At 40.4% G+C, this 109,756-nt stretch overlaps 11 protein-coding genes, 3 long non-coding RNA genes and 1 pseudogene across 26 annotated transcripts; 3 read left to right on the forward strand and 12 right to left on the reverse strand.

Annotated features, from left to right (window-relative positions):
* The first annotated feature begins 7,173 nt into the window (after positions 1-7,173).
* LOC115742485 (putative indole-3-acetic acid-amido synthetase GH3.9) lies at positions 7,174-11,014 on the forward strand. The gene is made up of 4 exons (XM_030676788.2): positions 7,174-7,664; positions 7,765-7,866; positions 8,032-8,855; positions 10,216-11,014. The coding sequence occupies exons 1-4, from the start codon at positions 7,372-7,374 to the stop codon at positions 10,815-10,817; spliced, it is 1,821 nt and encodes a 606-aa protein (XP_030532648.2). The 5' UTR covers positions 7,174-7,371; the 3' UTR covers positions 10,818-11,014.
* A 1,370-nt stretch (positions 11,015-12,384) lies between these two features.
* On the reverse strand, positions 12,385-18,232 carry LOC115742546 (ribosomal RNA large subunit methyltransferase I). Of its 2 annotated transcripts, none has more exons than XM_048282388.1 (8): positions 18,103-18,232; positions 17,767-17,992; positions 17,537-17,671; positions 16,943-17,165; positions 16,320-16,506; positions 14,976-15,160; positions 14,376-14,513; positions 12,385-13,132 (listed from the first exon to the last, which is right to left on the reverse strand). In XM_048282388.1, exons 1-8 carry the CDS (start codon positions 18,197-18,199, stop codon positions 13,004-13,006), a joined length of 1,320 nt encoding a protein of 439 aa, XP_048138345.1. In that variant the 5' UTR covers positions 18,200-18,232; the 3' UTR covers positions 12,385-13,003. The 2 variants fall into 2 exon arrangements, with proteins under 2 accessions (XP_048138345.1, XP_030532791.1); XM_030676931.2 differs by having other exon boundaries at positions 17,767-17,996; positions 18,103-18,210.
* Positions 18,233-23,576: 5,344 nt separating this feature from the next.
* LOC115742549 (desiccation-related protein PCC13-62-like) lies at positions 23,577-24,719 on the reverse strand. Its single transcript, XM_030676934.2, has 3 exons — positions 24,359-24,719; positions 24,070-24,295; positions 23,577-23,974 (listed from the first exon to the last, which is right to left on the reverse strand). Exons 1-3 carry the CDS (start codon positions 24,709-24,711, stop codon positions 23,597-23,599), a joined length of 957 nt encoding a protein of 318 aa, XP_030532794.2. The 5' UTR covers positions 24,712-24,719; the 3' UTR covers positions 23,577-23,596.
* Positions 24,720-29,459: 4,740 nt separating this feature from the next.
* Positions 29,460-30,093, reverse strand: LOC115742551. Its single transcript, XR_004015583.2, has 3 exons — positions 29,987-30,093; positions 29,799-29,897; positions 29,460-29,609 (listed from the first exon to the last, which is right to left on the reverse strand). It is a non-coding gene; the product is annotated as an uncharacterized LOC115742551 (long non-coding RNA).
* Positions 30,094-30,722: 629 nt separating this feature from the next.
* LOC115733726 lies at positions 30,723-31,599 on the reverse strand. Its single transcript, XR_007199246.1, has 3 exons — positions 31,510-31,599; positions 31,377-31,424; positions 30,723-31,059 (listed from the first exon to the last, which is right to left on the reverse strand). It is a non-coding gene; the product is annotated as an uncharacterized LOC115733726 (long non-coding RNA).
* A 14,492-nt stretch (positions 31,600-46,091) lies between these two features.
* On the forward strand, positions 46,092-46,752 carry LOC125315955. Its single transcript, XR_007199297.1, has 3 exons — positions 46,092-46,140; positions 46,302-46,350; positions 46,577-46,752. It is a non-coding gene; the product is annotated as an uncharacterized LOC125315955 (long non-coding RNA).
* A 1,233-nt stretch (positions 46,753-47,985) lies between these two features.
* Positions 47,986-49,378, forward strand: LOC115732808 (annotated as a pseudogene).
* Positions 49,379-51,493: 2,115 nt separating this feature from the next.
* Positions 51,494-52,652, reverse strand: LOC115742550 (desiccation-related protein PCC13-62-like). The gene is made up of 3 exons (XM_048282985.1): positions 52,312-52,652; positions 52,023-52,248; positions 51,494-51,926 (listed from the first exon to the last, which is right to left on the reverse strand). The coding sequence occupies exons 1-3, from the start codon at positions 52,635-52,637 to the stop codon at positions 51,549-51,551; spliced, it is 930 nt and encodes a 309-aa protein (XP_048138942.1). The 5' UTR covers positions 52,638-52,652; the 3' UTR covers positions 51,494-51,548.
* A 5,126-nt stretch (positions 52,653-57,778) lies between these two features.
* LOC115742548 (desiccation-related protein PCC13-62-like) lies at positions 57,779-58,998 on the reverse strand. The gene is made up of 3 exons (XM_030676933.2): positions 58,637-58,998; positions 58,348-58,573; positions 57,779-58,252 (listed from the first exon to the last, which is right to left on the reverse strand). Exons 1-3 carry the CDS (start codon positions 58,987-58,989, stop codon positions 57,878-57,880), a joined length of 954 nt encoding a protein of 317 aa, XP_030532793.2. The 5' UTR covers positions 58,990-58,998; the 3' UTR covers positions 57,779-57,877.
* Positions 58,999-63,149: 4,151 nt separating this feature from the next.
* LOC115742495 (bifunctional protein FolD 2) lies at positions 63,150-66,236 on the reverse strand. 5 transcript variants are annotated; one of them, XM_048282582.1, is made up of 6 exons: positions 66,203-66,236; positions 65,581-65,816; positions 64,668-64,851; positions 63,974-64,131; positions 63,637-63,849; positions 63,150-63,390 (listed from the first exon to the last, which is right to left on the reverse strand). In XM_048282582.1, exons 2-6 carry the CDS (start codon positions 65,800-65,802, stop codon positions 63,160-63,162), a joined length of 1,008 nt encoding a protein of 335 aa, XP_048138539.1. In that variant the 5' UTR covers positions 65,803-65,816; positions 66,203-66,236; the 3' UTR covers positions 63,150-63,159. The 5 variants fall into 5 exon arrangements, with proteins under 5 accessions (XP_048138539.1, XP_048138538.1, XP_048138536.1 ...); XM_048282581.1 differs by having other exon boundaries at positions 65,581-65,819; XM_048282579.1 differs by lacking the exon at positions 66,203-66,236 and adding an exon at positions 65,960-66,169.
* Positions 66,237-75,516: 9,280 nt separating this feature from the next.
* Positions 75,517-76,921, reverse strand: LOC115742497 (heavy metal-associated isoprenylated plant protein 36-like). Its single transcript, XM_030676811.2, has 3 exons — positions 76,736-76,921; positions 76,578-76,653; positions 75,517-76,487 (listed from the first exon to the last, which is right to left on the reverse strand). Exons 1-3 carry the CDS (start codon positions 76,781-76,783, stop codon positions 75,790-75,792), a joined length of 822 nt encoding a protein of 273 aa, XP_030532671.1. The 5' UTR covers positions 76,784-76,921; the 3' UTR covers positions 75,517-75,789.
* Positions 76,922-78,070: 1,149 nt separating this feature from the next.
* On the reverse strand, positions 78,071-83,601 carry LOC115742498 (dephospho-CoA kinase). 6 transcript variants are annotated; one of them, XR_007199373.1, is made up of 6 exons: positions 82,781-83,601; positions 82,121-82,291; positions 81,243-81,388; positions 80,398-80,838; positions 80,099-80,260; positions 78,071-78,381 (listed from the first exon to the last, which is right to left on the reverse strand). XR_007199373.1 is itself a non-coding variant. In XM_048283067.1 (5 exons), the coding sequence occupies exons 2-4, from the start codon at positions 82,226-82,228 to the stop codon at positions 80,400-80,402; spliced, it is 693 nt and encodes a 230-aa protein (XP_048139024.1). In that variant the 5' UTR covers positions 82,229-82,291; positions 82,781-83,601; the 3' UTR covers positions 78,071-78,381; positions 80,398-80,399. The 6 variants fall into 6 exon arrangements, 5 of the variants coding, with proteins under 5 accessions (XP_048139024.1, XP_048139025.1, XP_030532672.1 ...); XM_048283067.1 differs by lacking the exon at positions 80,099-80,260; XM_048283068.1 differs by lacking the exons at positions 78,071-78,381; positions 80,099-80,260 and having other exon boundaries at positions 80,330-80,838; positions 83,378-83,601.
* A 3,338-nt stretch (positions 83,602-86,939) lies between these two features.
* On the reverse strand, positions 86,940-88,627 carry LOC115742499 (glutathione S-transferase F13). The gene is made up of 4 exons (XM_030676820.2): positions 88,593-88,627; positions 87,800-87,975; positions 87,631-87,679; positions 86,940-87,527 (listed from the first exon to the last, which is right to left on the reverse strand). The coding sequence occupies exons 2-4, from the start codon at positions 87,944-87,946 to the stop codon at positions 87,058-87,060; spliced, it is 666 nt and encodes a 221-aa protein (XP_030532680.1). The 5' UTR covers positions 87,947-87,975; positions 88,593-88,627; the 3' UTR covers positions 86,940-87,057.
* Positions 88,628-92,426: 3,799 nt separating this feature from the next.
* On the reverse strand, positions 92,427-96,446 carry LOC115742494 (autophagy-related protein 18a-like). Its single transcript, XM_030676802.2, has 4 exons — positions 95,500-96,446; positions 94,063-94,270; positions 92,990-93,116; positions 92,427-92,675 (listed from the first exon to the last, which is right to left on the reverse strand). Exons 1-4 carry the CDS (start codon positions 96,364-96,366, stop codon positions 92,588-92,590), a joined length of 1,290 nt encoding a protein of 429 aa, XP_030532662.1. The 5' UTR covers positions 96,367-96,446; the 3' UTR covers positions 92,427-92,587.
* A 5,381-nt stretch (positions 96,447-101,827) lies between these two features.
* Positions 101,828-106,785, reverse strand: LOC115742492. Of its 3 annotated transcripts, none has more exons than XM_030676797.2 (13): positions 106,653-106,785; positions 106,488-106,558; positions 106,200-106,239; positions 105,920-105,966; positions 105,694-105,828; positions 105,381-105,588; positions 104,071-104,378; positions 103,859-103,987; positions 103,629-103,762; positions 103,445-103,539; positions 103,160-103,251; positions 102,597-102,724; positions 101,828-102,277 (listed from the first exon to the last, which is right to left on the reverse strand). In XM_030676797.2, the coding sequence occupies exons 1-13, from the start codon at positions 106,705-106,707 to the stop codon at positions 102,193-102,195; spliced, it is 1,527 nt and encodes a 508-aa protein (XP_030532657.1). In that variant the 5' UTR covers positions 106,708-106,785; the 3' UTR covers positions 101,828-102,192. The 3 variants fall into 3 exon arrangements, with proteins under 3 accessions (XP_030532657.1, XP_048139021.1, XP_048139022.1); XM_048283064.1 differs by having other exon boundaries at positions 105,916-105,966; positions 106,653-106,683; XM_048283065.1 differs by lacking the exons at positions 106,488-106,558; positions 106,653-106,785 and adding an exon at positions 106,350-106,476 and having other exon boundaries at positions 105,916-105,966.
* Between the last annotated feature and the right edge of the window lie 2,971 nt (positions 106,786-109,756).

A 109,756-nucleotide genomic window follows, 5' to 3' on the forward strand; every position in this document is an offset into this window, starting at 1 on the left:
GACGTGGCACTTTTTTTTTTAATATACGATGTTGACATGGCCCGCTGGAGGTATGGATTTTTTTTTTAATTTGAATTTTGTATTTAAAATAATTTGAAAAATAAGCTGAAAAAAAAAAGCTAAAAATTCAAAAAAAAAAAAGGATGCAGATCAGGCGGCAAGGGTTACAGCAGACCTTCACCACCTGATCTGCATTTTTTTATTATCTTTTTTTGCTAATTTTTTTATATCTTATTTCAATCTATTTTAAGTAAAGTTTTTATTTTAAAATTTTTCTATTAATTTTTCTTTTTTTAAAAATAATTTTATTTTTAATATATATTTTTTAAAATTTTGAAGTCCACGTGGTGGACTTCATTTTTCTTTAAAAAAATATCATTTAAAATTAAAAAATTAATTAAAAATGCCGCGTATTGAGAATGGCTAGATTTTTTTGCCAGAAGCATCAAAGTGATCCTCTTGTCTCCGACTTTGCACTTAATCGATCCAATTGAAACTTTTGGGGCCAAAATGATTTCCATACACAACTTGTGGCACTAAAAGTGTCCTTTGCCCCTTATTTTCAGAACCTTTTGCTTCTCCTCCCAAATTAGAAACCATGGGAAAATTTGTAAAAGACACCGTATGGAAACACTTGTGTATTCTGAAAGGTTTCATGAATACGGCAATAAACAAAATTTAACTGCGTAACTCTCCAAACAGGAAACATGGGTAGCGATTGTTGAAGTTGTTGTCCAACATCGCTTGACAACGGGTCATATATGCTCTTTATATTCATGTGATCTCCCCCCATACATAAGCTCAAGTTTTTTGATTGGACTCCCCATTAGTCAAATTCCGCGTGCCGCTTGTAATCAAGCTTACTAATCGAGCACCTTATTTTTTTTCATCAATTAAGGTTAATTTATTTCGCAAAAAATGAATGATTTGGAAAATATTCTTTTGAAAATGATTGCTTGTATTACTTAAAAGTTAAAAAAGAAATACAAAAAATTCATCATCCACAAGAAATTATAGCCATAAATTACTTTTTTTTAATCGTTAGGTAATTATTTAAAGCAATATAAACAATTATCTTTAATAAAATATTTTTCAATTCATTCATTTTTCATAAAACAAATGGAAGCTTAATTATGTTGACTTTAACATAACCCAACGAGAGAGAGAGCATCCTTCAAATTGAGTACCGTATTACCTAATCTTTTGCCGGGTAGACAACCTAGTTAGGTCAAAAAGAAATTTTGTACATATAGCGGGGTTACAAATATATTTTTTTTTAGCTCATCACATGATAATTTTTTTTCTTTTTCCTTTTCCTTTCCTTTTCTTTTGGGGCCTGTATGGCAACCATTCTAATATGAAAAAGTGATTATGATTAAAATAAATTTTTCTGATTCTGTTCCCTAGATGAATTTTAGAGAATAAGAACGCATTTGGTAACTGTATAAAATTTATGTTCTTGGAACAGCAATGCGTTTGGTAAATGTACATAATTTTTGTTCCCGAGAATAATTGCTCTTATCAATTTTTGTCATTTAAGTCAAATAATTACATAGTTACTCTGTGAAATTTCATCCTACATTTTGAATTAACTTAAGATTATTTCATATTGATTCTCTTATATAACATATTGCATGTTAAATATAAAGATAAATATCAACAATCATCACGAGTCATTTTTGCTATTTATTGTGGGGTTTTGTCCAACTCTTTTGAGCAATGAACAATCGATACGAGCTTGCTAAGTGTTCATGTTGGTTATTTTTGTCTTTTTCCAAAATTTTCTAAAACTAAACTACGTTTAAAGTACATAAACCTAGGCACATCACAACCAATAAAATCAAGTGCACAATTAAGGAATCATGGCATTGATAAATCTCATCATAAAATCCTAATGAAGCCCTAACGACTTAGAGAAATGTAGTTCAAGTTTAATTTCAAAGGTGTTTATGATTTTCCTAAAAAAGAATAAAATCTATGAAATCTAGGAAATCTAGGCCCAAATTTATGAAAATGATGTCAATCTAGCCTAATCTAAGCTTCTTCTATTTTTAGGGATTTTTTGAAATTTTCGACTTTTTTTTATTTTAATTTATTATCTTGTTTTTTTTTTTTTTAAAAAATGAGACCTACGCTGATGGAAAAGTGATGAGAGAATTGAAAGAGAAGAGATGTGGGACTTCATTCTGTTTTGTGATTTTCAAAAGTGATTCTTTCTTTCAAAACCAATTTTTTTTTATTCTTGTTTTTACTCCAAAATTGTTTTTGGAAACAAAATTAGAATCGATTACGTTGCCAAACATTATTTTCATCTTTTTTTGTTTCAAAGAACGGAATCAGAATGATTACCATATAGGCCATTGGCCTCTTTTCTCATTCTTCTTCTTTGGTTCGCATTTGATGGTATCACGTCTCTAATAATTGTCACCCACCTTCAACTGTCACCATTCTTATTGTCTTTATCGTCAACGTTGCCCCCCACCCCCGGCCTCGCCACTTTTCCCTGTGGTTGTGCGCTCGGGCTCTCTCTCTCTCTCTCTCTCTCTCCAACCCTAGGCAGCAGTTGCAATTGCGATTCAACAATCACACAACCTCAAATTCGATATGCGACCTATAGATCCGAGGTCACAAAGTATGGAAAGGGTGACATGTGACAGTGCCCTTGACCAAGCATGGCAGCGTTGGACACCACATGTATCTGGGAGGGTTGTCAAACCCTCTTCGAGGACGCCCAACCGTCCTTGGCCCCTTCTCTCTCTATCTATTTCTTCCTTTTATTATCATGCTAATATATTTCGGTTTTTTTCAAAGACAGACATTCATCTAATTTTACATATATTAAATAAGGGAGCCTACGTTATCAAAGTATGACCAACTACTTTTATAACTGTCTTAACCATGTTTCTCAAATGTTTTTTCAGTGACATTAACATTATTTCGACGCCAAGGGAACGCAAGTAGTGGATAAGCGTGATGAAATCAAAAGCCCTTCCCGAAAGTCCAAAGTACGTTCCGGACATGATTATTGCACGGCCTATGAGCGTGGATTAGCTCCTGGTGAAATTCGATATTTCATTGTGCGGAACATCATGACTCGACTCCACCAACTTTCCTTTTGCCCTCTGAAAATACGACGCCTGTCGAATGGGAAAAAGACAGATCGAAGCACTACCTGGTTTGTCTAGCTACAATGGCCATGCGTGGAAATAATGAACAGGAAATTATCAAAAAAAATTTCAATTTATTATAATTATATCAATTTAATTTTAAATTTTTATTTTATCGATTCAGTACTAAACTTTTTGTAATTGTACTAATTCAGCCCATTCGATTAATTTTGACCCGCCAACACCGACGTGGACGCCGGCCAGTACCAATCATCCGATAATATAATATTATAATATTTTTTAATTTTTTTTCTTTATTTTATTTTCTTCTTCTGTTCTTTCTTTCATCTTCTTCCTCCAGTCTCTTTTAGGATTTTCGAACTGGGGTTCTTTAGCCAGAGGTGACAGCCGGCCACTAGAGTCTCGCTACCTCCGACAACTGCCCTCATGAGATCGAATTTGCTGCATGGGAATACGAAAACAGAGATGACCACATGGAAGACAAGGAGAAAAGGAGGAAACTTGCTCTGTTTTTGCCGGTGAAGGGCATTCCATCATTGACAAATTCCCCAAGCATTGCTCCGGAAGAGAGGGAGAATCAAGAACACAAGTGCAAACTTTTCACAGTGAGTGGGAGTTTCAATGGCGACCCATGTTGGGTGTTGCAGTTTCTGACACAAAGGGTCCTCTTCATCGTTGGGCTAGGTTGGCCAGGCGACAGCGAGGTCGCCCTCGCCGGCCCTTGGTGAGTCCAACCTCGCCAGTGGAGGACCATCGCCTTTGGCTAGTTGCCAGGGTTCCCTTTATTGTTAGGCTAGGTTAGTCGCACGACAGTGAGGTCGCCCTTGCCAGCCCCCGGCAAGTTCGACCTCACCAGTGGCTGGCCGTCTCCTCCGGCTGGTCATCGATGACCGACTAGAGGAAGAAGAGGGTTGAAAAAGAAGAAGAAAGAAAATACAAATAAAAAACTTAAAAAAATATTAAAATATTATCTCGTCGGCCGGCTAGCATCCACGTCGGTTGTCAGCCTGCCAAAATTTACTCGGATAGACCGAATTGACACAATTGCAGAAAGTCTCCCCCGGAATGGTGAAATCATGGTATTGCATTTTGTCGTGGGATTTTTGGTTTGTTTCTTGCAAGTGATTTCAAGATGGATGATGCCAGGATATAGAAACACGTGTACTAACTTAATATGTTTTGAAGGAAAACGATTGCACGAAACATTCGAGGATAGTAATATAAATGATCACTTAATTATGGTTCAATATGCAATGTTGTCCTAGACTTTTAATCTGTTCAATGTGGTTCGAACTATTGGTGAATATTCGATGTAGTCTCTAAACTATATGAAAATATAAAAAACGAAAGACCACATTGAATATTAGACCAAATTTCAGGGACCGCTTTGAACAAATTAAAAGTTCGGGGACGACATTACACCTTGGACTAAAATTCAGGAACCATTTTTGTCATTTTTCCAAACATTAACACGAGCAACTTCGTACATCGGTCTATATAAGTGCCCCGAGCAATGGACTATCTTCATGTTATGAGTACTTACATTAGTAAATCAAGATTTTTGGGTTTATTTAGAGAGCAGTGAAAGAAAAGGGTTTCCCTAACAACTTAGGAATGCCAGAGTGTATGTAAAGCCCTTGTCTGGGGCAAAATCAAACATACACGGCAGCGAGAAGATGCTCGTACTCGTCTATGTCGGCCATTGTCATCGTGACGCATACTCGGACACGATACGATAATGAGTCATTTTGGGTTTAGAATGGCAAATTGCACATTCTCAGGCACGATGGTAGTGCTGGTCCATAGAGGTGTGAGGTTATGTCACCAAAGGAGAGAAAAGGGCAAAAGGGAAGAGAAAGAGGACAAAGCATGCATGCATCATCACGAATCTGAGAGGTAAAAAAAGCAAAGTGGAAAAGGAAGGATTGCAAATGGATGCGGCGATCGACCACCAACCTTTCCTTGAAAGCTGCATGTGTTAAAAGATGTTGAAATTTGATTCTAGATGTATGCACATGATCGCATTTCGGATAAGGTGGGAATTTTTTTTTTTTTTGTTCTTTTGTTGCATGAATGAATGTATGTCATTGCAGTTCCATCCAGCATCTTGAATCCAATCCAAAGGCCAAAATCGTTTCTCTTTCTCCAATATCAACCCTTTTTTAAAATCAAAAAAATTACAAAAAAAATAAAATCGTAAATCTATTGCAATTATGCCAATTCAATCCTAAGTATTTTCACATTTTGCCAATTGGGCTCATCCGGCAAATTTTGACAGGAAATTGATGACATGGACGCTGATTGTCCACCGATTGTCTTACATGGCATTGTCAGTCTTGACGTGGATTATTTTCTGCCCCTTTTTTTTCCTTTATTGTTTAGGCTAGGCAAGAGGTCACTAGCCAATAGGCGAGGGCAACGAGGGTGGCGGTCCTCGCTCCCACGGCCCTCGCCCAATGGCTGGCGACCTCTTTGTGAGCGAGGGCTACAACCCTCGCTATGGCTAGCAAGGATCATGGCCCTTGCCGCGACCCTTGCCAGCAGCCCGTGAAGGTCGCTAGGCCTTGGCTAGTGGTTGGCGTCCTCTTGCCAACCTCAATAATAACAAAAGGGAAAGACCAAAAAAACTAATAAAAAATGACAAAAATTTCCACGTCAGTATTGGCGGTGCCACGTAGGACGATCGACGTTCATGTCATTAATTTCTTAACGAAAATTGGCCAAATAGACTCAACTGAAAAAATGTGAAAAGATTAAGGACTGAAATTGTACAATTGTAATAGGTTTTGTGACTTTTTTTGGTAATTTTTCCCTTTTAATCCAAAATTAATCCTATGAATAAACAAATTAATACAAAAAATTGCCTTGTATAGTGACATATAAATTACAATTAGTGGATAAGTTTAGACAAGCAAGTGATAATTAAATCAATTTGAACGCCAAACCCTTTTTGTATCTCAAACATTGTCCTTTGATCAAACCCATCACCACAAAAAGCGTCGCCATTACTTTGCCAACCAATCATCTTCCTCACGAAGGCACCTCCATGCAAAATGCTGTCGCTTGAATGACCTCTCGATGCATCCCATCCAACTTGGTTTTTAATTTGACATTGAAAGGAAAGAATTAGGGTTTCTCTCTACTTTCAGTTGGGTGGTCTCATCGGTCCCTCCCATGTATAACCCCAATTGGTCCGGACTTGTTGGTATCTAATACAGGTATTGAGCGGTCTTACGCCTTTCTCACATCAAAAGTTAGCTCAAAGGGAGAGACTTCTCCTCGTACTTATAAGCTCACCATCTACCCTTTTCACAATCAATGTGGGATATCCGCAACACTTTTGATTTAAATTTGACATATGCTTCAATTACAAAATTGAGAAGAGAGGTACATATTGACTTTGTTGGCTATTCCACTTATGTTATGTATCTCAGCACAAGAAATTGTATCAAGCAAAAGTTTAAGGGAAAGAAAGTACTTGGATGCAAGGTTGGCTTTATGCTGTTTATAAAGATATTGGTATACGAAAACTGATGTGCTTATCTTATGCATTGCTTACCGCGAATAGGAACATATTCATAATCTTGAAACCAAGAATGATATCCTATTACATGAAATCTGGTACATAGATTTGGTACTTTTGACATTACTCTTAGTTTCAACACACATGATGTTTCACTTTGAGAGAAAAATTTCCTTTGTAAATTCGTCCGCACGAAAGATTTGCTCAGATATTCGACAGAATTATTGCATCCGACGCAAATTAGCAAACCTTTAGTCGCATGAAGCATTTGTGTTTCCGACCAGTTTTGTCCTCTAGGCCTCCCAGTGTGGACATGATATCAGCAACACACATTTTGCTCCAACTTGGTGACTGTGATGTGCAGGAGGTGACAAACAAAAGGACATGAAAATCCAACCCAAGATTCCTAATGAAAAGACTAATAAGCATACATAAAATCATCTACAAGATTTGTATACAAGCACACACGAGAGATCGTGAGCGAGCATTTAAATATGCAGGTCTTAGAGCCTATCCTGTTTGTTCTACATGCCGATTTCGTGGATCGGTTTCCGTATAATCGAGTATTATTTAGCCGAATATGAATCTTTTTCTCCCTATAAATAGTGCTGCTCCGCAGAACTATTCAAATAGAGTGATCTAGCTTCCTCACTGGGTCTTCTTCTCCATAGATCCCCACTTATTTTGCTCTCTCTATACCTTCTCTACTTATACACACAAATGGATGGCAAGAAATTGGAGTACAAAGGAGAGGCTGCACTAAAAGAGATAGAGAGGCTCACATCTGAGGCCGACATTGTCCAGCAAAACCTTCTGCAGGAGATCTTAGGGCAAAACCAGAGAACCGAGTACTTGAGCAGGTTCTCGAGAGGGTCGGCAATGGACACTTGCGAGTTCAAGAACTCGGTCCCTGTGATCACTTACAAGGCCATCCAACCTTACATCAGAAGAATTGCTCATGGTGAAGATTCCTCTCTAATCACTGGAAAACCCATCACTGAAATGTTATGCAGGTCTCTCTCTAGTATTTGTCTCAGCTCTAATTTTCTCTGTCTTAAATCTGTTTTTGAGTTAATTCATGATCAAAGAATGTCGGTTGTGTAATCTGTATAGCTCAGGGACTTCTGCTGGAGAGCCCAAGATGATGCCATCGATCGAGGAGGACATTGACCGAAGGACCTTTCTTTATAATCTCATCATGCCAATTATGAACCGGTTAATTAATATGATTTTTCCTTTTCCCTGCTCTTTCTTCACAGTTATCGAGCATCTGTAAATGTATTTTTTTCATCTTTATACTGTCTGTGAAAAGAATAATTCTTCGGACATATGCGTTTTCATTTTTGCCTTGGATACATGACATGGGAAATCAAATTTTAGGTATCTCGCGGGGCTCGACGAGGGCAAGGCCATGTACTTGTGCTTCGTCAAGGCGGAGAGGTCCACCCCGTGCGGCCTGCCCGCCCGGACCGTGCTCACGAGCTACTACAAGAGCAACCACTTCAAGCACCGGGCTGCCGACGCGTACCACGACTTCACGAGCCCATATGCAGCCATCCTGTGTGACGATGGCGACCAGAGCATGTACTGTCAGCTCCTGTCGGGTCTCGTGCATCGGTGCCAGGTCCTACGGCTCGGCGCGGTCTTTGCTTCAGCGTTCCTTCGTGCCGTATCGTTCCTCGAGCGCAATTGGGGCCGCATGTGCGACCACATAGCCGCTGGCCATCTAGACCCCTTCATCACCGACCCTGAGTGCCGATCCTCCATGTCAAGCATGCTGCCGTCGCCGAACCCTACCCTCGCAGCCGAGATTCGGGAAATCTGCAGCTGTCCAACGTGGAAGGGGATATTGTGCCGGCTTTGGCCAAGGGCAAAGTACATTGAGGCCGTCGTGACGGGTTCGATGGCGCAATACATACCGGCCCTCAAGTACTACAGCGAGGGGAAGCTGCCGTTGGTGTGCACGATGTACGCCTCGTCGGAATGCTACTTCGGGGTCAACTTGAGGCCGCTGTGCGACCCGCACGACGTCGTGTTCACGCTACTGCCCAACATGGGCTACTTCGAGTTCATACCCTTGGGGGGGAATGGGACGCTGGTGATGGACATTGACGAGGACGAGGAGGTGTCCGGTCGCAAGCTGGTGGACTTGGTTAATGTCCGGGTCGGGTGCTATTATGAGCTCGTGGTCACCACATTTGCTGGTGAGCATATTCTTTTACTTTAATCCCGTGTCTGTAGGATCATATCATGTTCTTTTGAGAATATGATGTCACTTCGGCTTGAAATTATTGCACTCTTATCATGCAAAAGAATATGGTGTGATCAATCACTTCTGTGTATCCATCTTTATTCTCTAGCTTTACTGTACGGACAATCTCGTTAATCATGCTAATCTCGTATTAACGCAACATTCCTTTGGTTTATGTGAGTTTCCTCAAACTTTCGATAATGCTTAGAACGATATTTAATTCTTTTTTTAGAAACAAAGATAGGTACACTGGGAAAATATCAAAAAAAAATTCCCACATTCCATTCTCATATCAATTTGCATCTTGAGTTTTTTAAAACCTACAATTAGCATCTCAAGTTGTATCTAATGGTCCTGAGGGCGTAGTGTCGGTCGGGATCAATGGTAGCACCACGGTTCTGATGGTGCGAGCCCAGGGTGGAGAGAGAGCAAGGGCGAGAGAAAGAGGGAATGAATTTGGGAATTTCTTAAACCCGAGATGTAAATTGATATAGGTGTAAAAAGTGGAGATGGTATTTGAAATTTTCTATAGTCCTTTTATTCGGGATAAAGTTGGTTCTTGAGAAATTTATAAACGCTGCGCATTAATTCATAGAGCAAAAGACCTTTTTACCCTTCTTTCTTTAGTGTCAATCCACGAAAAGCAATTTTCCTTTCTCCCGTTCTTAATGTTTGCTTGAAGTGAGTGGAAGGAGGAGGACTAATATGGATGGATATTTTTTTTGTTTTTTTCACTTGATAGTTCAATAAAGGTACATTAGGTAAAGGAAAAGTCTACCATGACCGTCCCCCCAATTCTGACGGTGGGACCACAAACTTGTTTTGGTGAAACCGGATCACTTGCTGATCCGACTTCACCCTTTTCACTGTCATATTTTTTTCCTTTTTTAAAATTGAGACCTAAAATTAAAAAATAAAATTATAAGAAAAAAATTATTCTACATACCATCTCCGTCTATTTTGCATGAAACACTTATTGATCGGGAGATCGTGTGGTCAAAAGTGTTATTCTTTTAAAGGGTTAGCTTTTGTGATTTTGCAATATTTGGGCCATTTTTTATAATTAACTTAGGAAATTTTGTCAACCGGTTGCCCAAATAAGTCCCACTAACATAATCTTATAAAAGCACCGTTACAAACGGTGCCGTCAGCTTAACGGGGCTCCTTTTTAAATACGATGATTTGAAAGTTGATTGGGCTTGCTCCTGTGCATTATTTTGATTCCTCTCCACATGTTTCCTGTAATAAATGATCCAAAACACTAAAAATCACTCCTTTAGCGTTTTATATGTGTTGTAAATGTCAATTTTCAGGGCTCTACCGGTATCGAATCGGGGATGTGCTCCAGGTGACCGGCTTCCACAACCGCGCCCCGCAATTCCGATTCATTTGCCGGAGGAACGTCGTCCTCAGCATCGACAACGACAAGACGAACGAGGAAGACCTCCACAAGAGCATCACGGCGGCCAAAAAACTGCTAGAGCCTCACGACGCCCTCCTCGTGGAATACACGAGTCGCGTGGACCCTTCATCCGTCCCGGGGCACTATGTCCTCTACTGGGAAATCAAGCATCACCGCAGATCGCCGTCGTCGGCTTCGTCAGATGATTCAGCGGCGAACAAGCCATCCCTCGACCATCGCGTGCTCGAGGAATGCTGCATCGTCGTGGAAGAAGAGCTGGACTACGTCTACAGGCGGTGTCGCTCCAACGACAGATCGGTCGGGCCGCTCGAGATCAGGGTCGTGAGTCCCGGGACGTTCGAATTATTGATGGACTTCTTCATAAGCCAAGGAGGGTCCATTAATCAGTACAAGACTCCTAGGTGCATAAAGTCCAGCGCTGCCCTGGAATTGCTTGATGGTAAGGTGGAGGCCTCTTTCTTCAGCCCTAGAGATCCAACATGGAGACCTTGAAATTGAGTTGGAACTTGAGAGCACGCGACCTTAATGATGCAATTAGTCCAAATGCTCTCAATGCATCAATAATTCAACATTCATGAAGTAATGTAGGACCTCAATGCTCTCGTGCTGATGTCAAAATGGACCATCCTGACGTCAAAGTGGAGCTAATTAAGTTTACTTGCTTTGCCATTGGAAATTATCATTTTCTCTGAAAGATTGCGCTATTTGAGTCAACCTCATGAAGGGTTCTGGTCTTTAGACAAACTGTTGGCGTTTCATATATTTAGTTAAACAAATTCTAACTGGATAGGCTGTGAATTTCTGCTGAAAGTTACGAGGCTTTGCTCACTGACAGTGCTAGGATTCGAGAAACTATTTGGTCTGTAAAACAGATCACATGTCGAATACTCCTGTACTCTTGACGAGATGTCCGTTAGCATGAAAATGAGCAGTGAAACATCGATGGAGCGTGAAGAGTGCGACGACCACCGGCTATTCAAGAATACATAACACAGGAGGATCTGCTCTAGTAATGGGGAGTCCAAAAAACATCGGCCAAAGCCTTTGCTTGAAGTTGAGGATTGGCTGACATTGTAAAATTTGGGAAAATTACCAAGAAAGTTTTAACTTATTGCATTTGTGCCAATTCAGTTTCAAATTTATTTTTTTTGCCGATTCAGTCATAAACATTTTGCAATTGCGTCAATTCAGTCCATCCGGCGAATTTTGGCCACCCGGCAAAGTCATGGACGCCGACAAACCGAGGTTCGACGACCAGCTAGAGGAAGAAGAGGGAAGGGAAGAAAAAAAGGGAAAAAGAAAATAAAAAAATTCAGAGAGATATTAAAATATTATGTCATCGGCCGGTAGGCATCCAAAATAGCGTCGGTCGGCCAAAATTCGATGGATGGACTGAATTGAGATTTAGGACTAACTCAACAAAAAAAAAAAAAGTTTAGGACTGAATTGATATAATTCCAATAAGTTTAAGACTTTTTTGATAATTTTCTCCTTTAAAATTTCATCATATGACAGGAAGTGCTTGATTTCTAGTATCTTGATACAAACAAAAGGCCCATATGATTGGAAGAAGACTGTCCGAGAGTGTGCCCCGACATGCGGATGGCCTTTTCATTGCAAGACTTTTGCAAGGGGAATGGAGGATGGACATGGGAGCAAGATCAAGGAGGAAAGTTCATGCAGGAAGTTCACTGTGTATCCGTGTTGATGAAACGGAGGAGACAACTAGGTGAAGGAACAAGAGCTTTATGCTTACCCCAATAAAACTTTGTAGCACGGAAGATTGACAACATTCCTCAGAGAAAATAGGGTCAGTTTCGCATAACAGATGGGACATCTCCGTACTCGAGTGAAAATTTTGATGGACTGCCCTCTACTTCTATAATCTCCTTCTGATAGAGACGAGGTTCGATCCTTGTCTCAAGTGTGTCAAACCATTTGCGGAGAGTTCAAAAGTGGACCGCCAACCCCCTTTTGCGTGACCAATCAAGTAGCCATGATGCAGATGATATGTGCTCCTTTCAAGCGATATCCAATCCAGGACATAAAATGCAACAAGAAGAAAGACAAAATCTCTCAATCATCACTGAAATAGCACATTTTAGCAAGCTTTTGTCCTGCCTTATTTTTCTTGATACAGATACATCTTCACACATTAGAAAAATATCAAATCCATGGTGTCCTAGGACTCGAATTCCATATCCTCCTAGAGGGCGCACTCCATTCTAATCCCGGGGACAACCATTTTCTTCTGTTGAAACAGTAACAGCAGTTGACACGGCACATGTAACAACTTCAATGGCAGAAAGAAGCTTGTGGTAGCCAACCAGTTCGGACCACTACGGGGGGCAAAAGAATCTCAATTGCCATCGAATCTCTCTGCTCAGGAGATTGTTTAACCTTAGAGCTATGGCTTTGATTGTCGAACATCGTCATTTCTTGCCAGAGCTTTTTCTTGAGCAAGGCCTAGCTAAATATAGAAGCTAAAGGGAATAATATGCTGTGTACTCAAGCAGGAAGAAAGCCCTGCACCATAAGAGTGCCTTAGCCATCTTTTAAGTGTGGGGCTGGATTGGTGAATGGGGAAGTGCCAGTAAGTCCAAAACTTTTCAGCAAGATGAGTGGGGATAAATTGCGCGAGACATCTAATACAATGTGCTAATACCATTTACGATTTTTCAGAGTACTCTTACTAAAATATTGGAAAGGTATTCGCCTTCAGGGTAGGACGGGTCAATAGGGTGATCACATGCTGCTCCGCTCTGTCTCAGAATTGTGGCTCTTCTCCCAGCTGCTGATGCTGCGCCCTGAACATCATAGATACCAGTCAAAAAAAGAAACTAACATCTTAGACAGTGGTCTAATAAAAACCTTCAAGAATGTATCGACATCACATACTGGCAAGGCAAATGCAACTTGCCAGAGCCTGATCAGCAAGAAATGCAGTTGATCTCGTGCCTGATTAAGAGAGCCAAAAGATTTCTCAAAACTACAGAAAAGAGGGTGCATTTAAGCACCCATTTTCTCTGGTTCTATTTTTCCGGTTCAACTTTATTCAATCAACATCATTCTGGTTAAAAGCTTCCTTATCTTCTGGTTTAGTTCAGGGGTGAGCAAGTCGGACCGACCGAACGGGACCTGCCCGGACCGGTAGTCCGGTTCTCGGTTCCAGAGGGCTGCAGTCCGGTTCCTGGTTCCAGGGATACAGGACCAAACCGGACCGGTCGATTTTAATTTTTTTTGTTTTTTTAAACGTAGCCCTAATGTTTTCCTTTTTTCTTTCCGAGACCTCTTCTTTGCCCCCCTCAGACTCTCATGCCTCTCATGCCTTGCCCTTTTTCTCTCTCTCACGTTTCACGCCTCACCCTCTTTTTCATCCTTACTTCATGTTTTTGTGTGTTCTGTTGCAATTTTACTGCTTCTCATGATAAATTTCGTTCGATGGGTGTATTCTGCAAAATCTGAATGCAAAAACAAAATGTAAATCAGAGTGTCTATACTAGTGCATTTGTCTGTGCCCACACAAACACATGTACTCGTGCTGGTGTGTTGTTGGTGCATGTGGAGAGCAAGCCCCTAGGCATTTCATGGCTTACTTCTGTTCTCAATGTCTCGTGATGCCTCTCACATGTGGGATGATTCTCTCCATTTAACTTTCAAAGGGCTTTCAAAATTGGGCTTGGTGCATCTTACTGGTTCCATTGGACCACTCAGGAGCTGAACTGGACCAGCGGTCCAATCCCCGGTTCCGGAAATTGGGAACTGGGACCACCAGTCCGGTTCCCGATTCTTGAGGGGAACTAAACCGAATCGGGAACTGCTCACCTCTAGTTTAGTTGGCACATTGTACTGCTGCCTCTTACTAGAGGAAGGTCCCATTATCATAAGGGCTCTCCACGTGCTGGGTGAGGTCCTATAATGACAGCTACGTCTCTAACAGTCTTCAGTTTTACCAATGCTTTGGATCACCACATTCACCGCACAAATTTTGAACAATCGACAGGGACATAATTACATAACGGATACAACATGAACTGGTGATATGCTTGCCTGAAGTGTCTTTATGAACATCCCACTCTGTGTCATAGCTCCCGAACATGAACAAGTCATAAGTAGTCCACCTTTCTTTGTCAATCTCATTGCCAGTGAGTTCAAATTTCTATACATGCCCGATGCACTTTTTAGAGCCTGAAAAATGACACTAAGCAAAATGAGTTGCTCAGCTCGCAATACCAAAGAATGGAAGCTGATGTGACTTTTCCCAAGCAAAGTTTGCAAAGCTCTCTAAGCGAATTTTCATTCCAGCAACAGTAAAATTGCCACATTAATAGTTAGCAGAACCCAGATTTATGGGCATCTTTAACTTGTCGATGAATGATAATACTGGAAGCATTGACAGTAGAAAACCACCATTAATAAGTACAACCTGGAAGAGTAGTGTAATGTTTGTGAAAGTTGTTGGTAAAGAAGACACAGAACCAAGATGTTACAGGACCAGGTTGGCCAGAGTTCTTGAACTCAATTTTCCTTCTGACAAGTCATTACCTCTGTGAAAGAGTAAGTTCCTACCGCTAGCTGAAATAGCATGCAATCGACATCTATGATTACTAAAACAATTTCACATTTAAAATATGAACAGTAACTCGGTACCTTCTTCTTTGGAGCTAACTTTGGAGGGTCAAGTATGACTATATCCCATGACTCATTTCTTAATAAAGCACTCTTCATGAATACAGTTGCGTCTTCTTTTAAAAAAGATATCCTGGCTGGATCCAATCTATTAAGAGCAATATTTTCTCGAGCAAGCTCCAAAGCAGGCAATGACGTATCAATACCTGAAATGATATGGATAATATTAAACTAGCTGCAAAAGTTCATCAGCCCAGGGTACCCCAATTGTAAAGAAAATGATATTGGCCATTGTAACTACCCATCTGAAATACTTAAGTCAACGTCACATCTTTATGAAGAGAAAGAAACATGATAGTACTTCAATGGAATCTCTCTTTATGGTTCACAAGGATTCAAAGGGAAGTCCTTTTGCTAGAAACCCAAGCCAAAACTTAGATTACAAATTAAGGTTGACAGAAGAAAGAGGCAACTACACAGACTCCTTATTTTTTACTGGAAATAGTTGTGCGAGACACATCTTCTCAATAGGCGAGTATTTGTTCTCTGCATCCACAATCGCTCCTACTACTGGTAGGGGTGATGACTTGTCTCATGAGTACTCAGCCTAAATGACAGGCAACTTGTCCTCCTTTGTGAGGTAGGAACAAGGGACTCCCCAGCCTTTTACCACATCTCACATCACATCGACTACCCCCAAGTCAGGGACAGAGGGAGCATCCTAAGCTTTCCGTCAAGCTTCATTAGATCCACCTTCCCTACGATGAATGATTTTCAGTTTTTTAGTAAAGTCTGCTCTTCTTTCCCATTGTACTATTCAGCCCTTTATAAGCTGCAATCCTAGACGTTATTTCTTACTAATAAGCATCTGTTAGTAGCACCTTGATCTCCTACCACTTGCTCTATCAGATGTTTGTCCAAGGGCTAGCAATGGAGGATGTGAGACCAACAACTTCTTCTGATAGCTACTGGTCTCCAAGGTGTGCCCTCAGTCTTGACCCTGACATGACTAGTTCTTTCTCCCCCACCAGCTAAGGCTCTAAATGACTCGATGAAAAGTTCTCACACAATGAATACAATGGTTTATATTGTTCCAGCTTATGTGCTTTGACAAAGGTCGAAACTGACAGATTGTGGAAGCATTTGGATGTAGAAAACCATAACGTAAATGTTGGTGCTGAATAAAGTGAATTTTCATCACACATATAGCTATATGAACAACCAAATTCATGATGACTCTGGTCACTTATATTTGTCCACAACAGCAAGCAAATTGCATGCAATTTTCACCCAGAAGCAATATGTTACGGGTGGTGGTGGCATCATCGGGAACAAAGAGTAAAAGAATGCACAGTTAAGCCATACCCAAAACGTCAACGGCACCTCCCCTGACTGCATTAAGGGAAAACCCACCACTGTAGCAGCATAGGTCAAGAACTCTCCGACCATCACATACTGTGGATATAAACTGACGGTTTTCACGTTGATCAGCATAAAATCCTGTCTTTTGGCCATCGAGTGAGAGGACATAAGCAATCCCATTCTCAAGAACCTAGGATGAGCCATCACAAAGGAAAACATCAGATGACTATACGCGAAGAGAACTTCTTGTTAGAGTGGGCAAGGAAATATTCCCAGCAGGTCATTTTCGGCCATTAGTCATCCTTCCATCTAGACCACTTTCCAAGACAGACCTCCTACAGCTATAACAAAAGGAGCAAGAAACGCTCCATCCTTCATTTCTTCCACCCTAAGAGCATTTTCAGGCCCAACAACTTTTTAGGCAGCCTCTCAAATTTCTAAGCATCTCCAAGAAATTGCACCCTATTGGAAAAGGTATAGTCCTAGATCCTCCAGTGGCATAGAGGATAGATAGCATGCGGTTCTAAGGACTTAGCAATAACAAGGTAAATACGTACATAGAAGTTTCACTTAAGCAAATCTTAGTCTACATGAAGAAAACAGAAAATCTGTCAACTATTCTGTACCTTGGTTCTTTTAGGACAAGTAGAAGGCTGCATCTCCTGCAATTTGGATACATCCAGTCCTTCCTCTTTTAACATTTCAACGGATGGCCTCCAGCTTAAGTGATTTATACCACCAATTTTACAAATGCAAGCCACTATTTCTGTCTTGTACTTCTCAACCCAAGCAGCAGATGATGCTACCACGGCTAAATCTCCAAAGACATCAACGATCAAACCCGACAACCTAGATGCAGACAATACTACTCCCATTAAGGAAGAAAACACAGAACTAAGTATATATCCAAGGAAAAATTAGGCTAAACATGAAAAGGGATGCTCCCAAGTCAAAATTAGGACAGAAGGGGTCGGTATTTGATGAGCTAAAGAACACTAAATGCACAAGATACCACTTGGAGACTACAATATATTCCTGTGATTGTGCTAGCATAAAACTCCCACTGGCCATATCGTGTCGATGGGCAATGTTCCACATGACCACAAGCAGTTTCTTCGTCTTAACCAATTTATCGCCAATCCATTTCTCAGTAAACGATTCAATCACAGTCACGATAATGACAAACTACTCTTTTCATAATAGATTCATCGAGACTATACCTATCCCCTTCACTGTTGATCAGACGATATGCATTTGTACTGACGGAAGGCAACCCCAAACTCTTGCGCAGCTCTATGGCTGCCTCGATTCTTTTCTCGAGCAACTTCTCCACGTTCAATGCACATGAAGGATTCCTGTCACACGGATTAAACACTTAAAAGAAATTGCTAACCGCTGGAGATGCCAAAGCAAAATGAGAAGAGTTATTGGTAGAGTACAGTAACCACACCCAGTTGCTTCCTCTTCTAGATGCATCAGCCTCACGCAGAACATGGAAACCGAATTGTACAAGCCCCACCCAATTGGTTTCTCTGTTCCATCAGCCACAATCACGACATCCCCAGTTCTCGGCGGCGGCCGACCAACTATCCGGTCGACAGCGCCACTGTAAACCATAGGACTGCCATCCTTGAACAATTGGGTCTTCCCCTTTTTAAGCACGACCTTCGCAATACCTATCTAACAAAACGAGATAAGGGACAGCATTAGGACTCAGAGAAATTGGCAAAGTACGTATTTTTACTTAGCTCAATGCCAACAAGTCCACACGGAGAGAGAGAGAGACCTGGAGAGTGAGCTAAAGCGAGTTCTTGAAGCGTGGCGGTGGTTGGAGCGGTAGAGAGAGAAAGAGACTTCATCAAGCGGGAGGGAAGCTGAAGCATCTCTCTCTCTCGTGCGCGCGGTTCAGTTGGAGCTTCTAGTTATATGTCTTGATTTTCCATATTGCAAGGTTTTACTCTCTCTCTCTCTTTCTTTTTTTATAATCATTGCAAGTTTATGAACCGAAATTAATGGTATATTCGTCTTTGAATTTTGAGAAAATTCCAGATAATAGCTTAAGATGCCATAAGTTTTTCAAATAAATGCTTAAAATGGATTTTATTTTAAATAAAGGTCTCAAATGCTCTCTTTGTTTCAAAGAAGGGCTTGAAATGAATATTATTTCAAAAAAGGGTATGAAATGTCAATATCAACTTCAAAAAAGGGCCTAACCTATCAACGATTAATTAATTTTTATTTTTTTTACTTTTTCCTTTTCTTTTTCTATTTTTTTTTAAAAAAAAAGGAAGAGGAAGCGCCCCACCACTAGTGGGGTGTCAAGCATTGACGGTGGGGTCGCCGGCCCTTGAAGAAGAAGAAGACACAAGCAGTGGGGCGTTGGGCATTGACAGCAAGGTCGTCGGCGCCTTGATAAGGGCCTGTTTGCCCTCACCAAAACCTTCTGGGTAAGGGCCATGGTGCTTGGCCAGACCTTAGTGAGGGTCATCGACCGCTACCTTGGTTCTAATGAGGGCCAGCAAGCGCTTGCCTCTATTTGCCAGGGTCGTCGGCCCTCGCCAAGGCATCGGCGACCCCGCCGTCAATGCCCAATGCCTCAATGGTGGTGGGCGGCAACCACAAGTGTGTTCTTCTTCTTTTTTTTTTTAAAGTTTTTTTAGTTTTTAAAACTTAATTTTAAAACCCTCATCTAAAACAACCATGGCTACTTTAAGCACTTATTTGAAACAATGAGGACGTTTTATGCTCTTATTTAAAATAATGTCCATTTTAATGACCTTTATTTGAGAAAATAAGAATACTTTGGGCCATTATTTGAAATTTTCCCTTGAATTGTTAAACATCCATCAGCATCACGAATCTCAATTAAAATAAGTTAAGGTTTCATTTATTTTGTAAAAAATAAATGATTTGAAAAATATTATTCTAAAAGAATTGCATGCATCATTTGAAAAAATTAATCAATTAAAAATATTTACATTATTGATAATTATTTATCATTAAATGTCATTGTGAGTGATGAAAATATTTTTCAAATTAGTTTTATTTCTTGAAACAAAAAGATTTAAGTATTCCTTCTACAACATGTGTACAGATGGAGACAATTTTTTCAAGGCTCTCTTCTTAAGATATTCGGTTTTCGGCATTATCATGCAAAATTGATTCCTCATAGCGGAAAAATTCGGCGAATGTTCTATATGTACAAATAGCATTTCGGACTATTCAAAATGGGGTTCTATGTGACCATATAGGTTCCACCAAATGTAACGTTCCACGTTGATTTTAATACATGATACACGCTTGCCTTATAATTCTTTGTAACTTGCATAGACTTGTTGTAGCTAATTCTATAAATATACCACATAATTTATGAGAAAATTATTGAAAAAAGCCCTAAATCTATTGCAATTGTACCAATTTAGTGTTAAACATTTTTTTTGGCCAATTCAGTCTTAAACATTTTGTATTTGTGTCAATTCAGTCTATCAAGCTAATTTTGGCTTGCCGGCGCTGACATGGCACTATCGGCGCTAATGTGGCAACTTCTAATGATATTTTAATAAATTTTCAATTTTCAATTTTTTATTTATTTATTTTTTTTTTTTTTTCCTTCTTCCCTCCTCTAGCTGGTCGTGGATAGGTACGAACCGCTAAGGCATTTTCACGTGGATTTAGATCCAACTCAATAAAGAAATTCTCCAAAATGAAATCATTCTAGGATAAAAAAAAATAGCGACGACTAACAACGATTGTTTGGCAAAGGGCTAATGCAGCATATTTGAGATTAGAGCAAAAATTGATAATTTTTTCTTAGACAAAAAAGTTCAGGATATATTTGAGACTAGAATTAAAGTTTATGATTTTTTTTTAAACAAAAAAAAAGTTTGGACGTACTTTGGATTAATGGTGCGTTTGGTAATGATTTCGATCAAAAAAATCAATTATGTTTATAATTGATTTTTTCTGATTATATTCCCTAGACAAGTTTTACGGAACTAGGATGCGTTTGGTAACTAGACAAAATTTATAATTCCGGAAGCAATTTCTCTTCTCAACTTTTTTTCATTTAAGTCAAATAATTACTTATTGCTGCAATAAAGTCAATCGATATAGCATCATTAATAAAATGAATAAAGATCATGCATAATTCATAATTAATCTATTTATTTCGTGGAGCATGAACATATATGCAAGATCTTCAAGAAAGAACATAAGTTCAATAGGCAATTTGCGCTTAAATTTCAATCTTGTTTCTCAAGAAAACTATCAAAAAAGTTTTAAACTTATTGCAATTGCGTCGGTTCAACCCGAAACTTTTTTTTTCTACCAATTGATTCCTAAAATTTTTGCAATTGTGTCAATTCAATCAATTTACCTAATCGGCGCTAACGTGGCAAAATTTTAATAATATTATTTTTATTTTTTAATTATTATTATTTTTTAAAATGTTATTAAAAATTTTCCACTTTAATACGGGTCGGCAAATAGACTGAATTAACACAATTACAAAAGGTTTAGAAATCAATTGGCCAAATTTTTTTTTTATGACTTTTCTGGTAATTCTCCCCTTGTTTCTCAAAATTAATCCTGGAACAAAGAATTAACTTTTTTTCTTATTCTTGTTTATACGCCAAATCTCTTTCCGGAAATAGAATTAGAGAATTTGAGTATCATAATCCTTTATGTCGCCAAACAAATTTCTTATCTTTTTCTGCTCTCGGGGAAAAAATCAGAATAGTTGCCAACTAGACCCTAAACCTAAAATTAGGGGGTTTTTTTGCCATAAAAAAAATTCAGGATAGATTTAGGATTTGACCTAAAGTTAAGGGTTTTTTAAGAGAATTTGGTCTATGTATTGTCTACCAAGCTGTCAAAATAAAGGTAGCTTTAGTTAGTCCATTCTTCTATGTAGAATTCAGAGTCGATAGACATACTAATTAAAATTGATAGTTTTCTAGTCATTTAACTTGTGACCTAATAACACCAAATTTCAAAGAAAATATTTGTTATTAACTCTAGACGGCTGATGAACTTGTAAATATAACATGCATAATTAACAGTTTATACCACCCCGTAATGTGAATAGCGAGTTCATATCTGTCCATTAGTCATCGCTAAAATCTGTAACGTTACAAAACAATTCAATGGAGTTCGGTTTTCTTGATGTTGATGGACTGCGTATTTCCTAATTTCCCAAGTCATTTTCCCTGTTTTGTCCTAAAAATTTTGTCCCCATATTATCACGAGGGCAAACGATTTTCTTCGATATAGAAAAATCTGCACTTTGGACTTTTAGACCAACGTGCGTTGGATCGTGTTGGTACGTTCACATAGGGTCCCATCTTTCGGCTCGTTCAGGCGGACCCATCGATCGGATCAAATCATTTTTGTGGGAGTTGAAAAAATCACGCATCACTTATGCCTCGGGCCTAAACATTTTAATTAGGTTAATTTAGTTTTAAGACTTTTTGATAGATTTCTATCCTAAACCTTTCAAACTATGCCACATCGGTCCTAAAGCTTTTACGATTTGCTAATTTAGTCCTAGACCTTTTAAGGATTTGTCAATTTAATTCATTCCAGCCAACTTTGGTTGAAAATTGCTAACATGACATTCTAGTTAACATCGGTCATCCTACATGATACGGCCGAAGCCGACGTGGACAACTTTTACATTTTTTATAAAATTTTTAATATTCTAAGTTTAAATTTTTTTTCTTTTTCTATTTTCCCTTCTTTCTTTTCCAACCTTGGGCCGACGTGATCTTTAGCCATTGGCAACGGCCGTGTTCGTTGCCCAAAATTGGCGTGGCTCAGCTGTGCGGCCCTCGCCAAACCAAGCGAGGGTTGGCTAGCGACATCGCTAGCTGAAGGTTTGAAAAAAAAAAAGAAGAAAAGAACGGGAAAAAAGAAAAGAAAATAATTAAATAAAAAAAAATTGGAAAAATCATGCATGCCATCATCAGTGGTTCCTACATGGAATGGCTAGCACCGACTAGACCATCATGTCGGTGATTTCCTATCAAAATTTTTCAAAAGGACTAAATTAGTAAATCGCAAAAAAAGTGCAAGGCTAAATTGGCTCAATTAAAAGGTTTGGGATTAAATTGGACATATTGTCTAAAGGTTTAGGACGAAATTGGCAATAGTGAAAAGTTTATGACTAAATTGACACAAGTGCAATAGGTTTAAGACTTTTTTTAGTAATTTTAAAGCAAAAAGTTTGGCCTCAATCATACTGCCTTATAGGGGTAAGCCTGGTTCAAGGGCAAAATCGAAAACCGGTGAGAATCGGTCAGGTTCCAAATTTTAGTGGAGTTAGGTCCGGTTCTCGATTCCATATTTTTTGAAATCCATATTATGTGGTTCGGTTTCCAGTTCCTTGGTTGGAATCGAACCGAACCGGACGGAGTATCGGCCCACCTATCGTGAGTTGCGTGAGGCGGAAGTCAAACAAATGTGTTTTTGAGTCTGCTTTGCCTTCTGGTTATTGGTATCAACATTACGTGGTCTCATTCATTTGACGTGCAAGCGTAGAAGATTGGTGAGCACCTGTGCTTATATGCCATTTGGACGCATTTACTTGTCTTTAGTGTTTAATGTGTGTTTATGATAGCCACGGCAAACATATTGTAGACCATTAGATTTGCTTATCTAAAAATGAAAAAAAATATATTGGCAAGTTCCCAAATAGATTCTGGAACCGATCATGAAATTTGTAACATGGTAAGTTTCAGGTTTCAAGATATGCATAGTAGGTTCCAAGTTTTAAGAACTAGGAAATCCGCTCAAATAAGTAAGTTACGGGTTCTAGATGTAATCTAAACCGACTTTGGTTCCACTCATCCTTATCGCTACCTTTTTTTTTTTTTTGGTCAAGGCCCCCTATCGCTATCTTGCATCTATCAATTTTGGTAGTCTATTTCTTCCAGAAGCCAATGTCACACCTCTTGAATAGTCCGGGAAAATCGAACTAGACATGAAAGTCTTGAACCAGATTTAGTCAATTTCATATTGCTTTCACACTTAAAGTCGGGGATGTTAAGGATTTTTTTAAAACATTAGTAGGTTTTTATTACTTAACAAGTGTACATGATAACTCTACCTATTATCTTTTGGAAGGCAAATAAGCACAAGATTAGAAGGGAGAATGACAAGAAAATCACAAATAAATACACTTGGTTAAATATGATAAGGTAATCATTTATTATTGTGGGGCGTAATGAGTATAGGAAAAACAATGTTTCATTATTCTAAACAAGCATTCATTACTATATCCCTTAATCTTTCTTCAAGAAACTCTGAGCTATACGCCCGTTTCCTCCATCCGGATAGAACCCGCCGGGCTTGTATTCACTGCCACTGCCATAGATTATCCTCAGTATCTCCGGCGGTGTCCGCGAGTACGACAGTGAGTACTCATCCGCTGACAACACGTTGCTCGTGGTCCGGTTCTCAGCCCCCAGCTCCTTGGGGACCATGATGCCCTCGTCTTTCAGCCCGCACATGGCCAGCACGTTCCTGAGCCCCGACAGACGGCCAGTGAACTCGGCCACGGTCATGTCATAGGGTTCGACCTTCTCGTCCGCGTGTGCATACAGCAGCGCCCTCAGCACCGCGTCCTGGCCCGACTCGACGCCCAACAGCGACGCGACCAACTACATATACACGTTGGAAACGAAAATAGATTACTTGACAACCCATTAAAATTGGTTCAAAACTGAAGAGAGGGTCAAAGAGTATATTGGCTTACGCTTTTGGAATTGTAGGTTTCGAGATATGGGATGGTGCCGACATAACCTACGAGTCCCACGTAGGGGATAAGATAGGATGCTAAGAGATAGTTTACAGTATTGCTGTAAGGATTGAATGGAGGTTGCAGTTTGTAACCCACGGCTTCATTAAATATCGTTTCGAAATTCTGGGCGCTCAGATTTAGCAGAGGCCTTCGGATTCCACCAACCCTCGTGTAGATAGCCCTGCACAATCCATCTACGTTTATACCGGCTAATACTCATGTGAAAAAATAGCTAAACCTTTACCCGAGATGGCCGACTTCTTGATAACCGAACTCCTCGATGATGCGACGGGTGACGGGGTCGAGGTCGGCCTTCACTCCCCCGACTGGCGGCGGACCGCCCTGGGCCAAGTACGGGGCGATGCTGTCAAGCCCTTGGCCAAGCGAGCCGCGCAGGAAGAACTCGGCCTCCAAGAACTCTAGGTTCATGGCGAATTGCACCCGGTCAACATCGCTGGCTTTGATGGGACTGCAATGGTAATCGCAGGAGACCTTGTGAGAGAGAAGCAGAAGGAAGAAGAAGGAGGACAAAAAAGATGGGTTTCTCATTTTGGTGTGAGATGTCTTCATACTGTGTGGAAAGCGGAAATAATTCATGCATGGAATTAGATTGCGTAAGCTATTTATATAGTGAAGTGGTGAGAGAGCACAGGACGAAAGCACCTAAAGTCAAATTTAAAATTAAAGTCGTGGGATGGCCTCATCCCCAAATTTGGACGCGCTTAGCTAATAATAAGGGACCTTCTAGTTTCTTTGAAAAGTCATTAGTCATAAAGAGTCGATCAAACTAAAGTTATTTTTGAATTTATTTACGCAAGCCTACACGCAAGAGGGCTTAAGGTCAAGGCACTTATCCCTATTCATGTTCCATCCATTTATCAGGGGTACCGTCCGAGAAAATTGTCCAAAAAATCCTAAACCTATTGCGCGTTAGCCTATTCTATCATAAACATTTTAATTTTTCCAATTGAATTTTAAACATTTTCATGTCTTACCAATTGAGTCAATCGGGGTAATTTCGACCGGAGACCGCTAGCGTGGACAAATTTAATAAGGGTTAATATTATGAAAAATCTCAAACTGATACACATGTAATAAATTTATCCTAAATTATTTTTTTTATCACAAAAAATCTCAAACCGGTACACACGTGATAAATTTATCACAAACCGGCACACTTGTGACAAAGTTACTCTCCGTTAGTTTTCTAACCTACCTTAAGCAGCAACCCAAGATTATCACGTTTAGATATGCGAACCACAATTATAAAGTAGAGGAATTTACATATATTTTTTTGGATCCATCTTTCTGGATGTGGGGTTGCGACGAGCTGATGCTCAAGAGATTCTCCTCTATAATCTCCTTGATCACTAGCTTCACCGATATTGCTCCTTACTATTGCGTTCTATGACGACTCCTTATGTGTGGATATTTGTACATTATGGTTTAGAGGAGGGATTTGAGTTATATTTATAGAGTTTGTAATCCAATCCCCTCATTATGGATAAGTTTTAACTCGGCCCACACAATCTAGTCTCATATTAGATTAATTAGGAAACCGTATATCTTTTCTTTATTAGATCAATTAAAAATTAAAATAATAATTAATAAAGCTCGTATAATATTTTTACATTACAAACCACGCGAACATTACAACCCTAGTTAAGTTAAACTTAATTTTCTCGATGTTGACGGACTGCGTATGTCCTAATTTCCCAAGTCATTTTCCCCACATTCTACTCAATAATTTTGTCCCCATATTATCTAGCAAAGGTTAGCTTGATTATCACGTCCGGAAAATTTCGGGGACGGGATTAGATGAAAAGCAAACGAATTTCCTCGTCACGAGGTTCTTTCGTTCGATATGGAAAAATCTGCACTTTCCACTTTTGGACTTAACGTGCGTTGGATCATACTGCTAGTTGCTACGTCCACATATTGCCCCATCTTTCGCCTCGTTCAGGTAGACCCATCAATCAGGTCAAATCATTATTGTGAAGCTGAAAAAATTCTTGCACGGGACATTATTAAAAAAACTCCTAGACCATTTGACGATCTATCAAATTCGATCCTAAAATTTTTGACGATTTATCAATTCAGTCATAAATCTTTCAACCGTTCCATATTAATCCTAAAGCTTTTTATAATTTGCTAATTTAGCTATAAAAATGTTAACGGTTCGTCAATTTAGTCATTCCGGCCAACTTTGATCGAAGATTGCCGACGTGACGTCAAGTCGGCTTTGGCCGTTCTACGTGTCATGATTAGAGTTGACTTGGACAATTTTTTTAATTTTTTAATTTTTTTGATTATTTTACTCTTTTTGTTTTTTTCATTTCTTCTTTTTTTCCCCAACTGTGGGCCCACTGTTGAGGGCCATGATCATCACTCAGATACAACAGGGCACAATTCGCCGAGACTAGGCAAGGGTCGACTAGCAACCTCGCCGGCCCAAGATTGGGAAAAAAATAAAAGAAAAATAAAAGAACGGGAAAAAAGAAAAGAAAATAATTTAAAGTCAACGAAATTGTAAAAATTATTCGTGTCAAAGCTCCAGCCGTGCCATGTAAGACGGCCGATCTTGAATAGACTACATATCGGTGATTTTTTTTATCAAAATTGGCCAGCTGCTACATTGGCAAATCGTCAAAGATTTTACGACTAAATTGGCAAATTGACAGAATTGAAAGGTTTAGGATTGATTTGGCAAAATGTCAAGAGGTTTAGGACTAAATTAGCCAAATTAAAAAGTTTAATATCCAATTGGCACAAGTGCTATAGGTTTATGACTTTTTTGGTAATTTTTCTGCAAAAAGTTTGGCCTCAATTATACCGCTATTCGACTTTTCCAAAATATATTAGCTGATGAATTAGTAATTGTTGTTCTTAGGGGTAAGCATGCCTCTAGGGTAGAACTAAAAATCAATCCGATTCCATGTTTTGGTGAGATGAAGTCCGGTTCTTGGTTCCATATTTTTTGGAACCGGTGCTATGCTGTTTCGTTCCCACCGAACCGAACAGGACTGGAAATCAGACCACCTACGGTTTTGGGGGGCAGTGAGGGCGATGTCAAACAAATGTTTTTTTGAGCCTGCTTTCGTTTCTTTCTGGTTGTTGGTATCGACATTTTGTGGTATGATCCTGTTATGGTTGCAGCGCAGAAGATTGGTGAGCTCCTGTGCTCTATTATATGCCGTGTGCATGCTTTTAATGATCTTTGGCGTTTATTGTGTGCTTATGACAGCCACCACAAGCATATCTTAGACCGCTGGATTTGCTTAACTGAAAATGAAAAAAAATAAAATAAAATTGGTAGGTTCCCAAATCGATCCCGAAATTTATGACCGAAACCTGTGACGAGGTAGGTCCCAGGTTCTAAAACTGGAAAACCGTTTTTGACAAGTACATCCCTATTGCTATCTAGCATGTACCAGTTTTGCTGGTCTCTTTCTCCCAAAAGCCAATGTCATGCATCTCGGATAGTTTGCGTAAATCAAATGCGTAAATCAAATTATACACAGAAGTCTTGAACTATATTTAGTCCAATTTAAAACTACTTGATCGATTGAGCCAAGTCCACATATCCAGCGACACGAACACCTTTATTCCACTCACCGAGGAGTCCTGGCAAAAAGAGAGAAACCATGAAGCATTAACCAGACACACACCAATCCCAGCATAAACTGAAGAACGACATAACAACCGATTGCAAATATCGCACTTCCCATAGTGAAATGAACAACTTTTGCCCGTCAACTGTTCGACGAAAGTTCCCAGAGAGAGACAGAGAGAGGGGAGGAGGACAACAAATTACTTTCAAGGATGAGGGTGGTTTCGCCGCCGCCTCTAGGGCCGTGGAGGATGAGAGGCTGAGGGACACGGTGGTGCTAAGCATGGTTGTTGAGGATCGTCTCCAATCAAAGGCCTGGGAATTATTCTCCATACTTTGTGCACCATTTCCCTTTATTCTTCTTCTTCTTCTTCTTCTTCTTTGGAATCGGCGAGATCGAAACTAACTCCGTAGTGTCTTCTTCTCAAGTTTCTTAAACCCTGACAGTTGTGTGGTTTCAGGTGGTGGTCAGGCTTTTGGCGGCTGAGCAGATCGTTGAGCCAATGCTTGTTGGAGTTAGCTTCAGCTGTTTTCCCTGTATCTTCCCTCCAATTTTCTACTGTTTTACTGAAACGCTAATACTGACGTCATAATTGAACATTGCCGGCATATATCAAACAGATTTTTGTTTAATTGTTAACTATTTCAATCTTTTTATTATTGTTAACCAAAAAAAAATTATTAGAGCGTGCAAACAACCACACGCGTACATTATTAAGGAAAAAAAAAAGGGCACGAGTTCGAAAATTTATTACACAAATTTATAACACCAATAAACGGCACGTGTTCGAAAAATTGAGAATGTAACTCATCTATCATTATATCATCAAGACATTGATCATGTCAAACTTTAAATCATTTTCTTAAGAGTGCACACCAATGTCGTTCGAATTTTAGTTTTCTTTTATGTTGTGTTGAATGGCAGTCAAACGGTACTAAACTTTCGTGGCGCATTCGAACTCGGAAGCACATGAAAACCTGCCTGCTTCCGTACCCCGAGTTCAAGCAGATGCTCGGACTAAACTCGATTGTTGAAATCGTGATGCGTGTACGATATTTCTTTTTCCGAGTCAGATCTAGCAAAGCTTGACCCTACAAAAGTTTGCTACGAGCAATCAAGGACGGTCGATGGAACATGTCGTAGTAGCGTGGCGGCTATCACTTATCAGCACCACCTTGACGGTGATGATTCTAGTTTTCCTCGTCCACGTGCCTCACTTCACCACGTGTTTCCTGTCTCACCTAGGACCACATTATGTTGACTTCTTGCCCAATAGAGCACGCAGTTGGCTTTATACTTCCACAACAGCAACAAATGCTGGATGATTACAGAGCTGTCTCGCTCGGACCGATCACAAGCAGCCCGTATCAACCAAACTTTTGAACAAACTTTGAGACCAAATGGATGGATCCATTCCAAAAGAAAGAGCGAAAGGTCGCAATGATGCATGCCCGGAGAAAAAGGGTCTTAAAACATCCTCTCGGTCGAATGATATTTTCTTGGTTTTGGCATGTTAAAACCAACTACAACAGAATGAACCAGGTGAAACATGCAGATGATCCTGGTCTTGAGAATTGGTGCCAGAATTGGAGCCGCAGGGGGGGAGAAAGAAAGAAAGAAAAATAAACTAGAAGCTCTTATTTTTGCTACTCCAAAATTTACCGCAGAACCCACCAAACAATTCACGTTTCAAACACCAGCCTTAAAAAATAATAAAAATAAACCGCCGGCCTTACTTAGCTTTTGGAATATCAAGATCCTCGACTATTGGGCTGTCAACTCCGACTCCCCTCGCGTGGAGACCGTTATCCACGTGAAGGACAGTGCCGGTGATGGCAGATGCCAAAGGCGATGCCAGGAATGCAGCAGCATTTCCCACCTCCTCTGTGTTCATTGAAAAGAAGCCAAGGAACAGGAATTAGAAATTGCAGTCAGTCCGGTTTCCTAGGCCATGCTTGCATTTAAGAAATTTCAATTAAAAATGGATAAAATGCTTGATTGCTTCGTGAACACCGTTAATATCAGTGTAGCACAAACAAAAGATCCCAACTGTGGCAGGGGGGAATGACTCACCAGCAGATAGTTCTTTCTGCAACGGTGCATTTTGTATAGAGTACTTGATGGTTTCGCTCATAAAACCAACTGCTTTTGCAGCACGATTTCTCAATGGAACTGTTGATATTTCGCACCGCGATCATCATTGAGATAATATTACCAGGAACAAAGAAAGTGAGATGTGCTGAAAAAGCTACAAACTGTACCTGCAGAAATTGTGTTCACTCTTACTTTATGTTTTCTCCCCGCTTCAAATGCCAGCACCTGCAGCAATCAAGCAGGAAGAGAAGCAGGCATCAGAGTCATTGATCCAAAATCTGCAGATCCCGGTATAGATCCATTGAGGAGGGTGAGGAGAGGAAGCACGTCATGTGGGAAAAGGACAAAAGGAGCAAAAAGACCTACTCGTGTTTCACTCTCTAGAGCAGCAGCTTTTGCTGAACTCATCCCTCCTCCATACCTGCAATAGTAAATAAGTCAGCTAGAAATCTCATTGAAGGGACTGCACCTAAATGAAGCAAAAGAAGAACATATACCCAGGAAAGATCATCTGTGGTGCAATGTACGTCAAAGAGATGGAAGAACCGCCTGCAAGATAAACCTACCAGTTAGCAAGACTGACTGGGGCATTTCTAGGAGATACAAAAATGACACTGACGACTCGTGGTCTTATCAGGAAAGCAGGCCCAAAAATTTAAAGGAGCAAAACAGTACAAAAGCAAGGTACGAAAGTTGCCTGGATTCATAATTGGAGCAAAGTGATGGAGCAAAGATACAAAAGAGTAACTCGATGCAGAAATAGCACGAGAAAAACCATCTCTTATTGTTTGCAGCAGAGGTTTACTGACCTGCAATAGAGGAATATAGCATTTAACCATAGTCATCAGTAAGCAGTAGTGGGGAATAGGAAAAAAATGAGATTAAAAATGCTTAACCTCTGGCCCACTGGCAAGTGAGTCCACAAGGATGTCAATACTTCCAAAATCCTGCTTCACAGATTCGGCAACTTCCTGAAAGAACGTACCAAATGAGTTGGAATGGCTAATGCCGGAATGCAACTCAATGGATCTGAAGTTAATAGGAAAGCCGTTTCCTTTTGTTGATAGGTGAACAGGAAAGATGTTCATGAGAGTACAAAAAGCAAAATAAGCCTCATATTGATTTCAAATTGAAGGTTCATAACCCTGGAAAATTAGATAAATCAGCATATGCCTAGACGCTCGAAGATAAGCCTCAACATGTCTGTTTGATGGGTTGATTGGGAAAAGTCCCTGTTTACCTAGAAAGCCATTATCAGTTCAGTCTCCAGGATGTTTCCCGCCAAGGAATCACTCAATTTCCAATATTGATGAAACATGAGACAAAAATTAAGGTAGACATCCTACTCTTTCGGAGAGGAGAGAAGGTCATAATCTAAGTCGTTCCTGGAGTTATTTCCGGAAGCTATCATCAGTTAGAGCAGTTCGATTCTTCCCTATCTCAAAGCACTAGAATGTTTTTTTTTCCCCCTTCAAATAGCATGTCAACAAGCAGAAAATACTTCATAGCTTTACGTTACAGGTTCCCAGAAGAACTGGAATTTGGAAGAGGGTATACCTGGACGGTCCATTTTGCATAACCTGCGTAGTGCTCGTCCGTCCAAATCTGGGGATCATCACAAAAAAGAGCATATTAATGGCACAATTTCACGTACGTAAGTAATTTGCGGAAACTCCAAATGAGCAATTACATCTTCAGGAACATCCTCAGGATTGTCAAAAAACACATCCAGCGGATAAACTTTGGTGATTTCCATTAAGGAACCATCTGGCAATCTGAAAAGTAACAATACAATACAATAAACATAATCAGATGCGACTGAAGACAAAATAATACTGAAAGCACAAAATGGTCGCTTACACTCGTGATTCATCAAATTTCCCACGCCTTAGGCTGCTCTCAAAAAAATCAAGTGCCTGCAAATACGCATCATCAAGTTCGGGTACTTTAAGAGTCTGGAAGAGAATAGGGACTGATGGCATGGGAACTTGATCTACATATAAAACCCACTTACCGTAACCCATGTACCAAGAAGAATTTCGGCACCAGCAGCAGCAAGAGATTTTGCTATTGCCCAACCATATTCATTGTCATTGGCAACACTAGCAATGAAAGCTCTCTTGCCGGCAAAAGTGATGACGCCATTAGGAAAGCCTCTTGTACCTACACTCCTTTCTAATTTTTTTCATTTTCCTTGTGGCCGGAAGCCAAGCACTTGAAGTTGATGGTTTTCTGTTCGTACTAAGCCAATAATTCAGCTGGTCTCAGGTTTACTTTCACATAAAAACGTAAAGGAGCGGAGAAAAAGATGCAAGACCTCTTAAGTCAATAGGCAATCCCGGTAAAGGGTTGCTTTCATTTGCACTGGACATTGCTCTAGTAACGACCCCCCTGACGGTTACAGCCTTCGACGCGTGTTTCCGTAAGAACGAGTCCCTGGAGGAGATGCGAGAAGAGCTTGTGAGCTTCGCCCAGGACGCTTCTCTCTGCTCTGCACCCATAAATGCTACGCGTGGCTGGACTGATGAAATACGGAGAGCGACGTCCGGCTTCAGCAAAGCCATGTGCGTGCCAGGAGTCGCAGTCGCGGCCATATCTCCGGCAAATCAAACTGACAACAAATCGAGCAAATTTCCTGCATATATTTCGCGAGATTCATTCAAAATGACATCTTTCCACCCGTTAATAGCGTGAAAAACACAAGCACCTGCCAATGAGACGTCACATCGAATTTGTATGATGTTTGGTCTTTAAATAGTTAAACTAATGTCCGTGCGACGACAGCACGGATCAGACCTCCGAATGATCAGAGGGCGGGTCGATTGGTGGGGTAGACTTACCTTAGGGATGGAGTAGTATTGGATAGAACAATGTCCGAGAGAAGGGTGGAAAAGGCGGGTCGGGCTGGACGAATGGAGTTCATTATACGTGGAAAATCTTGGTTATCAAAAGGAAAAAAAAACATCAAGCACCTAACATCGTCGTGGATTATTTATTTCGATTTGATTTGGTCTTGATTACGATTAGAGATTTGCACTACAACAACGACCTATGCTACCAATTCTAAGACGCACGTTTTTTAGATAGAACCCATCTTGTACTATAAATAGAGTCCTCGTACCGAACGAAAGCAAAACGGACCTAGACCCGCAAGTTTCATTTTACCTAAGTTTTCGGTCAGAGGCTTCGATGAAATTGGAGATGGGAGACTCACCTTAGGGCCGGCGAGATCAGAGTCCGTTGGGAGAACATTGTCCGAGAAAAAGGTAGGAAAAAAAAAGTTAAGAGCTGCTGAGGCTAGTAAATAGAGGTGATTTGGCAAAATTGAAAAGGCAAAAAGAACAGGCTGAATTTCCAAATCGTCGCGGATTATTTATTTTGATTTGATTTGATTATGATTAGACATTTCCGACTGAGCTTTAGGTTGACTCCAATGCTAACGATGTATGTTTTCGCGAATACGTTTTGAACCAGTAAAAACGCCATCTTGTCCAGACTACAAACAGAGTCCTCGCCTATTCCAGAAAGTCTATATTGCCTCCAAAAAGATCTATTCACTAAATTTTTAATGAAGTACTCAAAAGTCTAGTCAAGAGTGTGGTTTCGGCTTAACAATAACCACCAGACCAAACCTTTTTTTTGGTCGAATGGAGGGGTATTCTAATTTCGTTTGAACCCCTCCCTCCAAATCCGCTGAGCACTCGAATGGCTCGACTACGCATCACAATCGTGTAGGCTTCGACGATTATACTTCTGTTAGATGTCAAAATTGTAAAAAATGGAGCGGTTCGCTCTTGGGTCCACGACTCATAACTGAGGCCCAGGGATTTCATAAGGCCTGATTTGAGCCTTGGAGGTCCACTGGCGAGTTTACTTCGCAGTCCGTTTTTGTTTCCTTGTGATTCTGTTTCGCTAAGGGTGCGCAGGTAGATCGATCGATTTGGAAACCATTGGGATCAAATCGAACCGAACTGGTCTAAGAATTCATGGTAATTAGACCCATAAAATTGAACGGGTGATTTTCGATCTAGTTTTGTCAACCTTCTTTCTTTTAAAATTGAGATGGGTTCTTCCCCTTTTGATTCCGAATACATGGGAGAACCAAACTGGGCGAAACGGAATGATTATTTTTTAATTATTTTTTATTTCTTAATGTAAACATAATTTTAATTGGCATGTTAAAATTAAGTTTGTATGAACCCCCTTAATAACATACCAGTTCTATATTGGACCACCTAAGAACCAAATCGGACAATCCGATCCCAAGATCATCCGGTCTGGTTCCTACTTCTCGGGTGGGATGGGATTGGATTAGATAGAAAATCGATCACCCATGTATTTTCCTATGTATCTAAACTCATTTCATACTCTTATCATGCAAAGACATTTCTTCATCTTAGAGTAATAGGAGTACCTTTTTTCTTTTTCTGTTTTTTCCTGGCGTCTAATGATCTAGAAAGCAAAATTATGATCGAGAGAGAATCACGTATTCTGATGGGCTTCCTTCACCGATCCATGGTGACAATGCGCGATTTTTCCCGGAGCCCCTCTAAGTCAGCTCGAGCCTCTAATGCATTGTAGGGAATTGCGCATTTCAAATAAAAGGAAAAATTACTAAAAAAAGTCATTAAATCTATTACAATCGTGACAAGTCAGTTCTAAATATCTTTTTACGAAGTGAGTCATGAGTCTTTTGCATGTACCAATTCAATCGATTCTTTGACCCAAAAAAAAAAAAAAAATTTCAATCCATCCGGCTAACTTTGGCCAGACCGGCACTGGCGTGAAAACTTTTCATAGTATTTAACTCATTTAGAAAATTTAGTTATTTATTTTATTCTTCTCCTTCTTCCTCACGGTGACCGGCTAGAGACGAGGGCCAACATGGCTGGGTGAGGTCGACTGCCCACTCGCTAATGGCCGATGACCAATCCGATGACAGGTTGGAGGTAGAAGGAGAAGAAAATAAAATTTTTAATCATTAAAAATTGTATGCGTTAGTGTCGGCGGTCCAAAACCTGCTCGAAAGGACTAAATTGACATAAATGCAGAAGTTTCAGGATTCAATTGATTAAAAAAAAAAGGTTTAGAGCTGGATTGTTAAAATTGCGATAAATTTAATTTTTTTTAAGGCTTGACCTCGAGAGAATTTTCGGGTAGTCAAGTCCACGAACAAGGGAATAGAGATGCAGGACCAGATCCTCTCCCTTTAATTGCTTTTTCCTCTACGCATGAGATGGTTCTGAGGACACACCAAATTGAGATCGATTCTTGTCGTTCGAAATCACGATTGTTGCGATCCAAGCTTATCCACAAAAGAAACTTAATCCACTTTGGCTCATTGCGAAGCTTAGCTTTTATCCCCATTTTGCGATCAACTCTAGCCCGCAACCATTCCTTCTCGTTTTGGAAGCTTTTTGTTCCCCTTTGCCTTTGCTCTTCATGCATTAACATGAAAGGGCAGCCCCGTGATCTTTCCGATAGACGGATTCTAGGATCATAACAGGTTGGAACTCATTGTAATTTTTTTTGTCGTTTTTTCTTGTGTAAAATATTGAAAAACACCGAAATTTAAAAGCTTTATGATCACGGGGTGAGATTTACAACCCCCCCCTCCCTTTTTTTTTTCTCTTCTGCTTGTTATCCAAGATCCTTAGAAGTGTTCCAAGATCAACACCCTTCTGCGGAAAAATGCGTGATGCTAATTAAAAGGGTTAATATCTACACGAAACCGTGTCAGAAGTCGGGTTTGAGCATGAATGGAGAACAACTCCTTACCTTCTTTCTATCGCAAGGAAATCATTTTGGGGGCCCACGAAAAGCCCTGCTAGCTCCTCATGGATCGGCCGGGTAATCCTCGAGTCTAAGTCCATGCTAATAATGGATTAAACATGAGATTGTCATGACAGAGAAAATCGAACATGTGCTGTTCGCCTAATCTTTGTACAGGTGCATCATGCAGATATACTGAGGGAACTTCACAGGCACGCTCAGAACAAACCAAGTTTTCTTGCTCCCCCCCCCCTTTTTTCTTTTTGCGTTCATGAGATGATTTCCAAACCGTTTATGAAAGTTTAAGCCATGTTAAAAGAAGGTGCGACTAGAGATGTAAACGGGTGGATGGTCTCGAATATAGTCCGACTCATATAACCTGTTTTGACCCATTTTTACACAGTACAAATCTAATGAATCATACCCCACTCATACTCAATCCGTATTTCTTAAATATTTATATATTTAACTAAATCATATAATACGTGTTCCAATAATTTGGTAAAAAATAATATTGTTAAAATACTTTTTATGTAATAAAAATATAATAATTTTTTTAAAATTTTTTAAAGATATTTTTTATTTTTTATTTTCTTTTTTTATTTTTTTCCTTTTTCCTTCCTCCCCTTTTCCAACTCCTCCGTCTGCAACTCCTTCTCCATTTGCCGATTGCAGGAATGGAGGCATAGGTCATACTGTTAACATCGTCCGCTCCCTCCTCTCCCTCGGTTCTTAACCATGCTTGGCTCCTCGTCCTCCTCGACTCATTGCCCGTCCTCTTACCATGTCGCCCGCATCACGTTCTTCTCCAAAACGTAGGCAGCATCCCCGTCAACATTGCGATGTATTCGCCATGGTGATATCTCTCCCCACGCTCTGTTCAAATTTTCTTGACCTTGCAAGTCCTAGAAAAGGACTTTCAAGATTCCCAACCATTGATATCTTACACGAGGCATCGAAATGTTCACCCGGCCGGGCTTCATACGAAGACAACTCTCACACTCGTGCCCGACTATTTGCTCATGTACAACTTTCTTCTTTCTTGTTTTTTTATATTTTTAATGGATTGATTTTTGCCTCATCTTATATAAGATTCGCCTTTTCTTTTTGATATGATATCAGAATTGATAAGAGAAAATGTTACATGTTCTTATAGAACAAGGTGTCTTTTATGTATATCTGTCATCGAGCAATATCGGCAAATGGGTATGTGATCAGCGCGTAGGGATATTGCCCCGCTTGTTGTTTGTATTCCACAATGTCCTCTCGGCTAATACAAGATGGAACTGCTTTTCCTCAACTTGGAGCATATAAAGCATCATAGGCCCCCAAGTTCTTCGAGCAGAAAAGGGGAAAAGAGCGTGAGAAACTAAAATGGACTTGGCGTTTTAATCAGACCAGGTTTTCTGCTTTCAGTTCATGCATTCGACGGCACTGTTCGTGTAATTCAATCGCGCAATGCTTGCTCAAGGTGCTAACTTTTGCAGTCACATGCTCGGTCATCGGTCTTGAGCAAGCGCCGGGTCAAAATATGGTCATTTCAACTCAAACCGGATGATGCGAATCGATGTAACATGGCACACAGGCCATTTAGGTAGAGGTCCACCGAGAATTGAGTGTATTCTGGTGCAGGCAGCACATCGCGATGTCGCCTTCCCCAATCTTTCAAGGAAAAATATGACGTGCTCTGTCGCAAGCTGCAGTGCCCAGTTTCAAATGGAAAATTTGTGAGCTCAAGCTGATCTTTTTTTGTTTGTTTGTTTTGTTTTTTTTTGGTATGTGGTATCTAGACCTGCCGATGTACTTGCAAAAGCTCTTTTGCTTGAACAAGAATCAATAATATTGCCCTTTCCCTTGCCCTCGGTAAATTGGCAAGATAAATCATACACTTATTCCTTTATCTACGACCTTGCGGGCCTTACAGCAGGAGCTTTGTTTTCTTACAAGTATTAACGATCAAGTACAATGGAGCGGAGTCCCAGGAGACGGTTCTTCTGTATAATTTCGCTCTTCATCGATATTTTTCTGATCTTCCTCAACATAATCAAGCGGCGAGCACCAATACTTTGATTGTTCCCTGGCTGTTAGCAGTTAGCATGGTTGGGCTATCGCTTTTCCAGCACACGGCGCTAATGAAGTAAGATCCTGCATCACCATCAGGATCGTCGGGATCCGGAGAACCAAACCAAATTTACGCGAAATGACGTCCCTTGATATATCTTGGGGGAAGAAGTAATCAATCTTTAGCCGGAGGAAGATTAACTAGATAGGATTGCTGCTTGAGCAATTCTCACCTTTTGGACTTCGTTCAATCCCTTATTAATGCGGAAGTTGGGGTACTCTTTTGTTCTGCACTTAGACCAGTCTCTCGCTCTCTTTTTCACTCGTTTTCATATCTTCTCTCAATTATTTCTGAATAACTGCATCACTGTAAAGGTTTTGTGTCATTGATAATGAGCAAATCGAACCACATAAATTGCCAGTTTTTGTTGTTTGTCTGGCAATGTTTTGTCATTTTTGCAAATGAAAATCACATCGCCGTGGCTGTACAGGTTAATTATTGTTAGCGGTCCGCCCTAGGAACTAATCAACGTTGATGCTCTAACATTAGTTGTGGATTAGGTTGTGTCGAAAAACAACATTCACTATATTTAGGTAGTCATAATGTGTTGCTAGAGACCGCTTATGACTTGTGGGCCAAAAGGATTTTGGGCACACTGCTAATGTCTAGTGAACCTACAGGGTCGCACACAATAGCGAACCGAGTTTATATTTTCTCTGTGTCTTGATCTACTTAAGAAGTAGATTTTAATTTATTCTCTTATTCTAAATATCTACGCGATCGTGTGTGTTATGAGATAACGATGAAACGCACGATTGGAGATAGACGGTTTGGCGGGACCGAGTCATTCGGCCCCACTTCTTTTATTATGCGTAAATATTGATGCATATAAAAAGACGTGGAAAAACCCTAGAGAGGGGATGAGAAAAAAACGCAGAGAGCCATTCTCTATTGTGAGATCTTTGAGAGAGTCTCGGTGATCAAAAAGGCAATCAAGGAGAAGAAGTTCCAAGATCTGCAAGCTAGCACTTGGATCTTTGGAGACTTCAATTCGTGTGTGTGGATATCGGTAGAGGCGCAACACTTGGGGCGCTAATCCGGACACAATTGTTCGTCAATTTAACTTCGATCTGCAAAAGGTACGTCGATTGATTTCAATATACGCATGGATCTTGTCTAGGGTTTCTGTTTAGACTTATATTCCACTGTGTTTTTACAATGCCGAAACCCTATCGGTGGTATCAGAGCCCCTTGTGATATATTGAAGTTGAATCGCAAACCCTAATTGTCGATGCATATGATGTATGCCCGAAGTGATTCTTGATTAGGGTTAGATGAATTGAAAATACAAATTGATATGATCAATTTGAGTAATTTCACATTGAAACAAATTTGAATTCCTGCATTGATGTGGATTAATGTGATTGATCCAAAGGCGTTTCTTTAAGAAAACAGAATTACGAATTCTGTTTAGGGAATTGAGAAGAAACGAAATAGGGATGGCCTTAAGGACGGTTTAATTGAAATCGGCCGCCCTAGCGAGGATAGTTCAAGGGGACGGTTAGTTTCCTGTGAAAACAGAATTGAGAATGGAATTGTTTGTTCAATTGTTATTAAACCCATTGATTGATGTATCTTGTTGTGATTAGTGATATTTTGTTTATGTCCATAAGATGTATATGTTCATCACTAAATAAAACTGCAAAAGTCCCAAATAAAATTAAGTAATACAATGACGCATTTCCAATTATACACCTGTCAAGACTTGAATCGTCAAAAGATGGGCCTGCCAAAGTAGGTGTCTTTAACTATTTGAGTAAGATAGGATGGGTAATAGTTATCCATATGTCAAGATTGGTTTACTTAACGAGGCTATCAAAACAGTTTTGAGCCTTGAGGCATAGAGTTTGGGGATAAGACATGAGATGTTAACCCAAAAAATCAAGAGTTGTATTCAATACAATTGACAAAGAGTTGTCTACCTATATAACCGAGTCTTGAGCGGAAAGCCAAAGTTTACTCATATCTTGGTGAAATATGGATCTTGGTCCACTATACTTATAGGGACACATATTATGAAAGTATAGTGGGAGTTTATTATTAATAATATTAATGAACAATTCACTTTGCATATTTGTTGTAGATAATGGCAAATAGCTCTGCATCAAGTTTTTCACTGCGATCCGTCCTTGAGAAGGACAAATTGAATGGTTCAAACTTCTTGGACTGGTCTTGAGAATTGTTCTCAAGCGGGAGAAAAAGGATTATGTTTCGGAGAAACCACTTCCCCAGAAGGCACCTCCTTCTAATGCTCCCCATGCTGAAAGGAATGCTTACCAGAAGCATAAAGATGATGCATTGGATGCATCATGTCTAATGCTAGCTACTATGAACTCGGACCTTCGGAAGCGGTTTGAGAACGTGGATGCCTATGATATGATCATGAACCTGAAAATTTTATTTCGGGAGCAGGTACGCACCGAAAGGTACCGGACGGTAAAGGCCTTAATTGAGTGTAAGCTAGCAAGTGGAAGCTCGGTTAGCCCACATGTCATAAAGATGATAGGTTATATTGAAAACCTGGAGTTTGGGCTCTCCCATTAGTCAAGAGTTGGCTATCGACATTATTCTTGATCATTGTCTCGTGATTATGACACGTTTGTTATGAACTATAACATGCATAATCTTAATAAGTCTTTGAGCTAAGCATGGGATGCTCAAAGTCTGCTGATGAATATCAAGAAGGACCCTACCCCTAATGTTCTCATGATTCAAAAGGGGAAAGGCTTTAAGAAGCCGGTTAAGGTCAAGGGTAAGGGCAAGGGCACTCAGCCCAAGCCTAAATCCAAGATCAAATCGAGCCCAAGCTGGCGATCTTTTCTGCTTCCATTGTGGTGACAATGGACATTGGAAGAGAAACTGTAAGAAATATTTGGAGGATCTGAAGAAGAAGGGAAGTGAGACTTCCACTTCGGGTATTTATGTTATAGAAGTAAATGTTACTACTAGTTCTACTTCATGGGTATTAGATACCGGTTGTGGTATTCACATTTGTTTGAATGTGCAGAAACTAAAACGAAGTAGAACACTCGCAAAAGGTGAAGTGGAACTACGCGTTGGAAATGGAGCAAGAGTTGCTGCATTAGCCGTAGGAACATATGATGTAGCTTTTACCTTACGGCATGATTTTAGAACCGAACAATTGCTACTATGTACCTCCTATACGCGGGAATATTATTTGTGTTTCTTGTTTGGACAAGGAAGGTTTCTATTTTAATATAAAGAACAATAGTTGTTCATTTTATCTTAATGGATTGTTTTATGGTAGCGCCCATATTATGGATGAGATATATGTTCTGAATCTTGATGTGCCAATCTATAATATAGATACAAAAAGGATTAAATCTAATGATTTGAATCCAACCTACCTATGGCATTGTCGATTAGGCCACATAAACGAGAAACGAATTCACAAGCTCCATAGTAATGGGCTATTAAATTCATTTGATTTTGAATCTTTTGATACGTGTGAATCTTGTTTAGTTGGAAAAATGACAAAAGCTCCTTTTACTCATCAAAGTGAAAGGGCAAAAGAATTATTGGCCCTTATACATACCGATGTATGTGGACCACTAAGTTCTACGACTAGAGGAGGTTATCAGGATTTTATTACATTTACTGATGATTTCGGTAGATATGGATATATTTATTTGATGAAACATAAATCCGAGTCCTTTGAAAAGTTCAAGGAATTTCAGAATGAAGTACAAAATCAACTTGGCAAGAATATCAAGGCTCTTCGATCTGATTGAGGAGGAGAATATCTAAGCCAAGAGTTCAATGACCATCTCAAGGAGTGTGGAATTGTTTCACAGCTCACTCCCCCTAGAACACCATAGTGGAATGGTGTCTCTGAGAGGAGAAATTGAACTTTGTTAGACATGGTTCGATCGATGATGAGTCATTCGGATCTTCCATTATCTTTCTGGGGATATGCACTCGAGACAGCTACTTTCACACTAAATAGAAGTCCATCAAAAGCTGTAGAGAAGACACCATTTGAGATGTGGACAGGAAAAGTTCCTAGTATGTCTTTTCTAAAGATTTGGGGTTGCGAAGCTTATGTAAACGTTTACTCTCTGATAAGCTTGGGCCCAAATCTGATAAATGCTTCTTTGTGGAATATCCTAAGAAAACGAAAGGATATTACTTTTACAACCCATCGGAGAACAAAGTGTTTGTTGCTCGCAATGGTATCTTTTTAGAGAAAGAGTTTCTTACTAAAGGATCCGATGGGAGTAATGTAAACCTCGAAGAAGTTATTGTGCCACAAGAGAGTGTTCTAGTTCATGAGGAATCTCAATTAGATCTACAAAGAGTTGTAGAGTCTACTTCGGTGGCGCCTATAGTTCGTAGGTCCGAAAGAACACATCGTGAGCCTATGAGATATGGTTTTCATGTAACGGAACATCGTCATCTATTGTTAATAGAAAATGATGAGCCTACGACCTATGCAGAAGCTATGATGGGCCCGGACTCCGATAAATGGCTTTAAGCCATGAAATCCGAAATAGACTCAATGCATCAAAATAAAGTTTGGACTTTGGTTGATCCACTCGAAGGTGTTAGACCTATAGGGTGCAAGTGGGTTTTCAAGAGAAGAAAACCCCGATATGGATGGAAAAGTTCACATCCATAAAGCACGGCTGGTAGCTAAAGGTTTCAAACAAACTCATGGTATTAACTATGATGAAACCTATTCACCGGTGGCTATGCTTAAGTCTATTCGGATTATCCTAGCGTTTGCTGCATATTATGACTATGAGATATGGCAAATGGATGTAAAGACAGCTTTCCTCAACGGAAACCTAGATGAGGATGTGTATATGACACAGCCCGAAGGCTTTACATCACTAGATAACGTTGGGAAGATTTGTAAGCTTCAACGTTCTATTTATGGATTGAAGCAGGCATCACGGAGTTGGAATATCCGTTTCGATAAAACTGTCAAAGAGTTTGGCTTCATTAGAAACAAAGAATAAGCTTGTGTATACAAGAAGTCTAGTGGGAGCGCAATTATGTTTCTAGTGTTGTATGTGGATGACATACTACTCATTAGAAACGATATTCCTATGCTTCAATCGGTTAAGACATGGCTAGGAAAATGTTTCTCCATGAAGGACATGGGAGAGGCAAACTATATCTTGGGGATCGGGATCTATAGAGATAGATCAAAGAGACTTATTGGACTGAGTCAAAGTACATATGTTGACAAAGTCATCAATATGTTTAATATGCAAGACTCCAAGAAAGGTTTCCTCCCGATGACACATGACACATGACATAAGTCTTAGCAAGACTCGGTGTCCTACAACACAAGATGAGCGGGATCGCATTAGTAGGATTCCTTATGCATCTGCTGTAGGATCCATCATGTATGCTATGTTGTGCACTCGTCCCGATGTTGCTTGTGCATTGAGCATGACAAGCGGATACCGGTTAGATCCAGGAGAACCTCATTGGATAGCTGTTAAAAATATCCTTAAGTACTTGAGAAGAACTAAGGATTTATTCTTAGTCTATGGAGGTGAGAAACGGATCATTGTAAGTGGTTACACTGATGCTAGTTTCCAAACCGACAAAGACAACTTTCGATCGCTGTCAGGATTTGTCTTTTGTGTGAATGGTGGAGCGGTGTGCTAGAAGAGTTCCAACCGAAACAACATTAAGATTCTACGACAGAAGCTAAGTATATTGCTTCTTCGGAAGCATCAAAGGAAGCTGTTTGGATTCGAAAGTTTATAGAAGAACTAGGAATCAATCCTACTAGTTTGAATCTAGTAGACCTTTATTGTGACAACAATGGGGCCATAGCTTTGGCTAAAGAGCCTAGGTCTCACCAGAAGACCAAACATATACTCGGAAAGTATCGCCTCATTCGAGAATTCATTGAGAGATGCGATGTCAAGATGTGCAAAGTTGCAACGGAGTTGAATGTAGCTGATCCGTTGACGAAGGCTCTTCCACAATCTAAGCATGAGCGTCATTGTAACGATTTAGGCCTTAGACACATTAGTGATTGGTCTTGATATGAGTGGGAGTATATGTAATATACATTTGCATTGTTCATTAATAGAATATATGTTATATTTGATTTCGATTTAATTTGAGTATATGATTATATGCGAAATCTTAGTCCCCTGAATATTGAATATCCTTAATAGATAATCAAATGCGTGATTTGATCATGAAACTCTATTAATAGAATGGATATTAATATTCTAAATGTCTCTAGTCAATTGTCATTGAGCATTGGGACGCCAATGGTGTTTGAGCCTAGCATGTGCGTCAATTGATGACCAAGTTTCATGGGTCATGAATATAGAGATATAAAGTTGATCACATGGAATACATGTTGGAGAACATTGTATTAGACAGACCCGCCATGAGAATACTGTAGGATTGTTATATAATGTCATAAGTATTTCTCATCATAGCTATAGAGTATAGTCCTTTGACTGAGTACCGCCGTCGTTTCCTAGACGTAGATTGACATGCTTTAACATTACCAAACGTCATTTGTAATAGGTGATTATAAAAGTAATGGTTGGGCATGTCATGAATCGTGTTGAGGGATGTGAGTAGACAAGATGGGATTTGTCCCTCTCATATAACGAGAGTATGATATCTTGGCCTCCCGTAGAGTGTTGCTAGAGACCGCTTATGACTTGTGGGCCAAAAGGGTTTTGGGCACATTGCTAATGTCTAGTGAACCTACGGGGTCGCACACAATAGCGAATCGAGTTTATATTTTCTACGTGCCTTGATCTACTTAAGAAGTAGGTTTTAATTTATTCTCTTATTCTAAATATCTACGCGATTGTGTGTGTTATGAGATAACGATGAAACGCACGATTGGAGATAGACGATTTGGCGGGCCCGAGCTGCCCGGCCCCACTTCTTTTATTACGCGTAAATATTGACGCATATAAAAAGACGTGGAAAAACCCTAGAGAGGGGATGAAAAAAAAAAGCAGAGAGCCATTCTCTGTTGTGAGATCTTTGAGAGAGTCTCGGTGATCAAAAAGGCAATCAAGGAGGAGAAGTTCCAAGATCTGCAAGCTAGTACTTGGATCGTTAGAGACTTCAATTCGCGTGTGTGGATACCGTTGGAGGCGCAACACTTGGGGCGCTAATCCGGACATAACTGATCGTCAATTTAACTTCGATCTGCAAAAGGTACGTCGATTGATTTCAATATACGCATGGATCTTGTCTAGGGTTTCGGTTTAGACTTATATTCCGCTGTGTTTTTACAATGCCGAAACCCTATCAATTACTTCGCTGATTGTAGCCTCGAGATCTTTGAGATGCATCTGCTGTAGCATTAATCGAGGTACTCATATTGTGCTTTCTTTACCAAAGATATCCGTCTTCGATCGCACAGCCATTTGACAAAATAATTCATTTTCGCCTTACCCAAATTTCAGACCACTCTGCATAGTGAGTTATTGATGTTTCTTTCGTGATATTTTCTTGTCCGTTTACTTGCTTTAGTATCAAAGATATCTCCAGATACTTTCTTTGGTTTTGTATCTTCTTTTTAAACTCCTGTCAAGTACTATGGAAGGTAAAAGGCCTTCTCTTTTTCACTCTTTTTTTTTTCTTTTGATCTTTGTGTAGGTTGGCTTGCTTAATACACGAAGGGATCCTTCTTTCATTCGCCCTGTGTCACGAGGTATTCAGATGTGTCTTGTGAGATGGTATGCGACGTATTTTCTTACATAAGACTACTACAGGAGATGAAACTGTTGTGAGATCTGCGTGCTCATTTTAAGTCACAGGCTTGTGCATGAGTGAATGCAGTTGAGCTTCCATTGCTCACTCAAGTACCTGTGGCAGTGATTTTTCCGTGGTCGTAGTTATCACCATTTGATGCTACTAGCGACTCCAGTGTATGTCTGCGTCCATTCATTCCATGTCATGTTTATAAAGTTAATTTACGCCCAAATATCTTGAAATTTAGTGGATTGTATTCCTCCTGGACTGCATACAAAGGTCTTGATATCTTTCTATTTTCTAGAAATCAAGGAGAGACTTAACTTCACTTAATGCAAACTGAGGGAGCACTAGGGAAGTACAGTCAATGTGTCCTAATGTTGCAGTGATGCTTTCATGGTTGTGGACCTGTTGTACATGCTTGCGATGTCAACCTGGGTAAATTACGATTGTCCAGATAAAGTCTAGGGGGATTCTGCCGAAGCTGGGCTAAATTAAGAGTGTATGCCTGACATTTTACCTTGTTCTTGTGAGATTGTGGTTTAAACCAGTTACGAGGCGACCCCTTCTTGGGCAGAAGCAATTTATATCATGGTTGATTTTGCCTAATGAAGTCATTGGCTTACTTCTTTGTCAAACTTCGCAGGACTATATTGCCGTTCATCCTTCTTTACCTGTCATATACTTCGACAGTTGCAAAGAAATAAGGTACTTGCTACTAATCTGTGATTATACAACACATAACAACGTTGACAACTCTACTTTGAAATCAAAAGATAACCTACCTACTTTCACAAGAGTTACTGGGTTGCGGTCTAATTTTTTGGTTTGGTTGCCGATATTCCGTCTGTCCGCATCATTATGTGCAGGGAAACGCAACAGCATGCTGACAATGATTCTTTTGCTACTGACACATTGGTAAGAGTCCTCTTCTCATCCAGAATAACCATGTCAGAATTTCGGTTGTGAATGCACTCATGCTTAGTCAAAGTATTCTTTTTCATCATAAATAAAGATACCTGCACAAGTAGAACTGAGTTCATCCGATAAGAACCGATTCCTCCATTTCTTTGTGCAAGTCCATTTATGTCATTAGCTTCATGTGGCCTGAAGGCATCAATGACATCTGTCTATCTTCATGTAGATTGTGTCAAAGCGAGCCCTTGATTAGAGGAGCCTGCGAACAGAGGACCCTCCATTGACCTGTATACACAAGATTCCTTTATAATTGAGATTTCTTTCTAGTTGGCGATTGAAATGGGTCTCTGTATTTGTCTGACGAAGGATCCCCTGCATACTTAAAACCTTGGGAGACAGGGCACACTGGCCGTGACTAACAGCGAGGGGACAACTGGTGGCTGCACAAGTATTTCAAGGCAGCATGTATATTGGCACGATTAGCATGTGCATTGAGACTTGGAAAGTTAAGTGCTCAATTTGAAAAGAGCCAGCGTCTTTTGTCATCATGGGTAGGTAACCAATCTACCCATCCAAGTATTTGCAAGGGTGTCAGCAAATTGACATACTTGATGTTGGAATGCTCTGATATTCTTTTCAAATCTAGTCAGAAGAGTTTGATGGTAAACTGCGCGCGTTTCTGCGAATCTCTACCAGATGGATTCTATACCATAGATCGTGCTCACCTTTGCTACATGGCCATCCATGTCTCGGCCTCCTTAATTTCCCTGTTTCCTCCGCTTTAAAGGCTATTGGATCCGGCATACCGGCATCATTCAATCGCGATTCTGTTATCAGTCGGTCTATAGAAGTTGAAGTGCCTATGCTTGTCCTTTTTTGGCCAAAGTGCTCAGCTGCTAACGTGTTGCCCTCTTCGTTGGCGGAGTGTAATTTACACAACTACATAAGCTCTGAACTACAACTATTTTCCTACGGTATTATGATAATACATTTGTTGAAGAAAAGGAAAAAGCGTGCTCAGCTCTTTATTGACAATCTCCCCATCCCCCAAACGAGTCCCAAAAATCGCCTGATCGAAAATCCAGATACAACATTTTTGTGTGTCGTCAAGAAGTTCGACGCCGGGACTCAGCGAATTACGGGCAATTAGAGGGGCCGGATTTCATGGTTTTTGCTTGAATCGTGTTCTTGACTTTTGTTTCCAGGTGGGATCACCCACGCAGGAGGCATCAGTGAATCAACAACTATAGTTCATAAACCGACTGACAGTAGCTTGGGGGTAAAAGGAGAGACGATCCGACTCATGCGTTTTAGTTCTATCCAAAGCGTCTAAACTAGATGGGTGGTGCTCGTATGTGAACCCACCAAGTAGATTCTATTCTACTGGCGTGCATGCCGCAATTTGTCCCTCGAAATGAGGAGAAAAATGTTGAGATGATGTCTTAATCTCCATCTCTTGCCCTGATGACGAGTCAGAGTTAGAAAAAAAAAATTTGATTAAACGCGCGACGTTCTTGATCTCTGTCGTCGCTGGTGCATTGGCTAATCTCTTCTCACTCCCTCGGCAACTTCCATAATCTTTCGGATAACTCCCCTCACGAAATGCACCGCCTTCATCATCTCGCAAGCGCTCGAGATCCCATGCAAACCCAAGGCCTCTGTATCAACCTTCTCGTGCTCTGTTCGGACGACTCTTCCTCCTGTAATTTTGTGTCCTTCCGTTTTCATCTTCTGAACGTTCTCATCCCACGTTCCAACTCGTTCGCGCTTGGACGGCAGCAAAGACGAGCCTCCGTTCGCTTGTCCTTTCTCTCTTCAGTTCGCGAGCCGACCAACGAGAGTGAAAAACGATTCCTTTTCACAGAGTATAACTGAAGAGACGCTCGCGCTGATGCCACGTATCGCATGGGTTCACGCTTGATCACGCCATATGATTTGCCCCACATAAATATGTCATTGACGCTATCGCTCCAACTTTGAAGGTCCTGCATCAGAAAACCAGAGCGTCTGCTGCTTTCTCTGAAGAAAGGAGAGAGAGAGAGGGACGGTGGGAATGGGAGCAGGATGTGGAAGTCCCTGAAGCAACGGCTGGGATTCAAACGCATGGGCTGCTGCGGCGCTGCCACGTGGACCCCATCGGCCCCCACTATCCTCACCGTCGTAACCGAGTCATCGCCCACCCAAATGCTGGACGACCCAGATCAAGAGCGCGATCGCGACCGTGCTATGTACGCGAGTGATGTCCCGGGGCGCGACGGCGACCGCGCACCACCGCTCTCGGGGATGAACCTGGAGGCGGCGCTCGAGGCGGAGCGCAACCTGGGGCGGCGGGGGCCCGCGGCGGGCCAGCCCGTGGAGACGTTGATGAGGCTGATCGAGGAGACGGATGGGGTGGATCTGAAGCAGGAGGCGGAGGAGGGACAAGGGGACGACGAGGAAGAGGAGGGGCGGCGGAGGAGGCGTGGGGTGCGATTGGGTGTGCTACGTGTGCATGGGATAGGAACGAGGGCGCAGCTTTCATCCCCTGCGGCCACGTCTTCTGTCGGGTGTGCTCTCGAGGGAGCAGTGGGTCCATCGGGGGTGTTGCCCCATTTGCAACCGTCCGATTCACGAGATTCTTGACCTATTTTTAGACATGCTTCTTCCAAAGGTTTCAATTTTTCGCTTGCCCGTGCGGTGATCCTCTTGGACTCTTGGGTAAGAAGGGCATGAAATTTTTTGGTGTGGTGGAAGGAACGTCTTTTCCTACCCCAAACCCAAGGGGAAAAAAAAAATGATCGAACGGCCATCATGTGTCGCGGTAACAATTCACATAATGTCTACGTTAGATTGTTTATGAAATGTTGAATGACCGTTACGTGTCTTGATAGCAATTGACATCATTCGTGTTAGATTGTTTATGAAATGTTGCATGTCGTAGCATGTGAAATTGATCTCTCCACTAGTTGGCTTTATAGTATCTAGTAACTTAAAACATCGTTCTAACCTAATGAAGGCTTTTGTTGATTATCAAAATGGCGAGTGTCTCGAAGTAACTCGGCAACGGATTTGAGCAAAACGTCGATAAAATAGCTACCACAACATATCGTTTAACACGTCGAAGTATAGATGGTTACATTTGATGGATTTCATGTTGAAGCTTGGTGGGACTTGACATATTAATTATGCAATTCACGTTAGGATAATTGTAACAATATTCTCGTGATTAGATATGATAACTAGGTGATAGGCGAAGGCCAACCCGAACCCCTTCCAAACCCGCTAGCCAATCGTTCGCTCGGGTCATAATCCAGGAACCGACCAACTCTTTAGAATCGGCTTCCATGACAGATCAAGCGACAACTCATTTGTGGTCAATTGATTGGCCCAAAGTGAGATCAAAGAGGAGTTTTATGGGCCTGGAAGCGTAACGGGTCCAATTACCAAGCCCATGATGTTCTAAGGATGCCTTTATAAGTTTTACATATCCCTCTTTCTAAACATAGCCTGAACAAATTTTAGTAGATAAATTTTACCCCTCATCGCTATGGACTCGTGTTACATCATCAAGGTCGCATCGTCTATTCGCATAATTTTTCATATCATGGTGAGAATATATCGATGTCGTGAGAATTTTAAAATGAATTAAAACGTGTCAAGTTGTACCAGTTAAATCTGCAACCTTATCTTCTAATAAAGTCGAAAATCGACGTTTCTTAAGCGCGTCGCTCTCCCTTTCCGAGCCAAGCCGAGACTTCGAGTCTGTCCGTCAAACTTTGGTGCTCGTCCCACCGGACTTGCTGCCAACACAAATCTCTAAAACGTGCTTGTAATCTAGTAGGAGCTGGAACGACCTCAACAGTTTGGTGGACCGTCATATCACGCTGTCAATTCCCAGAGGACCAAAGCAAAATGGAAAAAGAGGACGAAAGCGAGACGAACGCTATCCAAATTCCATCCATATCCAATTAAGGATGTGGTTGGTTTGGCTTTTTGGGAACAGCCTTTATAGAAATGTAAAGATCTTTAGATTAAAGAAATTTGATAAAATGTAAAGATTGATTGGACAGCTCTAATTGAAAAATACCTTGAAATGCAGCTTTGAAAAAAAATGCTATTTGATAAACATAAATTTAAAATCAATGCCTTAAGGCACAAATTGTACTATCTCAAATTATAGATCCACTTTCCATCTCAATTCACGTCAAGTAGTGAAGATGCCATTAGTCCAAGTTATGAAACATGAATAGAACACTTCAGTAGCCAATATGAGTTTTCTCTGCATATATCCACATCAGTAACCAAAAAATGCCCATCTTCTTCGACAACAGCGTTTGGTGAATGTTGGGCAACACTCCTCCATTAGCAATGGGCACAAAACCCAGGAGCTTGCTCAATTCCTCATCGTTCCTCACATCGAACCATCGTTCCCCAAAGGCTTTCATCAAGCGCTTGAGCTTGCTCGCCCCCTCACCGGAATTCCCCGCCTTCTCGGGACTCCTGCCCTCATCCTCTCCATCTGATCCACCCTTCATTGCCGGAACAACCAAACCGAGGCCACACACGAACCCTAGCTACCGATCAAACAATCCCCCAGAAACCGCGCCTTCTGCTAGGGCTTCCCCAGAACACCCACAAGCGCACAAGACCAAATCCAATTTCTCACCCAAATCGATTCCCCTCTTATCTAATCAAGGAATCGGAAAATAGGCAAAAGGGAAAAATCTCAGGATCAAATCCTCGCGCAGCAATGGTGAGGTCGAGCCCCGCTATGGCCGAGTGAGGGTCGACCTCGCAAGCAGCTTGCGAAAATCAGCCCTATCACTATCTTGCATTTACTAATTTTGGTAGTCTATTCCTTCCGGAAGCCAATGTCACACCTCTCGGATAGTCCGCGAAAATCAAACTAGACACGAAAGTCTTGAGCCATATTTAGTCAATCTCAGATTACTTTTTATACTTAAACTCGGGGATGCTAGGGATTTTTTTAAAATGTAAGTAGGTTTTTATTACTTAACTTGTCTACAAGATGACTCTACCTATTATCATTTTGGAAGGCAAGTAAGCACGAAATTAGAAGGGAGAATCACAAAAAAATCACAAACAAATAGACTTGGTTAAATATGATAAGGTAATCATTTATTATTTATTGGGGGACGTAATGAGTACAGGAAGTGCAATGTTTCATTATTCTCAATTAGCATTCATTACCATATCCCTTAATATTTCCTCAAGAAACTTTGAGCTATACGCCCGTTTCCTCCATCCGGATAGAACCCACCGGGCTTGTATTCACTACCACTGCCATAGATTATCCTCAGTATCTCCGGCGGTGACCGCGAGTACGACAGTGAGTCCACATCCGCCGACAACACGTTGCTCGTGGTTCGATTCTCAGCCCCCAGCTCCTTGGGGACCATGATGCCCTCGTCCTTCAGCCCACACATGGCCAGCCTGTTCCTGAGCCCCGACAGACGGCCAGTGAACTCGGCCACGGTCATGTCATAGGGTTCGAGCTTTTCATCCGCGCGTGCGTACAGCAGCGTCCTTAGCACCGCGTCCTGGCCCGACTCGACGCCCAACAGCGACGCGACCAACTACATACACACGTTGGAAACGAAAATAGATTACTTGACAGCCCATTAAAATTGGTTCAAAACTAAAGAGAAGGGTCAAAGAGTATATTGGCTTACGCTTTTGGAATTGTAGGTTTCGAGATATGGGATGGTGCCGACATAACCTACGAGTCCCACGTAGGGGATAAGATAGGATGCTAAGAGATAGTTCACAGTATTGCTGTATGGATTAAATGGAGGTTGCAGTTTGTAACCCACGGCTTGATCAAATATCGCTTCGAAATTCTGGGCACTCAGATTTAGCAGAGGCCTACGGATTCCACCAATCCTCGTGTAGATAGCCCTACACAATCAATCTACGTTTATACTAGCTTATACTCACGTGAAAAAATAGCTAAACTTTTACCTGAGATGGCCGACTTCTTGATAACCGAATTCCTCGATAATGCGACAGGTGACAGGGTCGAGGTTGGCCTTCGCTCCCCCGACCGGCGGTGGACCGCCCTGGGCCAAGTACGGGGCGATGCTGTCAAGCCCTTGGCCAAGCGAGCCGCGCAGGAAGAACTCGGCCTCCAAGAACTCTAGGTTCATGGCGAATTGCACCCGGTCGACATCGCTGGCTTTGATGGGACTGCAATGGGAATGGCAGGAGACCTTGTGAGAGAGAAACAGAAGAAAGAAGAAGGAGGCCAAGGGAGATGGGTTTCTCATTTTGGTGTGAGATGCCTTCATACTGTGTGGAAAGCGGAAATAATGCATGCACGGAATTAGATTGCATAAGCTATTTATATAGTGAAGTGGTGAGAGAGCACAGGACGAAAGCACCTGAAAGTCAGATTTAAAATTAAAGTCGTGGGATGGCCTCAGCCCCAAATTTGCACGCGCTTAGCTAATACTAAGGTTACTTGAGTATGTAACTTATAGTTGCATAAGGGACCTTCCAGTTTATTTGAAAAGTCGTTAGTCATAAAGAGTCGAACAAGCTAAAGTTATTTTTGAATTTATTTACGCAAGCCTGCACGGAAGAGGGCTTAAGGACAAGGCACTTGTCCATACTCATGTTCCATCCATTTATAAGGAGTACCGTCCGAGAAAATTGTCCAAAAAAATTCTAAACCTATTGCGTGTTAGCCTATTCTATCATAAATATTTTAATTTTACCAATTGAATCGTAAAATTTTTTCACGTCTTGCCAATTGAGTTAATCAGGCTAATTTCGACCGGCAACCGCCGACATGGACAAATTTTAGTAAGGATTAATACCATAAAAATCTCAAACCGATACACATGTGACAAATTTATCTCAAATTATTTTTTTTACCACCAAAAATCTCAAACTAGTACACCCGTGACAAATTTATCACAAACTAGCACATTTGTGACAAAGTTACCATCCGTTAGTTTTCTAACCCATCTTAAACAGCGACCCAAGATTATCACCTTTAAATATGCGAACCACAATTATAAAGTAGAGGAATTTACGCATATTTTTTGGATCCATCTTTCTTAATGTTGGATTTACGAAAGGCCAATCCTCAAGAGATTCTCCTCTATAATCCCCTTGATCACTGGCTTCAATGATACTGCCCTTACTATTGCGTTCTATAACTGCTCCTTATGTGCAAATATTTGTCCATTAAGGTTTAGAGGAGAGACTTGAGTTATATTTATAGAGTTTATAACCCAACCTCCTCATTATGGATAAGTTTTAACTCGACCCACACTATCTAGTCCCATATTAGATTAATTAGAAAACTGTATATCTTTTCTTTATTAGACTAATTAAAAATTACAATAATAATTAATAAAGCTCATATAATATTCTTACATTACAAACCACGCGAACGTTATAACCCTAGTTAAGTTAAACTTAATTTTCTCGATGTCGACGGACTGTGTATTTCCTAATTTCCCAAGTCATTTTCCCCCTTTTCTACTCAATAATTTTGTCCCCATATTATCTAGCAAAGGTGAGCTTAATTATCACGTCCGGAAAATTTCGGGCAGGGGGTTAGGTCGTCACGAGGATCTTTCGTTAGATATGGAAAAATCTGCACGTTCGATTTTTGGACTTGACGTGCGTTGGATCATGCTGGTAGTTGCTACCTCCGCATGTGGTCCCGTCTTTCGACTCATCTAGGTAGACCCATCGGTCAGGTCAAATCATTATTGCGACGCTGAAAAAAATCATGCACGGGAAATGATCAAAAAATTTATAGACCTTTTTGACGATTTATAAATTCAATCTTAAATATTTTGATAATTTATCAATTCAGTCATAAATATTTTAATTATGTCATATTATTCCTAAAGTTTTTTACAATTTGCTAATTTAGTTCTAAAAACAACGAGTCATTCTTATGCGCCCAAGGGCACCATTTAAGTCTCAAACTTGATTATAACCATTACAAACAAGGCCGTCCAACATGATAACTATGTCATCCCAAGCTCCAACGCAAGACCCTTCGCTAGATCCAAGTCAGAATCGGAGGCCGACCATAAAATAGTTCGTTTGAGCTCGTTCGGAGGACGAATTGAGCACCGTTTTCTCCTACGCGACCGTAAGATCATGGGCAATGTGCATATGAGGACTGGTTGTCCAGAAAGTGGACATAATTTCGTGAGTTTGAAAAAACAGAAGCTGGACGAGGAGACCCACAATTCGTCCGGCGTGATTCGGACTTCATTATTCTTTGTACATGTTCTCAGGCAAGTGGACTTCTATCCTTACTACTATGCTACTCATTTATCGTTCATTTGAGCATGAATCATCGATGTTTAAAATTGATATGTCAGTCGATGAATTGGTTTGCATGGTGAGGATCTAAAATTTGGGGGTTGACGAAGAGGCTAGGACGAACTACACATGCGGTTGCTAGTGTTCTTACGAATCAGTACTTAGTTGCGATGCGTAGAAGCGGTCACGAACGAGTGGACCGTTTAACTGAACACTGGTTGGACGTTAACTCTGTTTGCAAGTTTTAGATCTCGGTACATTAGTTTTCCTTGAGTTCGAGTGAATTAATTTAATGGACAGATCTCATTAAGGACGTCGGACCGAGTTGGTTGTGAGGGTTAGGACTCGGCCATGGTTGCGATGGGCTTTGCTTGAGTTGCTTGTTGTTATTATTAGCATGGATAAATTGAACGTCAAGATATAATGATTCATGAGTGGATTGACGGAATTGGGCATTGGTTAGCGGTAACGAGTTAGAACAGGTTCGGTTTAGATGTGAGAGGTGCCGAATCTGCCAAATACATTGTACTATTAGTGCTATTGACGCTAGTGAAGGTAACGTCCATGAAATTGAGGTCATTTGAATTGAGTTGGTTGCGGGTTGTGTGTGGATTCACAAGAGAGGAACGACCTTGGTTTAGCACGAGAGTTGTAGTATGGGTATTGTGGCTTGCACAGTGATCGATCACTTATGGACCTTAGTACAAGAGGTTCTGTTTGATTGAATAATTGATACCTGCATTCTTGTATAGAGGGTTGCATATGCATTACATTTGCATTTCATCACACTCATATGTGAATGGGATTGAGGCCACAGAAATGTTTACGAGCTCAATTGTTCCCCGAGGGAGACGGGATGCCGGCACCAGGAGGACCGCATAGAATAATGCGATTACCTCGGAGTGAGGATTCCACGATGGGGAGTTGTCATGAAGGCCGACAAGGATAGGTCGGGCAAAAATAATAAGATCACGAGTCATAAGGACTCGGGTACATGATAATACAAGGCTTATCCGGGAGAGTTACATTCATCCATCCACATCGTTCCCGTGCATGATTCGTCTATACATATGCATGTCGAAGTGGTATGAATTGATTGCTAAGTTAGGTGCGGGTTCGAGTGGTGAGCCAAGTGGGCATTAAAGTGATTAGATCTACCTGCTAAGTTATTAGAATGAGTTGAAAATATAACTGGGATTGGCAGAGAATCATCAATTGGATGTGAAATGGAGTCAACGCTATTGGGGCATTCAGCCTCGAGATTGAGGGAAGAAATTCGTGGCTCCTTTGGTTCGTTGTGTTAGGATTATCTATTATACCTCGAACATCTTGAATTCCTTTCGGTCATCGGATCATAGATGTTGTTGTGCTTAGGTTCTATTGCTTGTCCATTTATCAAGATTTGCTTGACTGAATGGGTGAATGGACAGCCTAACCATTAAGCTAGAAGTTTTACTTGCCGAGCTGTTGTTAGCTTACCCCTATTAAGGGACTAATTTTCAGATACTCGAATAAGGAATGGATCGAGCCATGAAGACGGTGACGAAGACGAAACTTGTTGAGGATACCGATAGGATGAGAATAGTCCTCGTTGTTGTAATACTTGAACCGTCGTTTAAAAAAAAAAACCTTTTCCAAAAGGAGAATTTGTATGTGTATAATCCACTTGTGAATTTCAACTTAATAAGATTTGAAATCTTCCGTTGCATGATAACATTTAACTACTAATTATATTACTTCGGCGAGACGGCCTGGGACATTACGGCTCTGCGGGTTGCAACGGAGTGGGATGCGACAACCTTAAGTTGGTATCAAGAAGTTTGTTACCGAAAACATGACATAAAGAAAGGAAGAAGTCCACCGAAACTTACTTGGAAAAAAATAGTAAAACAAGATTTAATGAAGTGCGAAATAGATTAGTGTACGGTTTATCTTAGGACGGAGTGGAGGAAAGCTATTAGCATTGTAGATGAGCAGAATTCCTATGTTCCAAACTGTCCTTTTTAGTTCATTTTTTCCTATATATATTTAAATATTTTTATTTTTATATATTTATTTTTTATATAATTATTTCTTTTTCCTCAATCGGTCTTGCTTTTGTTTTATTTATTTTTAGGTTCATCGACCGCTGACCTCAACTAATTTGGGATAAAGGTAATGTTGATGTTGATGTCAATTTAATCCTTCTAGCCAACTTTGATCGAAAACTGCCGAGATGACGTCACGTTAGCTTTGGCCGTTCTACGTGCCACGACTAGAGGCGACGTGGATAATTTTTGCATTTTTTATTTTTTTTTTAAATTTTCTGATTATTTTACTCTTCTTTTCTTTTTTTCATTTCTTTTTTTTTCCAACTGCGGGCCCATCGCCAAGGGCTGCGATCATCACTCAGATCCAGCGGGGCACAATTCGCCGAGACTAGGCGAGGGTCGACTAGCGACCTCACCGGCCCAAGATTGGAAAAACAATAAAAGAAGAAAAAAGAAAGGGAAAAAATAAAATAAAATAATTACAAAATCAATGAAATTGTAAAAATTGTTCACGTCAAAGCGCCCGTCATGCCACGTAGAATGGCCGGTGCTGAATAGACCACATGTCAGAGATTTTTTTTTTTATCAAAATTGGCCGGATGCTACATTGTCAAATTGTCAAATATTTTAGGATTAAATTGATAAATTGATTAAAAAAAAAGTTTGAGACTAAATTGGTATAATTGAAAAGTTTATGATTGACTTGGCAAAAAGTTTAGGTTTCAAGTTTTAAAAACTAGGAAACCCGTTTCGACAAGTAAGTTCCGGGTTCCAAATGTAATATGAACCGACTTTGGAACCACTCATCTCTATCGCTATCTTGCATTTCCCAATTTTGGTATCTATTTCTTTCAGAAGCCAATGTCACACCTCTCGGATAACCTGCGAAAATCAAACTAGACACGAAAGTCTTGAATCATATTTAGTCAATCTCAGATTACTTTTTATACTTAAACTCGGGGATGCTAGGGATTTTTTTAAAATGTAAGTAGGTTTTTATTACTTAACTTGTCTACATGATGACTCTACCTATTATCGTTTTGGAAGGCAAATAAGCACAAGATTAGAAGGGAGAATGAAAAGAAAATCACAAACAAATAGACTTAGTTAAATATGATAAGGTAATCATTTATTATTGTGGGACGTAACGAGTATAGGAAAAGCAGTGTTTCATTATTCTCAATTAGCATGCATCACTATATCCCTTAATCTTTCTTCAAGAAACTCTGAGCTATACGCCCGTTTCCTCCATCCGGATAGAACCCACCGGGCTTGTATTCACTGCCACTGCCATAGATTATTCTTAGCATCTCCGGCGGTGTCCGCGAGTACGACAATGAGTCCACCTCCGCCGACAACACGTTGCTCGTGGTTCGGTTCTCAGCCCCCAGCTCCTTGGGGACCATGATGCCCTCCTTCAGCCCGCACATGGCCAGCTTGTTCCTGAGCCCCGACAGACGGCCAGTGAAATCGGCCACGGTCATGTTATAGGGTACGACCTTTTCGTCCGCACGTGCGTACAGCAACGTCCTTAGCACCGCGTCCTGGCCCGACTCAACGCCCAACAGCGATGCAACCAACTAGATATACACGTTGGAAATGAAAATAGATTACTTGACAACCCATTAAAATTGGTTCAAAACTGAAGAGAGGGTCAAAGAGTATATTGGCTTACGCTTTTGGAATTGTAGGTTTCGAGACGTGGGATGGTGCCCACATAACCTACGAGTCCCACGTAGGGGATAAGATAAGATGCTAAGAGATAGTTCACAGTACTTCTATATGGATTGAATGGAGGTTGCAGTTTGTGACCCACGGCTTGATCAAATATCGCTTCGAAATTCTGGGCACTTAGATTTAGCAAAGGCCTGCGGATTCCACCAATTCTCGTGTAGATAGCCCTGCACAATCAATCTACGTTTATACTGGCTAATACTCATGTGAAAAAATAGCTAAACTTTTACCTGAGATGGCCAACTTCTTGATAACCGAATTCCTCGATGATGCGATAGGTGACGGGGTCGAGGTTGGCCTTCGCTCCCCCGACCGGCGGCGGACCTCCCTGGGCCAAGTACGGGGCGAAGCTGTCAAGCCCTTGGCCAAGCGAGCCCTGCAGGAAGAACTCGGCCTCCAAGAACTCCAGGTTCATGGCGAATTGCACCCGGTCGACATCGCTGGCTTCGATGGGATCGCAATGCGAGTCGCAGGTGACCTTGTGAGAGAGAAGCAGAAGGAAGAAGAAGGAGGAGAAAAAAGACGGGTTTCTCATTTTGGTGTGAGATGTCTTTATACTGTGTGGAAAGCGGAAGCAATGCATGCATGGAATTAGACTGCATAAGCTATTTATATAGTGATGTGGTGAGAGAGCACAGGACGTGAGCACCTGAAAGTCAAATTTATAATTAAAGTCGCGGAATGGTCTCAGCCCTAAATTTGCATGCCCTTAGCTAATGCTAAAGTCAGTTCAGTATTTAACTTATAGTTGAATGAGGGGGACCTTCCAGCTTCTTTGAAAAGTCATTCGGGATAAAGAGTCGTTGAAATTAAAGTCATTCACGCTTGCCTATACGCAAGCGGGCTTAAGATCAAGGCACTCGTCCACATTCACGTTTCATCAATTTATCGAGAGTTCTATATTGGAAAAATTGTCTAAAAAGTCCTAAACCTATTAAACTTTAGCCAATTTAGTCATAAACATTTTAATTTCGCTAATTAAGTCTTAAATCTTTTCACATTTTGTCATTTAAGCCCATCCGGCCAATTTTAACCCGAAATTATTGATATGGACTCCGGTCGTCTTACATGGCACGGCCGATGGTAACGTGAACAAATTTTAATAATATTTCAACTTTTTGAATTTTAAAGTATTTAATTTTTTTTATTTTTTATTTTTTTTATTTTCTCTTCTTTTCTTTGTTTTTTTCCTTACCGTAGCCTCACCGGCCATTGTAAGAAGGAGAAAACAAAGAAAACATAACAAAAAAAGAAAAATATCATAATATTATCAAAATTTATCCACTTCGGTGTCGGCCATTCCATGTAGGACGATCGAAGTCCATGTCATCGGTTTTCGGTTAAAATTGGTCGGATTGACTCAATTGACAAAATATGAAAAATTTTATAATTCAATTGATAAAATTAAATGTTTAAGATGACGAAAGTACCTTTTTTTCGGTCCTCATAGAAACAAAAAAACAATGCTATTATTTTGTGAAAAAATAATGATCCGAACATTAATTTTCTACTGATTGTTTGTATTGCTTAGAAAGATCGGTCAACGAAAAATATTTCTATTTTCGAAAACAATCTAAGGTTAAAAATTTTCTTTGATGAATAAAGCCATATTTTTCTTGAAACATTTTTCAAATCATTGGTCTCTTGGCGAGCAAACACAACCAAGTATCCGATGTGCGATAGAGATTTAATTGTTTGATTCGTTAAGCTGGATTAATTAGGGGAATCGACGTGGACGCTCATTCGATGACGAAAAATGAACTTCTTGGCCTAGATCTCTGCTTCCGGTTGCGTCTCATAATACAATTACAACTCGTTGTTCTTTCAAAGTTGCATTGATAAGGGTAATAAAGATCCGATAATTAATGTTTTAGGGATATTCTTTTCCAAGTTGTCATCACTAACCGTACGGATGTAAGGAAACGATGTTGAATTAAGCTCATCTCTCTTCGTCAGGGCAAGTGATAGTCGATCTAAATTATATGGGTTTTGGTGAAAATTAGGTCAGCCCTCTCCTGCTTTTGCAAATCGAAATACCTGATTTGTAAGATTGGAAAAATGCAATCGAGTTGGCTAATGACCGTGTTTTTGGGTGATCTTGAGCCTCTCTTACCCTAAAAGTTAACTCAAAAAGCAAGACTTTTTATCACACTTAAAAACCGACCAACTAGCGCATTCCACAACCAATGTGGGATAAACCCCAATAATCTCTTCCTCACACATCGGACTTAGAATTAGGTGTACAATTACAACTAAATAAAGAATAAAAATGAGAAAGAGAAATCGGAACACAAAGGTTTATCCCGGTTCAGTTGCCTCCAAGAGCGGATTCTACTATAATAAGCACCCATCACCTCTCTGTCACAACTCTCAACATGAGATTATATATAAACTTAGTAGTTATTCATAGGCTCAAACCCAAATTACAAATAAATTACGGGCTCAAATCATAAATACCCTCTAGCACCCAAGGGGCTCTGCCCCCTTGAGACTCTCACTGGGGCAACTCCTCCGGAGTATGGACCACTTCCAATAGATGTAAGTCGAACTTACGAAAAAATTGTAACCTCTCTCTCTCTCTCTCTTTGCAATTTCTTTCAAGGAGGTGCTATTTTCGGCAAAAGGACACTTTTAGTGCCAAAAGTTATGTACGGAGATCACTTTGATGTTAAGAGTTTCAATCGGAACACTTTAGTGCCAAGTCGGAGACAAAAGGATCACTTTGGTCTCTCCGAAGAAATTTTTCGACCAAAATCGTCACGTGCCATTAATAATTAATTTTTAATGAATAATGACATTTAAAAAAAAAGTCCATGTGGACTTCTGCACTTTAAAATGAATCAAATTCAAATTAAAAATTAGCTAAAAATTAAATTTATTTAAAATACAAACTTTGTTTAAACTAAAATTAAAAATAAGCTAAAAAAATTAACAAAAAACCTTAAACTTAATATATATATATATATATACACACACACATATATTGTTTTTGGGTAGAGAATTAGGCGGCGAGGGCCCCCACTATCGTTGTTAATGGCTAGCGATGGTGGGGTATGGCCAACAAGGAGCCCCTGCCACGAGCCGACAGACCCTTGCTTGCCCCCGACATGGGCTTAGCGACCCCACTAGCCATGCCCCACTCTCGCCGACCATTACCGGCGGCAAGGGCCGTGCAAGCTCTGACCGCCTATTTTTCAAGTTCACCTTTTTTTTTTTTTTTTTGAGTTTTAACTTTTTTTTTTGTTAATTTTAACCTAATTTTTCAATTTATTTTGAAAAAAATTATAATTTTAATTTTTCCAATTTTTTTATTTTTGTAAATTAATTAAGTTTGTATTTTTATTTTAATATTTTTTTTCATTTTTTATATTTTTTAATTGTCGATTGGACCTCGCCGGAGTCACATCAGCTTCAAATAATAATAAAATAATGTCACGTCACTTTTCCGACAAAGCAAATCGAACTTGGGACTGAAACGATCATTTTTCAAAGAACTTGCATTAAAGTAATCAGATTAAAACTTTTTGCATCAAAATAATCTCCGTACATAACTTTTGACATTAAAAATGCAGCCATCTTTGATAGTCTTTTAACTCATTTGTAACGTTGTCCACCGAATCGGCTATGCTATTCATTGGGGAAGGTTTATTAGGTGGAGAGTAGAGGCACAAGGTTATTTGATATGAGCACATTTGCTCCTTTAGTTTTCTCTCCATAGAACGGGGCAATCCTTACCAACGCATTCAGACGGAATGTTCACGTATCTAAGATAACGCCCGGTTCACAAGGGTGTTGGCGTGTCCCACGGACTTTCGATGAAAGATATCCCGACTGGAATAAGAGACCAAATTCGAATCGAGCACTTAACCATTGAGCTAAGGATTTTGCTCATTACATGTACATGATGAGGATTTTGCTTATAAACATTCACCAAAAAGTACTGTTATCTCTCTCTCGATCTCTCGACCTCTCGACATGGAGTGTCCGGTGGGGGGCTTCAATCAGAATGCGTATAGTTAAGGTAGGTGAACCTCCTGCCTTAACAAAAATAAGACTAGCTAACGTTTTCGAATAGATGTTGAGTAGTAGATGCACCTGAAGATGGTCCAAAACCATCGGATTTATGGCCCTAAATAGCAACCGGAAAGGAGGGTAAGATTATAGCATGACAACTTAAGGATTAAGCAATAGCCGAAGTCTTATAAGAAACTTCACAATGAAGAAGCACCAGAACTAAATGACGAGACAAATTGACAATGCATAGGGTAAGGGAAAGAGATGAAATCTCCCCTTTGTATACTTCCCAAGTAACGATAAACCGACAACCGATTTTTCCAACAACTCGAGGGTTAGGATGCTTCGATTGATGTAAAGCAATGCTTGAGCGAACTAGGATGTCTTCGTGATTTACTGTGAATAATTCCTCGACTACCTAAAGAAGCAAGGACATTAGAGTACGATAATCAATAGGAGCAAGTGCTTCAATCTTCTGCTATCAATTCAACTTTGAATTCTACGGTGCCGATAGATGTGCTTAGTCAATTCAACTTTGAATTCTACGGGGCAGTTCCTTGCTACCTGATTAAAGACTAGGGCTTACCACCCAGATGAAGATTGGGTTTATGATGTCACTGGGTAAAACAAAGTGCAACATGATTATTGTGGCAACAAACAAAAATCTACTGGATTATAAACAGCATTACACAAAATTTATAGCTCTGCCTAGTGTCATACCATTTTGAGCACCAGATCTTCATTTCTCAATCACACGCTTAGCACCCTCGAGGGTATTCTTCAATAGCATTGCGACAGTCATCGGGCCCACACCACCTGGAACAGGCGTTATATATCCTGCTACCTTGCTAGCTTCTGCAAAATGCACATCTCCTACTAACCTGTAGCCTGTTTTCTTACTGGGATCATCAACCGCATTAGTTCCTACATCAATGACTGCAGCACCCGGTTTGATCCAGCTACCCTTGATCTGGATTGTGAATGCACAAAAAGAGTGTCACATTTGTGCAGGGAGATATAGGTCACAGAAATAATCAATTACCAGGGAAAGGTTAATCAACTCAGGATAAAGAGAAAGAGCTAAGATCATGTAGGCTTTAACAGAGATTGAAAACACAACTCTCTGTTCTATTCGAGGGATATAATCAGGTCACAAAACAAGGCCCTGAATTATGCCTGGAGACAGGACCATAAAATGTCTAGAGAGTCTGCATACCATCATTGCTTGTCCAGCTGCAGCAATAATTATGTCCGCTTCACGAATAATAGATTCTGGGTTGTGAGTGTGCGAATGGACTACAGTAACAGTAGCATCCGCCTTCAGAAGCAACAAGGATACTGGTAACCCAACTATGTTACTTCGTCCAACCACAACAGCCTTCTTTCCTTTCGTACTTATTCCACTACGTGAGAGGAGTTCAAGGCATCCCTAGAGAAAGTACACTCGAGCATTTAGTGGAGTAGCTCTTGAATATCCTGCTTCCTTCTAGAAGGAAGTAAATAAGCTAAACTGGAAGCAAGAATATATTATTAAAAAGCGTGAACATCATTGCCTTAGGTGTGCACGGAAGAAACAAAGGTTCTCTGCCTTTCATGGCCAACTTGCCAATGTTTAGAGGATGAAAGCCATCAACATCTTTCTCGATACTGATCTCACTCAAGACTTTCTCTTCATTTATATGCTTTGGCAAAGGAAGCTGAACCAGTATACCTGCCAAAGCAGCAAATGATGCATTTACAATAGACACGAGATTAGAACCCTAGGAACTTGAAGAGCCTAGGTAATTAGTAGGCTTAGACAGGACTGTCTATGCAACAAGATCCACTTTCTCATGTTTACAATGCAGAAACATTAACATTTAACACAACTTATGCTACAGGTTCTAAAATACCAGATCATAGCTGGAGATTGCACACATATCTTTCCGATATGTGACTCCAAAAATTGGAACTTTCTTGCCATCTTGAAAACCTATAAGTTACATGCTATTCTCCAATTACTATTTATCAGAATTCCACGACATGAGTCATGACTAGAAAAAAGAAAATTTTCTTTTGCAGGCATACGAATGTATATCTAACCCAATCTACTAGTTGATTTTCTAAAATCTGCACAGGTAAAGCAGAGCTATCATAAGAAAGGTTAATAATGTGAACTCAACAACCAAACCAGTGCTTTCGGACTGATGATAGAATATACAAAGCAATAAGAATATGCGATTAATTTAGAATGAATAACTAACCAACCATGAACATCAGGGTTTGCATTTAACTCGTGGACCTTGTCAATCAATTCAGCCTCGGATACTTGCTCAGGCAAATCTACATCGAATGATGTAATACCAACTTCAGCACATGCCTTTCTCTTCATACTTACGTAGCTTTGAGAATCCTTCCTGGTACCAACTATTACCACAGCAAGTCCAGGAACCTATGTTCATTGCAAGGTGGTGATCAGAAGCCAAATGCCTAATCAATTTAAACTAAAAACTATTGACCAACAGAATAAGCCAACTGGAAGCTCTTGCAGATCTACAATATATAGTCCAATGTAACTAGTAATGACAGATCACAAATTGGACATTCAGAAAACATGGAACTGTAGAGATTCATAACATCCACTTCAGCAGCATGTTAAACCCCAACGCTGAGTAACACTATGACAGGCTGCATTAAGGTGTGGTTCCCAAATATCAGTATCAGTATTTGATGAAAATGCAATCATCTCATTATGTACAGATCAAATGAGTTTCTACATAGGCATCCTGTAATAGGAACCGCCTTTGAAGGAAACTAGCAGATGGGATAAATTAATCATGCGAAGCCTTCTCACTTTCAGAGCTGCTTGCAGACAGAGCACCAAGGAAGTTCACTTGTACGGCTTGGTGCAATAAAGTACAAGGTGTAGCCGGCTGAGTAGTGGAAAAACATTCCTTCTGACTAAACTGTTTTTCTCAAGGAAGAAGGGATATTGCTTTCCATTTTAATCGAGCACAAATGCATCCTAGGCCGGCCTTTATCTATGCATTGTTGTCCACCAGAAATATGAAAAGGAAAGCTCTGAACTTTAGCATACCATCAAAAACAGTAACAAAGAGTTCCATATCACCTTAACGTAAATGAGACATGACAAGATTCAAGCTAACAACGTAAACCTAACCATAGTGGAACAACTTTTCCAGATAATGTAAGAGCACCTAATTAGGCGCGCACACGCACATCCATGCCACAGCCCGCCCAGAGAGAGAAAAGAGAGAGAGACCTTGCCATACTTCTGAGATAGGTGGCTAACTTCAGAGGCAATTTCTGATCGGATGGTCTGGGCAATGGCTTTTCCATCGATGATTTTAGCTTTGTGATCAGAGGGAAGCGATGAAGCCATTACTGTTTCCCAATCTTCTAAACAAGAACAGGAGACAAAGCTAGTGAGTAACGAGTGATGAAGAATTCCGATTTGGAGCTCAAAACCCTACGAATCATAAGCGAAACCTACGAATTCAAAGTTTTGATCTTGCAATATGAAACTTCCACCAATTCACCAATCGAGAAAAATCCCACGAAACAACACTATAAACCAATCCCAATCCCCAATATTTAGCTCAACCAGTCACTAACTCTCACTGGGTCACGACAGCTTCCAAAGATCTCGCGCCAAAAACCCTGATGAAAAATCAATCAACAGAACCCAAAGAGCAGGAACGTAAATACAGCGATCACTGCGGTGCGAATCGGAAATGCTTGCAATTGCATAAGCGAAGGATTGGAATTTGGAGAGGCAATACCTCTGCTTCACTCCCCAGTTCGCCTGCAACGATGGTCTGGGTCAAACCCCTCGGCTCAACCGTGTGCGACTCTGCTCCAATCGTCCTCGTGGAGTTCTTCCCCCATTCTGTTGGAGTGCTGCCGCTTACTGGGTCCAAACGCACCACTTTTTTCATTTAGTTTCTGTTTTAGGGAAGCAAATAAGCCTGCCCACTGGCTGTGCCTAGCCCATCGGAGGAAGGTCCTCCCTTTGGACTGGTCCACTTCCCCACTTGTACCTCTGCAACTAACTTACTTTAATACATGCATCTTCACGACCCAAAAAAAAAAACACAGAGACTCAAGACAAGATTAGATTAGATTAGATTAGAGTCGCCCGGTTCGGTTCGACCGGATTCACCCAACGCCGGTTTGTTCATGTGTTCTTTCCTCCACTAAAGAAAAAGGTGATTTCACTTTTCTTCCAAAATCATGAAGACCAAGAAACGAGCTCTCTAGCTTTTAGGGAAAACAATCCAAAGTAAAAAGAATGAAAAGTTAATAATGTAAAAGACGCACTATTATTTTATTATTCTGTCTACATTAAGATTCTTTCGTTTGATTAAGGGCAAAAGTCAAGAATACACGGCTTTTAGACAATGGGCCAATCGAATTCTTTGAAAGCCGCAACAACTGATCACGCATACTTTCGATAAACACTTTGGCTAATTCGAACTCTTGCGTACGCCTGTCAAATCAAATCAATCCAACTCAACAAGAAGGCGTGCTCGCTTTTACAAAGTGAAGTGCTCTAAAATTTTCAGAAGAGCGAGGGTTTCAATTTTGCTACCCAGACGGATCGTGGCAATCCACCGGCGAGACGCCCCGTGTCGTCCCGACAAGTACATGACGGTGGCTACTCAAAATCTCCATTTCTTGAGAAACATGTTTGACACTAATCCAGAATTTCGCCAACTTCTTAATCCGACTATTCCCTATTTTTTTGACGAAAAAGTGGAATCCCATCGTGAGAGTGCATTAAGCCCCAATCCATTTTTGCATCTTCTTTTTCCTTCTTTTTTCGAAGCAAAGCATCAATTTTTCATTCAGAGCTAACCGGTAACCGGACATAGAATATGGGATTCCACGACCCACCTCGTCCTGCGTTCTTAGAACATCAAGGTCCACGATCAAGATTAACAAGAATTAAGATAACAGAAGAGATTCCATTACTTCAACGTAATTTGACAGATCAATCACGTAACGAGACGAACACTACAAACGCTTTATACGACGACATCTGACAGTATCGTAATTTATATACAGTCATCATCTTCCACCACCATAGATCGACCTAGGTTACAACAATTTCTCGGCTCCGCCGTATTCTTCCGGGCTATGTTCATGGAAACTCCAGCCCCAACCCCCGTCATTTACGCCTCCCCAAGCAAGATCCAAGCTTTTCCTTCTTCCTTCTCATTTTTGTTTGTTTTTTTTTCTCTCAAGTGTGGTTCCAAGGTCCCAAGAACATCATGGTTCGGATCGGGTCCTCGACCCGATACCCCGACTTCCGTCTCTCCACGTCTCTCGGGACGGCGGACCGGCCCCGTTTCGGCGCTTCGGCCCTCGAAGGATCGGCAGCCACAACGGCCGCCTCGTACGCCCGCCGGATCCTCTCTCCGATCGGTGGCCTCTTGCTCTCGTGGCCAAGAGGGGAATCCCCAGATGGGTGCTGAGGTTTCATTGCTTTTAACGGGAGTTCTTCGTGTGTGTGGCCGGTGTGTGTGGAGGATAAGATAAGAGCATTAGAAAGGGGAGAGCGAAGGTGTTTATATAGAGGAAATCACATGGTGGAGCAAGAGATGGTGGTGAGGGTCCACTTGTCATGTTGAGATAAGGGTATATTGCTCTTCGATAATATTCTTGTCTTAGTGGATGACACGGCGAATTTCACGATCGATTCGATTGGTTTAATTCGTCCACTTTTCACTAGCAGACTTCCCCTATTTGATGTTTTTTTCACAAAAGTAATGATTTCCCACTTATTAAAAAGAAAAACACAGACATGTGATGAGCATGATTCGAAGTAGACTTGGGAACAGGAAAATCAGACAGATCTAAGGTCCGATTATAGGTTCCAAAAATTAGAGAATCGCTTCCGATAGGTAGGTTTCGGGTTAAATAAGTTTTTGTGTTTTTTCTTATTTAATCTTTCGGGCGATCCTGCGATATTTCATGGCGTTCTCTGATGAGTGTGTAATATGGAACCATTAGTTTGAGCTTCAATTTCCGACGAAATACGTAACGGAAACTTTTACTTTTGTTAATGTGTCATATTATTTGTGTGTTTGAACATGAGTTGTGGTCAAATAAACTGTAACAGCAAATGATAGTCATTAAAAGCAATGATCCACTGCAATCATTTAATTAAGAATACACGTGGAATCCGAATAGACCTTGAAACCGACCCTAGAACATGTGACGGGGCAGATTACAAGTGTTCTAAGATATGCGTGACAAGGGTTCTAGGTTCCAAAAATTGAAAAACCGATTTCGACGTGTAGTTTCCGGGCTCCAAGCGAAATCTAAACGGACCCTCAAACTGTTCACCCCTAATTGACTCCAGTGGTTTCATAGAATTCACAAAAGAAAGAGAGATTCCCCACGTTAGGCATCTAATGATTCCGACCTTAGGTTGATGCAACAGGGACTTAATATTCCTTCTACATTAAAAGTGCATCTTGGGATCGAATAAAAGCTTTACCTGCCCAAGAATCTTTAATGCCTCAAACGAGGAATAAATTCCATATCGCAATTGCCAGAAAAAGAAGAAGGAAAGTAAGAAAAGTCTCCAAAATATAAGCGCATTTGATGAGCGAGCGAAAAGTGACTGTTCCTATAGAGATGTGAACACTTGAACAGATGCGGATCATCATCTGCAGCATCAGTGGCGCTCGAAGTCTTTGTATTATTATTATTTTTTTTGGGGGATTTTTTTGAGATGATTTTTTTTATTTGAAGATGAATATAGAGGAAAAATTATCAAAAAGTCTTAAACATATTACAATTGTGACAATTTAGCTCTAAACATTCTTTTTTGCCAATTCAGTTCTGAAAAATTTTACATTTGTGTCAATTTAATACATCCGACCAATTTTGGCCAAGAGGTGCTAACATGAAGTTATCGCCGCTAACGTGGCAATTTTTAATAATATTTTGATATTTTATTGAATATATATATTTTTTACTTTATTTTTCTTTTTCACCAACCCTTAGGGTCAAGGGTGCCCCGGCCCCACCCAATGCCATCGAGGGCATCTTGGCCCTCGCCAGCCTTAAGGGTTTGGGGAAAAACTAAAGTAAAGAAAAACAAAGAAAAAATAATTATAAAAGTTGAAAAAATTATTAAAATATTATTTTGAAAACAGTCCACATCGGTGCTAACATCGCCACTCAGCACCGGCCGGCTAAAATTGATCGAATAGATTGAGTTGACACAAATGTAAAATATTTAGAATCGAACCGGCAAAAATAAAAGTTTATGATAGAATTGGCAAAATTATAATATGTTTATGATTTTTTTTTATAATTCTCTTTGCCATTGAATGAACACATATTTATTAATGGGCCTTTGGCAAGCCCAATAAGCAACCCAGCTTAGAGCTCGAAGTGGGCTAGTCACTTTAAAGCCTATCAAACCCGTTATTCGCAATCAATTTCCTATTTTGACCTGACCCGGTTAGATTAGTCGGGTTTCACACGAATGCCACTTCATTTGTAAGTTCTCATCTACCGAGGACTACCTTAACTCTTTATAGGGCATGTTTGGGAAAAATTATCAAAAAAGTCATAAACATATTGTATTTGTGATAATTCGACTCGAAACCTATCAATTGTGTCATTGACCGATGAGACTCTACCTCGCCCCCAACTCTAGCTGAGAAAGATTTTCCTACCCCCATAGGGAAAGGTCCTTCCCTTTTTGGGCCGGTCGTGGGCTTGCCCTATGAAGACTCACTTTCGCTACGGCTTCGGTGGGTTCCCTTAACTAAGCCACCGCCTATGAGTCGACAGCTCATCCTCCGGCTACTAAGATGTTTCGGTTCGTCAGGTTGTCTCTTGCCTACCCATGGATTCAACAGCAAAAGAGGAATCTCATGCAAATACCATGGAATAAGGTTTGATCTTATTTTCCCGGAGAAGAAGCAACAACGGTATCTGTGAGGTATAGCAATTATTAGGAAATAATCGAGTGAGAGCCGTAGCTATGAGTTCTATAGATAGTCTAATGAGAAAGAGACTTCGCTAAGGCAAAAGCTTTCAACGCTGCCCAATATACTCCCTCCACTAGTAGGGGCTCACCCCTCTCCACCCAAACCACCCCCCGCCCCCCCGGGAAGGAGGCCTTCTTTGCCTTCCACCTAAGCTGCGCAGGAAAGGGCCAAAAATGAAAAGTCGTATGTCTTTGGTTAATAAGAGCCAAAAGGTTTATCGGGTCCATAAGCAGTGACAATTGCCCTATGAAGACTCGCTTAGGGGGTCTATGGACTTTTGTGGCTCTCCACGGCGCTTTCGTACTAATAGGAACTATTGTGTCGAACTTCTTCATAGCATTATTTATTAGAAATGAATTTTCAAGCATTTAACTTCGTACCACTGAAAAATTTAGTCACGCGCTTGAATGATAGGCCAAAAAGTTAATAGAATACTTGAATTTAGTCCTAAACCTTTTAACGATATGCTAATTTAGTCATAAATCTTTCAATTGTGTCAATTTAGTCTTAAATCTTTGAAAATTTTGTCAATTTAGTCCCAAATCTTTGAATTTTTGCCATTTTAGTCCTAAACATACTATTTGAGTAATTGACCGGAAGGACTAAATTGACAATTCGTTAAAAAGTTTAGGATTAGTTTGGCAAATCATTAAAAGGTTTAGGACTAAATTAAAATAATTGCAATGTTTATGACTGAATTGGCAAATTGTTAAAAGATTTAGGACTGAATTGACACAAATGCAATAAGCTTAGAACTTTTTGGACAATTTTTCCCAACATGTTTGGGAATGTTTCGTGAGCGAAAATCGAATCACATTCATCATTTCAAGGGAGATCCGTTGTATGATGTATTTGTAACCGATAGAAATCCACTTTCTTGAGTTTTTAAATACGATTTGATTAGGGTTCATCATCACCATTATCTTTAAGTTCCACCAACCTCGGTATAAGGACATCTAGAGTGTCAATATTTGTATACGGCGCTCACTTTAGTGCCAATGTATTTTTTTGAATCACTTAAGTGTAAAATCGGAGAAAAAAATCATTTAAGTGCCAATTCCGGCCAAAAACGATCACATAAGTACAAATTCCGGCGAAACAAGACACGTGGCATTTTTTTTAACTAATTTCTTAATATTATGTGAATTTTTTTTAAAAAAAGTCTGTCCACATGACAATTTTTCTTTTAAAATTCAGTCCACGTGGATGCCACGTGCACTTTTAAATTAAAAATTAAGTTAATTTTTTTTTAAAATTTAAAGTAAACAGAAAAAATAACTTTAAAATTAAAAAAAATTAAAAAAGCACAAAATTGCAGTTGAGCGGCGAGCGCCGTGAGCCCTTCCACCGTCCCCCGCCTTTGTCGGCGGGCAATGGGTGAGGGAGTGCCCGGGGGGGTGGGGTCGCCAAGCTCGCCGAGGCCTCACTAGTGGTCGGCGAAGCTCGGCCGTGATTGGCCAAGGCCTCACAAATCCCACGGCGAGGCCAAAATGGCCTAGCCACCGCTTGATGTGCTTGTGGCTGGGTAATTCCAGCCTCGCCAGCGCCGCTCTAACTGCAACTTTGTGTTTTTTTTTTAAATTATTTTTTTTTGTTTATTTTTACTTTTTTTAATATTGCATGGTTTTTTTTATTAATTTTTTAAAAAATTTTGCTTACTAGGATGCTCCAACGAGCCACGTAGATGCCATGTCGGATTTCCGGCAAAGCTCACTGGAGCTGGCACTGAAATAAGCATTTTTAAAACAAAATTGACACTTTAAGTGATCCAAAAATAATATTGGCATTAAAGTGAGCACTGTACACAAATATTAACACTCCTAATATCCTTTTACCCACCAACCTTTGTCTAGTCTTTTCTTTTATTCTGACCCAACCCATCAATGTCATCACCCTCATAGTCATTCGCAATTTCATGTCTTGTACAAATTCTTCGGAAAAATTAGATAACCAAAACTATCACAATATCTCCGTAAATCAAAATATGAGATCGTTGACTTGACCGTCGGTGCACACCATTCTATTTATTGGATCGAGACTATCATAACATACTAGAAAATCTAGTCCATGTAAAATAAACTTAAATAGGATATGAGGATTGAAAACTAGACTCAGACTATATCAAAAGTTTAATGCAAAAGCTTAAATTACAACTCGTGCGAGTGGGAGTTATATTGAAGTATGTATACACACTTAAATATTTGGGTTGAACATGGATGATCCAAGAGCTTGTTTGAATGTTTTATGTCTTTACACTAAGGGTGCTTTTGTTTAATGAAAAGCTCAAGATTCGAAAAATAATCACTTGCATTGCTTACAAAAATGAATGGAAGCAAAATATTTTTATCACCCACGAAAATAATTAGGCATAAAGTGTCAGTGGACAAGTAGCATATGGCGCGCTTATCCTAGCACAACATGGGATAAGGTGCTCTTTAGGATGATGGAACGAGGAACTCTAGTGGATGATTAGGGCAATGAAGGGCAAAGACTTGGCGACTAGACTTCTCAAGTTATCATTCCTAGCAACCATATATTGCATTTGGATGGAGCGCAATATGAGACAGTTTTATAACAAGTTAGCTAACTTCCATATTATTTTGGCTAAGGTGCATAAAAATTGTAAGAGTTCAAGCTTCGCTCTACCAAAAAATCAAACCTTCCCAGATGAATCTTGTTTCGGCTACTATATGGAGACTTCCTACCTCCATTTTTTCAAATTATTAGCTTCTTTTATAATGCTGGGAAATGCTCCTAAACTGCTGCACTTCATCTGTTTTTTAGTACTTATATTTTTCACAAAAAAATGAAAACATTTTTCGTTGACGAATTTTTCAAAGATGTATAACCAATCGTTTTCCGAAAAAAGTTTTCAAATTTTGAGTTTTTATGAAACATACGCCCTCTAAAAGATGCCATTAAAGGCAAAGGGAAAAAAATATGAGTGCACTAAACCATTTTGATGATCAAATTAATCATGTCCCACCTACATATTCTAACAAAAAGGAAGTTCAATATTTCGGTTTCTATTCCATATATGCCATAAGTGGGATTAGAGAAGAATTATCTAGAAGATGCCAGAAACAAATGGTTGAAAAAAAAAAAAGGAGCAGACTCGGAAAAGAAATTAAGCACCTAAGTTGAAGAATTGCCCCGATACTTGTATGAGATTCGTGTCCTTTCGACTCGGTCATATCCTCTCCTCCTAGCCATTGAGCTATATGAATAGTGTCTATTTAGCGTCTCCATTCATCTAAACTTTAACCTTACCAAGTATGCACAATATTTTCTCCATGTACTTGATCCCTATTTGGACTATGTTCAAAAAAATTCCGGAGATGCCGTCGACGAGAACCGCCTTTGCATGCCCATTTGATACTGTTGACACCCATCGAACTATTCTGAATATTTAAACTATTAGGCTGATGCACGATTTTAGATTTAAAATAGTCTAAAGCTCCCTCTCAAGAGTAAGCCAGAGTTTGTCCCAAGACCGACGCGCAAAGATATATAATTGACGAGGCAAACAAGGATTTGGAAAGAATTGAACTCACTGCCTTGTCCTCCGATGATGTGTCATATTGTTTAGGACTAACATAAATCGATTCGATTTTTTTATAATTGCTATAAAGTATGCGTTGCCAAAATTATGCACCTTTTTTGGAAATTCCAGTCAAAAGACAAATTGACGAAGAATATCTGACAGGATAAGGATATACATACACCCTTTCGGTAAAATTAGAAAATAAAATGAAACGGGGTTATGTAATGCATGGTGAATATTCTACAATTACCCCCCCGGGTAAAGCGGACGATAAAAGGCGGTCGTGTGGTCCTTTGTGCATATTTCGTATAGATTTCTCTGCTTTTCTCTTTGTATAATAAAATTTTGACTTTTATTTTTTACGTTAATAATGCAAAAGTTTTCTTCGCAGGCATATAGTATAGAATGTGATAATTATACATTCACGTTAAAAATAGATCATTATTTTCATTTATATAAAAGTTTGTAGACCATCGTGGGGCATATATATAGTATAATTCAGTGAAATTATCAAAAAAGTCCCAAATCTATGTAATTATGCCAATTCGGTCCCAAACTCAATTCAGTCACGAACCTATTACAATTGTGCTAATTTTGGCTGGCCGGCGTTGACTGGGGTTGACGAGGTCGCTTTTGGCCAGTCGCCGACTAGAGAAAGAAAAAGAAGAGGGAAGAGAAAAAAATAAAAATAAATAAAATACTATGTTGCCGGAGGTAGTCCACGTTAGCGTCGGCCGGTCAAAATTAGCCGATTGGACTAAATTGACAAAATTATAATAGGTTTAAGACTTTTTTTGGTAATCTTCCCAGTATAATTCCTAGTCGTTTCTATTTAAAAAAATGTGTTTATTAATTAGTCCAATTGCATGTAACCAATTATCTAACTTATTAGAGATTCTTGTTGGAAATAAGTTGGAGAGTGATTTCTAGTTGGTCCCAACTTTTAGTGATGCCTTGTCTAAAGGTGGGAAAATTGGAGAAAAAAGTTAAATAAGGTGAAAAACATATCAGTCACAAAGGAATTGTGGTAGCTTTCACAAAAAACACATTTTAGTGGGTACCAACGAAGATTTCTTTGCCTTTAGGGGCCAAAGGTAAAAAGGCATGCACAGCATGTCCTGGCCAATAAAATCAGGTTCTTTATCGTGAGGGGTCACTTTAGCAATCTATCATCCCTTCCCTCCCCTCCTTTCTCTTTTTATTTTTTTCTTTTACAAAAATGATACATAACAAAGGTATAAAAAAAGAAAAAGCAAAGAAAACGATATGTATTTACTACAAAATTCCCAAGAATAGCTTGAGCTAAAATATTTCGGTCCGATGCATTTTCAGAGCATTTTGCTTCTCGTGCCATTTCGTTTATCTCGAAAAACTCATTAGGTGCTTTCAAAATATCACATTGTGGTCTCAAAGCTATTAACGAAAAAGTCCACAGCTCGCGATGCTCCACAACTTACATTAGGCGGACCGCCGCCTAATCTTTCGAGCGTACCTAATAATGGGAAAATTTTGGGGAGTCAAGAGAAATTGAAAGAGATGAAAAGAAAAACCCCAGCAATATTCCTGCAAAACATGCAGACATTACATAATATTGACCTTTCCGTAGCAAACCCTAATGAAAAGAGAAGAAAGCAAGACTGTTTGAACTGAAGCGTTCCTACCTTAAAAAGCACATCCATAAAACCCTAAACTTCTCTCTCCACATTCCATTATTCTCCGACCATCCCCCAACTATACGTATAAACTTCTACAACACTTTATTTCCCTCAAACAAAAACTTTCCCCCTAGCAAATTCACATGTTAATTACTTCACACGATTGAGCATCCGCCGTCGTGGTCGTCGTAATCGTGATCGTCGTCGACGTAGGTTTTGATCGGATCAGACGGTGGAGGGAGAGCGTACGCCGACCCGGGATGAGAGTACGAATACGCATGCGTTGGAGTGGCGCCATAGTAGTACGAGGTGCTAGGGCTAGGGTAGGCCGCATTGTAGCTCGTCCCATGGATCTGCGGCGTATAGTAGATCGACGGGAAGGGGTTCATGCTCACCGAGCCTGTAATCGGTGGAGCGAATCCTGAGCTCGTCCCTGGAGTGTTGCCCGTGGCTGCCCCATCGCCCGTGTCGCCATCGTTCTTCTTTTTCCCTTTCTTCTTTTTCTTCTTCTTCTTGCCGCCGGTTCCGGCAGCTCCAGCCTCCTTGTTCGCACCGCCCGTCTCCTTGTTTTCCGACGCATCGTTCTCTCCATCGTCGTCGCCATCGTCATCCTCACTTTCAACTCCATTTGCATCTTTGGAAGCCTCTTCACCGGCGTCATCAGAATCTTTGGGCTTTTCTTGCTTGTTGTCCTTGTTCTTGGACTTGCCGGAGGATTTTTTCTCCTTCTGATCGGGCCAGAGCTCAGCCTGTTTCCCTGATTTGGTCAGCTTCTTGATCAGCGTCTCGGAATCGACATCGCCTGTCACCTCGACCTTGTGCTGTTGCGAATCCACGCTTATCGTGAATACACCTGAGGGAGAGAAGAAATTCTTCCATATTGTTTAGCGAGGACCCTTTCCTCCTGCAGAAGCTAGAAACATGTAAGTAACAAACACTGTACCATCGATGCTGTGAAGAACTCTCTTGACTTTTCTGCTGCAGCCTTCACAGTGGATTGGGACCTTCAACGTCCATGTCTGCATCAAACCGGTAGAGACGAAGAGATTCAAACGACAATGTTCACCGGAAAATACCGTTCGAAGAATGGAATTAGGATACCTGGTATTTTAAGGCTCCTGGCATGCCATCCCCTCCTTTGGCTGCCATCTTTTGTTCTTGTGCTGTGGACTTTCACGTGTGGGGAGAGAGAGAGAGAGAGAGAGAGAGAGAGGTGAGCTCTGCAAGCTTAAGAAGAAGAAGAAGAAGATGGTGAGGAGGTAATTAAAAGGAGAGGGGGAGAGAGACATTTCTAAAATATCCAAAAAGAGAAGGCGTAAGAGAAGGACGTATAACAAAGGCATATACCACCAGAGCAACTGACCATTAATATTATAGGCCGATGCTGATATATTCATTCATTTATTATTTATTTATTTTTTCAGGTAAAGAAAAAGTCTTTGTGTGAACCTGTCTCATTGAGTGCCAGTGGTATGGATTCGGATCCATTTGATGCAAAGTCTCTCGTAGTTGATTGATTATAGGCCGTCGAGTCGTCAAGCATTTCCTCATGTTGACTCCCTTAAGAAATCATGCGATGTATAATCGTAAACGCGACTCCCATCAGATTTCTTATGTAGGCCTTTCTCTGCTTATAAGATTAAAATTTTGAATTGGACCTTCTAATCAAATTTAGACAAAAGTAATCTTCTATACTTATGTTTCAGTTTATATAAATAGGTGAATCAATTTCACCTGTTGGTCTTTTGTCGATAATTCCTCTTCTCCAATGGTCTATCGATAGGGCAATTGTATATGGTCCGCGTCGAGCTTAAACTAGATGAATTTTTTTGGTCCTTGGCCTTGACCTTGACCTTCTTTTGAGTGATTTCTTCTTGGCCTAGTTTTGAATGTTCCTTCTTCTTTTTGTCAAATAAAAAGGAGTGGAGATGACAATCCTATGGATGGGAATCTTCTCTATGGTTCTCTTGACCTTTGTGATATAATGATAACATTGGTTAACAATGCTTTTATACCGAAGACGAGCTAATAGCAGTTTGATTAAACACATGGCATTGCAATGAGAAAAACATAAGACCAACTCTATCGAAGTAGATCAACATAACCACAACCACAACCATTAAATGTGTAGGCATTACAGCCGAACCCTCATGATCAAAATGACTACGATATATGATGTTGACCTATGTAGGCTGAATTTATGTAGGAACTTCTTTCGAACACCAACTTGTGAGATTGACTAGTGCACTCGGGGATCAAAACATTTTTTTTTTTTTTTTTTGGAGGGGGGCATTGTCATTGATATCAATTTTTTTTTTTTAAGTAGAAAGAGAAGATATACAAATCACACTTTGATAGATTTTCTCGCAGACTTCTTGAACAGTCCAGAGGAATCATTCCTTACCATGTGTCTTAGAACTTGCCTAATTCTTATGATTCTTAATCATACCAGTCAAATTAACAAAGATGGTCTCAAGAACTGGCAGGTTCTGAGAGCAAAATGATTGATCAAAGACCGGGGTCAACTCAGTTAAAACATAGCCAAGAGGTTTTTGCTTTACAACTTCAGAAAAGTATCTCAGCCAGCACTGATCTCACACGTTTCGATTGGCAATAGCCTGGCGCGTGCTGTTGCTGGTCTTTTCTTCTGTACTTTTTCCAGCCATTGAACATAAATATGATAGCTTTATGAGAGTGCCCCCATTTGCTTTGGCTTCACTTTCTTGACGAGATTTGGCACCAAAAATCTAAAGAACAATCATCACATGAAGCCAAAATATATCAGTACTTGCATCAAATGAAAAGAGGAAATGAAGATGGCAATAATGATCTTTTCGCTCCCACTTTCAAAGATTAAAGGGCATCGACTTGACAGCAAATCTAAAGCCAATCATCGTTTTTTTTCCCTTCTCCGCTAAGGAACTTGTTCACGGACTGAGCATTGTTGACCCATGAAGACAATGTAACAACAATACATGGTTCTACTCATGAATCTCGATAGGATCATGCTTTTTAGCACCTTAGAGCGAAAACAGCATCCAGCCAAACAAGGTAATTGCACAATCAGATTGCTGCATAGCCTACCAAATTTCTTTGCTAGGTTTGCCAATGATGTAAACAACAGCATACAATAGATGGCACAATCAAATGAATGACCGATGTGGTTGGAGATGAGTAGCAATTTCTCCGTGTAAATAGCGAACCTAATAAAAAGCGCATAAAATAGAGGATTACGACTGCATCACTCGTGTCATCGTTCTGCTCTGGACGGAGAAGAGAGTCCAAGAAGTAACAAATGAGCAAGTAAAATGTTTCCCAAATCATGAAAAGGGTAGAACTTAGGAAGTGAGATAACTTCGATAGGGTAATTTGTTCTTAACTTTTCACAAACAAATTACCATCGAGGCAAGTTATGCCGTTTCATGAAAGTATTGAGGTGAAAAGTGCTTATTGAAATAAAATCCTACACCTAATGCATTGGAAAATATCTGACTTGACTTAATTAGACGGCATTAAAATTACATGCGGAATCATACAAGTGTAATTAATTTACACTACTTTATAAGACCAAGTTCGTACTGCACTGTTATAATAAACAAGAATGCTTTCCTCTAACAACGAACAAAGCTCTGCTTGTGGTTGCCAGGACAAGCTGTCCTGGAAAGAAAACTAAAAGTATGAACATAGACAAAGAAGACAACGAACGTATTTGAGAATGGAAAAGACAACAATTGTCACTGATTCAGAATAATTAAACTACTCATTGCTTTTCACTTTTAGTGGCACTAACAGAGTTAAATAATACGATAACTGACATGAAAAGAAGATATTGCAGTTGAACCTATCTTAATCAAACTTTTAATGCTAAATTAATTGGGTAATTTTATCTTTTTCACTTACTAGAGATAGCCATTAGTCATCTTGATTAAAGGAAAAGATATAGGGATATTAGTGCATTCCACATACACAATGACGTGGACTTGATTCTAATTGGGGTGATGAACCATTCCAAAATATTTCCTCAATCAAGAAAAAGCTTCAAATAAACAATGAACGCAGATACATCTCTTTGACAATCAACAAAGACTTATATATACCCCCAAACACCTATTTCAAACAGTCTAATTACTATTAAAGCCGCCTATTAAGTTTATTTCCAGGAGTTGATTGAGTTCTTACACAAAATTCTGGTTCCATGAAACACCTAGTAGATATAGCCATCAATCTGTGAGAGGTTTGGAGCCGCAACATTCGGGGTGACTTAATCAGCACCTCCGACAGAACAGAAATCAAGCAATGAAATGCCCAGTCAAAGGGTCGACACAAATCTATGACAGGATCTGGCAACAAGTGAAACTTGTGAACAGAGTGGAGATGTAAACTTGAGTAGATTGATCAGAGGCAACAACAGTGTCCAAGATTTATGAGATATGTCTATGATTATTTCCTGACAGAGAAAGTCACTGGAAAATAATAAGCAAGCCACGAGTACTATCACGTATGAGTCCAATATATCAGCGTATTAATGTGTGTATGCTGCTGTCCTGACAGATAACATGTGCATCTTGTTTATAATGAAGATGTGATATCATCAAACGAAAAAAGAGGCAAAACTAATGGGAACTCCTGAAAAAGTTCAATTCTAAATGAGACAATTTTTTCTTGAGTTATTTGCTTTAGCACCAAAAACATTTGCAATAATTTCTGATATTAGATAGCGATTGACACGTTGGACATTCTATAGTAGCTTGAATAAGAATCACCTTTACAAGGATGCTTTTCTGAATGCCAGAACACCGACGGTGATCGAGAGAAGGGCCAACAAAGCTCCTTGTCTAGAAAGTGCAAATTCTGTCCATGTCAAGGGCTTCATGACTTGGAACAATACCTTCTGGAACTGCGCATTTAAGTCCTCTAAGGATCCAGTGTTGTCAATTACTATGTCTGCCTTAGACCTTTTCAAATCCAACGGCATCTGAGCATTTATCCTGTTCCTAGCATCTTCCTCGTTTGTTCTGTCTCTTGCCATAAGCCGTCGAAGCTGAGTTGCTGGATCGACCCAGACAACAACAATGGGCTTTGTCCACTTATCCATATTTGCCTCAAACAATAAAGGGATGTCAAGGACAATAACCTTATGTCCTTTCAACCAAAGTTTCAAAATTTCTCGGAAGATGCCGGATGATATGTAAGGAGCCAGCAGCCTACACATAAGTAAGCACAGAAAGCGTCTAGAAGATTAGAAGGTTTCTTATCTTGAAGTTTGATGCAACTGTTAATGCATCATTCAAACAAACAAGAAAAAATCCAAGGTGTGTTGTTAAAAGCAAATGGCAACTGACTTCAGAATGAATAACTGCTATGAACAAGGCAATGAAGGTGCAAAATTTTCACACTGATATCACAAATTACAGACAGCAATGACATCCTTGACGGGGTTAAAAAAAACTCAAGAATTAGAATTGGTCCCCTGTTTCATCAGAGCAAGAAATTTTCCTAGTCGAGCAGAATCTTATGCAAGGTAAATTTGCTGTTGTGTCCGGCATGCTTCGATCTCCATTTTGAAGCTAGAACTGGCACTGCAAGTTTAGTTCAGATTTACCATTACCTATTCAAAACTTGACGCTTTCCAGGATCACAAAAGACAATTTGGCCCAACTTTGGCCTATCAACTTCTCCATCAGCTTGTAGAATCTCCTCCCCAAATGCAGCAACAACTTTTTTCCATCCACCAGTCCCTTTCTTTAATACATCCTGCAAGCACAACAAGGAATTTAAGAATTCCAAAAAGGAAATTATAGTCTTCAAGTCCTGTAAAGTGGCAAGATGCCATCCTCTTCTACATGGATACACACAATTGTTGAAACTTGCTAGAACAAGAATAACTCCCTGCAGTATTTTACATGTACCCCCATGTGAAACTATCTGCCCGCTTGTACATGACACGGTTTAATGTTGCCATACTCTATCAACTCATAAAGGGAAATCATGAGTACATAGATATTCACAGAAGCTTAAAGTAGAGGGACACTGAAAAACAAAATGCAAAGGTCCTTAACATGGAAACTATTTAGCTAATAACAAAAGCATCATTTACCCAGTCAAACAAGAAAGTGAGATCTTTCAAAGAACGGCACTCTCAAAATTTGCACAATGTCTCTCCTTGTTGGACATTCCAACTTCTAGAACGTCCCCTTGTTTTTTCATGTTTCTCTTAATAAAGGAATGATATCAATAGGAAACATACTCGACGAATATAAGTTAAACCATCTAACATCCCTCTGCTTTCATATTTCTAGACAGAACATATCGTGATTGATTTGCAGTCGTTGACTTCAGAAAATCTCTCAAGACATCCTTTTCAAAGATCATTGTAACAGGCCAGAATAAGGGAACATTCTTGAGGAACATAAAGTGAATCATAACTAGGCAAAGAAATCAATAGAACCAATGATCATAACTTAAGCAATATCAACAAAAAATTACACGAGCAACGATGTCGGCATCAACAACAGGGACACCATGGGCCTTGAAATGGTTGGAGACTGTACTCTTCCCTGATGCAATTCCACCAGTCAGACCGACTATCCTCATTCTTCTTGTTTTACTCTAGTTATAGGATCAAACTCTTAGAAAAGTCGGGACACAATCTGTATACTACAAACCAGAAAAAAAAAGGTATATTTGTCAATCTCACTTCATTATCAAAATCACCATAAACACGTAAACCTTAAACGGTACAGCCTCAACATACACTTAATCTCATAAAAAAAAGTCGGTTAGGTAGGCAACTATAAACATTGAATATGACTTTTAATAAGAACCACCAAGATCAATTATTAAAGAGAAATGCAGCATTCATTTGCCTGTTCATCTAAACCAAAAAGCTTTGATTTTCTGTATGTTTATTGACAATCAGCAGACCAATATAACGTAGACACACAGACTTAAATGTGGGATAATAGCAGAAAGAGGGGCTGCCAATCCATGATGCGGTAGTGAGACCACAGACATATCTCATTTCACCGCAACCGCTCTATGTTATAATGGGGTTAAAAATACAAAAAACACAAAACAAAACAAAACAAAACGAGGATGTTATCATGCTAACTTGAGCTGCTTCAATTACAGCTTCAAAACTCCTATTTGAACAGCATCTGGAGTCCAATTATTCGCTGCTCTCTAAATTTCCACGGAAGATTCTAGCATTATCTTCAATTCTTCAATATACTTTCAAAATAATTCAAAGACCCGAATCCAAGCAATGTCAGGAAACCTTTTGGCTCTCCGGACATGATCTGAATTTCGTCATTGAATTTAGTTCCAAAGAGCGGGATATTTATCTACACTTATGGGTCAAAGCTAACCAAGGAAACAATAAGTTGTCGTGAACCAAGAAGGAATCGGAAAATCTTAACATTCCAAACAGAATTTGCAAAATCAACGTCAAACATCAAATGTTTGGGGATTTCGCCCCCACAGGAACTCAAACTATCAAAAGGGACGACATTCTTGATAATGCCGAGCTAAAATCTGCAAGATACGAGAGATTGCAAAGCTTATCTGAGTCGGATATAACCAAATCAGGAAAAAGGGAAAGCAAAACAAAAGGGATTACGGTCACCTGCAAGTTCAAAGGTCTCAAAGGAGAAGACTTGGGAGAAGACGAGGGTTGGGGAGTGGTGGAGAGTCAAAGCCTAAAGGGCAAGCACGCACGCATTCGATAATTGAAATAAACCAGACGTGGATCGGCGACGGCGAAGAGAGCGATGGCAACGGGACTCGAGAGGAGGGAGACACGGCGACAGCGACGGTGGTGGACGCCGGCGCGGCTGAGAGACGGAGGTATATACGAAACTGGTGGTGGCCAAAGACAGTTCGCTGCCGATGGCGTCGCGGCGAGACGACGAACCTGGGGGTGAGGCTCGCCGGCGCCTCTGGGTGGGTGTTTCTCCGTTGCCTTGCTCTGGCTCACTGAGGCCATTTGGTGAAGATCGAGGGAAAGGAGAGACGGGGACTCGGATTCGGACATGGGCCGGGCTCCGTTGGTACCGTATTAAGCCACAATGGGCCTAACGGTCGGCCCCAAAGGCCCGTGGCAATTAAATAGGCATTTTCTATTATCCACATAGATATTGTATTGTAATTCCTTCATTAAGGGTTATCTCTAAAATTAACATTATGTACAAAGTTACAAACGAAGTCAGGATTTAGGCGAAGGTGAGATAAATTCATCGACGGAAATATGGAGTTAATAAACATTTTAGCATAAAAAACTTGAATAAACTTACACGCGCTAAAGAGTATTTTGCTCATTAATAAGTTTAAAAAAAAAATACAAATCTCGCATAAATTTTTTGTATATTTTCTCAAGCTTTCCTTATTTTATTCTTGGTCTAAAGTAAAGGTGGAATTCTCTTTGTCTTAAACCTTTTACTTTTGGCCAATTAAATCCATTCGATCAATTTTGATTGGAAATCCTTGATGTAAACACCGACCATCCCATGTGGAAAAACATTTTTTTTCTTTGTTTTCCTGTTATTTTCTCAGTGGCCAGCGAGGGCCTGACGACTCTTGCCTATCGCTGAGAAAAGAATGAAAAAAATAATATTAAAAATTACCACGTAGGATGGTTGACATCTATATTAACAATTTCTAGCAAAAAATTGGCCAAACTTAATTGGTCAAAGGTGAATATGTTTAGGATTCAATTGTCAAAATTAAATAGATTTAAGATTTTTTGAATAATTTTCCCAATTCCAAACCATCAAACGGTTCCACAAAGGCTAGCATGCATCATCCAAACGCTCCTATCTCCCCTCCACCACACACCACCACACACCATCACTGTCAACCACCAACTCCGCCATGATCTTCACTGCAATCGACTCTCCTCTCAATTGCCATCGTCGACCCTTTCCCTCATCACAAGACGCCCGATCCGGGTCATGGCAATGAGCTTAGATCTAGCGTCGCCATGGCCATAAGACACCGTATTTGATGTGGCTGTGGCGAGAATAATTACATTTTATATCTCTATTTGTTTCACGAAAAATAACTTCGAAGAAAATATCGTTTGAATTTTTGGCTTCATGGAAGAAAAGTTAGCTATGGAAAATATTTTCCACTCATAAAAAAAATACATACAAGAAAAGAGGAAAACATTTTTCCTCATCTTTCCTCCCTTCATTCATCCACATTCCTTTTCTCGTTAACTAATTTTAAAAAAATATGTCTAATTTTTTAAATATATTTTCATGTGTGCTATTTTTAATTTTTTTTAAATTTTTAATATTTTTTCCCTTCTTCTTCTAACGGTTATAGGCCACGGGCAAGGGATGAGCATCCTTAGCCTCTAGCAAGACTCCACCTCCCCATATCCGGCGTTCGAGGCTCGGGTGAGCTTGCCTGAGGTCGGGGGATCGAGCTCGCCATCCTCGAGAGAAGCTTGACCTTGCTCGTGGCTGTAGCCGTGGCCCGCGATCGGCAAAAGTAGAAAGAAAAAAAAAGACAAAGACAAAGAATAAAAAAAAATAAAAATACATGTAAAAAATTATTTAAAAAAGAAAAAAAACTATTGAAATATTTTGATTTTTTTATAATGCAAAAATTGTCCACATTGGCTCTGGCCAAGACTCTAGGTCGTAGTCAGCAATTTTCAACTAAATGACGACTAGGAAATCAAATGGAATTTTCCATACCAAATGGGGGACAATATTTTTTAATTGATTTTCAGGTTTTAGCTAAATACCGAGAAATTTTGAAAAATATTTTAAAAAATATTATATATATATATATATTTTTTTTGCGGAAAAAAACGCAGCGGACGACAAACTTTGTCTTATTTTCGTGCGAAAGTCAATAATCGCTGTCTAAAACGTGGGAAACTTCATAAAGAAGAACAAACGGGTTCTAAAGGAACCCACCTCTTTGTCTTTCCCTCCATGGGTCTCTGTCGGCTCATAAAAAGAGTGGACTGTCACGTGATTTGGCAGAAAAGGATTAAAAAAATTCTCCCTTTTTATTTCGATAAAGCAATTATTAAAAAAAAATTTGCGTATCAAGTGAAAGGAAAAAAAAATTAGTTTTTAATTAGAAAAAAATGACATAAATAGCTCATAAACTTTGATTTAAGATACAATGTCTTCCCTCAAGTTTTAATTTTTTCAATATGATTCCCGAAGTATTGATATACGTCCAATCCGATCCCTAAATTATATAAAAATATTAAATGTTGTATTTGCGTTAGTTCAAGTTTAATGGAATCTATATACTAATGCGTCTTTTAATAAGTTAAATTTAGACGATGGACAAAAAAAAAAAAAAAAGTTACGCGCTCATCACCCCACGTAAGATATAATAATTCATGTTATCAAATAACGATGAACATATTAGCCTTACTTTTTTTTTTCATTTTCCAAAGCCAAAGTACAAAAAAGATGGACGCATTGACTCGTGATTTTCAAAAATCAAACACAACATACAATAATTCATGTCACTAAATAACATTTTGATTTGTTATTTCGAACGGATGAGAATGACCACATTGAACATTTATCAATAATTCATAGATCGGATCGAATGAATTAAAAAATTCAAATAATACATTGCAAGTTTTGGCCAAAATCTATAGGCCATTTGTGTCAATTTTTTGTCTGCTTATATCTTCCCGGACGTGTGAAAATTGATGTTCAAGCGAAATGATCCGAAGGTTATTCAATTCTTGTTCTGCAGATTTGACTGGCAAGCAGCAACACGTGCAGCGCGAAATTTGCTTCTGCACATACCCAGCGCTTCCCCTCTTTTTTCCCCTGTTTCTCAGTAGTACGGTGACTGTTAACTGTTGCTTTCTCTGACTTTGCAAGTATGAATCTTGCAGCTGATAATGCGGCCATGGCACCTGCAGGGAAGAGACTTAGAGAGAGAGAGACAAGAGAGAGAGTCGACATAGTCTTATTTACTTTCCCCCGTCGTCCTTTCCGGTGAGTCGCCGCCGCCGCAGCAAAGTGCGCCTGCCGCCAGCGACGAACCCTCGTCGACCCACCTTCAACTGCGATCGTTGCGGCCACTGATCGCTGAAAGTTTTGGTCTTGAGAAGTTCTGCCCGACCAAATTTGGAAATTTCTTTTGTCGAATGGCCGAATTATTTGGTTTGCATGAGCCCACGGTCGAACTACTTTCTGGCGACCAAAGTTTGATGTTTGTTCTTGTTGCCGAAAGGGATTGATCGAGAGGGGTTTGCTCTCAGGTCATTCTTGGCGACCAACGTTTGCAAGCTTGATCGAAAATGGATTTAGGGAATAAGTTCAGACAAACACCTTCTCATTAGCCTATAACACTACACTGAATCAAAAGCAAAAGCACACATTTTTGCACGACATCCATTTCTCTCTCTCTCTCTCTCTCGTCTTCTCTACTCCACTTCACTTCTTATCCTCGCCGAACTTCATGCCCTCGGCCACCTTCTTGAAAGCCGCCCGCCCGGCCATTTCCTCCCACCACGCCTTCACGCGGGCACGGCCGGCCACCGCCTCCGCCGCCCATGGCGTCTTCATGAAGTAGAACATGTAGGGGAAGTGGTGCAGGTCGGCGAGGGAGAAGAAGTCGCCGGCGAGGAACTTGGCCTTGGCCAGCCTCGCCTCGTACACGTCGAGAACCCCGGCGAGCTTCGCGAGTTGTTCTTCGATGAGGGCCTGGTCCGGCGCCTTGCCCTGGAGCGGGGCCACGAAGTGCTGGTATATGATCGGCGACATCACTGGCTGGAAGTTGTGGGACTCGACCTCGACCCACACGCGGACGGCGATGGACTCTTCGGGGCTGCCGGAGCGGAGGAGGTCATCGGTGCCGGGGGCGTTGTACTTCTTGGATATGTACTCCGTGATCGCTCTCGATTCTGATACGATCATTTCATTTTCCCGGAAAACAAGAGAAACGAGAGAGGGTAAGTAAGACCGCAAACTAGCCAAATACAGCGAGCTTGAGCACAAAAAACTGACCGAAAATGGTGAGATCGCCATCTTCCAGGACCGGAACCTTCCCGAAAGGCTGCAACCAGAGCAGAAGAAGAGCAAATGATCAACAGAAATAACCCAGAAAGAGAGGACAAACTAAGCAGCAACACAGTAGAGAGTCGATGAGAGTCATCGCCAAGTCTTTTCTCTGTACATTCTTGGCGAGGAAATCCGGCGCCTTCTGCTCGCCGGCGAACATGTTGACCGGGACGAGCTCGAACTCGACCCCTTTCTCGTAGAGGCACGCCATCACCCTCACCGTGCACGACGACATCGGGTGCCCGTACAGCTTCACTCCCATTTTTTCCTCTTACACTTCGCTAGAGAGAGGAGAGAGAGGGGTGATTTCGGAGCGAAGAAGACGAAGAAGAGCGAGGAGCGACAAGGGCTTTTATATACGTGGGGAGAGGAGTGGTTGGATTGGAGTGCTTTCAGACGCTAACTTGCTTGTACAGACACGATGCATGTGAAGAGCTGGACCTTTTTACAGTGGCACACATGCAAACACTTATATGCCGTCCTGCAAAACTTTCTGACCGCGACAAGGATTGGACCGATCCCATCGTTTGTCCTCCTTTTCACATTATGCATTACTTCGTCGGTACAAATACAACTTTTACGTTGTTCCTCCTGGGTTATCAGATGAATACACCGAAGTTTCGTTTGAACCGATATTAACTCGTTTCGCTCGGCTGACAAATGAAGTCCGGGAAGGGCTGCACTGAACATTTACCGACGGTTTCAATGGCCGCATCGAGCAAATTAAGAAAGTCTAGGGATCATTTGTGTTATTGGTGTTGTTATTGGTGGGCCGGCTGAAAGTTAGTATGGTCTTGACCACGTCTCGAGCTTACTTTTTAGACTCGAAAGTGATTGGTAAGCACCATAGTACTTAATGAAATCATAGGATTAGATGGAAAATAAGTGGCAGAGAGAGAGAGAGAGAGAGAGAGAGAGAGAGAGAGAGAGAGGAAGAGTAGGTAGTTAGCAGGTTGCATGTTGTTTCTAAACCTACCACACGCCATGCGATGATGATGAAAGTGATGGCTTCACAAATTACTCTCGGCCTCTCTAATGGAGATTAGAGTTGATGATTAATGATTATCTACCACGGGGGGCTTAATTAATTTTAGTCGGAATTAACAACTTTGTCCTTTCACTTTTCCCTAAAGACCCCAACCCATTTTTTGTGCTTTGTGGGAAAAATGGAGTTACCCTTTTTCGTCCTCTTCACGAAAGAGTCCCACCTCCTTTCTTATTATTGAAAAACTGTCAACCGGGGATCCTCTTGCTTGACTTTTAAGGGGTGTGAACGGCCTCATAAGAGAGCGAGAAGATTAGCAAAAGATGTTCGTCGAGGGGTATATTACCAAACAGTCGCAAATCTGTAGTGAGGAAGCCAATTTGGTCCTAAACTAAGCATGCGCACGAGAATCTAATATAGTTCTTCCCATCAATTTTTACCGAAAGTCGTCGACGTGGCTTCTCGTCGTCGCCGACCCTCCTATGTGGTATTAGATTGATGCGTCAGCGATTTCCAGCGGCAATCACTCGCAAAAGACTACATTGAAATTTTTATACAAAAGCTTATAACTACATTGGCAAGATGAAAAAAAAATTTAGGATTTGATTGATACCCCTATAATAAGTTTATGACCGAATAAAAACAATCTTTAGTTTCATCTTTCAATGCCCTCATTTCTCTTTTATTCCTTTTGTTAAGGATATCTAGATATATCCTAGAGATATTTATGATATTTTGTCTAGTTCTACGTATCATTCGGGATTATGCACATATCTCCTCTAATATTGCATATCCTTGATTGATATGATATTTCTATTTATTCGATTTATTTAGATAGTGATCTCATAAAACATGTAAATAGGTTGATATAATCTTCATTATCATAGATCGAAATGTACAAAATTTCTCGTATGCTTAGTTTCAACTCCTTTTAACAACATGTCGAGCCTCTACTGCGACAACAACAATGTCTGGTCAATCACACGAAAGCTACATAGTGAAACAAATTCATAAAGGAAGACATGAAAAGTGATATGGCGGAATTATTATTTTTTCTTGATGATTAAAAAAAAAAAACAAAATTGAACAGTGAATTAATGGACTCTTGGTCAGCAAGTGCTGGTGCCCCAACCGGTCCCATTGGGTTAATCAAAACTTGGAGGTCCAGTTTCTGAATAATCCTCTCTTTTTTTTTTTATTCCTGCACCGTTCGCTAATTACGAAACATTTATATAATATAGTCTTTTTCTTTATTATTTGTTTGACAAACTTATATATAAAAATATATAGTTAGTATGTATCTAGCTTTTGAACTTCGCAAATATGGAAATAATTAAAGTAAGGAGCGCGCAGTTTTAATTTCAGTCCATCACATGCTGCGCTCCGAATCCCGATGCTCGGGTGAGACTTCGGAGTTCATAATCTACCTTGGATTGGGAACATAATCGCGATATAAAAAGGCCTTCATGCAGCCCTTAATCTCTCTTAATCTAGGTCTCTATAGTTGGTGAATGTGCTTTAATTTGTTCATAGAACGGTCAAAGGCCATATAAATTAGTCGTTGTCAGACCCAGAGAGCAAATGGCACCACCGATGCGGCGATAGACTATAGCATTAATTAAGAGAATAATCACCATTCGTTCCTGTTCTTTTCTAGGGTTTTCAGCTTGTTGACTTGTGGTTTCATGTAAGCTTGGTCTTGAATGGAGCGGTTAAATGTCGATTAGCTCCCACAAGGACATTGTTCAAATAGTTCGATTTCGATTTTTCCGTTTATTTCTTACTAGAGAATCTCTCTCCCTTGCTTTGCGTTAAAATGTAACCATGTTTGTATCTATAGTCGTAATTCCTTCCCAAATCGAGCTTCCTCACCAGGTCATCAACCCTAGCTCCACCATCGGTGTTCGTGCTTGTCGCGCACCTCAGAAGGCAACGTCTAGGATGTCTGAAAGGGGAAATTCCGCACTGCTCGCATCATAGTGACTCGACCAACCGCCGAATGTCCCGTGTTGGTCTCTACGGCTAAAAGACAAGAGCTCAGATAAGTAACCGTATCGCCAAATTATACGTATCAATCGAAATAAGTACGTGGGTATGACCAACTCAAGGTTTACATGCGGAGCTCATGTAAGCTGTGGGGATTAATTTTAACTAGGTCGCTAATGAGGTCTTTGGTTTTGTCAATGCAGCTTCTGACATCAACCTATCGGGTGGGCCGATGTCCTTCCTAAGTTAGATAGACCACCACTCTTTGCTCGTAGGGAAATAATGATGTCAGACCACTCTTTCGGTGAATAATTTCTCTCTTTTTTTTTTTAAAAAAAAAAGAAATTTCTTGGATGAGGGGATATTGGATTCTCGATTTGATAGAGAGAGCCGAGACCGTTCACTGTCTAATTTAATGTTGACTATTTATTTATTTGTTTCATCTTTTGATTGTCTAGAGAGGAGCGAGTAAACAATAATCAGTCAAATCAAACCACAAATTTCAGTGCAGTGATCTGATGTTTTTAGAGACTTTGACGAATCGTCTTGAGATCCGGACAATGGGTTTACCTCAGAATGCGTACACGACACCCGCGTCTGAGATTACTACGTAACGTGACATAATACAACTGCAGGTTTTTTGCGCATCGTGTCTCAATGAACCCTCGGACTTTTCATAGTTTGCCCTCTCTTTTGTCCTTTTTTTTTTTTTGTAAAGAAGAAAATACATGAAAAGGATACCCTTTTTTTGGCCCAAAAAAAAAAAAAAAGAAGAAGAAGAATTGGTGTACGTAAAAATGTGGAGGAACATGAAACGGGGCTTGAGAATGAGGAGTAAAAACGTGAAATCGGAGAGTAGTTTTATTAGTCGAGCGTAGAAGGAGATTTAGCCGGAGTCGTTTGGGGTTCCGTCGGCAGCACGCAAGCGACGCCAACTCTCTCCAATTGCTTTGCGAGTGAATGAAAGGGTTTCAGAAAAAGGCAAGATGAATTTCAAGGGGTCGGAATGAAAATGGCTTATTAACCATAGTAAAAAATGAAATATCTCGACCGTGTGACACATGCTCAATTAGTTAATTTGACAAAGCTGTGAAACCTCGTCAATGTAAGAGTTGGGAAGAAAAAGAATTGAATTCTCATTTTCAGTCACCCATCCTTTAACCTATTTTGAAGCAAGGCGGTAGATGCCGCAGGCCTGGAGGCTTGATTCAAACACGCAATCGTTCCTAGGCTAGACTCGAGACCCTCAATGACAGCGATTCAGAATCGATTGCATGTATGCCCACATGATGCTACATTGAAAGCTAATCTTAAAAGTCGATGAAATAATTTATAGGAAAAATTCAAGAAAATGCTCTCGAGAAGCTGACTCACGAATCCCATTTTGCAGATTCTGGTTTGGACCACATGTGGTCAGGGCGACAAAAGATGTCGGAAAGGGGGGGGGGGGCATCTTTTGAATAATTCAAAACCAAATCCGCAATCCAAAATCCAGTGCCTATCTGCCCCCCTGCATCTTGTCCATCTTTCGCACGTCAAAAGGGGAGAGGATGCAGATTTCGCATTTCCTCCTGCTTTCCCTTTTGTTCTTGAGTGCTCCAAGCATCCACTCCAACACAAGCCCCGGAACTATGTTCTTCGGATTCAGGCGACGATGCTGTGGATGATTACACCGGATTCGTTTTGTATTGGTTGGTCGGCCGGAATTGCGCGAGTAGGGAAAAAATCGAGGAAGCACGGCTCTATTTTCTTTTCTTTTCTTTTTCCTGCTTTTTCGGTCTTTACATCGATACTCTCCGGACAAAGTGAGATCACACGCCAACTTTACACAATACTCTAGTATTTACACAAGGTACAAGAAAGTTCTATATAGGGGGACACATTCAAAAACTTACACGATACAGAGCAGAGGGAAAGTCCGGGAAGGAGTCATCACGAGGCTTGGGATTCCAGAAAGTTGTGGTACTCCAACTGGGTCATCTCTCCACCAGTTGCTTGATCGAATTGACATCGATAAAAGCTGCAAACAAATTCAACCAGCGGTTAATTAGGAGCCAATTCCATATATGGCCTTTCACATAAAGTTGAGAGAGAGAGAAGTTTTCAAGAGATGATGATGATGGTGGATGAAAGAAAGTAGCTAGCCGTATGCTCAATGTTATCTAGCAGCGCTTTGCCACTTCTCAATAGAAAGTGGTGCCAGAGAGAGGGAAAGCTACAATCTGGGGTAAGAACATGGAGATCCAAACGAAACTCCCAGACTTTTTCATCAATATATGGCATTTCTTCATATAAGGCTGTAGAAACAATAATTATACAACAATATGGAAGTACCTTCCATCAATTCCAAGAATGACAACCGTGTTCTTCTCATGACCGAAAGCAACAATATGTGGAGACCCTTCACGCAAGTGATACTGAGCCACAGACCACTCTGAGCTAAAATATTTAGGCAAAACTCCTGCACAAGAAAATTCACATTTAACACCGACTCGGTGAGAATGCAGTAAGAAGCAAAGTTATTATCAATAGAAGGACATAGACATGACAAAAATCCGATTCCTTACATGCTATACCTACGGCTCTCAAACCTACACATTGCTGTGCACTGAAGATTCTCGGGTCATACAGAAATGATGGGATGAGACCAGATATGGTGTCTCATATCACAAAAACTTCTCATGAATCCATTCCATTTGGTCAGAGTCCTCCAGATGACTACTAGATTTAATTAATGCATCAATGCAGCTGTACAACTTTATTCATGGCATTTTCTAATGAGGTGTGATCAGAAACCGCCATCCTAACATTTGTATAGCACATTAATAGCAAGTCCACGTGCTTTACAGTATAAAGCCTGCAGGTGAATTGAGTATCTAAAATACATCTACGCTTTCTAGCAAAAGCTGAGCCTGAGAGAAACTTCATTTGGATCCTTATGCTGTAAATGAGGAACATCTTTCTGCTTGATGTCATGACACATGGGATGTATTAGATTGAATTTCAATGACCTTAGCAAGAAACATCAGCATTGAAAACACATCCAAAACCGCAAAGTTTAACCAACTTAGTGCAAGTGATTCCCTGGCAATAACAAAGCTTCTATGACATCCATGACCCTAAAAAGGTGATAAAATGTCAATTATTTCTGCATCAGAAGACATTCAACAAGAATCTATGATGAAGCAAGAGTAAAGCAGATTGCAAGAAGGATGATAATTGATAATGGCCTCAGCATCTTCTGGAGGACAATTTTCAGTAGTCTGGTTCCGACATATTATCAACAATGCTATATGAACATCCAAAACCATCAGTAAATGAACAGGTAGCAATCTGTTTTATTATCCACCATGACATTAAAACTTAGTTACAGCACGCACGTTGGTCATCAACAGGAGGCATTTTACCTCTAATAAACGAGAGAGATGAATTTGGTAATGTAACAGCAGAACTAGATTCGGATGCGCTTCCAGAAGCATCATTGCCTGTGGATCCTAAGTTGACTTTAAGGCCAAAAACATGGACAGTACCCTTGTCACTTGAAACTGCTAGCCACTGTGCAGTTGATGAGAAAGCCAAGCTATGGATTTCCGCTCTATCTGCACCTCTTCTCACCTACATATGTTTTTGTCACTTGGAATCATCAATGTGTTTCAGAATCATGACAAAAACTAATTGCAACTGTATTCATTCAAATCTTTCCGAAGAATAATCAAACTAACGAAGAAAAATGAAAAAGAAGCCCAACAGAACATTCTATATCACTATAAGTCTATATTTCAATATACTAAATTAGCAGCATTATGAAAATTTTGAGGCTGGATGAAAAGCATACTACAGCTTATGCTGTCATACGTAAAGGATCAGAATCCAGAAGCTAACTTAAAGAGAGTTAAAATTAGCAGTCACAACATCAACTCAATTTCTACCTGTGAAATGCCAACAGGTGATGGCCACAATGAAATTGCCAACAAGTGCAATTGCGTAAAAAATGGACGTCTTTTTCTGTAATGCACAAAGCTTTGAAAAAGAGTCCAGAGGGTTCACACATTAAACTTCCATGTGGATTGGTCCATGATTCAAGAAATTGAGCCAACGGAAACTTTTAAACACAACTGAACATTCTTTAATTTGACTAACGCAATATGAGACATAACAAGGACTCAACCTAGAGCCAACTGCCCGTAAGGGAAAAAAAAATGAAGATCAACTGCAGTACATGGCTGTCAATGGTAGGAACAGCGCCTTGGTAACACTACATCTTACCAGCAAGGACTGATTTGCCTCAATACTCCAGGTATCTTAACATGGTGGACTCACAATGTAACTTACAAGTCAGCATTGTAAAATCCTATGTTCCAACCTAAATCTCAAATAAAAAGGTCCAAGAAAAATCATCCACACAGAACAGGGTTCATGATAATAAACTATAATTGGCATTGGCAACACTATGAGACTAATGGATCGATGAGTTACACGGTGTAGTCCAACCAGATTAAGCAAAGACAACAATAAATAGAGGTTTACACAATATGGTAGATGTTATTTTCAAGTAAACAGCTCCTAAGAAACAAAACACTGCTCACTGCATAAACTCCCATACAATTTAATCATGACACTATCTAATAGTTTTAATCACCAAAGTCATTTTCCAGATTTCAAACCCATGTTTTGCTGTGATATTTTCTCCTGAAAGGAGTACGTCATTTGGTAATTCAAAATGTTCTTCCAATTCACTTGCTTCCCAGCTCAACAAAGGGCATTGAACACAATTTAGCTACAATAAAATGCACAAACCTCATTCCAGTTCCACATAGACTAATTCCTCAATCAGGACAACTTACCTCCTGCAACAGAGTACCATCACCCGCATTAAAGACCCTAATGAGAGTCCCTTTCGTGCTTGCCGTAGCCAGGAACTTGCCGTCCTGGGAGAGAGCGAAGCATGCGATCCGTGAATCGTGCGCCATGATGAATTTGGTCCTCTTTGAGGCGTAATGCTCAATCCTCACCTGCCCCTTCTGGAGCCCTGGGCAGACCAGCACAAGCGACCCTGCGGTCTGTGACACGACGCAAAGCCCCTTGGGGTTGGCAATCGTCTCAATCTGGTGCAATAGCTTCATGTCCGCGAAGTTGTACACGAACACTGTCTGCTCCAGGACCACCACTATCCGGTCCCGCCGCAGCCGCACCGACCGCACCTCAGCCCGGAACGTGAGGTCACCTATGCACCGCGACTGGTGGTCGTCCCAGATCATGACCTTGGTGCGCGCGTACTGAGGGGCCGGCCCGCCGCCGACGAGGGCGAGGATGTTGCAGCGGAAGAGCATCTCCACCACTCCGATACCGCCGCTCCCGGAGCCCACACCGAAGTCGCGGCGGAAGATCTCGCGGAACGGCTCGCAGTTGTAGATCCGGAAGCCGTGGCTGGTCCCGGCGGCGAAGCAGGTTTGGTCCTGGTTGAAGGAGAGGTGGAGGAGCCTGGGAGGAGGGCCGGGCGGGGCGGCCGGAGAGGGGCCGGGATTAGCTGGTGCGGAGACGGGGTCGGAGCTAGGGTTTTGGTCGTGGGGGTCGTCGTCGGGGATCAGAGAGAGGGAATCTATGGTTTGGGAGAGGTCGGAGGGGTCGGATTGGGGGAGGAAGTCATCGGAATTGGGGGCCGACCGAGGGTTCGGCCACGGAGGGGAGGAGATGGCGGAGAGAGTGGCCATGGAGGCGGCGGTGACGACGACGACGGTGGTGGTGGTGGTCTCGGTTTTAAAGAAACACAGGGGTGTGGCTTCTCAACTTTCAAAAGAAACAATTTCAATTTTTTTTTTAATCCGTTCACTCAATTGACGGTCTTGTCCCGGTGGATGTCTGGGGTGGTTGCGTACGGTGCGGGGATAGTTTGGGGAATTGCCAGGAAAATGGCGGGACGAATTTGGGATTTTGATTGAATTCAAGATTCGTTGATTAGCGGAGACCCCGCGTCGAGGGGAAGGAAGCGAGGCAGCGCGTTGTTCGCTTCCACACCAAGCAAGTTTGTCATCACTTGGACTTCTACGACGAGCCGTTTTGAGAAAACTTGTCATCTTTTTTATTTTTTATTTTCCTTTTTTTTATTGTATTTATTTTCGCGAGTTTTCATTACTGTTCTCACTCGTTTTCGGCTGGCAGTGTTTTTTTTTTTTTTCTGTAATTTCAGCTAGAAGTTAGTAGTTAATCGTGGGTGATTAAATATAGATGAAAGGTCAAATAAAGAATCGAGCATAATGATTCGGAATCAAACATGAATAATCACAAAGTCCCTCACAGCCCCCATAAAGATAAATACTACGGAAAAAAGAAGAAGAAGATGATCACTTGGAAACAATCGTTAAGAATAACGTTGTCCTTAGTTAGGAGGAGTTTTTATTCACACCTTTCCGGGCGACATCGTAGTCATGAATTTCAGACCAACCAAGGTGGTCCGGATCGGACTATTGCTTCGTCGGAAACATATGCCGCCCCACCGGTCCAAGGAAAAATTATTGCCTAAATCCGGATCATGTGACCTTGATTTACGATTGCTGTTGATTGGATGAGTTGAGCCTCGCGTGAAATCCACGTGATCCGATGATTTATGCTAGCTAAGTCCATATGATTTCGAGTGTAGATAAATAATTTGCAAGGACATCATGACTTTACATTTTATGTGACCATTGAATCACCCACATTCAATCCCACCCGCCGCTCGCCAATTGAGATTAAACATTGGTGATCTAATAATCATAAAATACAAGGACACGATCTGTTCCGAGAGCATAATAGCTAAAGATCACATCGTCAGTCATAACTATCCAATTTCGGAAAAAGAGCAGCATTAGGAAAAGAATTTAGCAGGAGGCTTATTTAGCTTAAGGGACTCTTAATGAAGTGCTTATTCTAATAAGGAAAAACATGGGAGAATGACCTTGGGTCAAATTATTATTATTATTATTATTATTATGTGTATTTGGTTCTATCATATTTCTATTTTACAAACCACTGTGTATGTCATGTATCCTGCGCAGGTTATGAAACCCTACCCCATCATTCACATCCTTGCTCCAGCTCCCGAGAAGGCGAGGAATCGAACTCCTAACATCTCCCTTCCCAAGTAGGAAGGATAGCCAGTGGGGCAATCCCCGTGATTGACCTTAGGGCATTTGAATGATGACTGAAAACTGATCAAGTGCAGTATAGCCAGAACAACTCTCACTCGATCCATAGAAAAATGGTTGCTTTGTCGGATGATGATACCATCATCCTTAAAAAAAAAAAATTTCCCCGTGGCAAGAGGAGGATGAGATCTTCCCTGCATGCTTGCTTACTCTACCTAAAGAGCAAATTGCTCGGCCGATGCCAAATAGTCAACTGCCCCCAACGAGAAAAAGGACATGTTACCACTCAGCCCGGAGGCGTGAGAAGGCGTCCGAAGTTAATGCGACGACCCTGAGAAACCTCACCTTCTAAGCGTACTCCGTTGTTTACTGTCTCCGATGTCAACCCCTACGTCTTCACATTCACACTCACGTTATGCGAAGATTCCGCCCTTCTTTCACGCCGGAACAGACACAGGACAGACGCGGCTACGGACACGCGAACGTGAGAGGAAACTCCCATGCGAATGCAAAAGTGCAGCACAGGAGGTCACGGATGTTGTCCTGCCTTTGTCGTGTTACGATGAAAAGATGCAAGTCGCTGATCTGAGCTAAGAGTGAAGCACAAGAGGTCACTGAAAAGGGGAAGCGGGGGGAAAGAAAAGACAGTTCAGAGAGACCGAAGAATGAAACTCATGGAAGCAATTTTACCGGAGGATACTGCTCGCGAAGCTCGAGTAGCAAACTCGATCCGGCAGGGCTGTCCATTGCGTTGCGAGGCGGGGTTACTGGAAGGACAAGGAAACGAGGAGTTAGCAGCACATTCGAACCGATTCTGCGGCAATTGGGGCACATGTTTTAGCCACATCAGCTGCGAAGCACACTCGCAGAGGCATTCCGCTTAACATGTGATTCTTGTTCAATTGATCGGAGATAATGATTCCGCAAGTGCCTAACGTAATCCAGTCAAGTACGAGAAATTTATTTTTTTGACCCAAAAAAAGAAGTTCCAGATATCTCAACCTTTTTTTTTTTTTTTTTTTTTGGTCAGAAAGATAAATTGCATTACCGATAATTCGAGTTTCGTACAAAAAGGCCCAAACGAGGGGCATCAGTACATAATAGATCCCAAAGGGGCCGAGGCGGGGCAGAGACCCAGTGGACCGGGAGTTGATTAGAACAATGCGTTTTGGCGACCCAATCCGCCGCATGATTTGCGGTTCGTTTGCAATGGGCCACGGACACGTTTTGTAGTCTGGCAAGAAGCTGCTGGGCCTGGAGGACTAAATCTTCTGCTTCCCAGTTGGCATCCACTTCTCCTCTGATCGCACGAACTAATCCCAAAGAGTCAGACTCCACACGAACCCGAAGCTTCTGTACTTTAATCTCTCTTCTTTCTTCCAGCGACTTCAAGCCAGCGACAAGGGCATGTGCTTCAGCTACGATCGCCGTACAAGGGTGGATTTTTCTAGTGAATCCGTCAATGAGAGAGCCACTCGAGTCCCGAAGTACACCCGCGATTGCACCTTCAGGGTCGGCACCACCGATGGATGCGTCGACATTCAGCTTCAGATCTGGGTAAGGAGGAGGTACCCAATCAATGGGTGAGTTTGTGTCTATCCTCCCAGAGCTTTGATCTTTTACGTTCCACCTGTTATAGCTTGCGAGGGTAGTTTGTGCTTCTTCAATTAGATGACTCGGACTTGGTTGTTTACCGCGAAACACTAATTCATTTCTTGACTTCCAGATACTCCAGAGGATAACTGCAATCAGATCAAAGCTAACTGCACTGTTGCGGTCATCTAAGATGGTCTGGATCCACTCGTCCATACGATGGACTTGTGAATTGTGATGCCACACATTTAGCTTCCTCTAGATGGGTTCCGTCCAGGGGCAGGAAATGAGTAGATGTTCTGTTGTTTCTGCTTGTTGGCTGCATATAGGACATAGTGGGTGGGGGATTATGTTGCGCCGAAACAAGTTGTCTCTGGTAGGCAAGGCATTCTGAGCCGTATTCCATAGAAAGATCCGAACCTTAGGGGGAATAGTGGCCTGCCAAATACCATTCCATAGTCTTCTTGATGGTTGAAATGAAGTGGAAGCCAAGTTCGTGCTCTGTTTTGATGCCTTTTCTTTTAAACAATTGTAGGCACTTTTAACCGAGAAATCCCCTTTTGCATTTTCAGTCCATTTCAGCTTGTCTTCACGAGGAATAGGACTAATGGGAATAGCCAGGATCTCCTTCACTATTTCCTCATCGAATAGAAGTTGAATTTTTTCGATGTCCCAACAAGCTTCGTTTTTCAAAATTAACTCAGAGACTTTCACAGGATCCGAGATATTTGCCGGACCGCCAATGATTCCCCTCCCAAGCCAGCGATCCTCCCTTATCTTTATTGCCTCTCCTGTTCCTATAGATCACCGCACTGACTCTGTAATGGTTTCTCTGCCATGTAGAATACTCAGCCAACCCCAGGAAGGTCTCGCGCCTCTCTCTGCTTGTAGGAAGCATCTGTCTGGGAAGTACATGCCTTTGATGACTCTACTCCATAGGGAGTTTTGGTTCTGGGTTAGTCTCCATGCCTGTTTACCTAACAAGGCCTTACTAATAAGAAACACTAGAAAAAATCGCCGATGGAAGCGTCCCACTTGAGTTATAACACCGTTAAATAGTCATTAATTGTTTGCAATAACGTCCAAGGTGTCTTCCCGAGATGACAATAGTTGACAGAGACATACTGAGCTGCCAAAATCGTCTCAGTTACACCTCTCTCTCTCTCTCTCTGCCCAAGCCATGTCATCAACTATGCTTGAATTTTTGCTAAGGCCTACGTGACAACGATTGTGATTCTTTAATTTTGTTCCCCAAGAAAAAAAAAGAAGTATATTTGATAAAGAAAATGATTCTGATTCTATTGCTGGGAACAGTTTTGGAGTAAAAGCAAGAATAAAAAAATTGATTTTGAAAAAAATAATAACTTTTCAGAAACATTTTTTTTTCAATTTAAATGCAAGGGTTGAATAGGTTAAGAACACATATAATCAATATCCCTATTTAAATATTATAATATAACTGACCTTTTCATTATAGCCACGTTCAACAACGGATCATTGTACCATACTAAAATTACTTATGAGAGCCTAAAATCTATTTGAACAAGTGAAAATTAAAAGGTAACTAACTAAACTAATGTAACTTAACACGGTCTCTCCTTTTTTAAGCTTGAAATGACTCGTTATGACGAGAAAATTAGACGAAATAGCACAAAAAAATGTTATATGCAATATGCAATGCATTATATAAGAGAATTAACATGAATTAATCTTCGTCAATTAATTTCAAATGTAGGATGAAATTTGACAAAATAACAACATAATCATTTGACTTAAATGACAAAAATTAGGAAGAGAAATTGTTCCCAGGAACGAAAATTTTGTGCAATTACTAAACGCGTTTTTGTTCTATGAATAAAAATCTTGTACAATTATCAAATACGTTTTGATTATCTAAAACTCATTCAAGGAACAAAATCACAAAAAATCAATTCTAATCAAAATCACTTTCTCGAATTAAAATCGTTGCTATGCAGGCCTTAAGTAGGTGAGTCACATCAACAAAATCACATGATCCAACAATTTATTTGATAAGGCCTCACATTAAGCCAAATTTAAAAAGTCGATGGATCGCCGCAAAGCCCAAAAAGCTTATAAATTTCCAACACACATATAATGCAATTTCTAAGTGTTAAGATTCGATGCAAAATCAAATTGAAGTAAAACCTTAAGCGAGAAAAAAAAATCGAAACACGAGATTTTATCTCGGTTCACCCTTAAACTAAGACCACCTCTAGCAGATGATTCCACTATAATTAACATATCGCACCTCTCGTTACATTACTCAATTACAAGCTAAAAAGAATATATATAGCAATAACTATTCATAAGCCCAAGCTACTATGAAAAATTATGGACTTAAATCATAAAAGCTCTCTAGTGAGGAATATGAAATACACCCCAACACGAAGCTCTAGCAAACAAATTGGTGTCGGATAGAGCATAATCATAATCTAAAAAGAAGTTCATGCAAACTCCTCGTCCTAGTGAGAAAATTTCACTCTAGAAACCAATCTCTTCAAACCAACGCTCCTTTCATTTATGTTAAGTTTTAATTATAGACCCCATGTAAGACTCCACTCCAGAGATATTGCATTATCTGGCAGCTGCCATCACAGGATATGTGAAAGACTTGACTTAACAAAGAAAAGAAAACGGACAAAAAAAAAAAGAGGATGTGAAAAACATAAACAAGTACAGGGGATTATGCAACCATAGATTTCGCCTTTGATTGTGCCTCAACTTCGAAAAGATGAACAGAAAGTGTTGACAGATCAATCAAATGAACTACCCGGGAAGGTTATGCTGTCACCTCCTTGGTCAAACCTCAAGTCCAACTGATACATGAGAAAAGCACGTGGACAAAATAATGCCCTTCTCATAGCCCATGACTTGAACCTCCTTCCTGCAAAGTACTTGTGGTCAGTTTCTAACTCTCCTCAACACAAACGGACGCTTACTACTGCCACAGATCAAGCCCACATCCACGTTTGATAGAACTTCAAATAAAAGCAGCATTTGAATGTGATTTTCCATCCAAAATTCAAAAAACACAGATAAATTTACAGGATACGAGGTAACAGAATGACCATATATCCGCACACTGGCAACTTTTAAGGAAATTCTGGTTTGAAACAACAATAACTGATAAAAATTTCCAGATATAAAAAGAATCTTGGCGAACAGAGGTTAGTAGAACAGTCCATCAAACCAACTATACCTACCAAGGGGAATAAATGCGAATCAGGTTTCCAATTTCAAGATCAACATCGTTGCAAATTCTTGGGTTAAAAATTACAGTCCTCTTTCTTCCTGTTAAATCTGCCTGACTACAATGTGAGGATAGGGTTCCCTGCAGACACAGAAATGAACATTCACATCCTGTTGTGCACTCATTTTTACATACATGAATGTATACACCCAAAAAATAGCGGCACTATCAGTACTTAAAACAAAAAGGGAAAAGCAAGACGGTTTCAAGAGAATAAGCAATTACAGTTCAGTAATTCATATTCTTCCAACTTGAAAGGATTCGAATTTTCAAAGTACGAACGAAACCTTCCCTCATAATCTAGTTATGATTTCCAAGTCATTAAGCAAAAATATACATGTCAACAACAGCTCTTGCACTTAATTGGTATCCACCAGACAGCATAAAATCTGGATAATTACAATTAGAAAGGACAAACGTAATAGCCTGGCTTTTCAGTTAAGCATGTATTTAGATTCCTCCTAAATCTCTTAGACTGATGTGCAAGTTATGAGAATGACTAATCACAAATTTAACCTCTTGGTTCTGTTCCAGAGAGCAAAGACAAACTGTGAGCTTTGCATCCAAGTTTTTTGACAGGATCATTACATCAATGAAGCCTGATCTACCTGAGGAAAAATGACAAATAGTCAAAAATAGGCAACAAAAAAAAGCACCTTTTCTTAGACAGGAAGAAACAATTTTAGCAATGCCTTTTTCCGTTGGTAATATTACCGATCTTTCTACTTAGTAAAGCCTAATTTTTTAATCCTATTTCAGAGGAGATGCTGTTTTCAGGAAAAAAAGTGATGAGTTCACAACTTGCACTGGCACCAGCCTGCAGCCTCTTCAAGAATTCCTGCTCGCTCTCCTTTTCAACCTGCATGACCTGTTGCAATTTTCCAAATAGTCCAACGCTGCAGGATGATAGGCAACTGCAGTCAGGACTACCATCTGCTTTTACCGCCATAAGTGTGTTAATAAAAATTTAGTACCCGAAAACTACCCTGATGACTTCGGAACTGTGATAAGAGCACTTCCACTGTCCAAAGGAGTAGAATCTAAAACTTGCTGAATGCAATCTGCCATGCTTTGTCGTTTACGATATGCCGCAGGAAGCTTCAGCTCATCTAAGTTGCTCTGGATGCAAAAATACAAACAGTTTCAAGTGTACGCAAGGAAAAAGCACGAAAAGAAGAGAAGAGTCAAAATCAAGGAGTCAAAGTCAAGGAATACTTCATCTTCACTAGGTGATTTACTATCCATTGCCTCGAGCTCCCCTTCATCATCCGGCTTTCCTTGTCCCGTAGAAAATGTACTTCTCTTGTTTGCAAAGCCCATCCTAGGCTGTCTTTTTCTACCAGACTTCATCATAAAGTAAATCAAAAAGTAAATCCCTTGCCCTGACTAGTCAAAACTTTTCAACAACGGAAAGGGAAAACCGTTACATTTGGAAGGCTACTGCTGTCATGGAGTCCATCTAGAAGGTCAGCCATAGAATGCTTAGCATATCGATGTCCAAGAAGTAGCGCATTGGACGGCATGACTTCTGAATCTTCATTTTCTTCTTGATCGAAATCATCAGAGGCATCTACACCATGATAGCCCGGATCTATTCCCTTCACATCTTCACGTATTTCAGGCTGTTCACATACTTTTTGTGAACCCCCAATTTCATCCCGCACAATACAGGACAAGTGTTCATCCTTGCGGCGAAAGCCAAATGACAATTTTGCCTTGGCTTTGCCTTTGGAAGCTGTTGCAGTTAGTTGGCATATTCAACCACAGATCATACCATGCAGAAACATGGACAAAAATACAGCAAAGTTCAAAGAGGTGATAATGGGTGAGAAGTAGAAATCACTCTATGGGATGCAACGGAACCAAGCAAGAAATTCAAGAAGGAAATAGTTGATCAGAAGTAAGAAACCAGTCATTATAGGCAATCCCCTAGACGAGTCAATGTGAAGTTTCATAAGTAATTAAACCCAAGTGCTGAAATTAGGCTTATATTATCAATAGTTACCCAACCAAAACAAACGAAGTTTAGTCTTTGAAAAATAAAGCTAGCTACCTAATGTCACTGACAAAAACCAATGACCAAATTTCATACCATCCTATATTGCTGATTCTCAGTTTTCAAGGACAAAGTATGGTGATTAAAGGAAGGCAAACAAGGAACTTACATAGAAATATAAATCATGAGATTGGCCAGCTGTAAATTATAAAATTATATTGCAAGATTCAATTTAAAAAGTACGGTGAAAAGTAAGAAATTCAATTTAATCACCGCAAACTCTCAAATAGAAAGATAGACTAGGTATAAAATCTACATCAACTAAATTGTAAGGTCAAAGTCACAGAAGAGTGCAGGAAAAAGCACGTAATCCCAACTAAAATATGATGCATACTTATGTACTCTGTCAATTTCGACCTCAGAATAAATCACCAAGATGATTTTCTTGAAACAGCATACCATTTGTTTAATCAAGAACTGAACTCTTTATAGCAACCTACACCGTTATTGTGACACCAAATCTTCTACAGTTCCATAAATAGAAAACTCTCCATGTTGAAACTTTAAAGAACTGAGATGTAATAAGCTGCTTTGCATCGCATATAGAAATTCTAAACCCTAAAATGAAGCATATTTTGTAGTTGCCTGATGGCAACCTATGTAAAGCTATGGAAGGAAACTTCAGAAAGGCACAAAAACAGAACAAAACATATGCAATTAAAACCTTCGAAGTTATGTAACCTTTAGAACAGTGGTTTGCTCTAGAGCGGGTAGCATGTCCCAATGAACATGAAGCACTTTGAATAGGGTGGACTGATTCTCCGGCATCTTTGACTACAACAGAGAGTGTTGGCGATTCCTTCTCTTTCGTTACAGAGGCATGAAAGTCAACTTCCTGAATCTTTCCATGACTTGACCGAGTGGAAAGTTTAGCATGCAAGCAACTTTCCTGAGCAAGGTAGAAAAAAGCAAAGGCTGCTTAGATAATGAATAACAATATCCAAGGACAGATATGCCATGGCCAAGTAAAGGGCTGACCTATTTCTTGATGTACCTCATCATCAGATATCATTTCGTCATCATCTGCAGTGCAGCGCATGAATTCACTCTTTGGAGAGCAGCTGAAGCGATGGTCATTGCCAAAATCAGGAACTTCAACCTCGTCCTCCAGAGGGAACTCGGCTTGCCCCTAATCGAACAAGTTACACAATTAACAATAGAATCATTATACTAAGCAAAATAAGCTGAAAACATTATCTAGGAAAACCCTTAACACCTGCCTCAAATGGTTTAACAGAGCTCCAAACAGCAGAAGTTTCTCCTGCATCTGTTCAAATTGCAGATATTTGAACATTCCATGATAAAGAACAGTTATGATGAACACTAGGGTAACAGTAGCAGCACCAATTGCTAAATCATATGTGGACTATTAGCGAAATATCAACACAGATTTCTTCAAATCCAATTGCAAATTTACAATGCTCGCCGACAAACATATCCATTCAAAAGCGAAGAAGAGAATTTCAAGGGAAAAAGAAGAAGAAACAGAAATACAGGTACCTCTAAGTTTTTCCAGCTGAGACAGAATTTGCAGTCCGTCCTATGCAAGCACAAAATATACAGTCAGAACAGACGATCCATGCGAATTCCGATGCTTAGCCGGCTCTAAATATCTCAAAAACCGAGTTGAATCTGAGCGGCAGCATCGACCTCGCACACAGAACACAAGCGTGAACACTCTTTCAGTAGTTTCCAGACAGAGCAACCGGAAGCGGTCGTGCATAAAAATCACGCCCAACGCAATCCATCAAAAACAAAGAACGATCCTACAGAGAGCCAAGTGTTAACCTCTCTCTCGGCGTGCGCGCCTAACGAGACGCAGTCATCCGACAGGTCGCCGTCGATGTCCTCCTCGTCGGCTGCAAATGTTCAGGTTCGCCGCCACAATGTCACGTAGAGAGAGAGAGAGAGAGAGTGAGAGAGATGTGGAGGCGAAGAGCGACGTGAGGGCACCTGAGAAGCTCTGGTCGAAGTCCGGATTTCCCGGGAAAAGGTTTTGCCGCCGCATTTCCTCCGATTCAGGTCGTTTCAGCTCCGCGAAATTTGAAGTCAGAACGGCTGAGTCGCTGAGTCGCGCGGTGCGAGAGGCGAGCTGTTTGAAAGAGAGGAGTAGTTGGAGTTCCATCGGGGATGATGGGCCTTCGATCTTACTGGGCCCCCACTAAAGCTCAATCGAAAATTCTTTGGTTGGGCCTGAATTGGCGCTAAGCTCAGATTGGCTGGTATCATTAGTTGGTACTAATGATGATTATCATCGAGATTAACGAAACTTCGGCTCCTTTTGTTTCGCCTACGGGGGGGGGAGGGCAAAGAGTCGACCGTCGTTCCTAGTGATCATTTGTTGCATTTGTTTTCGCTAAAGTGCATAAAATCGTTGGAGGTAGAGATTCGCTTTGTAAAAATTTTAGGCCTTATATATCTAGGCTAATGTTGTATCGACTGCTATGTGAAGACTTCCTATCTCCATCTTTTCACATTATTGGTTTCATTTACAATGCTGGGGATGTCCCTAAATTTCTGTACTTCATCTGATAAGTAATACTTACATTTCACACGAAAAAGAATTAAATATATTTGTCTACTCACCGTAATTCCGTTCAATACATTGAATCTAATTACTAAAATGAAATGAGCGACAGTTTTATGAGATATGCATTTAGTTTTTTCTACTTTATAATTTTAAATATTAAACTGTAAAATTCAATAGTATTTTAAAATATATTATATTGTTACCTAATTATTTTTAATCTCAAACTAAAAAATATGCGAATCACGGATTAAAACTGCAAAAATTAAAGTTCATGAACCTTTGTTCTTATCTATATTAATACAACATAAATTTAATTTATCTATTCATTGTAATTCTCTTGGTGTAACATATTTAATTATTTTTTTTTGGTCGACTATGTCTAATTAATTGAAAAGAAATAATTCGTATGTAGCTTATTTATTAAGATCATGTGTACATAATTTGTTCCATTTTTCTTTTTTGGTTAAGTATTTTCAATTTGAATTTTCTTATTTGTTTTATTCTTTTTTTGGTTAACGAGATTTGTTCAATGAAAAATTTTCCGATAACATTGCACGCGAGTAAATCTACAACATGAAATCGGAACAAAGGACGGCGTATTGAATCTATGTTAGTTCAATGAACTAATTTCATAACAATCAAGTAAAATCCAGAGTACAAAAAAAAAATTGTTTGTAGTATAATCATGTATAAGTCTTCTCAAGCTTTCAAATGATAGCCAGTGAGATTAAATTTTATTAGCAAAGATGTGAGGAAATGCTCATACATCAAAATACTTTGAAGAGAAATTAGAGCAAGCCATTGATATTGCTATTGTGAAAGATCGTAGAGGAAGAGTGCTTGCAATTTGACACCACGCATCTAGGGTTTTGTTTTGCGCCAACAGACGAGGAGCACTTCCTCTACTTGGTGAAGAAGGTATAGACACCGCCCGATCTTATTCCTAAGAACAATATCTATCGAGAGGAGCAGCCGTCGAAGATGTTCGACCCGGCTACTGATAAATTCTCAGTAGGGCCCTTTTTCCTTCGAGGCGATGAGTAGTTGGGAAAAGTACCAAAAAAGTTCTAAACCTATTGCATTGATACCAGTTCGGTGATAAACATTTTAATTAGATTAATTTAGTCCTAAACATTTTCACATTGGTATCAATTCAGTCCATCCGACCAATTTAGGATGAAAACCGCTAATGTGGATGTTGATAATCCTATGTGACACCGTCGATCTTGACGTGAAATTTTCTTTTTTGTAATTTTTTTTCTTTACTTTTTTTCTTCCCCTATTTTTGTTGCGGGTGGTCGTCTGGCCACTAGGCACAAGCTATGCCTGGGCGCCGGTGAGGCCGGCTTGCTAGCCTCGCCTAGCATGGGCAAGTGTTGGCCACCTCCTTGATGCGAGGTCGACCCTAGCTCAAGCGAAGCCCGACTAGGCCGCCTTTACCCGGGCTAGGGTCGAGCTTGCCTGATTTGGCAAGTGGGGAGGCCTAGCCGGAGCTCGCCTTTGCCTCGGCAAGGTCGACTCCCGCTTGTGGCCGATGGTTGACTGACCCCGGCAATAATAACAAGGGAAGGGAAAAAAAGTAAGGAAAAAATAATATAATTTTTCAAAAAAATTATTTAAAAAAATTCCACATTAGCGCTAGTGATGCCACGTAGGGCGATTGACATCCACCTTAGCATTTTCCGGCTTAAATTGGCTGGATGAACTAAATTGATACAAATGGAAAAAGAAATAGGACTAAATTGGTCAAATTGAAAGGTTTATGATTGAATTGGTATGAATACAATAAGTTCATGACTTTTTTGGTACTTTTCCCTATGTTTTCATGGTGTCGGGGGAGATCAAATCGAGAGTTCAAATGACGGCCGGTTCAAGGCTGTGGAAAGGCCAAAATTAGGTGGAGATCAAGAATTCACGAGGCAATCAAGGCGGTTCCAAATGGCCCTTTTCGTTGGAAACGAAGAGTAGTTTGAGCAAGAAGGATGGCAAATCCACCGATCATTGTTGGATCGCGTCTTCTTTTTCTCCTCCACTCCTTGCCTTTGAAGGTCATAGTACAGCGAGTAAAGTTGACTCGACGCATGTGAATTCTTTGCAGTGCTTGCTATTGGATCATCTCTCTTTTTAAGGTACTACGAATTGATGGTAAAAATACTTTAATCATCAAGATTTAAATTTATCGATCACTTGCATTGCTTGAAATAATTGATTAATAAAAAAAAAATATTTGATTTTATCTGAACATTTTCGTGAATGAAGAAAATAGTTTTTATTCATTCATCTTCGTAAGAGATGATTTTAAAAAAAAATATTTTTCGAATTATTCGTTTGCCCCAAGCCAAATGGGACCTGAGATCAAACTCATTCCTCACAACACTTTGTCTCCCATCAGGGATGGATTGACGCCCTCTACAACTGTTCACCAGGGGATCATTCGACGAGCAAAAACCGAAGCCTTTCGTCAACCGCCACGACGGCGTGATCATCGTGGATGGATTCGACCTCCATTGCCGCTTCTCGGGCGATT

This window comes from Rhodamnia argentea, chromosome 7, assembly GCF_020921035.1.
Source record: "Rhodamnia argentea isolate NSW1041297 chromosome 7, ASM2092103v1, whole genome shotgun sequence".
In the NCBI taxonomy this organism is placed as follows: domain Eukaryota; kingdom Viridiplantae; phylum Streptophyta; class Magnoliopsida; order Myrtales; family Myrtaceae; genus Rhodamnia; species Rhodamnia argentea.

Coding starts and splice junctions, on each gene's coding strand:
- LOC115742485 (XM_030676788.2), top strand. CDS start 7,372: ATGGATGGCAAGAAATTGGAGTACAAAGGAGAGGCTGCACTAAAAGAG. Junction 7,665..7,764: donor ATCACTGAAATGTTATGCAG/GTCTCTCTCTAG, acceptor TAATCTGTATAG/CTCAGGGACTTCTGCTGGAG. Junction 7,867..8,031: donor ATCATGCCAATTATGAACCG/GTTAATTAATAT, acceptor ATCAAATTTTAG/GTATCTCGCGGGGCTCGACG.
- LOC115742546 (XM_048282388.1), bottom strand. CDS start 18,199: ATGCTTCAGCTTCCCTCCCGCTTGATGAAGTCTCTTTCTCTCTCTACC. Junction 17,672..17,766: donor CTAGAAGAGGAAGCAACTGG/GTGTGGTTACTG, acceptor TCCGTGTGACAG/GAATCCTTCATGTGCATTGA. Junction 14,514..14,975: donor AGTTAGCTCCAAAGAAGAAG/GTACCGAGTTAC, acceptor GTCATTTTTCAG/GCTCTAAAAAGTGCATCGGG.
- LOC115742549 (XM_030676934.2), bottom strand. CDS start 24,711: ATGAATTATTTCCGCTTTCCACACAGTATGAAGACATCTCACACCAAA. Junction 24,296..24,358: donor CAAGAAGTCGGCCATCTCGG/GTAAAGGTTTAG, acceptor TGGATTGTGCAG/GGCTATCTACACGAGGGTTG. Junction 23,975..24,069: donor AAACCTACAATTCCAAAAGC/GTAAGCCAATAT, acceptor GTGTATATGTAG/TTGGTCGCGTCGCTGTTGGG.
- LOC115742550 (XM_048282985.1), bottom strand. CDS start 52,637: ATGAAGGCATCTCACACCAAAATGAGAAACCCATCTCCCTTGGCCTCC. Junction 52,249..52,311: donor CAAGAAGTCGGCCATCTCAG/GTAAAAGTTTAG, acceptor TTGATTGTGTAG/GGCTATCTACACGAGGATTG. Junction 51,927..52,022: donor AAACCTACAATTCCAAAAGC/GTAAGCCAATAT, acceptor GTGTGTATGTAG/TTGGTCGCGTCGCTGTTGGG.
- LOC115742548 (XM_030676933.2), bottom strand. CDS start 58,989: ATGCATTGCTTCCGCTTTCCACACAGTATAAAGACATCTCACACCAAA. Junction 58,574..58,636: donor CAAGAAGTTGGCCATCTCAG/GTAAAAGTTTAG, acceptor TTGATTGTGCAG/GGCTATCTACACGAGAATTG. Junction 58,253..58,347: donor AAACCTACAATTCCAAAAGC/GTAAGCCAATAT, acceptor GTGTATATCTAG/TTGGTTGCATCGCTGTTGGG.
- LOC115742495 (XM_048282582.1), bottom strand. CDS start 65,802: ATGGCTTCATCGCTTCCCTCTGATCACAAAGCTAAAATCATCGATGGA. Junction 64,852..65,580: donor GGAAAAGTTGTTCCACTATG/GTTAGGTTTACG, acceptor CAATGAACATAG/GTTCCTGGACTTGCTGTGGT. Junction 63,391..63,636: donor CAGCTGGACAAGCAATGATG/GTATGCAGACTC, acceptor TTCACAATCCAG/ATCAAGGGTAGCTGGATCAA.
- LOC115742497 (XM_030676811.2), bottom strand. CDS start 76,783: ATGGCAGCCAAAGGAGGGGATGGCATGCCAGGAGCCTTAAAATACCAG. Junction 76,654..76,735: donor CAGGAGCCTTAAAATACCAG/GTATCCTAATTC, acceptor GGTTTGATGCAG/ACATGGACGTTGAAGGTCCC. Junction 76,488..76,577: donor AGTTCTTCACAGCATCGATG/GTACAGTGTTTG, acceptor TCTCTCCCTCAG/GTGTATTCACGATAAGCGTG.
- LOC115742498 (XM_048283067.1), bottom strand. CDS start 82,228: ATGAGGATAGTCGGTCTGACTGGTGGAATTGCATCAGGGAAGAGTACA. Junction 81,389..82,120: donor ATGCCGACATCGTTGCTCGT/GTAATTTTTTGT, acceptor TTGTGCTTGCAG/GATGTATTAAAGAAAGGGAC. Junction 80,839..81,242: donor AAGCGTCAAGTTTTGAATAG/GTAATGGTAAAT, acceptor ACTTATGTGTAG/GCTGCTGGCTCCTTACATAT.
- LOC115742499 (XM_030676820.2), bottom strand. CDS start 87,946: ATGGGAGTGAAGCTGTACGGGCACCCGATGTCGTCGTGCACGGTGAGG. Junction 87,680..87,799: donor CGGATTTCCTCGCCAAGAAT/GTACAGAGAAAA, acceptor CTCTGGTTGCAG/CCTTTCGGGAAGGTTCCGGT. Junction 87,528..87,630: donor TGGCGATCTCACCATTTTCG/GTCAGTTTTTTG, acceptor TGATCGTATCAG/AATCGAGAGCGATCACGGAG.
- LOC115742494 (XM_030676802.2), bottom strand. CDS start 96,366: ATGGCCACTCTCTCCGCCATCTCCTCCCCTCCGTGGCCGAACCCTCGG. Junction 93,117..94,062: donor ATCTCTCTCGTTTATTAGAG/GTAAAATGCCTC, acceptor TTTCTTGTGCAG/GAGTTTTGCCTAAATATTTT. Junction 92,676..92,989: donor ATTCTTGGAATTGATGGAAG/GTACTTCCATAT, acceptor ATTTGTTTGCAG/CTTTTATCGATGTCAATTCG.
- LOC115742492 (XM_030676797.2), bottom strand. CDS start 106,707: ATGCGGCGGCAAAACCTTTTCCCGGGAAATCCGGACTTCGACCAGAGC. Junction 103,540..103,628: donor ACAGTTCCGAAGTCATCAGG/GTAGTTTTCGGG, acceptor ATCATCCTGCAG/CGTTGGACTATTTGGAAAAT. Junction 102,278..102,596: donor ATTCGCATTTATTCCCCTTG/GTAGGTATAGTT, acceptor AGTACTTTGCAG/GAAGGAGGTTCAAGTCATGG.